This window comes from Boleophthalmus pectinirostris, unplaced genomic scaffold (genome assembly GCF_026225935.1).
Source record: "Boleophthalmus pectinirostris isolate CB_2022bp ecotype Guang Dong unplaced genomic scaffold, ASM2622593v1 HiC_scaffold_1, whole genome shotgun sequence".
Taxonomy (NCBI): domain Eukaryota; kingdom Metazoa; phylum Chordata; class Actinopteri; order Gobiiformes; family Gobiidae; genus Boleophthalmus; species Boleophthalmus pectinirostris.
Window position 1 is genome coordinate 16,883,545 of NW_026570970.1, and position 144,179 is coordinate 17,027,723.

The window sequence follows — 144,179 nt, forward strand, 5'->3', positions numbered from 1 at the left end:
AAGCATGGGGCGTTAGCTGCAAGTATTAAGTAGGACAAATACATGGAGATTCGATAAGCAATACTTTTACTTTAAATTACTGATATTGTAATGTTTCAGCTCCTAACACTCATTACTCAGAATAGTTCATTATGTGGAAGTTGATAACAGTGGCCATGTTTGTCAATGCTCTTCAAATCATAGCTGTGGTGGAGTGTAATAAAGTAAATGTAGTAAAATGCTGCTACTTAAGTTTAAAAAAATAAAAAATAAAAAATGTAGGTATCTGTGCTTAACTACACTTGAGAGCAGGTACATTTTGCTTTTTGTACTTTTTACTCTGCTACATTTTTGGACAGGACTGAAAAGTGTTTTTATTTTTGTTTGACACCTGCTGAAAAGCCTAAGGGGTTCATTTTTATGTTTGTACTTTGAGCAAACAAAGCAAATGAAAACTAGAAAAATATATTGATTCAGTTGTTTCTGTTGAACACAATTCTGCACAAATCAAAATCTCTACATTTGAAGCTTTATTAAAAGTTTGCACAAAATACTGTTACTTTTTACTCTTTTAATACATTTTAACACTTTTACTTTTTCATATGATGCTTTTACTTGAGCATTTTTTCGCTCCAGTATCTATGTTTATCTATGCTGTACTTCTTTCACCTCTGTATCACAGAAGCAAAACAGGGACAGGGCTGGTTAGTGCTTAGATGGGAGACCTTTGGGAATACCAGGTGCAGCACTGACTCTAGTACAAACTGTTGTTGTGTCCTTGGGCGTTATCATTATCATTATTACAACAGGCATTTTACACACATCTGTCTCCCATTGTTTCTTTCCGAATGTTTTATCTCACTTCTCCAATGGATTTGACACTTTCTTAACTAATGTGTCAATTTATGCATTAAATATAACGTTTCATTTTCAAGCTTTATATGTAAACCAACACCTCTCTACATTCTCATACATTATATGCACTGGCAGTAACAGCCTGCCACCTTTGTCATCCTTTCACATTCCAAATATGTTATGAATATAAACAGTTCTGCCCCACCTCCTCCACACTAATACAATCAGCCGCCTTAGCCTTAGAAGGAGAGATATTTTATTGATCTCGAGGGAAATTCATGTTTTGCAGCAGCAACATTTACACTGTGCTTTTCAGTCGCGCTTGTGTCTCAGTCAAAGGTTTCAGTGCAGGTTAACAGAAGGTCTAGTCGTTCCTCTCACAGCAGAGTCCAGGAGGAACTAGGAGAACACAACAGGAAAGTCCTCACTCTTACGCCACTCTGGTGTATTTCATCTGGAAGGTCTTGGAGTTTTTCTTTTGGAAGGTTTTTACTTTTCACATTAGCTGCCACATATGGTGTAAAAAGTCTCCATCATGTCCTAATTACAGTTTTCCTGGTTGATATACTGTTGCACCCCTCTGTCATTTGAGTTCAGTAGTTTCCTTTTCTGAGACATACTTATAAAACTTTGGCTTTGCTCAAACTTGAAAACATCCATTTTCCAATTTCAGAAAAGAGCTAGACAGAGACCCCAGAGACATACATGGCAAGGCAAGGCACAGCAAGTTTATTTGTACAGCACAATTCGTACACAAAGTCATTCAAAGTGCTTTACAGAATAAGACAGACATTCAAATCTTGATACAAACAAATCAAAACATAAATAATCATCATAAAATCCACATTAAAATAGAAGAAAGTGCACTAAAACAGCCAAACAGAAGTGTACAGCTCCTGTCATACCACTTCACAGTATGACCCACTTCTTCTTGTCTTGGGGCTGAATGAGGTAGCTGAGTTACTATGGAAAATTGTTTCAGTCAAAAATTAGATATAGAAACCTGATTATCTGATTGCCTCAATGAAGAGTTTTTCTGAAGCATTCATAAAACCATAAAAGCTATTCATACCCATCACATTTTAGAGTCAGGTTTGGTTCACTCTTGATGCTGCTGGTGAGTGAAGGAAAAGGCCACGACTGAACTTTAAAAAAATCAATGAGGACAAAAAAGAAAAAACAAAACACACACACATACATGATGATTAAATGTTGACAGACCAGACACAACTCCATGCATTGGACACCTGCTCAGAGATAGGGCGAGAGGCCAAGGAAGAGAAATGACTCACTCTGGCAAAACATCACTGGATTCGAGGTGTGCCATTTAGCTGCACTGATATTTTCTGTCAGTGATTGATTACATACTTTGAGCTCAACTTTCTCCTTTTTTTCTATTTTCAACCACAACAACAACATCGACACAGACTCTGACACAAACCTCTGCCTAGCTAACGAGAGCCAGGCACATCAGCCCAGTGCTATTCTTGGCAGTGTGCAGGTTGTCTGAGAAAGACGGAGCAGGCTTCAAGACGGCTACAGGGAATTCTCAGCGCCCACAGTTGATATAAAGTTTGTTCTGCATTATCCTATATGCAATGGCTCCCTCTTCGTGATACACTAATTGGGTTCAAGATGGGTCAAGAAGTTCAGCAAGTGCAAAGGGGGGAGAAGAAAAACAAGAATGTCATGGCAGGGGGACTTTTGGCCTATAAGTCGCACTTTATTTTCATGGTTTGGGTGGTCCTGTGACTTATACTCCACATGACTTATATATTAAAATTTTCACACTGACAGCCTCGAGAGGGCGCTCTAGGTTTGTGTGGCAGTGTTTACTACTTCTATTACACCTGTATCACTGTCACTAGGTGCTCTACTGCACATGTCTCCTGCAGAAAGAGCTGCAAGTAGTGAAATATGCAGCAGAAAACGGTAAGGAAGTTTGGAGTGAGCAAGAAATGTGTGAAGGACTGGCAGGAAGCGGGGATGGAGAACACAGCTTCACGGCAACCAGGAGGGTGCGCCATGCAACTTTTGTGGAAGTCATTGGATGGATCGACAAAGCCTGGACTTCAGTGACAACCGAAACCAGAATTTGAAACCATTCAGAAAGGTCGGAATAATTCTAACTGGAACTGATGCTGAGTCTGACAACAGCTATGCAGAAGAGGAAGCGACGCTCTGTTTACTTCTGGAGGTCACCGAGTTGCTCAGAAGTGACACCGAGGATGAAGAATTCAATGGATTTTGTGATTTGGAGTGAGATGGAGAGTTTGGTAAACTTGTTTTGTTCTGTTGTTAATGTATAGTTATCTGAAAAACTGTTCATATGTTACATTAACAGCTTGTTGTTCTCTGTTCTGTTTTTATTACTAGAACTTGCCTTTCAAGAAGAAATGTCGGTTCCTGGTCTCTGATTTTATAAAATAACTTTCCCTCAAAAAGTGCGACTTATAGTATGGTGCAACTTATATATGTTTTTTTCTTCTTCATTACACATTTTTTTGCTGGTGCATTTTATACTCCGGAGCAAATTATAGTCCAAAAAATACATTATAGGGTACAGGTCAGACCTGGCAACATTATTCACAGAGAGAATACTTGTATTTTTGAGCTATATAAACACCCATAATGAATAAATGCTGGATAGACATGTTTACTGTCATACCATGAAACATTCCAAGCAAAGCAATAACATCTCCATGGAGACAAGCAGGTGACAGACCTCCCACCAGAAAAGTTACACAATACACATTTAAGACAGAATTTTTTGTTTTTGCCAACTTACAGAGCAGTTACTGCAGATATTGGGGAGTCAGGGCCATAGTGGATTAGTCTAATGGTTTTTCCATGACTTTTAGCAGGGGGAAAAAATCACCTAAACTTTAACTATTTTAATACTGATAAATTGGCAGTGCATGTTTCCTTTGCAGTTTACATTTGTTTAGCAAATAGAACCAATATGGCGGCAGATGGCAAAAACGGACATGATGTGAATAATTTGCATGAAAATATGGTGGAGATTAGAACAGAATAGAACTTTATTTGTCTGTTTCAAGATTAAACAGAAATTTGTCTTCAGCACTGTTTATTCAGGCAAGACAGTCACACGCAATAAAACTAACAATATAAAATCAGATGTTCATAATATAACTGCGCTATTTCAGACAGTTATTGCAGTGGGAATGGATGATTTCTGGTGATGTTCCTGTGAGCCAGTGGGGTTGTGTATTGTCTGTCTGATGGAGCAGAGTGAAGGAGTGAAGAAGAGGGGGTGTGATGCATCTTCAGCGGTGAGAGTGGCTTTCCTCACCACTGTGTGACTGCACAGTTTAGAGAGAAAGACCTGGGGTATAATTATATATCTGTATAGCATCTGTAAAGCATGCTATACAATTAAAATAAATAAATAGCTAAATAAACAAATAACATGCTGACATAAACAATAAAAAAACAGATGGACAGCAACAACAACAGCAACAACAACAACAGCAACAACAACAACAACAGCAACAACAACAGCAACAACAACAACAACAACAACAACAACACATTAGTCTTATATAGCAATTTTTCTAGACATTCAGCCACTTTACAATTTGATGAATTATTCATTCACTTCACACTTGGTGGTCACACCATCACTCATGTACACACCAGTGTCTTGCCTGTACTTGACGTACACACCACTGTCAAGTGTCTTGCCTAAGGACATAACAACAGTTTTTGCCACTGGCGACCCAGTGTGGTACCTGGAATTCCTAGTCATCGCTCATCAAAGTACTAACCAGGCATGGCTTTGCTTCTAACATCTAACGGATCAGGCTTTGACAAGGAGGTCTGGCCACCTCGCCCCCAGACTGAATGAGTGGTTCCTTGATGTAAGCGCTTTGAGTGCTGTATAAAAACATTTACCATAGATCATAGAAAAAAGAAGCCTAATGGGCCATCTCAAGACCCTGAAAGAATATAAAGGAACTAAATATATAGAAAGAGACTTGCATCATGGAGATAAGACTAATTCTACAATGAAAACATATTAAACATTTATCTTAAAAAAAAAGAAAATCCATCAGAGTTCTGGTCTGATAAACTGTTTTCACTGTTTTATCTTGTAGGCTGTGTGATGGCTTCCTGCTCTTGCTCTAATTGGGTTCAGTGAGGGTCAGGAAGTTCCATAAGGAGACTACAAGAACAGCCTCAAAAGAAATGGATGACAAAAACAAAAAGGCAAGAGCATTCATTAAAATAAGTGATTTCTTTCTAGTGGGTGATTAGTCTTGTTCTGGCAAATCACTGAAACAACAGCAGTATAATTTATACTCCTTTTACCGCAACAAGAGTTTACTTCAACCAACTTAAATTATGCCTCTTTCTAATCATATCTTTATTTTATTGTTCTTTTAAACTAGCTGGCCGCGTTCGAGACAAGTCCACATTTTAGTATTGCGAAGATTAATTGAAACCCAATCCACGGCGGCTCTCAAATGATGATAAAATATTGTCGGCGCTACACGAGAATCTGCATCGCATTAGGACGCGTAGATAAAAGGCTCCGTCCTGGTTCTCGCAGCTGGGGAGGTGAAGGATTCTACTCTAGAGAAATCGCACACACACTCTTCCCCACTCTGGCCCACTGACAGTAACTCAGCGGCCTGTCAATCCATTTTAATCATATTACTGCAATGTTTCAAAAAGGCTGGTCCAAAGAAATGCAGGAATGACATAAGGCTGTGCACGGAGAAAGCTGGTTCGGATCAGATGCAGGCGATATTTCACTGTCTCCACAACTTTGGCTTTGAAGGAGCGGGCGGATAGATGAGTTTATGGACATCACAGGAACATCACAGTCACGGATGTCAGAGGAAAGAATTCAGCTCAAGAGTGACTCAATAAAAAGGAGGGGTTTATATGTATGTATGCATTAGCACATATAGGAAAGACTGAAAGTTCAAGTTAATTGGTCTGTAGTAGATTTTGTGATTCAGTTTATCAGAAAAATATGGATGGTTTTTGGGTTCTAGTGTGACGAAGTCTTGCTCTCGCCTGTTTTTCCTTTTGATTGCATTGTATTTTCTTTTGAAATATTTAGGAATATTCCCAAATTTGAATTTGATCATTTCTTTTAGCAAGTGAACCTGTGAACTCACCGTATTTCTACAAATATCTGCGTTTTCACTATATTAAATACTGCTTTATTGGCCTATAAAATTTTGTGTTGGCAGCTGAAACCCAACAAGTTTGCTCCTAAGCAGGCAAATTAAACAAAACAACTATGTGATAATGTAATTGTGGAAGACCAAATGCAAAGGCAATAACACAGATGTCATTGTTGTTGTTTTATATATATTTATTTATATAATATAATAACTGTATGGAATGAAATAGTCACATTTCCAGCAAAATATAATATAACCACCTAGAATTAACTATTGTTTTTGTCAGACAGGAGAGTTTGTTTATCTGCTTTACATCTTTCGACTACTTTCTGTACCCTTCCTCATAAGCGTCACATGATGGTGGAGGGATGTGTCTTGCTGCCTTATTTGACAGTTGGAAATTTACGCCCCCCAGGCTGGCACCACCTAGTGCCTCCGCCCAGTTTCATTTCTCTCGAGTGACTGGGTCAGGAATAGGAAGTACGAGTAAACCCCCGGAAGTGTGAGTTCGGGCACCAGCCAATCAGTGAAGAGCCATATATTCTGTGTTGGCAATAACTCCCAAGATCGAGGAACAAAGAAAATGTTTGGTGAATTGTATCAAGGGGAAAGACATTATTGCCCTTCTTCCTACGGGATTTAGTAAAAGCTTAATATACCATTTAGCCTCGTTAGTGACGCATTACATATGTCACAACCAAATAGCAGTGATTGGTTAAATACAAGAAAGTACCCGCCTACCATCGAGCGAACAAATTCTAACGCTGCGAGGTCAGACTGTGAAACCGGCTGATGAATCATAAGCCCTCTACGTTTTGATGTTTTCTCCAGGACTGCATCCCGTGTGTGTGACAGGGTTTATGCTCCCTTGTCTTGATTTATGCTCCTTGGACTTCATTTGTGGCTCTTGATGGCCTCTCTGATTCAGCAGTGATATTTGTTGCTTTCTGTAACCACCTTTCAGCACATATAATGGGTTCATCATCATATCATTAGTATGCTAGTTGTTAGGATTACTGTGACCACAAAAATCTGGCCTTTGAAAGTTGTGAAAAGTATATTATGATACTAGGAATGTGTTCTGAGCTGTTTAAAAAGAAGTAGTTCTGTTTTTCACATAAGATGGTAAAAAGTCAGGTACAGAGGAGGAACTCACTATATGCATTTTCTATACTTTGCAGTTTCACTTCTTATACAAAACAAGCAAGCTGAAAGGTAAGAACATAAAGCACTATTGACTATTCCTGTGCAATAGAGCCTTATGTAACTCCAGTAACATATTCAGAAACGCAATATGAATCCTAATCATCAGTGCACTCCAGCTATTGACGATGATGAAGCACGACTGCGCAAGTACCTGATAAGTAGCTGATAATGTTATTTATTTGGTTGGTGGGACACAGTTAAAAGGCACTAACAGTCACTCGGCATCAAAGCACACAGAAAGACAGATCACCTCTCCTTTAACCAGGCTGCGTAAACCTCTTTAACATGTGTACCATATGCTTAGCTTCTCTTGAGTGCTGTAAATGTCTTTTAGTTTTGGGTACAACGTCCTGTCCAGACTAGAAATCGCAGCAGTCCCAGAGCTCGTCTAAATCTCAGCTCCACTCAGCACCTCAGCGCTAGCCCTCCTGGAATGAGTCTACAAGCAGCGGAGGAGAAAAAGTGAATTTACGATCAAGATGTTACAAGCTTGACCGGTCTGCGAATGTTAAACGCTGTCTTAATATATTAACACATAGTATTTCAGTTCATAACTTTGCAGGCGTGGGGAGGAATAGTAGGCCACAAGCAGTGCAGTGATGATGTAAGTTTTGAGGGTAAATGAGGGGGGATAAGGGGATGGCTCTGAGCGCACTGGGGCACAGGAAACATCCCTGCCTGTCTCTGAAGTCATCCCAAAGTCCTGACCTCCAATCATGGGCATCTGTGAGTGTTTCAAATTCATTAAGTGCTCTTGACTGGGAGTCCAAAGATTAAATTTTTTTTTTTACTGTTTGTTAATAGCATGCTCTATAACATGCTTTTTTATGAGTAGATCAGCAGGTATCAGAAATGATGATTGAGAAAAGAAAGCGGTGAGTTACTTTAGGAAAATGTGTGGCTTTTTTGTCTAGTTAGAGGTGGTTTCATGAAGCAAATCATTTTCAGTCTTTTCATATGAAGGATAGAAAGGCCTCAAGGCATTCTGCCGTGGGGCAATGTGGACTACAGAAGAGTAAAGCGGGTTTGAGTGTGTAGAAAAGCTCTACAGAAAATGAGTGTATTAAATACTGTAGCTGCCCTACACATGACGTGATATTCACTGCATAAACAACTATTCCTCTCTATATTCTTCTGTGTTCCAGGGACCTCCAGGATGCTCCTGTGTCCGGGTCGGAGCTGGTATTGCTGACAGACACCACAGGCCTCTGCCTGACTCATGTTTTCTAATGAGAGCCAGCTGACCTCAACATCACCACCAAGCCTCAGAGCAGATCAAACACAAGAAAGTTCGAGCCTAAACAAACCCAGATCATTCAGAGGGCCACAGGGAGAATGCACCCAATCACAATCAATGACTGCTATCATCCAGGGGGGAAGTCTCTTAGCCTTGGGGGAACAATTACACTTATGTACGGATAAGAAAAGTTGAGACATTTCAAATGCTGTTAAAAAAACTACTAGTACATCTGTTGGCTGTAGCACATGGCTGTGATTCCTGGTCCTTTCTGTGTGGGGTTTGCATGTTCTCCCTGTATCTCTATGTTTTCTTCTGGTTCCTCTGGCTTTCGCTAAAACATGCACAATAGGCTCCCCTCTGGGGCCCAGACCTCCCTGGAAAAGAGATTATGAACCTCAGTGGGACTTTGCTGGTTAAACACAGGTTTTTAAGAATATTACATTTATTAATATACACTCCTACCTTGTAAAAGTGATTTTCAGTTTATTTTATTACAGTATTGTAGTTAATAATTATGACATTTAGGTCAGATAATATTATTGCTCTATAATTATCTTACATTTTGATCCTTGTGTGTTTCTGAGCACAGCGGCTCTCCATAAACAACTCTTTTATTCAAGTGCTATGTTTCCAGAGTCATCGATTTTTGTGCCTCCAGGTCCAGTGAGTGCACATTCACATGTTCTTTTGGCAACAAAATCTATTTCATGGTCCTTTTTACTGCACAATTCCTCCTGATGGGACATGAATTTAACAAGAATGTGAAAAATGCTCCACACTTTGATCATGAGCTTTAATTGGAACTCTAAATTTCAAGAATGTCAAAATTCAAATGCATTATTTAACTGTGGGACAAAGCAGATGTTTGAGGCACACAGACATATGGAGGATTTTAGCTCGACTGAAACAACAGTGAGAGAGGATTTTCTTCCGAATAAGGATGTGTCTGAGAAACAGCAAACGTGGGGATCTTTTTTCATAAACAATTCTATTGTACTTAAGTTCAATTGTCTTGTCACTGCTGTGGTTATGTTTTTATTCATTTTGAAACCCATGCACCACAACGGTCTCTTTTTCCTTGTGCCTGTACCTGTAGAAACTGTATATTTTTTCCACACCAGTGCATTTCAGATCATATCTGACACTTTTACTTTAGCCTCAAAATGACGTTGCAGCTCATAAATTAACACGCGCCCACTCTAATGCGCCTAATTATAATGTGAGAAGGAAAATTATGGTACATGGAAATGTAAGATGGTCCGTAAGATGGTGAGAAATGAGCTGGAAGAAATATTTAAAATAGATTTAAAATAGATCAGCAAGTAAAACAAGTTCTAAATGTATAACTTTATAATATTGGGATTTGATTTCAACCTTCATATAAAGAACATTTTAAACTTATAGCATTTAAAATGCATACGTTTCAGATTCTTTAGGAAAGTTCTGACAGTGTGCTTTATACACAGGCTTTCCTGAATCAAAAGAAATAAATGTTCACTTAGAAATAAAGAATATTGCTTTTGACATGTACATTGCTTTTTAAAAAAGCCAGTAGTTTCCTCAAAAGCCAAACTCACTGAATCCTTGACTTCTTTCATGCTCAGTGGCAGGAAAGGCCGTCGTCCCAGATCCTGTTTTCTCTCCCCTGGTGAGATCTGTTTCATTCTCCTTCAGCTTGAATTCCATCTGAACTCCACCTTTTGACCCTCCCCTTGTCCCTGCAGTCTTGGGTCCCGGCCTCCCCACTGCCGCGCATCCTCCTGGGTACATGACGGCCTCTGACCTCCAGTGACCCCCCATGACCCCCTCACTCTCAACTTCACACGAGAGCTCCGAACACAAGACGAAAAGAGGCGAGCCCAGTCGGTAACCTGGGGTCTGTTTTGTTTAGCTACCCAATTTACATGTGTCAGCTGTTAAGTTCTGACCTATTAGCGTTACATGGTGGCACTTACAACCCTTTGCTTTTGTAAGTCAACCTTGAAATGACCGAACAGTAAAGATAATATCAAAGACAAGACTGGGGAAAACTTCCTAACTTCATTAATTAGACGAGGTCACGTGGGGCAAAGTGTGTTTATTCTCCGGAAGAGGCATTAAAGGTCTTAGCGCTAATCATAGGGGATTATAAGGACTTTTACTGAGCAGCTGCGTGGTCCTCTCCGAGTGATCCTAGATGGAAAATGTTTGGTTGGGAAAGACACATCTGGATAAGGATGCAGGAATTGTAAACATACACACATGGACCTCACGGCTACCTTTGACCCAGGCCAAAAAGAAATGCTCGTTCAAGCTGGAGGTCAGTCGATGGTTATTGAGCTGATAATGCTGTAAGGGCATGGGAGCGAATGTATTTCATCTCTTTGTGTTTTGTTTAGCTTCCATATTATGCAAAATTGATTCTTGTGAAATTTACATCGTGTTATAATCAGTGTTGGGGAGTAACAGATTACATGTACCGAAGTTACGTAATCAGAGTACCTGTATTCAGTTACAGTTACTGTTTCAGTGAGTGGTAATTGGATTACAGTTACTTTGTTGAAATAAATGGATTACATGGTGGTATTTTCCTGTTTTCACATTTTTGGGCTAAACCAGGACTAAAACCAGGACTAAACCATGTCTAAACCAGGACTAAACCAGGTCTAAACCAGGACTAAACCAGGACTAAACCAGGTCTAAACCAGGACTAAACCAGGACTAAACCAGGTCTAAACCAGGACTAAACCAGGACTAAAATAGGACTAAACCAGGTCTAAACCAGGACTAAACCAGGTCTAAACCAGGTCTTAACCAGGTCTAAACCAGGTCTAAACCAGGTCTAAACCAGGTCTAAACCAGGACTAAACCAGGACTAAACCAGGTCTAAACCAGGACTAAACCAGGACTAAACCAGGTCTAAACCAGGACTAAACCAGGACTAAACCAGGTCTAAAACCAGGTTAAACCAGGTCTAAACCAGGTCTAAACCAGGACTAAACCAGGTCTAAACCAGGTCTAAACAGGACTAAACCAGGTCTAAACCAGGTCTAAACCAGGACTAAACCAGGTCTAAACCAGGTCTAAACCAGGACTAAACCAGGACTAAACCAGGTCTAAACCAGGTCTAAACCAGGACTAAACCAGGACTAAACCAGGTCTAAACCAGGACTAAACCAGGTCTAAACCAGGTCTAAACCAGGACTAAACCAGGTCTAAAACAGGTCTAAAACAGGACTAAAACAGAACTAAAACAGGATTAAAACAAGACTAAAACAGGATTTAACAGGACTAAACCATGCTGCGTGGACCGTGTCTCCTCCTCTTCTATCAATAATATTTTTAATCTGGTTAAGTAAAGTCTGGGCTTTTTATTTTCTTTTAGCAGACAAAATATCTTATGTGAAGATATTCTAGTCTTTGCTTCTCTACAGCAAATCAAGTAATCTAAAGTATTCAGATTACGTTACTCACTTTAAGTAATTTAATGGATTACATTACAAACTACATTTTGGGGTATGTAATCTGTAATCTGTAGGGGAATACATTTTAAAAGTCACCTTCCCAACACTGGTTATAATGTTGTTTCTTCATTAATAACAGAGCCAGAGTTGTGTTTTCTTTCATTCACACGTGTCTGAGTAACGCTCAAAATGCTCAAAATGGTCTGTTCCACCTCCACCTTGTGATGTCATGTAGTGTTTAACAGCTACATATTACCTTTTGTTCAATAGATATTAGCAATTGCATGGCTGAAATCACACAAATTATTCAAGCGAACATGAAAGGAGTACAAAAACACAGTGGAGCACTTCCTGTATTACTGCATGACATCACAAGAGATGAACTTATCTTAAATATGCAGTGTTTGTGTGTTAAACATATGTGAATAAAATAAAACACAGATCTGGGTTTGTTTGTGAAGAGGAAACAACATTATGACAGAGATCAGAAAATAGCCTAATATGAGCCCTTTAATTTTGTAACATTGTTTATGGCAAAATCCATCCACTGACCTTTCAAACATGGTTATTTATGATGTGGGTGTTAATTAACTAAATTACCTTGATTATTTCACTTAAATGTTGTTTTAATTGCATGATCTGTAGGAGTTGCAGTTGCTCTAAAACCTTAACGCTGGTTTTGAGTGTGGGAAAGTGGTTCATTTTCGCCCTGCAGAAAGACGCAGCATTACTGTCTTATCTGTCAGCATACTATACATTTCATTGTGTTTCATCATATTTCCATATCTGACATACCAGAGGATTGAAGTTAGGATGGAGCAGGATGAATGTAGTTTAATATATGGACCATTTTCCAATCCACATTAACTTTATTTTCTATAGCACAGTTTATAAATAAAGACTGTTTAAATAGTGCTGCACATAGAGAAGTAAAGCAAATCTGCAATTTTATATATTAAAACATAAATAAAACTGTAAAATAAACCCATAGGAATAAATAAATAAGTAAATAGTTCGAGAATGTGAGGAAAAAATGCAGTTTCACAACAAATATCAGTGTATAATTTATAAAGTATCTTTCACAGAACAAAACTGAAACCGGAGAAGGGATATTTTTTAGTGTAGTATAGGGGTAAATGCTCCATAATGCCATTTTAAGAACTTGTTCTACCCTTTCAGCCCTTGTTTGCTCTCCAGTGCAGCAGAAGAACTATGAACCTCCCCATCCCCTCTGTCTTCTTACCTTACTAGTAGGGATAAATTGATGATATATCAGGCCAATATTTAAACTTTTTAGCACATCAGCTATTGGTTTTAACTCTCCAGTGCAGGCAGATATTTTGTTTCAGCAGACCTGCTGCATAAATGCTCACTGATGTTTTGTAGGTTTGTGGTAAAAAGGGACTTTAATACTGAAATTACATAATTTGATGAAAACAACCAAAATCGTCCCAATATATTGACTCAAACATATCGGCAGATTCTAAACAACTGGTATCACCATCTAACCAGGCTGGCTCCTAGTGGCGTCACTCAATTTAATTTTATTTCAGGAATCAGAATACAGTAGACAGTTCGCAAAAACCCAGGAAGTGCAAATTCATGCACCAGCCAATCAACGAAGAGCCAAATATTCTATGTTGGCAAGGATTCCCAAGATCGAGGATTTAAACCAGAACAAAGAAAATGTTTGGTGAATTTTATCAACAGGAAAGACGTTGTTGCCCTTCTTCCTACAGGATTTGGGAAAAGCTTAATATACCAGTCAGCCCCATTGGCGGCGTATTACATACGTCAAAACCAAATAGGAGCGACTGATTAAATGAAAAAAGTACCCGCCTACCGTGGAGCGAACGAATCCTAATGCTGCGAGGTCAGACTGTTTCCACAAAGTGAAACCGGCTGATGAATCAAGCTAATTGTCATAGGCCATAAAAAAATAAATAAATAAATAAATGTCTTGGTCCTTCTCTAGTTGCTTGTTTATTCCAGGAAGAAAATATATATAAGCAAACAGTTTATCCATTCAATTAAGATGTTGCACTTGTAATTTTAGTTTTGATTCAATACCAAGCAATAATATCGATCTGATCCGTATTCAGATTCATTCATTTCATCCTGGAGATACTTCCCAAAGCTTGTCCGTATCAATATATCAACATTTCAGTATTGGCCTATTGATCGGACAATCATGACGGCTCCTTCATAATGTCTAGTTTATTCCATGATTGCATCAGCTGTACACCACACATTTTACATCCTGAAGTACTTTATAGCTTTAGGAAGTACATTTCCAGATTGCCTCTAAGGCTTTAACTCTTTTTGTCTTTGGACAGAGTTGGATGCAAATGTAACTATGAAACTGTATCATCTTTCTCTGTAACAACATAAGCACCGAACACCGCCACAAAATGATCACGACGCTGAATCATGGCAGGGACCAGATGCCAAATAAAATGCACATTATGCGTTCAGAGTTATTGGAAAACTGGATTAGCATTTGATTGTGCAGGTGTACCCAATAAAGACATTTCTGGAAGGATTCTGCGTTGGCTGCTCTTTATTATCTCCTCTTGACTTGTACCTCACACAACCCACAATGGCACAATTTCGTTTTCAAATCTTTTTCCAGGCACAAAGAAAATTGAGTTCTCCATGGAGACACTGGCGGTAAAGCAAATTTATGGCAGTTGTGTTATTTTATTTTGATCCAGTTTGAACCACTTTTCAATCACAGAATGGGCCGCAGACGCTGAAGATCTTCACTTTGCCTTGTAAAATGTGGTATTGCGATATAAAAATAGCTCAGAGTCACATCAATCAGAGGAGGTACTTCACGGTATTCTGTCCACTATACAGACTATAGGCAGTTTACATATTTTATTGACGGTATAAGTTTTTATTCCAAACTATTTTGAGATAAATGTTTTGAGTTATCTTCTATTTCTGTTTCCAAGGACATATGCAAAGAGTTATGAAGAGCTGCTGAAGTTATATTATGAAGGAAAGTAAATGCATCTTGCCTCAGGGTTGGCCTTGAGACAAACAAAACGCCAGCCAGTTGATAAAGAAGGTTAATAATCTGAATAAACACAAGTATTATGAGTTAAGAGTTAAGTGTATTAAGTGTTTGGATAGTACCATTGCGAAAGATATAGACTTTGACTTAGACAAACTTTATTGATCCACAAGGGAAATTATTTGGACACAGTGGCTCAGAGCATATTATAATAACAAAGAGAAATGGTATAATAAATTCTAAATGATATATCATATAAAATTTCAACTCCAGCCACTAGAAAAATGAATTGTTTTAGAAATAAGTTAAAAGTAATGAGTAATAAATTATTGTGGCTCTGTGGGCACAGACTTTACCCTTGTATAGCAGAGGTGAGTCTAGATATATTTCTGCTGGCGTAAAACAGCTTCACACTTTCTAGTTGTTTCTTCTAAATTGTGTTATTTGTAGCAGACACAAAGTAATTTAATTTCCCTCTGTTCATTTTTCTTTTTAAAGATGAGGTGTTATGCAAAATTGATTTTTTCTTTAACTTTACTGCGTTGTTCCCTCCAAAACATGCCTGAAGAGGTTCGAAACGTCATCCATGTGCATGTTTCAGTAATTTTGCGATCTCTCCCGGGTCCTATTCGAACTCTCATTACGGTTTGCCCACAAGCCAACATCACTCATGCTCCTTTACGACTTTTCTCTATGAATTACAAAACATGATACAAAACTGTGCACCGCAACACGACAAACCTGATGTGTGCACTAGTTTCATTAGCAGGATGCATGTTGTGTTGGGATAGTGCTCTGAAGGAGGAGTGACTTAGCCCAGAGAGTAAATATATTAAAGTGTACAACATGTTAATAAGTTGTTTTTCAGTAAATATAGCCATTTCAAATCAATAAAAGGTAACATGGTGATCTAAATATGTTTTGATAGCAGTTGATACTAGGGACGTGAAGATATCCAAATCTCTCTGTACGATATTATCACGATATGAGTCTCACGGTACGATATTTATTGCGATCTTTTGAAGAGGCTAATATAATTGTAGATGGGACATGTTTTTGGTTTTAAAATACCTTGACAAGATTTTGGTGTGAATTATTTCCATCATAATCCCAAGAATTCAAGTAAAAAACATATATCTTCATGTTGTCTGCACTGAAATGAATCATGGGATATGTAGTTCCACATGTTTATTAAGCCGTTGCTACTATAAAACCATGCATTTAAGCAAAGGAACTTGTGATTCGATATATTGTGACAGTCCATGATATTATTGTGAAACTTTTGACAATAAGATACCACAATATTTCGGTTATTGTTACATCCCTACTTAATACGCTATGGTAAAATACCCCCTCTGTAAAAGTGCATTGCGTAGTTTTTCTGGTGGAAGGTTCGTCACCTACTTGTCTCCATGGAGATATTATTGCTTTGCCTGGAATGTTCCATGGTATGACCTTAAACTCATTTATCCAGCATTTATCCATCACAGGTGTTTCTATTGCTCAAAAATACATTAATACTCTCTGTGACTAGGGTTGCCTCTTCACAGATCTGACCTGTAATGTAGCCTAGTTGTCTCTAGTTGAGACAGATGATGGACACTTCACCAGAAAAGTTGCGCGATGCACCTTTAACGAAAAGTAGCTTGCATGAATTTGCGTAACAATAATATTATCTTTTGTATTTCGCCTCAAATGAAAGCACAACTATATAATTATAATTTCACTCAGTTTTCTCGAGGTGCACATTTGGTCGTCTGTCACTCCGGTCCACTTACTCCCCACGAGCAAAGGAGCTCCCTAAGCTTGTCAACAGCAGTGCTTGTTTAATGTGTGGCATAGGTCCCTCTGTGTGCTCTGGTCTGCATTAAGTCTTACCCCGAACATCTTTTCTCAAGCTGATGGAGCGACCCTTTCATGTGCCCCCCTCACCAGAGCCTAAGCAGAACCAGCCCACTGCCCAAAGCCAGGTCATACCCCTCCCACCAGCACGCACCGCACCTTTAAGGCAAGCACTGGCTTCCTAATGAAACATAAAGTTGGTTACAGTGTTATTTTTCACAGGCAATATACTCTATCTCATACAGTCAGAAATGGTAGCAAAACTTTGGTCTGTATGGTTGTAATTGACACAAAAAGGACAATGATCTCAGTGACCTGTAACCCAGAGATTGGAGATTTTAAATTGTACGTGTGATAGTCAGAAAGTCAGACAGAAAAAGTAGATTCATTTCAGTCGGAGTACGTCATACTTCAAAGTCAAAGAGATCATCAAAAGCGGAATTCCATCCGATGCCCCGAGGAGCAATGCAACGGTCAACTGAGGTAAGATGACCCATAAAAGTGAGCTGATAGATTGGCATGCAAAACTCGATGAATCTAGAGAGAGAGGGCCAGAGATGGATGCTTAAAAAGGGGACATACACTGTAAAATCACTTTTTGAGCTTTTAACCATGGTATAATGGTTCTCATAATCAGATTACTCAGAGTATTTCAATTGGTTCATGCATAACTAAGTAATCCTGTATTGCGGTGTTTCCCAAACTTTTTTTTCTGGGGAATCATATTTTAAAAGTCACAAACCTTCCCGACATTATTCGTAAATCACAAAATAAAGGTGGATTTGACCATTATTGAACATTAATGAGGATATTTTATTGCTGACTGAGTGATCGTGTCTCTGTTTTAAACAATAAAAAAAAAACAGTAATTGAACCAGCAATAATGGATCAAAATAAATAAATAAAATAATACAAAAAGATTAGAAATTATAAAACATGTCTTAACGTTTCTACCTGCATGCAGATCGTGATAAGGGGACCCAAAAAAAATCTTTTGTGAACCACCTGTTGGTCGCGACCCAGTCCTTGTGAAACAATGCTGTATTATCCACATTTGAAGCTTAAGTGCACACAAAATCTCTGTTTTCACCTACCCCCCATCCCTTCCCATTTTCTTGTACTTGAGATTATTTAAAAATACTCCAAGTCATGCATATTGTGTTGGGGATGTTACACCAAATAATTCATTTGTGCAGTTTGCGTACCATTACAGTGACATCATATCACGATCATGTCCTTTGTCTCCCAGTTGAGCAGCTTGTTGAATGAGCTCTTGTAGCTGACCAGCACATTCTGAAGGAGGTGGGAGAGAAAGCCCAGAAAAGTCCTGATTTTGGACAATATCCTCCTGTTCTGTCCTCCTCCTGAGAGTCCATCTTCCCCTCCCCACAACACAGCTGCCTTCTTCACAATTTGAAGTCTATTAGTGTTTTTATCACCTGCAGATTTTCTATCCCAGCAGACCACAGAATCCACGATGACCACCACAGACTCACAGAACATCATGAGCGTCGTCCTGCAGATGTCAAAGGACCTCAGCCTCCTCACAAAGTAGAGTCTGGCCCTTCCTGTGGCCCCATCTATGTTCTTTTTTATTTATATATTTCTACGACAACTTTTGTAGATGAAACTTTACTCGAAAACTCCACTCAGACTTTGTTCCAGGGCAATTTATTTGGAACAATTTTTTGTAAACTTTTTTTTTGACAACACAGTTCACAGCACAAAAGCAAAAGGTTCAGAAGAAAACATGTTCTTGTTTTGCTGTGTCCGAGAAGAATAAGAATTTTACATATTCTTTTACCTCTCCTGCCTCTGAAAAGAATTGCGCTCTTTATATGTTTGAAATAGCCCATGTTTAACTTCCAAAGAACTATCCCCCACATCGCTTAGAAAATAACAATATCATTCCATGCAAAACGAATAAGCTCTGTTTGGCCCTTAACCATCTCAGACAAAGCTTTTGTACCATGGAGCGCCCTATTATTTAGTTGTAGCGTTTTCTCTTTTCTTTCATGTCCGTGGAGACTTGGACGTCTTGCAGCGTGCCTCAAAAGGACTTTGGAAGGAGGCCCTTTTGTTTTGAGGTTTTCACACTTGAGGGCCGTGGTATTGGGTATGTGCGGTGGGGAGACTGTGACACTGTGAAAGGCGCTGCAGAAAAAAGGCAGTCTTGGCTCAACACTGGCTCTGCAGCTACAAAAGAGAGAGAAGGATTAGTGCGCGAGGACTGGGAGGAACTAATCTGTGTGACATAATAGAACTGTACATAAACAAACAGCCCAAGAGGGGAGAGGCCTGCACCCCCTGAATGAACACTGTGTGAAAATAGGAGATTATAGTTATTTAACACTTATGCAAAGGTAAATGAGGGCCAAGCAGGAGGAAATCTATATTGTGACCATAGCTTTTCTATAAACAGAAATCATATTGAAACAGCAGGCAGGTCTTCTAATATGCAATGGGATATTTCTTTCACTCATTAATTTACTGTGGTTTGATTGATTTGGTTAATTTGACCATATGCATAACAAAAACTGTTGTTTAATTATACTGGCCGTATTATTTACTAAATGTACACATTAAAGGGCCCATTTTATGTTATTTTCTGAACTATATTATATTTTTCCTTTAGTTTCCTCATACCTGAAGTTGTGTTTTGTTGTGTTGTATATTTATATTCATAGTTCTTCTCCTAAACAGAAAACATTCTGTTCCACCTTGTGATGTCATTTGGTAATATAGGAAGTGTTCTAAACTCCATACACCTTCACTAGAATTATTTGGATGATTTCAGCCTTGTAATTTCTAGTTTCTGTTGAACAGTAAAATGTAGCTGCTAACGTGAAAACCACTGCTTCGTGACATCACAAGGTGGTACAGCATTTTTAGCAAACAGACTAATAAACTGGGGTTACTCAAACATGTGTGAATGAAACAAAACTGAGTATGTTTATGAGGAGGTAACAACTTTATAACAGGGCTTAAAGCTGAGAAGAGTTAATTTTGCATAAGTCAGGACCTTTAAGGCATTTTTTTTCCAAGAAAATGAAAGATTTAATCCATGTTCAGACTGGGGTGTTTCTGAGTCACTTTTTCTTGCTTTTCATAATTAAAGTGGGTACACTTCAGCCAGCAGTGTCTTTATTTTTTGGCTTCAGATGCTGTTTAATATGCTGTATTTCTTGGCATGTGCACAAAGTTGACAGTTCGACAGACATTGAAAGAAGCTTGGCATTGTCTCTGTGTAATCTCTCTAAAGACATGTGTGCACAGGCAAAGTGGCAAAATTAATAAAATTCTTAATCTGATTGATGGTTTTGTGTTAAGTATTTTGACTAACCGCTGTCTGTGTGGACTTTGAATCTTCTTTGTCTCCAGGTGGGTTTCTTCTTCATTTCCCCAATGCCACTGAAGTGTGGGCCAAACACAGAGAATAAGTTTTTCTACGAAGACGATATAAATAGTATTGAAACTTTGAAGGTCGGGGATCAATCAGCGCCTGCTTGTCTCCATGGAGATGTTATTGCTTTGCCTGTGTGAGTGTTTCACAGCAGGGTGTTAAACTCAACTATTTGCATTTATTGAATTACAGTCAATTTTTTATTTCCATAAAATCCTATTTCCATAAAATCTCCACGGAGATAGACAAGTTCAAGTGCAATTGAAAGAATCAGTGTAGAAATGTGTTTTTAACAGCATAGTTCCAAAGAATACACCATTTTCTATGCCAATGTATACTGTTCTAGTAATTCGTTGTAAGTAACCTCTGTTTCCCAGTTTTGATGGCGAAAAGCTGCAGTGAGGACAGAGCTGAGCCCTGACAGGCCCTGCTATATGTTGAGGGCTGTGGACTCTGACGCTGGGGGAAATTCGCAGCAGCTGAACTCTCTAAGCGGTTTATTTGGACTCAGTGAGAGCATGTAGGCTCCTGGAACCATCAGTGACTATGTTGTACACAGTCTGAGCCCTGATGAGCCTTTTACAGCCAAAATAAGCAGGAGTCTCTGCCAAAGAGTGGAGCCCTGGGAGGAGAGGCCTGTCTATTTACTGCACACACCAAACATAAGCAGCAAAGGAACTAGTTATGGATTATTTTATTACTTAGCCGTTTGTACAGTTTCTACCATGGAAAAATAACATGTAACATAAGACTGTATTTACAATTCAATTTTTACAAAATGTCTTTACAAGATTATTTTTTTGCCGGTTCCAAAAAAATTTTGACTAAAACACACAGAACATTCACATTCACGCACATCCAAACCAAACTGTAGTACACACATAAATAAATATAGACATTCACTGACTGTGCCACGACAAATATTTCTACAGCCAAGAACATGTACAATTTATCTTTTTCACGCGAGGAATAATTTCATTAATAAACATTACATATGACTCCCAATATAGTTCTTTGTTAATCTGTTAATGAAGTATTACTAATATATTGGAAAAAGAGGTAACACAGACATTATCTCATGCCAACTGAAACGCTAATGGCCATGCAAAACCTTTACAGGCTTTCAATTTGAAGCAATTATTCATTTACAAATTCAAAAGTAATTGTACTACATGCAACATACTATGCAAGATATTTTGGGTTAGACAACAATGAATTTAGTTACATTATGTATGACTTTACTGAGTAGCACAATATAAATAGAAGATTTTTACGGTCTTCATACACGGACAATGGCATTTTCAATTTCTTTTTACTCGAAATTCCTTCTTCATAATTTTCTAATCGGAAATTTCAACTTGCGTGGAGGTGCGTGGAATCACAGAAGAGCTTTTTAAATACAAACTATACAGTCCGAGAGTTCCAGTGACAGAGCAGGGGTGAAGGAAAAGTCTAGATTCCCAAACTGGGAATATGGGGAATGGGATCAGTCCATGGTCCGATGTGCTCCGATTCTACTCCATACATTCCTTCTAACAGAAATCCACTGTTTCTTCTTACCACTGGGTTAATTGTGATTTCTTTTTGCCCATTCAGTGTCTCTCTACTGTGGCCTTCTGGTGGTGAGAGTGGTGCTGCCGGAGTCGAGGCCCTAGAAAAAGCAAGTTGACATTTGAGTAATTGTACGGCAAGTGTTGTTTCTGGGCTAACCTGTTATCAACAACATTAAATCTTTTCACATCTGTCGTCTTTGCTGACAAAACACACTGTTTTTTATGTTTGGGATAATGATGCTGCTTCCCAAAAGATAAGGTAATGGAAGTGCAGCCAACTTCCTCACTTTGTGTTGACATAACCGCGAACAGTAATGTATTTTATGTGCTTTTAAGACATATTTATGATCCATATGCTCCATGCTTTATATTAGGGATTCCTTTATGACTGCTGGGGAAATGAACAGCAATTTATTTGATGCTTCACTGATAATATTGCTTCTTCCATATGTTATGTAGGGTGTAATATATTTTTGTTTATTCATTTCTTTTAATACAGCAGCAGTTATAAAGCTCAGTGTCTGTCTTTTCCAGTGCCTCGGTTTCATTAAAAAAACAGCGAACAGGATTTTTATCTTAAAAAGAGGCCAGTAAATTTGTGCTCTTCAGCAAAAACCCACCACACTCTTGTTTTATGAAGCTGATTACCATATATTTTACATAATTTGTACAGAGTTGTGCTGCATGATAAGAATAAAATACAATATTTGATTACTATGATTATTTATGCAACATTTTTGATACATGTTTCTGAAACAGTAAGTTTAGCTAAATTTGTGCAATGTGTAAATAAAGACCAAACTATAAGACCAGAACACAGTTAAGGTAGGACTTTCATCTACAACCAGTAACTAAACACTGCACAAAAGTTCTATTATTTAAAACATTGTTTCCCAAAAACCCTCAGGTAAGAGTTTTTTTTTTTTTTTTTTTTGGGTCGCATTGTCATGATCTGCATGTAGGTTTGTAATGTACAGTTCTACTGATTATTTTGTTCCAGTATTGCTGGTTCAATTGAATGAAAAGAAAGAGAAATGGGATATATTTAATGTCCAAATAGATGACTTATGGGTCCCTTTTCAAGCTGGTTCAGTTACTGCTTTTCATTGTTTAAAACTTGAGTAATAATAATTGTTCAGAGAGACTCAGTCAACAATAAAATATCCTCATCGATGTTCAATAATAGTCAAATCCACCTTTATTTTGTGATTTACGAATAATAATGATAATAATGAACGATAATAATGTTTATTGACTTGGTTTGTGACTTTTAAAATATGGGTCCCCAGAAAAAAAAGTTTGGGAAACACTGATTTAAAAAAATACAAGCAATACTCTCACTCAGCCTGCAAAGAACACTCTATCACTCAAAATGTAATAACACAATATGTCGCAAAACGTATAATTATATTACTGTTAAGTATAGTATATGTACTGTAGATACGTACTATGTTGAACTACTGGTAAAATGGTCGGGGTCTGGAAGGTCTTGACAGTGGCAGGCCCCTCCCCTCCTGTGGTTATGACCTGCACCTCCAGCCTGTAGAAAGTGAACGGCCGGAGGCTGGACACCACCAGGGAGTTATGGTCCTGGAAAGAGAAGAGGGAGAGAGAGAGAGGGAGCAGCAGTGAGCTGAAATACTCCAGAACATGTCCATGATTATGACAGGGCTTGTACGGGGAAGGCCTATAAACCGAGGGGAATGGAGTGTCAGCTGCAGACAAAAACAAAGACAGTGTTTTCATAAGGTTTGGGCCGGGGCTGTCTTATTTTCTGCCAGCTTGATAAAGTGTGCAGTGGGTGGTTTTATTTATAGACGAGCTCCAGAGGCTGGGAGGTGCAGATAGGCGGAACGTGTTGTTGATGGAGCAGATTATGCCAAAGAGCGGCGTTTTCAGAGCTCTCACGCAGGATGAAAGGAGGAGACGCGGAGCCCGGGGAACAAAGTACAGAAAAAGTACAGAAGAGAGAGGGAAAAGATGGACACAACACTTCCTCAGATGTCTGCGGCTGTCAGCGCACAAGGGCTTATCGCAGGATTCATGCTAAAAGTGTTATCCTGATTCACCCTCGACCAGGACAGGCAGGAGAAAGGCAGAGGATAGAATATATAGGCTAATCCATGACTCAGTGTAGTGTGTTTCAAATGTCCCAATAAAGGAGGAGATTTCAGGATCTAAATCATGCTTTTGTGAATGCTTTTGTGTGGTGTTGATAGAAAAGATTATTATAAGTAAAAAAAATCAAAAATTCAAGATTCTAGAAAAAACTTTGTTCACAATTTGTTGTGCTTTGAATGCTACACACTCACACATACACACACCCACACACCCACACACCCACACACGCACACACGCACACACGCACACATGCACACACTGTTTGGCATACTGCATAATTTAAAGTAATTAAACATCAGGTATTTATAATGAGTACTGAGGTAAGTACCATGGGAGACAAGTGATTTAGTTTGTTTGTGAAAAGTAGGTATCACCTAAAATAAGCATAAACAGATCTTCTAGACCAAGGGTGGGCAAATTACGGCCCGGGGGCCAAATGCGGCCCTTTAATCTTTTTAATTCGGCCCACCAAACTTGAATAAATTATAATAGTAAAAGTTGTAATGCTTTGTAATGATTTTCAGTTGAAATTCAATCACATGTTTTTTACATATCCCATGTTATTTTTTTCTCTTATGAGGTGCATTACTAAAACACTCATCATCACCATCCATCTGCTCCTTGTCCAGCCCTTCCATCAAATTTTAGAACCCTTTGTGGCCCACGAGTCAAAAAGTTTGCCCACCCCTGTTCTAGACTAAGCCCCATATTTTCTACAACAGGACGTCAAATCCAAACATTCAACCATTTCCATTTGGGACTACCTTCCTCTCAATTCCTAGAAACACTGTGAGCAAGTGAAATGTTTAGAAAGATCAAATCATAACATTGGATTTGTCTATTTTTTTTTTTTTTACAAAATGATTCCAAAAAGTGGTTGCACACAAACATACTAGTCCCACATTTCATTACACCCATTAGGATGAAAAAAACCTCCACGCCCATACATCAAAGACCCATTATGTTAATACCATAATTATGCATTCACATACCCCACATCTAGTGCATGTAAACAGGTCAGCCCCTTCTTACCGGCGGCAGGATTTGCGACTGAGATATGATGCTGTTGGGCAGACTGTTTTGCCTGTTCTCGCTGGTCATCTCAGCCCACGTCACCTGGTAGCCCGTTATCCTCAGGTTCGGGGCGAGCCTCGACACCCTCCACACGAAGCTTCCCGTGATGTTTCCCTCATTGATGGAGAAGGACGCGGTGAGGTTCTCGGGTTTAGCCAATACCTTGGGGAGAGCTGTTAGGGGAAACAGAGTAGGATCATGCTACTGTATCTGACTCGTGCATTGATTTTGAATGACCTTTATGTGTCAGACTGGTCAGACCCACCTCCTTCGCCGGGGCAGGGGATGTACTTGTGCGTCTTGCTCCGGATGGTGGCGCAGGATGGGGTGAGGAAGGTGGTGCTCTCGTCCTTGGAGCGTCTCTTGGATTTGAGCGTGTGCACGGTAACTTTGTACTTGCAGGAAAACAGCAGGCCCGGGAGGTTGATGTAGTTTTCCTGTGCCAGCAAACGCATTAGAAGTCATTATTCAGATGACTTGAGTTTGGGGTCACGGGGTCAGGACCCATGGAGGGCCTGAGATAATTAAAATGGCTGTGGTAGAATATATCCAACATGCCCCATATTACACTTTGAACTGCTTTGGAATTGATTAGAGACTACAGTGCAAAAATGTCTAGAGGAGAAAGAGAAATAACTTGACACAGAAATCTGCTTTTGTTTAAAGGTCCTATATCATGCAAAATGGACTCTTGTGAGCTTTTAGTCATGTTATAATGTTTTTACCTTCTCAAAAACAGACCTGGAGTTGTGTTTTGTTTCTTTCACAGATGTTTGAGTGAAATCTTGTGTGTTAAACATGTGTGAATTAAACAAAACATAACTCCAGGTATGTTTGTGATGAGGAAAAACATGCACAAATAAAGCATTTTTTATCCAAGTTATTTTAGTCTCTGCAATTCCAATCATTTATGAGGTGAGAGACTGCAATTGTTCACATCTATATTCACAATTCAATCTTCCACACTTGGTTTTATTTGTTCATAACTGAAAACAAAATGCATCTATTTAGAAATCTGCACTTTTGACACTTTACCTCATTCACACTTTTGCACTGAACTGAACATGATTTTTCTACAGTTTCAAAATGTGAAAACAACTCTTTAAAACTGCGCTGACCACAGAGAACCCGAGTGTAATCTAAAGAGAATAGCTGATAAATTCTCGCTAATGAATTCAACGCAGCGGCCTTACACTTTAAACCGCAATGAAACTTTAATCATCTATTGACCTGAACAAAACCCTCTCTTGTTTCTCACCAGTGAAAATCAAGCTGACACGTGCGTTTAAATCTTGTATTTGTACTAAAGAGATTCAACAATAATAGCCAGTCCCTGGAGTGAGGGCGTGTGTATTCTGTGATATGAAACAGATTTGATTAAAAGTGAATGAGGCGCTGTGCTCGCATAAAAGCTCCCGGCTCTGGAGCGTGTCCCAATGATCTATAGAGAATAAACGTATATTTCCAAGCGACGCCAGTGCAGCCCCCTAAAGAATGTGTTGATTACTGAAAACTGCCATGCTGCATCGACCCCAGCCAAAACACTTTACGTTAAACCTCAGTGCACCCAAAAACAAGTCCGAGCAGGAGCAGGGCTGGGGCCAAAGGAGGTGAACAATCCCTCATTCCGGGAATCATTGTTTTAGTAAATGCGTTTTATTGGCCAGATCGACGCACGCCTGACCACACGACTGACTCATAATACTCCGAAACAACAGCCATTGACTGATCTGCTGTGGGTCCAGGGTTTTTTCTAAGCAATGAGACAATAGCAACGAGGACGGATTTGCACGGTACAGAGGAATCGGAACCAAACTGACCTGGGTGACTGATTTCTCCGGTGCCCGTGTTTCATTATGGCTGCAGTACTCAGGCATCCACTGGACATGGTAACGGCTCACCTCAGGATCTGTGGAGAAAGACAGATGAGAGTGAACGGTTACATAAATATGCCAGAAAGTGCTGTATATCACCAAATAGCATACTGTAATTTTTATGCACAGTGTTAGACGTGGGAGGTGTGGTACAAAACTAAAATCATGATTTTCTTAGAACAAGATCAAGATTTCCTAGGTTATTCAAAATTGACTCTTGAGAGCTTTAAGCCATGCTACCATACTGTTTCCTCACCAAAAACATACCTATAGTTTTGACATTTGTTTCATTCACACATGTTTGAGTAAACCTTTGTTATTAGTCTGTCTTCACATTCAAAGCTCAAAATGCTCTGTTCCACCTTGTGATAGAGTTCCAGCAGTTCCTGGCAGTTCCAGGGCTGAAATTATCCAAATGATTCTAGTGAAGGTGTGTGGAGTGTTTTCTGTCTGAGAGAAGAACTCAGCCTAAATATGCAGGGTTTGTGTGTTAAACATGTGTCAGTAAAGTAAACACAGCTCCAGGTATGTTTATGATGACAACATTACAACATAGGTCAGAAATAGTGAAAAATGAATATCGGGATAATGAGGTATCGGCTTATTTTATTTTGGTTTACCATGTAGAAAACTGAGTGTATATTGTGCTTCTGTATTCAGTAGTTTGTGAATTGTTATGTCCGTTGCCTCTTTCCATGATATAAGCAGAATTTCCCTCCTGGGTTTGAATAAAACATACCTTATCTTCTATCTTACAGTCAATTTAGCTTTGCATTAAGACCAAACATTGGTTTTATATTCAGAGACAGTGGATAAACAAGGAGAGGGGATATGACATGGTTCATTATGTGGTAGATGAGCCACTGAGGCAGACCAATACTACTGCATTTTAAGCTTTAAATTACCTCCTCCTCTGGGCCACATTTTCATTCAGAGAAGTGCTTGCTTGGTAAAACATTTCTCTATGGTTCTCTACCTTCCAGAGATTATTCCTTTTGAATACGCACAAACTACATCTTATTTAAAGGTGCACTCTGTAACATTTCTAGTGGAGGGTCCATCACCAGCGTAGATTAAATCTACCTATCACAAAGGAGGCAAGCGGGTTACAGCACTACACTACATTACAATTCAGATCTCTTTCCTGTTCAGAAAAAAGAATTATGGTATTTTTGAGCAACAGAAACACCCGTATGCATAAATGCTCGATGATATGTTTAATGTCATACCATGGAACATTCCAGGGAAAGCATTAACATCTCCATAGTGGTAGCATGGTAGCGAACCCTCTACCAGAAAAGTTGCATAGTGCACCTTTAAAGTCTAGAGCATGTGGGCATATACTGTATAAATCATGTTACACTTGATTCCTTGCATTGACTCTTAATCAGAGCATTATCAAAACAGAATCTGACAGAATGGAATGATTACATGATTCACACAACTGGCTTTAACTTTAATCTTATATGACAGTATTTTCATAACTGATCATCTGGATAAAGATGTTGGAAGTTCAAAGTACTTCCTATTTGATCAGTGCATTAACTTAATCCAATAATTTCCCTGCTTCCCTCGGCTGCTCTAAGTTCACATATGTCCCTTTATATCAGTGCAGTCCCCAGCAGCCCAGACACTATCAGTATCACAGTACAGTAGAGCTTCAGCATCAGCACAGATATCTGCCTATCACCCTCATCTCATGTTCCCAGATTTATTATTCATTCAGCTGCATCCCTTGGTTATGTGAAATATTTCTCAGATTAATAATTGAGTTATGCTACGTTCGCCCCTTGGCGGAGGCCACGGTTGTAGTGGGGAGATAAAAGGGGCCCTTTGAAGGCTTAGACACAGATCTGGCACTTGGAGCCCCTGAGCTCTTTGGAAGCAGAAGAGAGGAATTACAGAGAACCGGGAAATCAGGAAAAAATAAACATAGTATGTTGAGCCGCGTCTGACAGAGAAGGAAGTGGGATGTAAAACAAGAAATAGGGACATTGAGATCAGGTGGAGCACAGAGTGGCTGGTGTGTGATAAATCATGTCTGGGAGCAAAACTTAGAAGTACCACCACTGGACCGCTGCTATTGTCCGCCCCGAGCACACAGAGATACACAGATACACACAGATACACTATCTGAGCTGCTGTACAGTCTGCTCTGCTGGAGACTACCCAGAGGCCCACTGCTTTGGATCACACAGACAATGAGCCAGGGTTTAATCATGCCTCGGTTAACCTGTTCCTTTCTTCTGTCACACAAAACAGATGTCCGGAGACTACAGCTCCCAGGGCCATATGTAAGTGTATATACTGTACAGTGTAGAGTGAGACCCAGGTTAAAGCCGGGGTCATCCTTCAGACTAATGAAGAGCAGGGCACAAACCCTCCACAGCAGCTAACACAAAGTGCCTGGAACAGGATTAGCGCTGCGATTCCCCAGCCGTGCTTGATCCTTGTCAGCATCTTTCAGCTGCGAGCGTCCGGGCCAGCCTTACTAACAACTCTGGGCTCGCTCCATCTTCTCCCACTCTGATTCAGCACTTGGTGTCTCACCAGGCCTCTCCATCAGCCAGGGCGCACATTCTTGACTCCAAGATGTGGAGCTTGGCTTGGCCGATGACATATATTAGTAACATAACATAGAGCAGTGAATGGGACTTGACAGGTTACCCTGAGAGCATGGCTTTCAAGGTTTCCATATTTCCACTCTGGTATTAACAGAAGGCTCGGGGAATGGATGCCACTGGGATAGGCATGTCCACGGGCTGTAACCCCTTGCGGCGCTCCAAACGCTTGGATGTGGATGACATCAGGTCTTGTAAAGCAGAACCGCTCTGGTGCGATGGTGAGGCGAGGGCGAGGAGCTATTAAACACAGCTGTCAATAAATCCCATCTCACGGCTCGGGCTCTGTGTTTATTGTTCTTTACTAAACAGTGGCTCCGCTCTACCGATCCATGTGCGAGTTTACACCAATTTCCCTCGCACGATCACATTTCCATTTCCCACAAAGACACATTGTTTCGTTTATTTCATTTGCACTGTGCGATACCTCATTTATTAGGGCTATTCCATTGTTTGGGCAACTGCGAGTGAGTCATGCACCTGATTATGATGTACATAAGACCGGGTGATTGATGGACGTAATGGGGTGCTAATTCGATTTGAGAGGCCATAAATCAGCGGGTTCACATACCTCCTCTCTTCTTCCAATAGACACGGACCTGCAGCTGGCCATCCTGGTAGAAGGGCGTGCCCACCTCCAGAGGGCCAGAGGGGCGTTTGGTCAGAGTCGAGGCAATGGGCGAGAGTTCATCCTTTTTGGGTTTGGACACTGATTTTCCTGGGAAGAGAAAAGAGAGATTTGGACTCCATAACATGTTAACAGCAATGGAGTCCGCAAGAGAATTCACATAGGGTTAGGTTAGGTTAGCTGTGAGGCTTGGTTCCGTTGTGGAGCAGATGTGCTGTGAGCATCCCTTGAACATCTTTGGCATTTTGTAACAGCCATGATTAGAGTTGACTGTTTGCCTGAGGACTTATTGTAATTTAGGAAAATCAACACTGAACAAACAAAAAATAAGATTGCTCTCGGTTGACTTGGCCAGTTTCTTGCGCATGTGCCAGGCCTAAGTCAGCAAAACTATCAAGGCTCCTGTGTGATTTTAATTAGTTCCTGATCTCAAAGGGGTTGTATGAGGTATTTATTAATTGTGTGCATCACTACCAGTATAAGGCAGCTGGAACACACCCATTTTAAAGGTAGTAGCATGGTGACTGCACACTGGATAGACAAAAGCTAAACATTTAAGACAACTAAAAGAGTCATTTAGAAATCAGTCTAATCTTTCCCGGAGGCTATTTTTTCAAACTCAATTTAATGATGGCAAACTGTGGGAAACTGATTGTTGCAAGATCATAGTTTGAGTAAGTGCTATTAGACAGAATATTTTTCTTAATATAGCTCACGGCAGTAAATGTCTCAACACTAATCAGTGAAGAAATCAAACTACACCCTCAGTTGTCTGTATTTTTAGGCTCTATAATAGAAACAAGGGTCTAAGGCAGGACTCACTCTGAATAATAAATGGTACATAGGTTCTGAATGGATGGCTACTCAGTTACTTCTGTACAACAACTACATTTCTATCAATCGGAGTGTAATTAATTAATCAGAAATGATCAAAGCTGGGTTATTCCTCGTTCGCAGTATCGCTTTTCTAGTTTTTGGATTGGCTTCTACAAATACTGCGATGCTAATCTTGAGTTCTGGCTGGTCTGACTAAGATATAAATATCTTTAATTTATGCAATCCCAGATAAAAGGCGAATCTTCCAATGTTTAACACGTTGGTAAATGGTCAGGGTCACGTTTTTATCTAGCGCTTTTATACATTCAAGGCACTCGAAGCGCTTTACATCAAGGAACCACGCGCCCATTCACACGCGCATTCATACACCGGTAAACACAAACACTGCTGGTGAGGTGGGTTAAGTGCCTTGCCCAAGGACACAATAACAGATCAGAGGACAAACTCTCAACAAACTAAGCTACTGTCGCCCACATTCTTACATATTCTGTCTGTAAAAACTGAATTGAAGAGACTCTGGCCTTAACATTGATTGAACCAGCTGCTTCTCTCCAGTACAAACCTTTAAGTTAGACCTCTGAGCCCTTCTACAGGTTTATGTTTAAACAGGGAGCCCAGGCTCTCTCACCTGACACATCGGTCTGCGCGGTGCTGAACTGTAGCGAGGACTTGCCGCTCTTCAGACGCACTTGTCCCCAGTAGGTCACAGCCTGGAGCTCCACCGTGTAGCTGCTGTTGGCCTGCAGTCCCTCCAGATCCACCCAACTCTGAGCCTATAAGACAACACACAACAAAACAGGTAAACTTTTATTTTCTTCTTTCTTTTATCTGATCTAAGTGCCTAAGAGAGTGGCAGCAGGTCACAGAAGCTAATTTAGATTTTATTATCACCGTTTATATTCAATCCCTTTGTTATTGTATTATATTGTGATGAATGAGCTAATGTGTCCAAACAATTTCAACGTGGATCAAGAAAGTTTGTCTAAGTCTAAGTCTAGCTAGCACTTGCATGATACCATTTTGTCGTTGGAGCCTCTTTTCAAAGCCCTGTCACCGTCCTAGTCACAGCTAAACCACAGGCAGCCAAGACTTATGGGAAAAGGGCTTGCTTATTAAGAGCACATGTGGAGCGGAGGAAGGTATCGTGGTGTGGAGATAGCCTTCAGGGTCTTGTGAGGGAGCACTGTTATGGAAGCCTCCCAGGGTTGGTTCTCCGTGTTTGACTTACAGCATTCCTCCACCAGCGTGAGCTTGATGACTTCTTGTTATTGACCATGCATGTTTTGACATTCCAGGAGCAGCAGGCTGTTTTCAAAGCCCTGAGGTGCTGAAGTGGAAACCAGTAGTACATGTGTCAATAAGTGTCTAGTGTCTCCCACCTCTATCTCCTCCGCATCACATCTGTGCCGCGTTTCTAAAGCTAATTCAAGAGAAGATCCTATAGAGGTGCACGTCTAGACACTCTGCCTTTTTGCTCCACTGACTTCAAATGAAATTCTTAGAGACAGGGAGCCATAGGTACTCACAGGGTCACACAGCAAAAATGAACATTAAAGCTCCTATATCACACAAAATGGATTCTTGTGAGCTATTTAAGCCATGTTTGAAAACATACACGGAGCTGTGTTTTGTTTCATTCTTACATGTTTGAGTAATGCTTAGTCTGTCTATGCACATCTCCAGTTCAAAATGCTCTGTTCCACCTTGTGATGTCATGAAGAGATTAACAGCTCTCTTTTACCTTTTGGTCAGAAGAGATGGGCAATTCTAGGGCTGAAATTTTCAGTTTGAGAGAAGAACTGAGCTTAAATATGCAGGGTTTGTGTGTTAAACATGTGTGAATGAAACAAAACAAACACACACAGATCAGAAAGTAACTTACTATGAGCCCTTTAATAGTGGTCTATAATATATTACAATGGAAGATAATGCCCTTAGTAATGTCCTTAATGCCCTTATTTGTAACATATAATATATATATTTTTTGCCTGCGTGACATGTCAGTGCCTCAGGGCTGTACACATGGACCACTGCTGTTTTATTTTATACTTTAAATCCATTTGGGCGTCAGACTAAGATGTTTTACATTTTTACATAAAATACATGAATACTGTTTTTGAAGGCCAGTGCTTAAACAAAATGTCTGAACTGCATGAAAAGAAAACAAATAGGTGTTTTGTAACTAAATGACACTAGATATTAGAAAATTTCTTTTATCTACAAATTATCTGTCAATGGTTGAGAGCCTCAGGGTTGTACATTTGGAACACAGCTTTTGCTGAATCCTTAATGATCATCTAAGCTATTGGCAGATGGAAAACTTTAAGGCTACAAACCCTACGAAATGAAAATCAGATACTGCATACATTAACATCTAACCTCACAATAATGTTAGAAATCCCCCAAAATTTGTCAAATAAAGAACTATACAGCTTGCATATGGCTGAGATATATTTTGTATTACTATTTTTCTATATTTTATTTTTACTTGTAGATATACATTTATATAATTATGCCTTATTTGACACCAGTCTCTTGCTATTTTTGCTTTTTATTTAGAATTTATTATTACCATTTATATGGTTGCTCTTTGTTATTATATTATATTGTGATGTGTGAGCTACTGTGTCCAAATGATTTCCCTTGTGGATCAATAAAGCTTGTCTAAGTTTAAGTCTAATAAAATGTATGAGCAGGGTGCACAGATTTACCCCAGTTGTGGTCTTTCTCCTCTTCTTCTTGGATGGCACCATGGACTTGGAGGGCACGCTCCAGCTCCAGAACACCTTGTAATGGTGAATGGGGATATCAGGCTCCTCCAGGACAGTCCAGTTGAGACGCACCATCACCTGACCATCCTCACCCACTGTGACATTTGTGACCCGCAGACTGGAAGGCTTCGGGGGCGCAGCTGGATCTGTTACGGCAACAAGTCAAAACACAATCAATATCGACATTTCAGAACATCTGTAGGGGTTTAAAGAAGAGGCTTGGTTGATGAGCAGTAACTCGCGTAATTAGTCTTGTATATTCCAGTCAGGACACCTTTCAACACTTGAGAGAATGCAGCTACAGGGCGGGAGGCGCTATGGCACACTGTGTAAAGTAATTAGTCCAACATTGACAGTCTGCCATGAGATGTTATGACAGGTGTCACGTCACCCTGATGACAGTGTTCAGCAGGACGGAGGGTGCGGGTCAAAGGTCAGCCAACACATGCTGCTCACTTTGGCTTTGAGCTCACATTCCCAAGTCAAATATGTTCAGATGGTGCATGCGTGCTGTGAGTGACCTGCCTTCTGCTGTGGTCGGCCCAGAGCAGGAGGAGAAACAGGGGCACCACACTCTACAATAGCCCTGTGAATCACCAGGTCATATTAGGAGCTTAAAATAATGTTTTCGATGTATTTATAAGCATGACAAATTAAGCCTCCTCGAAACACTAACCCCCAAACATTTTACTTATTTTGCCCTCTGGCTCTATCACTGTGTAACTTGGGGTCACGTGTGAGTTACTGTACAAGCTGTTAGTAAAGAAGTTCATGCCCAACTCCAAATAGCAAACCTTAACCACACTAAAACCTCTCTGTTTATTATACAAACTGACCCTTAAGTCCTTGACAAAAAGCCCAGACATTGGCACCACTGTGAAATTTTAACAAAACATAACCTTTTTAACTTTGAACATTTTACCAATTTTAATCATCTTAAATTATTTTTTAAGTTTTTTAACTGTGATACACCACTGTACTGCACACTGTAGAATTTGCCACGACCATAAAATGTACAGACAGAGCGAACACAGGAGGTGCTACTAGTGGTAATTGTGTTGTTCCTATGTTCAGGACAACTCTTGCTACAAGGGCCAGACTATGGAACTGTTTACCAGATTTTTTTAAAATTAGAAACCAATAACAACAATCAAAAATGCACCTACTGAAAATGTACTGCGTATATTTTATCTGTATGTAACATGTGTCTTGTCTGTTTTTATGCATGTAGTTTATATTTTTTATTTTTTAAATGGACGGGTGTTGAAAACTTGCACTTATGCTAAAACACTCAAAGCAATGCATCTAGCTTGTCTAATGCGATTGTGATGTCTTTAATAAACATAAATACATTTTTGAAAGTGTTATATTGTATAACATGTAAACACACTAAAGTCCAGAGAGCAGACAGATGCTTCTGCACAATTTTCAAATTATGTTCAACAAAGTGAAAAAAATTGTAGTTAGAGAGCAAAAGGACAATAAGTTAGAGAGCAACTAACACATATTTTAGTTGCCAAACAGTCACCAATATTATATTTTGAGTAGTCAATAACTATTTTTCAAACTAATTATTGATACTGCAAAATTAGGTTTTTAAAATGGATTTTCTTATTACCATAGACAGTGCGTTATTGCTTAAAATCACTGATCGTTTGTTATTTTTATGATTTAATAATATGGCTGTATTTGTGATTAAAAAAGAACTCTTTTGGCATGTTTAAGAGTCTGTCCAGTCAAGATAACAATTAAAAAGTAATAAAATAGTTATTAGTTGGAGTTATTTTTCTCAGTTCTTCCGCTGCAGCCCTACTGAAAGGAGCAAAAAATATTACTGTATTCTTCTTAATGTTAATTATAGATTTGTGTTGTCAAAATATAAATAAATAAAATTAAAAATGCATGCGTGTTAACTCATCTCCAGCAGCCTATCTTAACTGCAACTAACTGAAACACATTCAATCCACGACCGCACTATTGGACACGTTACTTCCTCATACCACCATGCAAGATAAATAACCATTCGGCCTTCACAAATTGCCCTAACAAAGTATAGTGTGCAAAATTGCAATCAGGTGCTATGGCCGGGCTGTATAAATAATGATGGTCGGCAGACAGACTTGGGAGTCCATCAAATATGTGACAGCTCTCATCAGTCTATCAGCGCTGTGCCCTGATTGGTCTGATTGGAGATCGCTTTCCGTCCCCACAGCGGCAGAATCCTCTTTCACCTGGAGTCTGGCTCTTTCAGACAGACAGCCAACGCTCTGGAGACTGCAGAGCGGAGGAGGATTGACAGCACGGGTCAACAAGCAGACCATACCACTAAATATGAAAACTCTTCTTTAGAAGTCTATGGTTTATTATAGGCCATGTGTTTTTAAGATTAGCTTATTTTTAACCTCTTGAAACTGTCTTTGAAATAAATGATGGTAATATAGGGATATTAAAGTATGGTTGGTTTCAAATAGAGATGCACTGATCCTGCTTTTTCAGTTCTGATAATGGTTTCGATACTGTGGCTTTAAAGTTGTAATGTGTAGCTTTTCTGTTGGAGGGTCCGCCACCTGCTTGTCTCCATGGAGATATTACTGTTTTGCAATAATTATTCCACAGTATGGAAATAAATGTGGTAATCACAATGGAGACATTTTAATACTCAGATCGATGGAGAAACAAGTCTGCATATGATAAGAATTCATGTTTTTTAGCAAAGGGAGATATGTTAAATGCCATACTGTGGAATATTCCAGGCAAAGAAATAATGTAGTAAGTAGCAGAGCCTACACCTTAAATGTTACACAGTGCAACTTTAAGTATCTGATACCAGTGCAGAAGCTGAAAACAGCCTTTATTTCCTTTTAACTAAATAAAACAAATGTGTTATGTAGCTGTGAAATTGCAAACACTATGGTCTTTCTGTGCCAACTACAACCTGTAAATAGTCTTATAACATCAAATTATATGTCTGAACATCTGAACCATTATTTGGAAGCCAACATCTGACATATTATATTGGTCTTACTCAAAAGGCAGGAGAGAATCTGTACAAAAATATATGCATTTCAATTATGTATTATTTTGTCTGCCACAATAATAATACCATAATAATATAAAATGTTTGGGTAAATTTGTGAGTAGAATTGGAGGCCTTTGCACTTTTGTACATCTCTCCTTATTAAGGTTAGTTTATATAATGTACACATCTCTCGCTCTATAAAACAGCTCAAATTAAAAGCATTTGCAGAGATGCACTTGTTTGCTGAAGACACAAGTGTTTTTAAGACTCCCATAGCAACCCTGAAACTCAAAGTTCCTTTTAGGCAAGCGTTGACGTCTTAACACAGACTCACCTAATAAATACACAATATTATATTCATAAAGTTCAGAGAAAATGCCATAAGCTTTGAACACGAGCCATACAGAGTCCAGTGTAGCCATTGCACTGTCAGTCACTTCAGTAACTGACTAAGGCTGACTAAGACTTCAGCTGTCAATGGAGCTCACTCACTAATCTCTTTGAAAGATCTGAAGTGTGTCTCAGTTACATCACTCCCTCTGGATACAAGACAACACTTGCATTTGGAGCTCACAATGTTCTGACTAATTTAGACATATTACATTTTATGTGACTGTAAAAACAGGGCAAATGCTGTCCTTTGAAGGCATAAATGAAGATCTGGTTTCAGCTCTGAGATGGAGTGTCTAGTCTCATTAGTGAAGGGAACAAGACATTGATGTGGATTTCCTTCATTTTGTTCACAGTTCAAAAGTGTGTAAACCAGGGATAAGAGGCATGCAATGGCCTCTTCTGAAACTGTAAATCTTATGATCATTTTACAAGGAAATCTAACTTATTTAAGGGCTGCTAATGGTACATCAATGTGCCGTTTTATAGTTTAGATCAAAATGTACACGCCTTATTGTAACATTTGTGTGTTTTCTGCAGATGCCACCTGTTTGGACCAAATGCTTCAGGGTGTCAAACAGGAAGTGAGCAGAGGGTAGGGCCACACACAGGCGGGTGCTGGTACAGACCTCTGGAGGAGCGGAAGTGTTTGCTTGGAGCAGTGAAGCCGCGAGTCCCGTGGACGTTGACAGCAGCCACTCTGAACTGGTACCATCTGCTGGCTCTGATGTCGGCCAGTTGGATGCGCTCCTCCGCAGTCTGAGGGACAGATGGAGAGCAAACTCAGGGTCAGAGGTCATGCAGGGTCATGGCTCTATGTAAGTGCTCTAACACATCAGTCGTGTGCATGTTTCTCTTTGCCAAAAGCTCAAAGACACTGTGACGGTGAGGAATGTGCAGGCGTGTGCGCGCTTCTGTCAGTGAGGTGCAGCACTTTCACAGCTGTAGACTCTGCATGCTGGGACAAGTGGGGCTCAGAGGTTACAGTAACACAACTACTTTTAGCACAATAAGACGGCAAACAATTTGTGCCCTCAGTTTGTGAGCACTGACTCTGCAGGTCCTTACCTGTGCCACTGTCTCCCACTCTGTGGCATCGTCCTCACTGGGGTGGATGCCATAGTTCCAGCGGCGCTGCACCACGTACAGGACGGGTTCTACAGAGATGTTGAACTTAGAGGACCAGCGGATCTCCAGGTGGCCCGACGGCTGCTCCAAAAAGACCAGTTCCTTCCTGGGCTTCAGGGGAACTCCTAAAGGTACACGGACACAGATGTGGAAAACTCTTAGTGAACAGTGACAAGTGGTTTCCCCAAAGCTGTGGCTGTCAGCAGTAAAATAAATAATCAGACATGACCTCACAGACTTCGCCTTGATACATGTGGCTGTGGGTCACTTTTCTCTGTGACAGATGTGATGTTTCCTGGCCACGTTTGTGTTTTAGTAGCAGTGCATCTTAGTAACAATGTACATGGTTAAGATTCTGTTCTGAGAGATGGTTTGTGGAGCCTTTTTGTCTCTCTATTGACTACGGCACAATTTGTAAAATTCATTTGCACCATTGCACATTACCATTGAAGCTTTTATTCAGTGTGGCCATGTGAAATAAATCAGTGTTATTAAGCACAGTCCTGGGCCCAGTGCTTGGCCCAGTCACTCTCCCTCATGTGAATTTATGATCGCTCTGACATAGCGCGTTGTTGATTGAGCTTTGGGCATGGTGATAATGAGATGGAGATTGGAAAAGCAAGTTTGAAAGTACAGGAGAAGGCTGAATACATCCTCCACTTGTCTATAAATCAGCTGGCACTTCTGAGCATTACGTTGGACCTGTGTCGCAGTGATGGAGCGGACCCCCACAACAACAAATTCATAAACAGCGCCGCTCAAGGCTATAGCAGCTAGACGGTAAACAACATAATCAAGTTGTGTTTTGTATGCATAGGGTTTGATCTAGCTATTCATTCGTTATAGCCTGGTGTGAAATGATTGATGTCTATAAAAAAAAAATCCTAACGCTGGAGGAGGGTCCTTGGTTTGCCGTGCACATTTGAGATCTGCGCAGAGAAACAGCTGGGGGTCATTGTAACGTGGTTTCACAGCGGCGTATGCAAACAAACGTGTCACATTTCTTGCATATGATGAAGAGCCAGCACGCCGCAGCATTCCTCTCTCCCCCCTCTGTCTCTGAGCTCATCTGCCCACAAATGCACCCGGCACACTGCGCTTCCACATGAGCTGCAGAGGGGGAGGACAACAAACAGCGCGTCTCTCTGCACGGGCTCTCCAAAGATAACTTTCAGGCCAGATTTGATCCAAGTTTGATTTTTATTTTTTTTTGCAATGGCCACCACATGCTTTGCTCCTCCAACCATGATGTAACTACTGTTGAAGCCCGATCACAAAAAAAAAAGAAAGAAAGAGTATAGCAGAGGATTCATGTCGCAATAATGCCAACAATTACTCTGCAGAAATATAATTTGCGATCCTCACGCACATACTGTCATAGTGATTGCTCTAATTACAGGGCTACAAAAAAACACTACAAATACTGCGCATAGGGACGCAGGGACTTACTGTAAACGCGGCGTGCCTGCTGAACTGATTAACCAAATAACTTGCTCTGACAGTGTGAATATTACCCACACAAATTATGCTTAATTCTGACATCCACATCCTTCACCCGCCCCCATTCTCCTCCTATACCTTTCGCCTGTAGCGTAGTAGAAACCAGAAAAAATATCAAACCACATGTGGCACCGCGTCTTCTCAGGAATGTGGAAAATTAGACTAGAGGGAGAATACTTTCAGAAAAAAATGACAATAGCTGAATGTAATAAAGGCTAAATACCCATGCACCAGGCAGCTTAGTGATGTAAAAGAAGCCGCGCTGTACATCAAACGCCCAGCAGGGGGTCTAGTAACAGACGAAGTTTTCCCCTTTAATTCCTCTCTGCCATCAGCCGGGGACACTGCCCTTAACACAGGCACATCTGAGAGTGATCTGGATGGGGGAAACGCTCCATTTCGCCAGGCTTGTGTTTGCTAATGGCTTCCAGCATCATGGATCATCATAGGAGAGAGTACAAATACACACCAGCTAGCACACACATAGAAACAATTACACTCTTCAGACCATGAGCAACTAATTAGACCTTTAACACTGAGGAGATGGGCGGGAATTCCATCCAGACTTTCACTAAAAAGTTCTGCGTAAATCAGAGGCTGGTGTGGACCCGTCATGAGCCCCCCCCGTTTGAACTCAAGTCCGTTTGAGCGCGTCCTGATTCGAAGGTCTTGCAGCGAGGTGAGTGTTTCTCATTGACACGGTGGTTGTATTGAAATATTCAAGGTTATGCTCTGCTTTCATCTTCGCCAATTAACGTGCTGTTCACCTTTTTAGAGCCGAGCGTACCGTGACATCCCCAGAGACGGTCCCAAATCAACTATAAGTGTTAGCATTTGTGGTGATAGAAGCAAAGACACGTGTGTTTGCCTGATAAATACAGCATGTACAGTTACTTCAATGTAGTCCAGAGATCCAGTGTATGAGAGCTGCGGTTACAGGCCTGATTTGAGCTAATTCTCCACTGCTTTCACTTCAACATCTCCCAGCTTTGTTATGGCTTGGGGCTGCCGACAATAGCGTGCTGAAATGTGTGTATAATGTACTTCCAGTCTTCAAGTTCAGAGGCTCGCGCTTCTCCTTTGGCTTATTGCAAAGACGAGAGAGTACAGCAGGTCGCTCAGGGCATTGCCATTAAACTGTTTTACTGCATTGGAGACTCTTTGCTCTGCATCTGTGTCTATGAATCCCTGAAGCTTATCCAGCAGAATGCAGGATTCCAATTAACACCAAGGCGAAGTGAGGACTGTGTGGGCTGAGGCTCAACACAAAGAGGCATGAATGATTTATGACGCTGAAAAAGCTGTCAAATTCAGCTCTGATCATGATGTGTGATTTATGTCACTGGCTTTTGTAATTAATGTTTGTCATGAAGCAATTATTCACCATCACTTTTGTTTAAGATAATTATGTAAACAGCAACAGTATATGGGATTACACATTCCACATGTAAGTCATTAGGGCTGTGCATTGGCAGGAACATGGCAACATGATACGAATCACAAAATACTGTACATGCCATGGCAGGGTTTCTGCAAAATTATGAAATACTTTACTTAAGAACTTTTACACAGCATAGTTGGTGTATGCTGTTTAATAAATAATAAGAGTATAATAAAATAAGTTATATACATGCTTTATATGTGTCATCTTGTATCTACTAAAAGTAAAATTTTTAAAAATTAATATTAGTTACTAAAAATCTTTTACCTTCCAACAGGCATAGATTTGAGCACTGATTTAAGTCTTACACTGGATACCCTCCTACCTCTGTCTCCGAATGCATGGAACTGGCATAAAATCGAGTGACTTGTGTCTTGTGACCCCTTGACCCCTACCAGACATAATTAAGTAAGTGATCAGTTGCCCTAACATTTTGAGTTGCGTCAGAAGGCTAAAAAATTCCCAAATTTCCCCAGACAAATATATCACTAAAAGGTATCGCTTTCCATTTTAACCGGTCGGACAATTTACACCAGCAGTGTCATACGTGCGTCCAACAGCCGCCATTACTCTACGCGCAGCTCAAATTAGGTTGGAGTTCTCATTTTTCAACAGTGTCTCCAGGCTCTTTAGCATGGGCAAGACAGCAAATAAGCTTGTGATGAGTGTGATGGACTATGGAAAGTTTACTTAAATATAAAACACTTAACAGAATCAGACAGCAACTTTACAAGAACAACTTCTGAAGGAAAAGGCACGTCATGCAGACAACCACAGTTAAATGGTGAGTGGCTTAATTAATGTGAGCTCCACAGATATGGCTTTTTATTGTTGTGAAGCATTGTCTCTCTTGTTGTCAGTGGCAACATAATTTGTCCAATCAAAAATGAGTATAGAAGCAATGTAAAAAGTGTTGAAACTTGAGAATATACAGAGGCTGGTCACAGGTGTAAACTGAAGCTTTTAAAAGTATGTGCGTATGCAGCTCTGCCTACATTACGTGTCGCTGATGCTCCTGGTGTAAATTCCGGGTTAACTGTAATGTGCTTGGTGTAGGTACAAATCATTGTGTTAGCATTACCTTTGTAAAGGTTCTTGGGGACCTGGCAGGTGTGGCCGCATCCGTTGGAGCAGCACTTCTTCACAGTGGAGCACTCTGCATCCTGGTCACAGCTCTCCACACAGGCCGCTGCAAATCCACTGGCCTTCTCAGGAGCAGGACAGTCGCCTTGTTTCACCCCCTCCACCGACTTCAGGAACTCACAGCTCGTCAGACATTCGTAGTGCTTCTTGGGAAACAGCGGCTGAGGGTGGAGAAGTGGGAAAATATCTGTCAGATTTCCTTAATGTCCAAGCTGTCGTCGCCACAGTGAGCTAACAGGGATTGTGTTGTTTACATTTGGGCTTATGACTCGCTCCTTTGCTGACTACATTAAACATAGTGTCATTCCCACTTTCCCCCTTCAGAAAAGTTTCCTCTTATTGAATTTTCCCACTGAGTATGAAGAGGCCGAGTGGAGTGTTTGTGCTAGTGACATACCTCACATAAATCCTGGCACTGGTTTTCCTTCAGGTCCCAGGATTCCTTGCAGGGCTCCAGGCACTGTGAAAAGGAGAAGGGTGTCAATTCTTCAAAGAGTGAGTCACTTCAAAGCGGCACTGTGTTGGAGATCGGCTTTATTTCTCAGACTGCAGCGCTGGCGGCCTGACAAGACACTGCAGCCACTTCTGTGGAACATATACCTACACATGCCTGACATTTCTTCAAAGAACATTAACACCATTTTACACGAGCAGACACAAAAGAGCTGTCAATGTAAAGACACACCTCTCACCTGCCTTTGTGCATCTACAAGATAGATTGTTCATGTCAAACTGCTTCTAAGAGCCTAAAAGGGCCATTGTGTAAAGAATTAAGACATTTGTCAAATATTGTACATTCTTTCATACATCAAAGACTCAATTTGTATAGGAAAAATAAACATTTGAATAATGCGTATAATAATATTAACATGTTCATCTATTGTTGCTTTAAAGATTAATTTGATTTGTAACTAAAAATACTCCTTCATATCTTCACACGATACACATGACATGCAGGTGTTCAGTACCTCTTGTACTTCAGATAAATCCTTTGAACCCCAGTCACTCGGGCTCAGCAGGTTAGACTTTGCACAGCACTCTGCACCTTCAACACTTTATTTCTATTATTTAATGTTTTACCATTGTGGTTCGTGACCACATGTTGATTTGTACAACTGTACTAGACTTATACGACTAACACTTCACCCTGCCAGTGTTCTTATTTAAACCTGATACGACTTGGCGTTGGCATGAAAGCCCTTTCACTAGGCAGCAAAGGCAGGACCTAGAACAGTACAGTTGGCCTAATGTGGTGGGATTCCCTCTTTTACACATGGAACATGTTTATTCATTACTGCAGTGTGAGACCAGCTCAGTGTCTTTGGAGAAAGAAGTGAAACTTTACCAATCTATTGAAACCCCTCTTAGCCATGAATAGAACTGAGCCTCACTGAATCAAATTCAATAAAAGCAAATGTAATATAACACCAAAGAGTGTGCATGACCAATAGAATCACTGTGCCCGAGGACAGCACTGAGAGTGGGCCCAAAGAGGCCGCTGGTGTGAAAGAGCAGCAGAGCACGAGCTGCCAGGCTGCTTCTGTGCAGTCGCCCAAACCACAGCCCAGAGACCTGCCAAAGCTACACCTCATGTAGTGCACCACTGCAGCAGGCACACCAGGCACAGACTTCATTTCAACAGCCTCCCACAAACCTCTGTGAGACACTGCAATATGTGAGGCAGAGATGGAGGAGATAAGGGGGGTCTGGAGGGATGACAGGGAAGCAGATCTGTGTCTGTGGTCAACCTTTGACCAGAGAAACAAAATTTATACCTCAAGTGCACTCTGCTTTTTCAGATCACGTCCACTGCAGCAGGTGGCAGCAGTTCAGACCTATCACAAATTGGCTCATGACATTTGTTTTATTGTACAAACTTGGAGGTAAATGATCCTACTCTTCTTGCAGAAAATCATCCAAAAGCCCCAATTAAAATGCATAAAATTGCAGAAAGTTAAGCAATCACCTCTCTTTCTGAGGCCATTTCTGGAGCTGAACTCAAAGTTGATGTAAGCAATTCTCCGAGTCATGCGGCCTGACTTGTATTTATGGCTGTTTAATTGGCTCATTAGCTGCCTCTGTCATTATTATGCTATTGCCAGTGAAAAGTTTATTTGCGTTTTATGGAGTGCAGTGGACGGGCGCATGATGAAACATAAACCCAAAGCTTCTGGAGGAGTGAGCCACAATCAGGCCCACGCACAGGACTGCAGCTGCCAGCTCTCCAGGACCTCTCCTTACTGCATTCAATGGACAGTTGTTTGAGCGAGTGTTAAAAGCCCAGTTGTCTTCATCATGGCCTGGGAGGAGGTCTTTCAAATGACCTCAGACATCATGAGAACAGAGATATACCAGACATGATTTATTATACAATGCAGGAGGAATAGTGGACACCCTGCAGCTCCCAGGCAAAGTTATGACAGCCCAAACCTCTAAGACTAACTGCTTGTGGTTTCCCCCAGCGATGATCAGGTGCAACCATGACTTCTAACATGACATATGTGCTCATTCGCAGTCCAAGTGATCCCTCTGCGTCAAGAAAGCTATTTGCCCATTTTATCACCATTTGCTCTGTATAATACGTTGACCCTATATAATGTATTCAGCTCTAGATTACGTCCTAGGAGAGTTATGCCTGTAGTGTAGTAGCTGATTGGTAAACGGTAAATGTTATCTCTTACATTATACAACGCTTTTCCACCTTCAAGGCACTTAGAGTTAGCCAGGCTGGCGCAACCTAGTGCATGATTTCATTTCTCTCCAGCAACTAGTTCAGGAATCGAATACACTAGATCAGGGTGTCCAAACTTTTTTTCATCAAGGCCCACATATCTAAACACAGGCGAAGAAGAGGGCTGATTAATTGCCATAGACTGGTGCTCAGTACAGTGAATAATTGAAATATGTGCATGTTTAACACGTTAGAGCCATCAGTCTTTATTCACACCCAGATCTGAAAACCACACACTAAATAACAATTATTAGGTTTATCAAGGTAGATTTAAAAGAAAAAAAAAAAAAAACTTGCAGTAAAAAGTTCATTTTTAATTGATGCAAGGTAATTTGGGCCAATTCACCCGGAAGCCTGAAGGCCAAAAAAAATTTGTCTGAGGGCGGCATTTTGCCCACGGGCCATAGTTTGGACATGCCTGCACAAGACGGTTTGCAAGAACCCCTGAAGTTGTAGACCACGCCCTGGCCAATCAGTGAAAAGCTGACGTCAAACTCAAGCGCCTGTCTGGGTCCCTTTTGTCGTACAGCACAACAGTAAACAAAGCTGTCAAGATGGATGTAGACAAAGAAATACATTGTGTGTTGGCAACGATTCCCGAGATCGAAGATTTAAAGCCAGAACAAAGAATGTTTGGTGAATTTTATCAAGGGGAAAGACGTTATTGCCCTTCTTCCTACGGGATTTGGCGCATTACATACACCTTGACCAAATGCGATTGGTTAAATTAAAAAAGTACCTGCCTACCATTGAGCGCATGAATCCTAATGCTGTGAGATCAGACGGTTTCCACAAAGTGAAACCGGCTGATGAATAAATCAAAGCGCTTTACATCAAGGAACCACTCACCCGTTCACACACAAGCAGGTCAAGTGTCTTGCCTAAGGACAGAATGACAGCATTCATCATTCGGTGGATCTGACCACTCAGCCTATGATGTTTATGCCAGAAGTGGGATTCGAACTGCCAACCTTCAGTGGTCAAACACACTACCAACTGAGCTACTATCGTTGATAATCTATAGCCACACACGCACAATATCAGCAGAGAAAGAGAGAGAGGTGGCGTTGCATGTCCCAAATATGGTAACGTCCTGCCAGTATAGAGGCACATGTTAAAGCTTTCCAAATCCCTCCAACAAATCACAGAACATACAACTGTAAGCCCCCGGATCAGGCTCATTTTGCTCATTGAAGGATTGTGTGTGTGCGATGTCTGAATGCATTCCTCTGGCTTTTCTTGAGAATGAATTGCCCGGGACACAATCAGTGGGAAGAGGCAGGAGGCTGGGTTGAGATGCCAGAGCTTGCGTGTCGGGAGAGTTAAATCAACATAACACATTGGGGTCACTGCGACTCATTGGATTAATACATGTTTTCGGTGATTTTTATGGTTGATGGGGGTTGTTGTCACTTTTTGGGCACCACATTAGGAGGTGATGTCAAATGGTTTTAGGTTGTCAATGAGAATAGCATCAAAGAGGTAGAAATATTTCTGAGTGGGTAAGCTTACACACAACGTCCAGTATTTTGAAATGAAGGATAGGTAACAGACAGTTTTTAGTTTTTGCTTTGATTGGAAAAGCAGACCGGAGAATGATTTGTGCAACTTAAAGATACAACTGAAGAAAGTGAAAAAGTAAAATACAATATGCATCTGATAATTGTGTTTTAAAAAGTTATGAGCAGTTAAAATTGTGTTGACCGTCGACTACATGTTGAATCTGAAATGATCTGAGCGCTTTAATAGAGGTCTTTATTAGATACTATGGAAGTTTAATTTCATTTAACAGTCATATAAATCATATCCTCAGCAAAACATTCAATTAGTTCCTAACAATAGACTGTATAAAGAAGTGAACAAAGACACCATCCATAACATGTGGCTCCAGTCAAATGAAGCTCATTGAGGCTGCAGTTATAGATGCAAATTTGGAGTTGAGTCCATATTAGCAGTAGGAATTTATTTTTAAAAAGTAGTGAAGTAAAAACACCAGGATCATGTAAAGCAGGTTTAAACAAAAATTTTAAGACCAAAATGACGAGACTCACTGCAGCAGTTACAGAGAGAGGAGCAACGGTTTTTCAATGTAATGTCAACTGGAGCCTGAGTCGATGGAGCCAGACGTGCCCCCATGTTCACGTTCTATTTGGACTGTGGCAGCTAGAGGATTAGCTATGTTCATTACAGTCTACACTACTGGTCAAAAGTTTTTAAATTTTTCAGTTTGCAGTTTAAGAGAGTTTGAAATGGTACAATGGTAAGTAGTGAACAGCCAGAGGTTAAAAAAAAAAGATAAAAGATACAAAACACAAGTCCAAGCTCTGCCAAAACTACCCCAGGAAAAAAAGAACATGATGGTGAGCTTGAAAACATGGAGTGTCCAGCACAGTGACCAGACTTAAACCCCATCGAACTGGTTTTGGGATGAACTGGACAGAAGAGTGAAAGCCAAGAAATGTGTCAAAAGAAATGTGTCACACATTTATGGGAACTTCTGCAACAGGCTTGGGAAGAACTTTCTGAAGAATATTTGGTTTCTATTGTAAAAAGAATCCCACGAGTGTGTTCAGCTGTTATATCTGCCAAAGGTGGACACTTTCATGAATCAAAAGTTTAGAATACATTTTGGTCAACAGTAAACTGGGAAAAAAACCTGGAAAAAAGTGTAGTGTTCTAAAACGTTTGAGGCCATGTCATGATAATTAAGAAAAGGAAATATTTAGGTAGCAACAACATACAAAATAATCTCTATTGGATTTTTGTTCTTCTCCATGGGGATAACATTTAGCGCTAAAAGGGCACATGCGTCTTTGCCTAAACTCTTTAACAGCAGAGGCATTAATGTTGTAACAGTGAGCTCTCCCTGCAGGTGTGCTCATACTGCCAATCTGTCAGCGTTGCCCCGGGACACGCCCCCTAACTGTCAGTTCAGGAGGCGAGAGGTGAGCTGACGAGTGAAGTCTTGCCAAAGCAAATAGAGTGGCTGTCCGTAATTACACAGACGCTATCATCAATCAGTGCTGCGATTTTTATTTACACAACTTTAGTGCTCAATCTTAATAGACAACTGCCAAAAAAACATTTAATTGATGCAGGTGTCCGTATCTCAGTTTCAATATTCATAAGACTTTTTAAAAAACAACTCAATCCGTCACTCTAGTAAAGAGATTATAAAAAGAAAATGCAAACACTGGAAAGAGTAATATCCAAGTAAGTTCATATTACTCAAATTAATGAGATGTAACTTTGAATAGATTTTACTTGACATGCAACATTATCCACCGATGGAATACGTATTTTTTTCTTAATTCTAAACAACATATGATTTAGTTTCCAATTTGAAGTTTTTCTTATCTTCAGTGTAACTAGGTGTATTTTCCTAGCCTGATTCATCAGCCGGTTTCACTTCGTAAAAAACATCTGATCTCACAGCATTAGGATTCGTTCACTCGACTGTAGGCGGGTACTTTTTTTATTTAACCAATCGGCACTATTTGGTCGTGGCCACTAACGGGGCTAACTGGTATATTAAGCTTTTCCCAAATCCCATAGGAAGACTTTCCCCTTGATAAAATTCAGCAAACATTCTCTTTATTCCAGCTTTAAATCCTCGATCTCGGGAATCGTTGCCAACACAGAATGTATGGCTCTTCGCTGATTGGCTGGTGCCCGAACTTGCACTTCCGGGGTTTTTGCAAACCGTCTAGTGTATTCCAATTCCTGACCTAGTCGCTGGAGAGAAGTGAAATTAAGTGGAGGCACTAGGTGGCGCCAGCCTGGCTAATATTTTGCTATTTCAACTACAAACAGACTTGTTCCATTGGTAGATCATTTTACTTCATTTTACTTCATCACGGAAAATGTATTAAAATCAATATAACATGTTCTTAAAGGTGCATTATGGAGAGTCAAAGCCAAATGTTTTTCTTCATGGAGATGTTTATATTGCTCGGTCAGGAATGTTTCACAGTATGGTATTAAACCTTTCTATCTTCATGGAGACCAAATCAGACCAAGTTACAGGTCAGATCATGCTCCCAGTCAGAATGGCTGTTTTTTAGTTATTTTTAAGCTATAAAGTTACCTGTAATTTAATGAATATAATGTAGAGCTGTTTAATGTCATACTGTGGAATATTCCAGAGCAATGATATATCAACAGAAACAAGCAGGTGACAGACCCCCAACCAAGAAGCTACATATCTTACCTTCAATAATTCATTCGTAATTCATTTTAGATTTTAGTTTTTGTAGTGAACATTGTTTCAAAGTTATATTGCTAAAGGCGGTTGAAGTATTTTTACCTTTTTTTATCAGGTGTATAAACTTCCGAGTCTTAAAAGCTTGTAGCAATTAGTGTAGCATATTTTCTAGTACAATCTTAACATCCCACTTCCTGAGAAAATCGCCGATACAACTTTACACAGAACAATAATTGGGCTAGACACAGTGCATCCGCTGCTTTCAGGGTTCACTCTTTGTCCCTGGTGAATCTCGCTAACAGCTAAGAGCACAGCGCCTCAATAGCAGATGGAATCCATGTAATTATCCCATGCAATGTTAACATATTTCTGGACAAATTTCCAACAAGAATGGTCTGGCTCTGAGTTGTAAACAAGAAGAAGCGGTAGTTTCTATAGACTTTGGCATTTGATTTCGCTCTTTGTCCTCTTATCTTAGTACCCAATAGTGACACATTGTGCATGGTTAAGTAGGAGCAGCCACAGCGCTCTTTCACTCCCCATTTCACGCTGTAATAAAACGCAGCGGTTGTTACTCCGGGGGGACCCTGAAAGGCTTTCTGTGGGGCCACTGAGAGAGCTGCTGTGAATGGGAGCCAGTGCCACAGCCCATCTTCACTTTGTCATGGCCTCGGACGCCCAAATGGGTGGCAGCAGGGGGCGAGAGAGGGGACTGAGTTTGTGTGGGCGGGTATTTAGCACATTGTCGCGACTAAAATCTGTATACACTCTTGTTTTTAAAGTCCAAACAAGATTACTACACTTGTTCTAATACAGATTAACATTTCTTCTGTGTTTGACCTGTCCTTAAATGCCACTTGGTTATTTTATTCTGAAGAAAAATTCATCTTGGCAGGAGGACCTATGGAGGATTGGCCTTTTGTGCATGTTAAAGTTCACAGGGAGAAGCCAAACACTGTGAGAAGAACATATAACCTATAATAAAACATACAGAATATTCACAAAAACATCTCATAGTCTAATACACGCTCATTTTGAGACAACAAACAAAACCACATTGCTGCATTCATTATATTAAAATTCAATTAGAATGTATATGGCTACTGGCAAAATTGATTAAAAGTCTGAAGAAGTTTTGTATATTTGCTGTTTTTTTCCCAATGTCATTAGATGAAAGACTGTAAACATGATGTCTATAATCCAACATTCCAATTTTTCTAACAATAAGTTCACAACCTCTGGGCAGTTCTGACACACAAAAAGCTTTCCGCCTGGAGTGAGCGACTAGAAAAACATAAACTACTGAAAAGTGTATATTGAAAATGTCACCCAAGTATTTTGCTTTAGTTAATGAAGCTTGAACTGCTACCAGTCAGAACGCCCCGGGCTTAAAAACACTGTGTATACAAAATATCACACAGACCATAATTCATACTGATGCGGTAGACTCACTGAAATGTTAGTGATGACTGATGCTGTTTTTTGTTCAATTAAACTTGGGCAACACACCGACATGCCAGTAAATGTGTGTTTTCCTATGAACCCAGATGGCTGAACTAGTGAGGGGACTTTCGGCTCCTTTGTGGGATCCGAATCTTTTGGATCTGTTCATGTCAAAGAGCCGTTAAAGAGACTGGCTCAAAGAGAGAAAGATCAAGGCTCAGATTTGTTTAAAATGGTTCAAACTGAGCATGGAAGTGTGTTTATCTTTTGAAATTATAATATTTTAAATCAACTACAATAATAAATAATAAAAACCAAGCTCATTTTTGTGTTGGTTCAGAGTCAATCAGCGTGAAATGCATACAAATTGGGAAGAAAAATATTTGTTCTTTTTGTTTTCAAATGAGATACAGATCCAATCATTCAAATTAAAGGCACACTGTGTAACTTTTTGGTTGAATGTACCATGGTCCTATAGATATATATCAATCCTCTGCCTGGAATGTTACACAATATGACATTAAACAGCTGGAAAGTCCCCTGAGTTGTACCCTTTATAAAACTAAGTTAGTTAATCTATATCCATACAAAAAAAAACCAAAAAAAAAAAAAACAAACAAGCAAAAATTATGTGGTCTCAATTGTGCTGCAACTATTTCAAGATTTTATTGAGTTTTAAGCAAATTTTAAGCAAATTCTGTAGGTTTCCAAGTTTCTTGTGTTACGCTGTTTACAAATTATGCTCATGGCAAGCAGGTAAGGAAATAATTAATAATTCTTCCCAAATCAACAGTTACAGATGCTATAGGACATGGGGAACAAGAAAAAATATATACATATGATTTCATAGTAAAATTCTACAAGCAAATGATGATTATATTGATATTACAGACTGAAAAGATGTGTGCCGCTTCAGGAAAATCAGTAAAATATCCTAAACAAGGCCAGACATTTAATCTTGCTACATTCATATTTCATTTTATTATGATAGAGAATGCAGATTTTCTAACTCAATACATCACAGTGCGTGACCGACTAGAGGCCAGCGGGAACATCCCCCTCTCCCGAGCACAGCAGTTACCCGAGCGCCACTCAACAGAGGGGGGCGCCTCGAGGGAGGAGGGAGACGTTCAAGCCGAAAGAATGAGACGTTCGAGCTGGGACTTTCAAGCCAGGGAGACGTTCGAGCCGGTATTCATCACAGGTGGTTTTAGTTCACAGGCATTCAGGCTGTGAGTGGGGTGCCTCTCCACAGATCTGACCGGTAACTTGGTGTGGTTTGGTCTTCATAAAGATAGAAAGGTTTAACACCATTCTGTGAAACATTCTAGACAAAGCAATAACATCTCCACAGAGAAAAGCAGGTGAGGCACCTCCATCAGCAAAAGTTACACAATGCACCTTTAAGAAACCATTGAAAAGAGCTGACTCGTTCGCAAACATCACATCACACTAGTCTGAACCAGTTGCTCCCAGTGGTCACGGTGGTGAAGTGTCAAAGCTCGTAGTACGCCAAAACAGAGTATTTACAAGGTGCGTTCGCTGTCCCCCGGAATCCACAAAAGCCTCTGAGCCTGCACTTGGCGTCAGATATGCAGCAATGTGTTGTGGATCACGCACCTTGTAAATCTGGCAGTCTCATTGAGTTATGGCTATTTTCTGCTGCTCCGGCGCTTTTCTCACCACTGCTGACCGAAGTCAATTACAGCAGCAGCCAGCGGCCTCCCTGCCTCATATCTATCGACCCATCCAGCACCTAGAGACCCACAGCGCTCCTCAAAAAGCCACTTACAGCGCCCCATTCACTCCTCACTCTATTTCACTTTTATTTGGCTGTCACTTGACCCATTTTCCCAGCAAAGTTCTTATCGCTACACTGGCTTTCACCCTGTCTCCGGACTAGCCTAATCCTGATGAATGCAAAAAACCCATCTCTTCCATCGGTTTTGACCATCCGTCTGCGCCATAAGCCTAAGTGTTGATACTCGAGAAAATGGATGTTTTCCAAAAGCGGCTCCAAAGAAGATAAATCTGGAAACACCAGGCAAGCAGCACAGTATGGAGGTTTTTATCATGTGGTATATCTTTCGCAAACAAAGCCAATACAAATGTGCTTGCCAGAAATGTTAAGGTCAAGTTTCTACTACCTCCGAGTTTTACTGTTCTCTTTCCAGCCACACAATGGTTAAACGCATCAACGCTGATACTAAAATGTAGAAATATGGAAATTACAAAGTGACGAAAACCTCAGAGGACACGGCGCAGATGTGTTTGATTCAACTTTATGATTCTTCTCCAGCGCCATTGTTATCTATGTCAATATGCGCATCTGCTATTGGCAAAAAGACCAGTGTTTTACAACTGTGTTTGCGCGTTTACAATAGTGTAGAGCCTTTGGATGCAGCGAGGAGAGGAGAATCTGTGGATGGCCATAAATGGATATAACATAAAACTTCTCTGAGTGTGTACGTTCATTATTTGTGAGACAATATTTGTTGATAGCTCTTATATTTCATAAAAGCCAGACTTGTACTTTTAGTGCACTCAGTTCTCTTAAGTCTTAAGTGGTATATATATTATGTTGAAAGTATTATAGCAGAATAAATAGAGGTTTATGAAAAGCAACAAAAGCAAATTCAGACCAAACAGCTCACAAATATACACTGTGTTCTCATATTCTTACGTAGGTTTTAGTTACCATCCAATCAGTGTACAAAATAATTGGATTCGAGTCAGTCCAAACTTTCTAACTGCTGTTTATGTATTTGCCCTATAGCAAAATAGCACTAATTAACTTAATGGGCTATTTGTGCCTAACGTAACATAACACAAAGTAAAAATAAGACATTTGCATTTTTGTTTTTGGGGCTATTATTTTGAAACACTCAAAATTAAGTAGTGTTCACTTTTCATCCAAGGAATGTCCTGAGGTCAGGCAAGTGTAAAATACCATAGCCTCTTGTATGGGCCCTGTGGGTATAATGATTATGAGGTAAATATGAAGTGTCTGAGGTGAAATGAAAGTGTAAAATCATATGCTCGGGTGCTTTCCAACGTGTCCCTGACAAGCCATTACCATTCAAAGGGCTGTAAAATATTCTGCTAACCCCACAGCAGATAGCACTGTCCTGGGCCATTGCAAAGTCTAGACTGTAGAGAGTTTCCTCACATGACCTTGTGCTGCCTCTGTGAGATACAGAGTGTAGAGTGTCTGGAGCTCTAAATCAGCCCAGGTGTGAGCTGCAGACGGAGGCTGGATCAGGTAGATCAAAAAGATGAACAGTGCTGAATGGAGATATGTGAACCTGACACCTGACAGGCGCGGTGAGGCATCGTGTGCTGATACATCTCCAGCCATGCGTCACAGGTGATGATGAGAGGATGTGTTTAACTCATGAAGAAGACAGTTCAGGGCCTGTATTATCACAGTCATACTTTAAAGTGCATGAAATATACATGTATTATGAAAATGAGCTTCTATTATGCAATTCAGATAGTTGATACACAAATGAGGCGACAGTAGAGCACTCGTCCACCAACCCAATGGTTGGCAGTTGGAACTCTGCTCAAAGTTCAGTTGTGATGTGTCCTTAGGCAAGACACTTGACACACTTTGCCTTGTATGAATGTGATGTGTGCATGAATGATTGACTTGCGGTTGTCAGAGGGGCCAATGTGCAGATTGGCAGCCTTGTTTACATCAGACTACCCCAGGGCAGCTGTGGCTACAGCACTATCTTACTACCTCAAAGTATGGAGTAGAGTGGTTTGTCAAACCTGTAGATCACAAAAACAAGTGTACTCAATCAATACAGCATCTTATCTTCTAGAAACATCATCACGCTGCAGTGCCAAGCCTCAGTGGCTGCTAAAGGCCTGAGATCAGTTAAAATATATACTCGAGCTCTTAACATTACACAACACTTTTGTGAGTTCAGGTGAGCTCCGCTTGTTTTATGAGCCCAAACTTTCCAGAGCATTACTTTCGCATTATTCAGCTATCGCACAAACTATGTGCACAAAATTGTCAAATTTCCCAGAGACAAAAAAAATGTCATATTTTCCACGGTGAGAGTTTTACAGCTCTGAGGAGGAGAAGCGCTCTGTTAACTTTGCCAGTGTCATAATTTACAAGGGAGAGAAACAGCGTGGTCTTCCAGCTGAGAGGGGAGCGAAATCTAAACCCTCCTCGCCTTTCTGTTTGGTTTCTCAAAGTGAGCTCAGAGTCGGTGACTAACGGAGCAGGTGGTGTCACAGACATTTCCTCAAGAATTGCTTTTTTAAATTATTAATTTCTATGCACTTGAGGATAGCAGCAACAACAAAGGGGGGCTGAAAAGAAATAGCTTGGCAGAAAGTGAGAAGCCAGGAGAAGGAAGAAGGGAGGGAGCAGGAGGGGCAGTGCATGAATTATACATTCACTTCACAATCAGGAGGGACTGCCTTATTTATGAGTGAAAAAGGCCCACACAGCCTTGGCCAGGATTGTGCTTTGTCTGCTGTGGAATGCAATAGCCACTCACTTAATAGTTAATGACTCCGAAGTTTTTAGCCAGACACCCAAACACCCACCCACTGAGAGATGTCCCTGTCCAGACTATGGAGATGGGTGAAGGGCCACGAGACAGACAGGTGGAAATGTATTCACTCAAGTACACTGTCGCTGTTACTTTAAAATCAAAATAAGTACTTATAGGTGAACTGTGTAACATTTCTAGGGAGGGTCTGCCACCTGATCTCAAGGGAAATGGTATTGCTTTGTCTAGAATCTTCCACAGTACGGAAATAAACTTGGTAATCACAATGGAGACAGATCGATCAAACGAGAAGCAAAAATTCATGCTTTTTGGGTGTTTTGGAGCCATAAAACACCTGTAATTGAACAAATGCAAGGGAGATTTGTTTAATGCCCTAATGGGGAACATTCCAGGCAAAGAAATAACATCTCCATGGAGACACGTAAGCTTGGAAGTTACATAGTGCACCTTTAATGAAGCTCAGTAACATCATTTTAGTGAGTCTTTAAAACAAGAGAATGTGTCAATTCAAACTAAGGCTAGGCCATTTGACAAAAACATTAATATTTATAAAGCTTCCAGTATTGACTTTATGAACATAAACATGACAGAGTTTTAATCGTTGCCATTTAACAGAAAAATAGCACAATTTGTTCCTCCAAAGTCCAAACTCTGCTCCAAACCACATGCTTTTACTGACAGACGATTGGCTATGGCCCTCTCAATAAAATAAACCCAACCATATTATTGATGATAAGGCATGACTGAATCTCGATTAAAACACAATAAATTGCTAGTCCTAATTCAAACTGACTTCAACTAAAATCTACCCAGTATTTGGACAACAACCGTAAAAAAATACGTAAAATTGACTCTTGTGAGCTGTAAGCCATGTTATATGTTGTGACCTCATCAAAAACAGACCTGGAGTTAAGTTTTGTTTCATTCACACATGTTTGAAAATGTATTATTAGTCTGTCTACATCTCAAGCTCAAAATGCTCTGTTCCAGCTTGTGGTGTCATGAAGAGGTAGTTTTCAAGTTAACAGCTCCTTTTACCTTTAGTTCAGTAGAGATTGACAATTCCAGGGCAGAAATTATCCAAATAATTCTAGTGAAAGTGTATGGAGTTTAAAAACACAGTGGAGCACTTCCTGTATTACCACATGACATGACAAGGTTTTCAGTTTGAGAGAAGAACTCTACAAATATGTGGGATTTGTGTGTTCTCCACTTAAGGTATGTTTGTGATCAGGAAAAAACATTATAACATAGATCAGAAAAAAATATGGGCCCTTTAACCTTGGTTTTCTGGTTGTGAAGTTTTATAGCACATAAAAAAAACATTACTGCAACAGAGGTTTATTATATTTGTATAAGAATGATGGTATTTTTTCCTATTACAACAAAGGATTGGTTTTGAACATGTGCACAAAGTGATTCTTTTTTTTGGAGTAAGTCTATTTACTTTCCACCTCAGCCCAAACTTTAGCAGGTGTAATCCTAGCTGCACTTTTCACCTAGCGTGGCATCGGTTTACGCTCCCTGGTCTGTGGCCGTCATGTGGGGTCAGATTGTTGATAAAGAGGCCCCCTGTGCTCCCGAAGCAACATGGGAAAATCCAGTGAATCCTGTCCAGTCCTGAGCACCAAGACTAATGATGACAGATACCACAGCGCATACGAACTGTGCGATAAAATACTTCTCCATGCCAAAGTGTCTATTTGAGACAGATTTACAACCGGCAAAAATGGGCCCACACTGCTGAATTCTGAACATGAAAACTTCTGCTATGGCAACTTAGACTTAGACAAACTTGATCTACAAGGAAAATTATTTAGACAAGTAGAGGTGTGCAAAAATATCGAAATATTGATATACCATGATACTAAATTTAATGATACCGTATAATTTATTGGCTGCTGTATTGATCGCCAAGAGAATTTTCTGGTAAGTTTAAGCTTTTTTTTTGTGTGATTCCACTACAATTTTGTTGCTTATGTAGTGGAAGGAAATTCATATTCACTGTTTGGATGAGTAAAATAGATGTATTTAGACTTAAACTTCGATCATAAGGGAAATTATTTGGCCACAGTAGCTCACAGTATATTATAATTACACAAAGCAAAAATATAAAATGGTTTAATAAATTCAAAGTAAGCAGCAAAAATAGCAGAGACTGGTGTCAATAAAGCATAATTATATAAAAGTATGTACAAGTAAAATAAAATATAGAAATATAGTAATACAAATATAATAATACTAATGCATAGTAACTTAGTACAAGTAGTGGTTTAATAAAAAAAAAAAACTATATCAGAGAGTGTCGTGCAATATATCAATTATCACAAGTTGCCATATCGTGATAATATCGTATCGTAAGCCATGTATCGCATCAAATCATGAGGAACTAGGACTGGGTATCATTCATAAGTTACCGATACGATACATACCTCGATACAGCGCACTTTCAACTCAATACAATATATTTCAAATCAGTTCGATACGGTTCAATAAAAAATAATGGCTAAATCATGGCTCTGATACTAAAAGTCTTTGTTAAACCACTTCTTGTGCAAAATTCATATGAAACCCAAACATTTGACTTATCAAAACAGTAAAAATGTCAAATGTGTTGCAAAAATGAGTTTCCTTCAACTAAACAAGCAACAAAACTGTATTGTAAGTAAATAAAACTGTATTGTAAGTAAATAATTTAGTAAAATACACCAAAAAATACTCTTGACGATATATCGATACAGCAGCCCATGATATTGATACAGTATCATCACATTAAATGATACGATATATCAATATTTTGATATTTTTGCACACCCCTATGAGGAACAGTGTGATTCCCAGCCCTAGCGCCGCCCCACCCAAACAGACAGACAGGGAAGAGGCCGGGTAAACAAGCAGATGAAGGATTGAGGACTACCCCCTTCCACAGTCGTGTCAACTGAAGCTTCAATGTAGGACAACAACATGTAGAACACGTCGGCTATTGAAGGCGCTAAAGCTGTGCTAATCCCAGGCTGCAGTCACATTCCACCACTATCTCCACTTGTTTATTTGAGAAACACTTCACATCCGCTAATCCGACTTACACCGACCAGGCCTTCACACCGACGACCCCGCTGTAACTATAACATATTGGGATTCAAGAAAAACAAGGGTAAAAATGAAGACTGGCGATGAGTGATTTAAAATTTGGAAACAGTTTTTAAATAGTGGATTCAAAGGGTTTCTGGTTAGTGTTTATGCTTTGACACCACAGCAAAGGAGAAATTCAATTCTGTAACTGGACAAAAGTTTTTGACTGAAGATGTTTTGCAGATCATCCAAGCTGTTTCTTTGACACCACAGTCACATTTCTATTAATAACATAAGTGTTATTATTATTATGGTGTTAAATTACAGAGTGAGTGAGGAGTTTATCTTATTCTTCACTTATTCTTCACATGCTTAGTGACGTTATTGAATGTAGAGAGAAGTATCTGCCTAAATTTCATGTTATTTATTGTTGTTGCAAAATGAAAGTACCACAATAATTTGGAAACTCTTTGTTCTGTTTTGTATGTCTCCGTGCTACAAACCATGGACAAACAGTCGTGAGCATTAAGTTAAAAATTTATGAAGTAAACTGAGGTGGAGTCTGACTGGTATCTTTCCACATCTTTCAGGAAATGGTATAATAAAGTTGTCAACAAGTATACTGTGGACGATTTGTCATCTCTGGAACTTGAAGTGATCCTGGTTTAACTCCTATTCTCATTATGTTTTCTAATGACCGGTAATGGGTCAAACAATCCAATAATATCTCCAATTTATAATAATAACTATAACTCATAAGTAACTCATAACTTATCAGAGCAAACATATTTTAACTATTTTAACTGAACATACCCGTGTGAGTTAAGTAAGGGAAGATGTTTGAAATGCCAGCCATACCCTGCCACAACATCCAGCAGCTGTCAAAAGCAGTAAACAGAATAAAGGAGGAAAGGGTGTGCACGGAGAGGGAGGTCTGGGCATCTTTGCTTTGACTGCCACCTGCTTTAAGGTAAAGAAAAATGGATGAATAAATAAATAATATATAATAAATAAATTGTGTTTGGTATTTAAAAATCAAAAACATACCTGGAGTTTTGTTTTGTTTAACACACAAACTCTACATATTTAGGATGTGTTCTTCTCTCACACAGAAAACACTCCACCTTGTGATCCACTGTGTTTTTAAACTTCATACACCTTCAGCAGAATCATTTGGATAATTTCAGCTCTGGAACTGCCATTTACTAGCCTGATTCATCAGCCGGTTTCATGTTGTAGAAACCGTCTGACCTCACAGTGTTAGAATTTGTTCACTCAACAGTAAGCGGGTACTTTTTTTTCATTTAACCAATCGCTGCTGTTTGGTGATGTTTGTAATGCGCCGCTAACGGGGCTAATTGGTATATTAAGCTTTTGCCAAATCTTGTAGAAAGAAGGGCAAACGTATTTCCCATTGATAAATTTCACCAAACATTCTCTTTGTTCTGGCTTTAAATCCTCAATCTTAATCGTTGACAACACAGAATGTATGGCTCTTCGCTGATTGGCTGGTGCCCGAACTCGCATTTCCGGGGTTCTTGCAAACCATTTAGTGTATTCTGATTCCTGACCTAGTCGCTGGAGAGAAATGAAACTGAGCGGAGGCACTAGGTGGCGCCAGCCTGGCTAACCAGTTATCTGTACTCAAGAAAAGGTAAACGTAGCTGTTAACTTGAAAACTACAGCTAAGAGCTCACAAGAGTCAATTTTGCGTAATATAGGACCTTTAGTAAAACTGCTGACTATCTGACAATTTCATGACACATAAATCAACTGTGTATTCAGCAACAGCCAGTGTATATTGAGGGTGTTCAACAGTTTGCTTTCCATTTTGTCGCCTGTCTTGTCTTAAAAGAAAATAAATACAAGCTGAGACATTCTGTACGTGTATGAGCGACACTTTGACACAGATTCTTCGTGTAACTGTCACTCTACACAATTTAAGCTGTGAGCAAAGCCATCACAGACTGACTAAGCACATGAGATTTAAGATCCTTACTGTTTAATCTCTATGTCTTAATGTGATGATCAGTTCAAGCGACTGTAAGACTCTAGATTAATTCCCCCCTAACGAGTCCACTGTCTCACGTGAGCCAGTGCAGCCTGTATGGAAAGTATGCAGGAAAGCAGGGGTCCCCAAACCCCCGGACCATGAGCCATCTGGTACCGGGCCTCAGAGAAAAATATTATACATCTTCATAACCAAACCTTTAGAATCAAAACATGCTACATAAGTCTCCAGGAAGAACAGCTGATACCCAAGGTCATTTAAATACAATCAATCAATGAACCTGCCCTGGGACTACAGGTGGAAATTAGCCACTGGTGCTACAACCTGGTACAATGCATCTCTCCTGTTAAGGCTAATGTAAATTGTGCACTATCTCTGTCTCATTAAATAAATAAATAAGATAGAAAGATAAGTAAAACTGCTTTTACTCTACCACCAAGGGAAGAACTTTTTTATAGCCCTTCGCAATCAGTAATCAGTAATGAATTCTGTTCTTTGTGTAAGTGTTTTGTTTGTAAGTGTCTTGTTTGTTGTTGTTCTGTGTTATATGTGGACTCCAGGAAGAGTAGCCGGCGTCACGGACATCAGCTAATGGGGCTCCGAATAAAATCAAAACAAAAACCGTATTTGCTCTGAAAATGTAGTGCAAATTAAAGGTGCAACTGAACAACTTGGTGGAGGTTCTGCTACCTGCTTGTCTGCTTGTCTCCATGGAGATGTTATTACTTTGCTTGCGATGTTCCATGGTTGTTTCTATGGATATGTCATTGCTCTGCCAGGAATGTTCCACAGTATGGCATTAAACATTATTACATTACATTTATTCGATAACAAGTGGTTTTATAGCTCAAAAATACCTCCAAATACAGGCGTTCTGACTGTCAGCAGCGCTGCCTCTCCACAGATCTGACCTGTAACTTGGTCTGGCTTGGTTTCCGTGAAGATAGAAATGTTTAATGCCATACTGTGAAACATTCCAGACAGAGTAATAGTATTTCCATGGAGAAAAGTGTTTGATGGGCCCTGTTCCAAAAAGTAACCCAAAGCACTTTTAAGATTTATAAACATTTTGGTCTGTTATTACTCACTCTGCCTCCTCCACTGCTCTCCGAAAATATTATACTTTATTACAGGTACATTTGTGAGATAAAAGATTGGGGACAACTCTTTGTTTACAATGCAAGCGAGTACTGTGGGATGAGGAGCAGATTGTCTCAGTGTGACCATCTGAAAGAGGATTGAGTGACCACGTTGATTGCGATAATCCTTTAAAGAATATAATCCCAATTGACAGCGAGAGCATGTGAGATTGGGCCCATGTTAGAGGTTGATTACAGTCACTATTAAAAAGACACTAGGCAATGCACAATCAATACACGGCTAAATTAAGTGAGTTACCTCTTAATGGACAGTTTCCAGGAGAAGATTAGTCAGCGCCTATAGCCCACTCTGCCAGATCGCTCCACAAAAACTCTCTCTTATCATAGCAGAGGGGTTTCCTATTTATTTTTAGTTTAAAGGGCCCATTTCACACTATTTTCTGATTAATGTTGTAATGTTGTTTCCTTCATCGCAAGCATGGAATTTTGTTTCATTCACATGTTTAACACCCAACTCCTGCATACTGTATTTAGTAGGGATATCGTATCATCAAAAGTCTCACAATAATACCGTGGACTGTCACAATATATCAGATTACAAGTTTCTTTGTTTAATTTCATGGTTTTAAAGTAGCAACATCTTAGAAACATAGGGAACTACATATCCCATGATTCATTTCAGTGCAGACAACATGAAAAAATTATGTTTTTTACTTTAATTCTTGGGATTATGACAGAAATAATTTATACCAAAATCTTGTCAAGGTATTTTAAAAGTAAAAAAGAGTCCTGTCTATAATTATATCAGCCTCTTCAAAATATCACAATAAATATTGTACCGTGAGATTCATATCGTGATATCATACAGTGAGATTTGAATAGCATTACATTTACAATTCCCTAGTTTTTAGGATTCTTCTCTCAAACTGAAAGCACTCAGTTCCACTTTGTGATGTCATGTGGTAACAAAGAAAGTGCTTCATTGTGTTTTTAAACTCCATACACCTTCACTAAAATCATACAGATGATTTAAGACTTAGAATTGATAATCTCAACTGAACAAAAGGTAAAAGATAGCATGAAAACTACCGCTTCACAAGGTGGAACGGGTCATTTTGAGCTTTGGAGATGTAGACGTGTGAATGAAAAAAAACATAACTCCGGGTATGTTTTTGATGACTATACAACATTATAATATGGCCTAAAACTCACAAGAATCCATTTTGTGTAATATGACCTTAAATGAAAAACTGCGAAATATACTATAAGTTGCTGTGTCCATACGGATGCGGAGAAATAAGCAAAAAACAGCAGAATATCAAAGGAACATGGTGAATTATTTAGTTTTAACTGGCATGTGATTTTAATCATATCGTGTGCACATTCCGTGAGAAGAAACACATAGTTCTGGTATAAGTCAATATTAGCTTTAAGAAAGAATTTTAAAGTAGAATCTATGATGTAAGATTCCTTCACCAAATTATCGCACATGACCAGCTGAATAAGCATCAAATCTGATTCTATATGCTAAAAGAAATAAAAACTAAATTATTTACTCCCAAAGCCAACCCGATCAAGTTTTTTCAGTTCAAATACCAATTTCGATATGCATGCTGATGCAGTGCAGCCACAGAAAATAGCATTTATTACCTTTAAACAAAAATAAAATAAGACAAAACTGATCCAAATGTGTCATGGAGCTGTTATTGATCCCACAAGTAACAAATGAACAACTTTGTGTGAATAAAAGTTCAAACATGAGACTTTTTGAGCGACTATGACCAGAAAATAGATTTATTATTAGGTACACTGTTAAGCTCAACCAGAATATCTGCTGAACCAATTTGGAAGCCGATATCTGATTTTTTTTGTATCAGCGTCTATATCCAACACCACTATTCCTGCATCCCTAATTTTTTGGGGTATTTAATTGTCTAATAATAATACGTACTGTATAATAATATAATATGCCTTGTCGGGTGTATTGCAGCTTATGTGGTCCATACAGAAATACCCCAAGAGTGCTGTGCTCTCACCACCGAAGTGTAAACTGTGGCCTTCTTGCCTCCTCTCCTGTGGCCACTTCTTTAACTTTTTTTTTTTTTTTGCTGTGGGGGTTTTTCATTCTCTGCCACCCACAATGTGAATAATGAGCTCTACAGATAGGAGCCAATGAAGCGACCCCCCCTTTGGCCAATGAAACTTAACAACCATGTCCAGATCAGGTCCTTCCTGCTGGGACTGACCAGCCCTGCATGCTTCACACTCCTCCGCCACCCACACACACATACACACACACAAACACGCACACAAACACGCACACAAACACACACACATGCACACACAAACACGCACACAGTCTCTGCAAGGGACTGAGGTGAATGCAGGGCCTTTAGCTCCACAAAACTAAAGAGATTTTCCAAATAAGAAAATCGATGGAGTCAAAATGGCCACAGTCTATTCTGTCAGACATGCTCTATTTAACAGGCGGACTGACAGGTGAGGCAGGAGCATTGATTTGGAGGTTGAGTCTGAGGTGTCAGGACTGGTAATGTGGTTCAGGGAGGTGAGAGCAGCGTCTGGCCCCAACCTGACCAAAAGGTGCTTTGAAGTGTGTCTAATCACCCAAGTATTCCTGCCATGCCCAGCTGTAAACTAGCACCAAGCACCTACTTTATCACATTTTTCACAGCGCGCCCGAAATACTGCGTACCGCCAAAGGAAGAGATGACCACACAAGGACTTGTAAACCCAGAGCATTAGGGAAGCCTCACTGCCGGAGCGCCAATAGCTAATGGGCTGAGACTTATTTTGAATGTCAATTAGCCGTTTAATATGGCCATACACATAGGAAATTGTTGGTTAAGCAAATATTTGTTCAACAGAGAGATAGACATGCTGTGTGCGTGTTTTTTGACGAATTACTACTTTAAAGGTCCTATTTTACCCAAAATTGACTCTTGTGAGCTCTGAGTCATGTTTTAATGTTGTTACCACCTCAAGAACAGACCTGGAGCTGTTTAGTTTCATTCACACATGCTGCGTAATCATTTGTTATTAGTCTGTTTACATCTCCAAAGCTCAAAATTTAACTTTAGTTCAGTAGAGATTGGCAATTCCAGGGATGAAATTATCCAAATGAGTGTAGAGTGTATGGGAGTGTCTAGTTATATGGAGTTTAAAAACACAGTGGAGTACTTCCTGTATCACCACAGAGTAAAGGAGAAAAACAGGAATAATAGAACAGAATAAAGTGTTTTCAGTTTGAGTCTTAAACATGCGTGAATAAAAGAAATCGCAACTCTAGGTATGTTTGTGATGAGGACACAACATTATAACATAGATTGGAAAATAGCGTAATATGAGCCCTTTTATTTGGTGGTACTTTGAGCAGAAGGGCACTTAAAATGTTTCGGAAAATGTCATAAAATTAGCTGATTCAAATAGTCTGATACACATAACTGTGGTATGTTACTGCATCACGGAAATTTGCTCATTGTCTTATAGGGCTGTAGCAATTTTTGGTCTGTGAATTGATAAATTAACTATTAGAAGCACAGCGTGGTGGTTGCAAAAGCTCTCAAAATGATTAGGATATTCTGCAACAACTATGTATACAGAGGGGTGAAAAGGCAGATAAAACCATCCAGTCACTCCCAACACAAAAGGTATCATCTCTTTTCTGCTGGTATTCATAAATTCTTACAATCCTAATAAAATGATTAGTTGACAGATAAATATTTTGGTTGACTAAGACACCAAAAGACCTAATACTAAAGAACTACAGTCCATTTTAAATATATTCTTCTTTACTAGAATCTTGGGACTGAGATTAGATACTTAACTTTGCAAGCACGATTTGAAAGTTACTCCTAACAGAATATCATAAGGAAACAGACCGGAGACAAACTTGCCCATGTGTTTTGCTGTGAGAAAAAGTGGGGGTTGGTCCAGAGCTTTGACAGTGGGCTTTGAAAGACACTCTGAATGAGACATAGTAGCATTCCTGCAATTGTTATTCAGGCTAAACCGCTCCAAAGCCTCCAACATGTGAAGACGGCGGCGCGTGTTATCCCAATAGGGTAAACACTTCTTGTTCATATGTGCTGGTATGTGGGGCTCAGGGCATGATTGGGCGGTGAAGCTCTGTCAAAAGAACCACCTGGGATAGAGGTTTCTGAAAGACATGTCTTACTTTTTTTTTTTTTCAAATTTCAAGGAGACAATGTTCTTTTATGTCTACTGCAAATTTTTACTCAAAATTGACGGAATTGTGAGATTTTAGTCATGTTGGACCGTTATTACTTCATCAACAACATACCTGGAGTTGTGCTTGTTTCATTCACATATATTTGAGTGGCCCTTTATTATTATTAGTCTACATCTACAAAGTTCAAAATGCTGTAGCCAATGAGGTTCATTTGGTCTTCAGATAATTTATGTTATTAGGTTCTTTTTTCAGACCAAGAGTTTGTTTTCATACCTGACCGTTTCGACTGCTCACTACTCTTCTTCAGAGTGGTCACGTGATGTTGCTGTGACGTGTCCGGTCAGCTGATTTATACAGGTTTTGGCGCTGTCTTCCTACCGGTGGAGGCAGGATGACAGCGCCATCTGCAGTCCGACTTCCTCAGGACAGTATCCGAGGTGTGTGAGAGTAAAACAGCCCCCTCGTCTTGGTTTATAGTCCAACGGGCATGTTTCCGTATTTCGATTGGCTCTTTAATCCATGTCATCCTGCTTCCATTCGGTAGGAAGACAGCGCCAAAACCTGTATAAATCAGCTGACCGGACACATCACAGCAACATGACCACTCTAACGAAGACCGCTAGTGACCAATCGAAACTGTCAGCTATGAAAACAAACTCTTGGTCTGAAAAAAAAAGAACCTGATAATATTCAAAATGCTCTGTTCCACCTGGTGATGTCATGAAGTCGTAGTTTACAAGTTAACAGCTACCTTTTACCTTTAGGTCAGTAGAGATACGAAATCCCAGGGCTGAAATCATCCAAACTATTCTAGTGAAGATGTATGGAGTTTAAAAACACAGTGAAGCGCTTCCTGTATTACCACATGAGTGTTTTTTGTTTGAGAAACTCAGCCTAAATCTGCAGAGTTTGTGTGTTAAACATGTGTGAATGAATCAAAACACAAGTCCATGTTTGTGTTGAGGAAACAATAGCAAGGATCAGAAAATACTGTGATATGGACTCTTTAATGAAAACAATGCAAGGATGTGGTCGCTTTAAAAGAAACTGCCATAAAATGTTGAAGGAAGATTCGCAGCTTAAGTACGAATATAGTTGAAATGCCTGGGATGGTCTCTTGACATTTTTCTGGGGAGAGTTTAGTGATGGGTATATTCCAACAGCTCCTTGAAGGCCAACTTATTCAAGCTTAGTGCTCGTGTCCTTTCTTCGCCTCTTCCCCGGAGAACTGTGAGTAATGAAGTGAACTCTTTGCTTCAGAACGACATTTAACTGCCTTAAGTCAATCCTAGCATTTGATTTGGAGCCTGGATGACACCCATGGGGGCAAACCTAGCTGGCTAATACCAACTATGCTCCGAATTCACAAAGCTTCTTGGCTGTTACAAAACTCAACCATGTACATGCATAAAATCAGCTTTTTTTGTACCAAAGAGGACATCCTGGAGCTTTTTAGACTTGAAGGGTCCAAACTTTTTTTTTTCTTTTTACGTCTGGCATCGTAACAGTGGCGGACAAAGCGACAATGGTGTTTTAGAAATCCCTGTTCTTCCGGCGTCTTTGCTCTGAATGGGGTTTGTTTCCAGTTTGGTGTTATGGAATGATAATGACTCACCAACACTCAAAATGCCACCTCAAGAGGAGAGAGGGAGGGCAGCAGGGTTAATTACCATGACAAAAGGACATTGAGCACCAGTTTGGGGCTGGACGCGGCGTAGACGATATGACCACAAGGATTTTCTCAGCCCAAATGGAAACAGAGAGCTTTGATCTCCTAAAAATGGCAACAGATGGACAGGGTCAGTGCATCCTTTGTTTGAATTATTAGGTTGCGCTTCCTTGCATTTTGCTCACAGGCGGGGAGTGCTCTGGTCGCAATGGCCCCCACAGCCTCCCCCTTTGTGTGCTTGTTTGACTGAGCGCTGTTCATGAAGTGAAGAGGCTAATCAGGAGCTATAGAGCTATTCACAGGAAACACTGTACAGCATGGGCCCATTTGGAGCAATTGTTCCGAGTGGCCACAATAGCCCTGTGTTTTGACACTCTGTAGTCAGTCCCTAAGAGTGTATTAAAGACATTAGAGTGGTTGTTAAGTGTGGTGATGTTTGCCACCAAATATTGACTTCTGGCTGCAAACGGCGCAGGCACGGTGCCCTGGCTGCGCACATAAACTGTGTGGCTAAACCCAGAGCAGAGCTACAATTAAACTGATTAAATGCAAAAACCTCTTAAAACAAGCACCAGTGAACTACAGCTGTCCCGCACCACAGCCAGGGTGTCATTATTTCTAAAGGTTTACATCTAATCCATTCACTTTGTGCCAGCAGGAGGATAAAGAAGTGAGAAGTGACACGGTTGTTAGGGCACATCGAACAAGAAGTCTATTAAAGAGTGGAGGACATTTCCACTGTGTGTAGCTGCTTGATTATGAAAACAGTATGCTGTGCTTAAACCTGCAGCCAGTAACAGCTCCTCAAACATGAAGTGGCAAGGGATTAACGGGTGCCAAAAACAGCGTTGGCCATTACAGTGGAAAGGAGGGGAACAAGTTTCACAGCATCACCAACACAATGGCTTTTCTCTTCATTTGGCATCACCAAGTCACAGTTAGAGCTACAGAAACCGTACTTACCTTTAGTCCATGGTGGAAGAAATAACTTGATTTTGATACTTAAGTAAAAGTACAGATACCAGAGCAAAAAAGTACTCAAGTAAAAGTATCACAAACAAATCTATAAAGTATTTTGTGCAGATCTGGGGGCTTATAAGGCTTCGAATGTGATGGTTTTGATAGATTTGTGCTGGATTTTGTTCACAGAGTCATTATTTTCCTAACTGTTTTTATTTTTGTATATTTTTGTTTGTTAAAAATAAACCCTCTGCCTTTTCAGCAGGTCTCAGACAATTAAAAAAAACTTTACATTTCAGTTCTGTTCAAAAATGTCATGGAGCTGAAAGTACAGATACCTGCTCTCAAATGTAGTGAAGTAAAAGAGTCCATTTAAAAAAGTAAAGTACAGTACCAAAATTGTTTACTTAAAGTACAGCACAGTACAGTACTTTTACTTAATTACATTCCAGCACTGCTTTTAGTAACATGGACTCAGGAGCAGGGAGTTAATCAGAGAAAAGAAGAACTTGTGCCCTCATTAAGATTAATTCAGAGTTGCTCCACAGAGACATGATGTAAATATTTGCTAATTAGAGTAGAGGGAAATAACCTATGCATTGCAGATGTATTCAAAGGTACAGAGCACAATAGGCCTGCTGTATCCAGGAAATGCAAATTAGACAGAGGAAATCATTTGAAATTCAAACTAGCAGTATTGCAGCATAGTTGTCTTAGCTATAGTCAGTTACACTTTATAGAATATACAGGTACTGACCACCATAAGGGCTTCAGAGTAAAATTAGGACTGTTTCCATAGCACACAAAAAATCTATCTTTTTTTTGCCTTTAAAGATATTATATTGTGTAAAATTAACTCTTTCATGTGCTTTAAGCGAGGAATGTTCTTACCTCTTTAAAAACATACCTGGAGTTGTGTTTTGTTTCATTCACACATGTTTAAGTAAAACTTTATTATTAGTCTGTCTCCATCTTCAAACCTCAAAATGCTCTTTTCCACCTTGTAATGTCAGGTAATGGCCCTTCTTTTACCTTTGTTTAGTACAAATTGGAATTCCAGGTCTGAGAATTACTCTAGTAAAGGTGTATAGAGTTTAAAAACACAGTGGAGCACTTCCTGTATTACCACATGATATCAGAAGGTGGAACAAAGTGTTTTCCATTTGAGAGAAGAGCCTAAATATGCAGGGTTTGTGTGTTAAACATGTGCGAATAGAACGAAACAGCGCCAGGTATATTTGTGCCAAGCAAACAATATTATAGCATTAGATCATAAAATAGATCCTTTAACAGGAAGCTGAAACCCGCAAATGGTAAAATTACAAATCATCTATTGTAATTACTTAAGAAACAAAACACAAAACCAAAATGTCTCACTCTGAAGCCAACACATCTGACCTTGACCCTTTCACCTTTCAACAGAAATCACAGTCATTCATCATAAAACATCTGCAGCACATTTGAAGAGATTCCATGAAGGCGTTCCAGTGAGATCACACTCCCCACAAAGGGACAGAACAATCGCATACTGGATGTTTGAAGCCTGATACACGGCTGGTGATGACAGCTCTTATGAAAAATGGTTGAGAGGCATAAAATCAAAGAGAAAGGGTCATTTTCGGCAGGTAAACAAACTCAGATGTTTAGTGTCATTATGAGATACCACTAAAGCTCAGACATGACAAGAAATCTGTTTTGCTAAATGACCCTCCACTGTGTTGTTACGAGCCTCCCGAACTCCCAGCATGCATTCCTGTTTAAGTACACCAATATTTATGCACACACAACTATGTGTACTTTGTGGTCACCTGGACAACTTCCTGCACATTAAACATAGGCTTTATAGCATGTAGGAAAACAGTGGAGCGGTGTACAAAGGAGCGTACGCACTTATGAATGCATTCTCTTTGAGTCCTGGCAAGCAGTCCTCATGCATGTGCTTGGATAAGAAACAATGTGGTCTTTGGCGTTTCTAGTAATAATAAACTTGGCTAATTTAGTTGTCAATTACTGTTACGGTAAGAGAGAATATTTATTTTTACTGGCCATTAGTAAATCTCTTAAATAATCTTTAATCACAGTATGTCAAATTATCAAAAGGTATGACGATTTGTGCCTCTTCCACAAATCTTTCAGTAAGACCATCACAATAGTATTAAGACATTTAATTAATTATCGACTCAAGTAGCTCAGTTAGTCCATGCAGTGACAGTGAAGTGCATGCTATTAGTGCGCCTTTGGGCAAGTGGGCAAGACACTTAACCTGCCATGCCGAAATGACAGATGTAGAAAAGTGAAATATAATTGGGATCGCTTACAATCAGATTAAGGTGATACTTGCAAGTAGAAACATATTGCTTGATTTTAAATGGGTATCATGGCTCAAATTTCTAGAGATCCACCTCCAGTGAAGAATATTTCTGAAGCGTATTTAATTCCAAAATATGGACCACCCAAATTAAAATGTATTTTGTAACGTATTCTGATACATGGTCCAAACAAAGTACGTGTGTTAGTATTAATATTTTTCACGTAGAATCGCATTTATATATAGTGTAAAAGCACAACGTGTGATTAAAAACAGCTTTATATTTGTTTCACGGTTTGTTCTGCATTTCCTAACACTCACAGGAGAAGGAAAAATCACACATGCACAAGCTATAAGAGTGGTGTTATCTGTTTTTTTCCCCACTGTTCATGTGCATTTGGAAGCTTAATTGTGTGATGAAACAGTGCAATGTATTCCTTTGATTTTAGAAAAGCAACTGTAAATGCTACTGAACGTGAAAATGAAAAATAAGGATGCGATAAGAAACTGGTACCAGATATTGAAATTTTATGATGGATCGTTTCCAAAATACTGGTTTAATCAATATCCCATTTTGGTCTATAAATTGGTGTAATGAGATGTTTTGCTGGCCAATGTTCATCCCAAACACCTCTTAATATTGAACTCTTTCTCAAAGCTGTTCTGTAGTTACTTTAAGTGATAAATAAAACTAAATACAAAACACATTTGGATCATTTTTACCATACGCTGTTTGTGTTTAAAGGATATTTTCAATGTCTGCCCTGGTATTGGTTGATAACAGATATCAGCAAATACGTAAATCCAAAGTATCGGCATTGGTATCAGAAGAAAAAAAGCTGGACTGGTGCATCTCTAATGGAAATGTAACTGTACCAGAATACAGTTACTCAAAACTAGGGTTCTGAACGTGCATTTCCGGTACATGCATTCAGTTACTTCCCAGTATTGTTCACCTTCATACCATCTTCTGCCCTCCATCTTTACAGACTGCTGTCTCTGGAGTCTACCCCAGTACACCTCCAAGAGCCCTGTCAACAGCTGCAGGACAGTCTGATAGAATATGTCATCACCATCTTTTCAGAGGCGCTGTCAACACCAGCTTTTGTATCAACCTTCTTCAGGACGGGGAATGAAACCCAAACAAACCCAACGGGAGGTTCACCGCAGTGCCTCCGACTCCAATCCCAAATTATGGCATTAAAAAAATCATTTCATAAACAGCTAGGTATTAACTGCTTTCAATCACAGTCGGTTGTGCTGCCTTGCGAGGATTAGCTCAAATTGAGAGAATTCTAGAGCTGCAGGGGTTTCAGAGATGATTCCCGAAGGTGTGTAAACATTAGGCTTGTCAGGACCTGTAGTTGTTATGGCTCTGTATTCACTGATAAAGGAGCAAATATATGTGGCATGTGTCTCATAGATGTACAGACTGAACCTACCTTGGAGCACTGCTTGTGATTCTGGCACCAAACCAAGGATCCATTGTTCTGAAAGAGAAAGAACATAGAGATGACCTACATACTCTTATCTCCAAGAATTTTTTTTAAATGTAATGTAAACAAAAACAAGATAAAATCTCTTTGAAATCTAACCCCATAACACAAATACTCACATGTATTCTTTCAGTTTTTCTTCTAAGACACCCAAATGATCTGACTCATGTGTGCAGTAATTTCATTGTTTAACTAGGAATAACTAACTAAAATGGCAAGATTTCCAAAAAAAATAAAGGATAAAAAATGTCATGTGAACAAAACAGAAAGAATAGAATAGCATCACTTTGAAATCTATCATCATTCACCACAAAACACTTTCTTTGGCGCCCAAATGATCTCATTGTCTCAAGTGTGCAGTCATTTCAGTGTTTAACTAGTAGTGTGCAAATCGAGATATCAAGAATCAACAGAAAAGCACTCAGAGAGCGCAGACCTCCGCCAAGGACTACCCCATTTTTTATATAAATTGCGATAAAATCAGTCTTCTGGATCAGATCCGGATCAGCCTTTGGAATATGAAAGAGGATCCCATTGTCCATCCCTGAGTCAAATTTCATGGGGTTTGGTCAATAATTAACCGAGATATTGAGAAACAAAATTTTTGGCCCCATTTACCACAATGTTAACTAAAATTTCAAAGTGATCCAGAATCCAGGATTTCTTCCGGATCACCCCCAAAATGAAATCAGTTCTTCCTTTTCACATTTCCAACAAATCCTGAAAATTTCATCAAAATCGGTCCATAACTTTTTGAGTTATGTTGCTAACAGACAAACAAACAAACAAACAAACACACAGGCGGAGGTAAATATTGAAAATTGAAAAACGTAAATATTGAAATATTGATATATAATTATGCTAAATTTGGTTATACAGTATTGTTATTGTGGGTTGCTGTATTTTTATGTAATATTTTATTTTTATGTAAGTATTTTTTATATCTTTTAGCATTTTTTTTGTAATCACACTACAATTTTTTTTGCTTATTTAGTGGAAGAAAACTTGTTTATTCAGTGCACATGACATATTCACTGTTTTGATGATTAAAATTGATTTCACATTCACTTGCCAAGTAGTGGTTTAAAAAAGAAATCTTGTTGCTGCTTCTTAAAAAAAAAAAAAGCAATACACAACAGAGTATCATGTGTAATATATGGATTATCTCATTTATCACCAAATCATGATATCGTATCGTGTATCGCATCAAATCATGAGGGACCCACTCTACATTTAACATCAGATGCCCTTCCTAATGCAGCCCTCTCCATTTATGTTGGCTTGAAATTCCCAGCTGTAATTCATAACAGCACACGAGAAAATTTATCATGTGTTTGCAAATTGTATTATGAAACAAAACCTGATAGCTCATTTGTCAGGGCAACAAAACACTGTAAAAATCATACCAAGAATAATATCTGCAGGAGCAATTTGATTAATTAACTACTAGTAATTGGTAGATTTCAGACGATCTCCAGTCTAGGTCTACTTGTTTATACTTCTACCACATCCAGACATTTCCTTGGACTTGGTTTCAAAAATAAACAGAAGGGCTGGAGTGAGCAAATGTGCATAACCTAAGCAGGAAAGTGGGGTCATAAGGCAAGGACCAGGGCAAATATCTGGTCATTTTCAGTGGAGCAGAGTGACCGTGGTTTTCCCTCTTGTTTTCTGGGCCTGTTTGATCTCACACCAGACGCCCCGAGGTCATCGAGAGAGGAACTGAAGTCAGCACTCCTGTTCGCTCTGCAGATACTGCCAATTTCCTTTTAATTGCTTGGAAGTCCCACCTTGTTCACGAGCACAAACATTTCGCCTTAATAGACCTGTCTCCTTTAAAGTCTTCAATGTGTATATACAAAGGTTGTTGAGTGCAGGACCACTTGGGTTCAACAGCTCTTGCAAGTGTCCATTTCCTGAATTTCATTAGGCCGTCGCATTATTCTGTCATTCCACGCTAACATAATTGTGCTTGGAAGTGCAAGGCTAGCACTCTGGAATAATAGACCGGTTGATCATCATAAAAGACACTAAATGCTTGACTGCGTGGACGGGCCAGACTGCTTTGTGATGCTCTGGGGGTTGAGTCTTCAGAATAAATCACACATTTAAACATAACAATAAAATGCACACGTTCTTAAAGGTGCATAGGTGAACTTTCCTTTTGGAAGGTCTGTCACCTGCTTATCCCCATGGAGAAGTTATTGCTTTGCCTAGAATGTTCCGCAGTATGGTATTTCACTTATTTATCCATGGAGACAACCTTTGGGCCAAGCTACAGGTCAAATCTCTTTCCATTATTTAAGAGATAAAAACCTGCTGCTCTAAGATAAGTTTAATGAACATTTCAGGCAAAAAAAAAAAAGACAATTTCATGAAAATACCGTATTTTTTGGACTATAAGGCGTACCGGATTATAAGGCACATTAAGCGAAACAAAAACTTGAGACTTAAGACTTTTTTTATTTCCTACAAGAAGGACTCAAACATAGACTGAGTAATAATGAGTTTAATTCCGCTTTGCCCACATTTGTTTACATTTTACAGAAATGAGACTTAAAACTTCAGCTTCAGCTTCCGTTGGACTCAGTGGAATATATGTGAAAATTGTTTCGACGTCAGCAAGCACAACCAAAATTAATACATAAGGCACACCACATTATAAGGCGCACTGTTGATTTTTTAGAAAATTAAGGTATTTTAAATGCGCCTTATAGTCAGAAAAATATGGTACCAGAAAAGCTACATATGGCACCAGTAAAAGAGTCCATGCAACTCTTGAATAGGCCTGTGACGATAACAAATTTTGAAAATATATACGACAATGTAAGTGTAGATATAAACAATAAAATTAAAAACCATTACGCCATTGACTCGATAACTCTAAAGCAGGATTTCCCCCAAAAAATTATTCTGTATGTGCAGTATTTGTACAGTACTCAACCCTCTACAGCTCAAATCTTCAGAAAAGTACAAAACATAATAAAGAAATTCCCACTAGTGCAAAGAACTGATAAATATTGGCCCACAAACATTTTCGTTCCATCTGTAATATATTGTACAAGTGAATTCCTGGATTCTCTCTTGTCATTGACCTGAATCGTGGTTATGGATACAAAACCCAACACACTTTACATAGGACAGTTTTCAGTATTCTCAAAGTCTGTGTAAGTTCAATGTCAAGTTCAAAGGGTTTCCACACTATGTAATCCAAAAGAGATTTCCCATGAGACCCTATAAGAGAACTTATCATTAAAGGCTTTAATTTAACATCCAGTACCAGTAAGTGCTGTGCTTTTAGTGTCAAGGATAATGGCCAAATGGGCTTCAAAGGACCTCATGATTGTTCTGAGAATCCCCACTACAAAAACTGTGATAAGGATGAGAAATGTATCCACAGGCTGCAGGGTCAGTCCAAAAGGAAGTCTTCACTCAACTCAAGATTTACGCCCAGTCCCGATGAACGACGTACACTTGAACCCATTGCCATTGCTTTGGGGTTTGTCTCTGTACAATTGCAAATAATGAGAAGACATCAGACACTATCAGTCAAAAGTTTGGACACACCCTCTCATTCAATTTTGTCTGGCTGTGTATGTTTAAATAGCTCCAGTCAAAAGTTTGGACACACCCTCTCATTCATTGTGCAGTCTCTTCTCTTTTTTACTATTTTAGATCCACAACGAAGACATGAAATATATGAAGGAAGATATAAAGAATTTTAGTAAGGAAAACAGTCTATTTACTCCACTAAATCATTTTCGACAAAGCAATGGATGGCTAATTTGAGGATGTTTCTTTGCTACATAATCGCATACATCTTACTTCATACTGTATATTTGTTGCCTTCTGTATGTATAAATATAGAAAGCTGTAAATATATAGATAAAGCATTCAGTGAGAGTCCAGACTTTTGACTGACTGGTTCGTTCAATCACTGAAACCAGCGCATACCAGATTGGGCTTTCTGTCACTGCTTTTCTGCCAAACGCAAATGAGCGTTTTTCACAAATTTGCGAAATGAATACAAGCTTAGAAATGTTTTGATTACTGGGCATTGGTTACCTAGTTACCGTAACAACCTGCAGGCTTTATGTGGCTCCATTGCACCACTTATCCTGCAGACGATAAATGGAGCGCAGGATCTTAAGATGTGCACTTGGCTGCACACTTTGTTTTGTATTTTTAAAAGTAGCAGTTTGTTATAACTATGATAATGCCACAGGTGTTAGAACTCGAAGCATGCAGACCCTTCGGCTAGGTACTCCCGAACATGAATCAAGTCTAGAGCTTTGTGGGCAACCTCTGAACTGTACACGCTCTATATATAAGCCCCAAAGCTTTATTATTGTTTTTACTGATCCCCTGTAGCTGGAGGCGGCATGTCTAGTATCAGGTGGTGTTCATGTGCCGGTGCCATGGCTCATTACTGACCTCATCAAAACCTCACTTTTACTTTGTGCGCTTAGCTCTAAAATTACCCAAAAAACTGTCAAACAAACACTAGCGAACCATCTTTAATAACACCTGGGAGGAGGTAATTAAAAGTATTCCTTTGTAGAAAAAAATGGCTTTTACACTGTCAACTGAACCCTGATTAAAACATGAATTATTCCCTACCTGTCATGTTGTGTTTTATTGCATAATTAAAATCCGTGTGGAGTCCGGTAACTTATAAAAGACGATCAATCTAACTCCAGTCCCTGTCGGCGCTAAGCCATAAATAAAGCCCTGATATTCACAGTGACAACCGATGCCAGGGGATAATTTATACAGATTGTCACAACACTGGACCACGTTCGAAATCATCAGTCGTGTTTTCTGACACCTTTCGTCGCCCATCAATCAAGCGCAGACAGGAGCGGATGGGGCTGGGGGAGCTAATTTTGCACAGTGACAGCATCCATGTAGCAAAGAGGCCCAGCGTGATGTTGCCCCAGCTGTCCAGGCCTGACCTCTCCATGTCAGGGACCAACGGGGAATAATTATAGGTCAGGACTTCATCCCAGCGACTCACCGTGACATTCTTCAGCAGCCCCAACATAAAGCAGGGCTCATGTCAAGGACTCTGGGGTGAATGCGTACCAGATACCCCTCCTGTGTCTGTGTCGAGGCACACAGATCAAACGGTAATAGGTAAATAATGTACCACTCGGAGTCATGTAAACAGAGCTTCATCGCTGAGGCATTGTTGCTGTTGTCAAGATGAGAAGAAAGAGCAGGTGGCCACGGGCATGCCTTTGTCTCCTCTTTTATCTTTAAACGGCAGTATATATATTTCTGACATTTTTACACCACCTTACTGTTAAAGGTACTGCAGGGTGTAATGTAGTCGTGCCCCTATGAAGATGGATGACAGTGGAAAGAAATAAAATAGTGTTGCTTAAAGGGACACTGTGTAACTTTTCTGCTGGAAGGTCCAACTACATTTTTGTCTCAATGACTGTAATTACTTTGCTTGGAATGTTTCACACTATGATATTAAACTTAACTAACTCCATGGAAAAAAGCAGGAAATGCCACCAGACCAAGATCCCGGTCAGATCTGTACAGAGCATATACAGCATCGCATGGAGGATAAAACTAGAGATTTTGGGAAGAGATAGCTAATAATCAAGAGAGAAAATCATGTAAAACTAATAAAGACAGTGCAACCAGTTCACTGTATTATCCAAGTCTGATGGGACTGTCTCCGATCTCATGAGAATACATCAGAGCAACACAGCCTATCACGCATATGAAATACATATGGTCTACTGACAGCCACGCAGAGCCGGGTGACACTTTTAAAACTTTACAAGAAAAGAGAAAAGTTGCATGAAGAGCTAAATTCTAGATGTTCTTATGAAACACTTCCCTTTCTACTTTTTTATTTAAATATTTATTGACATTTCACAACATTTTATAACATGCACAATGGGGGAAGTAGACAGACTATATCCTGTCTTCAGAAGCATGCTGAAATACAATCGATTTTTACAATTTGGTTATTCTATAAAATAGTTTATGAACCCATTCTGTTTGCCAATAAGCCATCATTTCTTTCTATATCACTAAAGCCCTCAGAACAGCTTGATATTGACGAAAAAATAAAAAAAGGTTTCTGATGCATTAAAAAATATACAAAGGTTTGTGTGTGAAGAGAGTATGGCAATTTAATTAATTGAATGCGAGTCAATATCAAGATTCAGTCATTGCTAATCATCAGTGAAATTAATCTTTTTAACTGAGAAGTCTACAGCAGTTAAAAAGAAAAAAGAAATGTCAGTAAAAGCATGAAAGGAGGATGAAATTAAACCATTATTTGTATTGTTTTAAATGACATTGAGTCTGTATCGTTTATGTTCAAGAAATTATATAAAATTGAATTAAAATCTCACTGGTCAACAAGTTTTATATAAATGTTAATTGAATTTGTCATGTCACTCAGCTCTACAATAGAGGTATTGTCTAATTGTACAAGCCCTGCTTTTGAGAAGGAACAATTTCACAGTTATTTTGTCATTTATTTTAGACATCCATCTGTCTGTACTAATCTCAATTTATTCATGGATTCAAACTTTTAACAGTTACGTTTCAGACTGTCTTAAAGTATCCACAAGTGCCTAATTACAATAGCCCTGTATGTTCCTGCCCAAGGTGACTGACTGGACTTCAAAGGGCAGACTGGTGTCTCTGTGTGTCCACTGACAGCCCGAGGGTCCTGGAGCAGGCAGCACCAAAATAACTGATCTTTAAGGGCACTTATCCACCACTAAAATAACAGGTCTCAAGATCTCGGCCCCTGACTTCAGTGGGCGTGAGGTCTGCGGCCGTTTACCTCATCAATAATGCATGTAATATGAATTATTTGACAGCGTGTCTGAAAGTGAGCTAACGTTTTCAAAGCTCCTCCAGTGACAACATAGAAGGCAGGTTTCAGAAATCTAAGAACACGGACATAAAAAGTTACCTCCAGTTTGGCCCCGAAAGCAATTTGTGAAATGAGGTGAGCTCCAGGGGTGTAACAGGATTGGGGGGCCAGAGATTTACAGACTCGACTGTCATGGTTTAAGAGCATTTACAGAGTGGGGAGGCCAGCCTATATAGACCGCCTATTCATCCCCTGTCTTACCTAATGAAAAACCCCACACACGGACTACCACTGGCTTCAGGTCTGATTCCACCACAGGTTAGTTCATATCAAAGGCTGAAATAAGGCTACATGGAAAAACCTTCTTTCCAATGTTTTCTCTGCCCTGCCATTAACATTAATCGTGCACATGTTAGAAGTGAATAAGCGCATGTAAAACGTATAGCTTTTATTGCCTTGGATGTAATAACAAGAGTATATGGACACACCTTGTTTTTGGCATCATGGCTCTAGCACATAAATAATCCAATACAAGGCTGACGCTTTCAGAGTACATTATTGCACCGAGCTCCCAGTCCACTCTTAATATTTGAAGTGTCCGAGGCTAATATTTATGGCCTGGGTGTTCCCCCTCTGTCTATTGTATGTACCGAGTTGACAAGTTCCATGAAAGTGAAGGCAAATGTCAATAAATCTGCATTTGGAAATACTATTACTTCAGTAAATTCAAGATTGCAATAAATCCGACATGCAAAAGACAACCCATGGGTTTTCCAAACTCTGCAACTGCACGGTTCATTGTGCCTAATTTATATTTGCGACAATTAAAATAAAGCTTCTCGTTTGTCCTCAGTTTCCCGCCACATAAAACAGAAAGGAAAGTGTGTGGGTGTTCCAAAACATGTGCAAGTTTTAAATAAAAATTCTAAAGTGGAATCTGGATTCAGTTGACAGACATATTAAAGGTGCATTGCGAAACTTTTCTAGTGCCTTTCTCCAATTAGATGTTATTGCTTTGACTGGAATGTTTCACAGTATGGCATTAAATCTTTCTATCATTATGGAAACTAAGCCAGACCAAGTTACAGGTCAGATCTGTGGAGAGGCAACCCTGCTCACCGTCAGAATGCCTGTTTTGTTCTAGCAATTAAACCACCTGCAATAGAATAAATGTAAGTTAGAGCTGTTTAATGTCATACTGTGGAACATTTCAGGTAGAACAATGACATCTCCATAGAAACAAGAAGCACCTCTAACCAAAAAGTTGCACCTTTAAATAAAACATTCAAAACTGAATCTGGATTCGGTTGGAAGATGTATTTAAAAAAAAAAACAAAAAACAGCTGTAAAACGTGTTAGCAGACAAATTATTGTATACTAAAATCAGGAGCAGTCTATATTGATTGCAAGATATTAAGTAGACAATAAAAAATGCGCTAAAACAGCACACAGGAGTCCCACGCAGGGCTTTCCCTTACTATAAAATGGCAAGCATAGTGTTTCTTGATTTCCCTATCTCGTATTAAATGACCCGTGAAGGATGTTCGCGTTAAATTAAGAGGTCTGGCGTCTCCATCACTGCTGAGCTGTTTGGGGCTGTATACCGTAATGAGATCTGCCAGAGGAAGTCCATCCACCTGTGGGTACTGCTGACTGAGCATGCTCCAGTTTTGTGGCAACACTACATTAGAGCTTATCACAGTTACCACAATTGGGAGCAGGCAGTTAGCAAGAAGGTGACCCCCGTGTGGAGTAATATGGGAAGCTCAGCATGTATCCAGCCCAGGCCTTTTGAGGTGTGATGCTGGCATTTATTGGCAGGGACAGGGAGGGAGGGGGAGGGCGGTGGCAGAAGAGGGAAGAGGAGAGGTGATGGTATGGGGTGGGGGTGTACTGGGTCAGCCATATGTTTATGCAGCTGACCAGACCCCCCATTCTCACATGAAAGCCCTGTTAAGAACACCAAGCCAAGACAGTCCTTGCACATTATCAACATTTGCTATTCTTGGGGCTGTCATGCAAACCTTATGCTTATCGCCAACCGCAAAAACACTTTTCTTTTTGACGAATACCTCCCACTGCTGCTTACTGAGCACGTCTGGCCCTGACACCGCTCCTCTGCACTCAATTATGGACACTATTAGTTGTTCATTAGAGGTAAGACTTTTTCACTGACTTGATTTAATGCCTCAACTTTCAACTCCGGGCCACCACCAACACATGCAGTACTATCTGTGCCTAGAGCGTGCCAAGACACACTGTTCCAATCAGTGGATGCTCTGCTAGGCCTCTCCTCTGTTCTTTCAGAGTTCCTGTAAACTGCATTCATCTGTCACCCCATGTGTCATTTATCCCTTTATTAAATAGCTTGAATTAGCTCCAGTGGGCAGGCCTCCCCCACGGACCTGCTTTGAAAAACATTGCAAAAGATCAATAAGTGCACCCCAAGTTAAGTTAATCGGTGACAAAGAAGAGGGCACTGCATTCATTTGTCTCAACAGGACTAATTACAATTTTACCACAATGTTTTTTGTCCATTAGGGAAAGCACAAAAGTAACAAAACACATGCAAATGCAAATCTAAAGGCAGGCACCAAGAGCAGATAGGTGCCTAATGAAAAGGGACAGGGATCAGAGAGCAGTCATAATCCTGGAGGGAGAACAGTGTGCCCAGTCAGGGATGAAAAACAACTTCTGAAGCCCCACGGCCAATCAAGCGAGAATAAGGCTAATTTATGGTCTCAATAACAGAAAACGTGGAGGCAGTGCCCACTCAGAGATCCAGACATCAATAAAGTGTAAAGTGCGTAATGTAAGCTGACCTGTGGCATTTACAAGCCAAAAAAACAAGCAGTTTTCCATTTATTACAAAGTAATGAATGGGAACTGGCACCATTGTGGGCTGTAAGACATCCATTAGGACTGGAGTAAAGAATGGTGCAGCGACTTTATGGGAATTAACACTAGTATAGTACATCGTGGTGAATGTGACAACTTTACAAGCAACTCAAGCCTTCATGTTGGCAACTGGTGCCACTTGCGGTTCAAAATATAATCCTGCCCAAAGTGAGGAAGTGTTTGAGCGACATTGGTGAGAACCTGCGGCGCAACGGGCTCCACAGAAACAGCTTTCATCGAGACGCAAGCGTAAATAAATGGTATGAATTAACATGTGATTTTTGGTGTTAAATGGAGCCAGAGGCGCGGCGGTGGCGCGGTGTCCGCTCGTGTCTCGTACCTGGGAGTGCTTGAAGAAGGCAGAGATGCGAGTGATGTGCAGACTGAGGCACCTCGAAGCGCATCTTGCTCGGTAAATGCTGCCAGTGAAGAAAGAGTCGTCCTGCTTCCTTGCGCACACACTTCCCGGTGCCGTTAACGCGGTAATCCACAAACACAGCGTCACACACGCGCTCAGTCTCCTCCTAAACATGGTCCCGCTTGTTGTGATTTTAATCCCTCCGCGGTTCGGACAATACTGCGTGAGGGCTCCGCTGGAGAAACTAAAGAAACTTCAATTATACACAGGGGAGGAGCCACGGCCCCCCGCGCGCTCTGATTGGACCGAGGCGCAGTGAGTGACAGCCACGCGGAGGGTGAAGCAGGTAGACTGCAGCATTGTCCTGTGTTCTGAGCGTGGGCAGGTTGCACAGAGGGATTGAAAAGTATTACTGCAGCTACACAAACTAAGACTACACTCGACAACATAAAAGGATGCCAACTGGTACATCTTGTCTTGTCTTTTTGCATGGTTCTTAACTTGTCCCTTTGCCTTTGAGACAATTTGATGGCATATTACATTTCCAAGTAGGTTATTGAACTATGAATCAGAAACATGAGGCAAAACCCAACCCTCAAATGATTTATTGTTATCTATGTTAAATCAGATGAAGTCATGTTTTGGTTTATAGCCTTTATTAAGTATTGTAGATGTTTTAGGAGTTTGTCTAGTTTGTTTATGACAGACAATTCAATTTGCAATGATAAAAAGCGTACCAAAAGTGTATTTCAAAATCCCTTTAAAAGTATTCTTTATTAGAACACTGTGAAGCAAAACAAACAAAGTAGTAACATAGTAACATCAGTGAAGTTTTATGAGAAAATAGACAACGCCTTTTTTTCTTTTCATACCTAATCTAAAAATACTAGACATGTATTGTTTTGTACTTTGGAAAAAGCCTTTGAGCGTATCCCACTCTTTCTATATTTATTCGTAACTGATCATTATAATTTAATAATAATAATTTACTGTCTGTAACTGACATTTACAATTTAAAAAGGTTTAATAAATGTAATAAGCTGGCCTGGAGACTTCAAAAATTCTTGGTATCAGGGCATTCTGCATGTGAAAACGAGTGTGTGAATGGAGGTGTGTAATCACAGCATGTAATGGAATAAACTACCCTATAATCTTGTCTCTCTGGCACAATTAGCAGGCAAATGTCAGTTATTTACTACCGTTATCGACTTCACGTTAGCAGGCTACATAGTAAAACATATTTAGATCCTGTTTACTGCGTTTCCCGGGGAACCAGTGTCAACAATATACAATAAATAGTAACAGCCTATAGTGTGAATAGAACAGTGGGAGGATTACGTAGTGTTACACAGGCTTGGACATTACCAATATCGCTCAGTGCACACTTCACTTTCCAATCTATATAGGCAAACAAGACGTCATTCACACTATTCACTCTCAGAAACACTTAAAGAACTTTCATATGGCTTGAAAGTACTGTAATATTTCACACGTGTATTTGTGCACCTGTGGACATTGTGTGCGCTTATCAGGAAAAGGGAATGACCCGAAGGCTATCAGTAGAAACGGAGCCTTATAAGTGTTTATCAAACTACTTCTATAAAAGCAAGTTTTGTATGCAAAGATAATACCCTGAAGTAGACTAGTAAGATATTTACTATTCTACTGCTAAAACAGCTGCTACTACTACTGCGGCTTTTAATAGTAGTGCCAAGGACTATATAGTATTTGTCACTATTCACCACACAAATTCACACTTAACTTTTATTTAACTACAAAATAACTACAAGTAACTGTAACTTTATCAGCTTTTTATTCTTGTCCCTATGCTGTACACATTCATAGTCATATTGTACATGACTTTGTTTTACTGTTTTATTTTTGTAGCCTTATAATTCTACTCTACTTGTGAGTGCTGTCTTAGATTTAAGTCTGTTATTACGTCTTTTAAAAGGTATTTATCTTTATTTTGATTGCATTATTCTCCTGCTGTTCTTGAACTTTGATTTGCGACCTTTATTTGTCTCCATTGTGTGACAAATAAAGGTTATCTTATTTCTGCTAATTAAACATATATTATCATTATGACTACTTTGTAATCACAGTATAATTTGTAGTTATGCTTCACTAGAGTAAAATTATTCTGTTTCATGCTCTTTTTACCCAAAATTCACACATGAAAAGGCACTGAAGAGCAGATCAAGATGTAAGTAAATCCATTTCAGATTTTAATTCTTCGCTGGTATTAGACAAAATCCTGCATGCTTCAAGTACATATGGTCTCCACCTGTTTTCTGCACCGCCACTCCCTCCATTTACTGATGATGACACCACTCATCAGAAATTTAGGGTTCGACAGGTTTTCGCATCAGGCCATCACATATGGTCTGGGTGTATCCTGCCAACAGCACAGGGAAGCCCTCTCCTCCAGCTCTCACACCTCCCCGTTTAACAGTAGCTTGGAAAAACAATTCAACATGGAAAACTATTAAAACCATCCTGAACGGCATTCCGCACGCTGGACTCCCGGCTTCTGGCACCGCTCACACTGCCTCAGGTTTGGAGAAAATATGTCATGTTTAGGAAAAGCTTGAAATCCTCAGCGTTTATTGGACTTAAGGAGTGAGTGTTTTAATTAGAAGGTTCCCTAAAGGGTTTACAAGACACTCCAGCTTCTGTCAGTTCATCGAGTACTTCCCTTAACACGATTACAGCAGCAGCATAATAAGGTTTTATAGGTGGTGCTCTTAACTGAGAGGGGGGAAACACACTTGCAGACCATCATTAGAAGCTGGTTGGGGTCGCCATCTTGCTCGAGGCAAGTTGTAGCACTGTGCCAAGTAGTGTGGTGCTGGCCAGGGAAATCATATGCCCATATTAGTACATCCTGTGTAATTAAAACATGGTGTCATATATTGAATCAACATGCAGGTTTGATGTCTCACTCACAGTTAGATCTTTAAAATATGTATTATATTGTCTAAATTGTAGTCATATTTGCCAGACAGTGCCTCTCTTTTTTCTGCATCACTCGATGAAAAACAAAAACTGAAACACCACTCTGACCGCACCAGTCCATCTTTGCCGCAATCAGGCAGTTTTATCTGGAGGTAGACATACTGTAGTTGCCAACTGATAGCTGGTAGTTTTATTCGAGCTCTGTGTGGTTGTGTCCTTGGGCAAGACAATGCTCCCACTTGCTGAGGTATGAACAAAATTTGTTGTGCACGGTATAGGTGCCACGTTTCTGTCATTCTGTTCCAGGCAAGAAAACAGTACTAAACAAAACCCCCAAAAAAACATGGGAAACAAAGAGATTACAAAATTACAACACTTACTAGAACTGCAGCTGTCTCAAATGTTGCTTTTAAAGGTGCACTATGTAACTTTTTCATCTGCTTGTTTTTATGAATATATCGCTGCTCTGCCTGGAATGTTTCACAATATGACATTAAACAGCTCCACCTTACATTTATTAATTTATTGATGGTTTTATAGCTCAAAAATGTCTAGACCAGACATGTCAACTCAAATTTGGCCCCCAAGATCACATCAAATATGTATTAGAGCTGTCCCGCTGGCTACAGATAGGCTATAGAGACATTATTTATTTAAAATTTTGTTATTATTTTATATTATGCTTGTTCTGGATTCAGCGTTGAAGCAAAACTATTATTAAACATTTATTTTATCTCAAAAGAAGAGAAAACATGCAGATGTTGTTGACATTTTTCAATAAATATTTAGTTTGGCCCACGACTTTGTCTCAGTTTTTAATTTTGGCCCTCTGTGAATTTGAGTTTGCCACACCTAGTCTAGACAAACAACATTCTGACTGTGAATGGGGTTGCCTCTTCACAGATTTGACTTGTAACCTGGTCTAGTTTGGGCTCCATGATGATAGAAAAGTTTATTACGATACTATGAAACATTCCAGACAAAACAATAACATCTTCACAGAGAAAAGCATTTAACGGACCTGATGTAGTGTTTCAATAAAGCATTTGCAAAAAAAAAAAGTACAAATAACAAAGATCAAAAAATCTGCACTAATGCATAATCATGAACACATTATCATACCAATCACTATATTTCAATCTTATTTCCCAGGTGGTCTTTCATCGACTATGTAACATGCACTGACTGAGAAATCCCTGGCTACTCTTAAACGATTTAAACACGGATGTCTGTACCTTAACACAGTATAATGGCTTAATTTGTTTGCTTATTACATCCATGTGTGGTGTGGGTTTTATGGTGAGGGGTGGAGGAAACTGACTGTCTGTGTGCGGTCCTTATGTCTGCAGCCGCCTCTGGGACACGGATACACTGGACGCCATGCTTTCTTTCATTGACTGGGAGAAAGCTCCAGTCTGAGGAGGCTATGTTTGTCTGACCTATAGCAGGCTCTGGTTTCATATGTGACCGCGTTCACCTATAAAGACAGTGGAGGAAAAGGAACAGTGTAAATGCAGCATGAGCATGTTTCACTGATTGGAAAAATGTCAGATTAAAATAAATGACTATCTTTATTCTGTTGGAGCTGCAATTGCTAACTAGTACCACAGAATAACATGATCAATTTGCATATTCTGTTTTGTTTTTTTTTGTTGTTGTTTGTTTTTTTTAATGCCAGATGCCCTTCCTGTCTCGACCATCCGCATGTGTTGTGACTGAACACTCAGGGTGTAATGCCAGGCCACCTTTTAGTTGCTGACTAAACACTTAACACTTATTTAACTGCAAAATAACTATAACCAACTATCCCAATGTGCTTCTTGGGTTACACTAGTTTAATTTTTTTTTTTTTTTTTTACAGGTCTTGGGGTGATTTTAACCCAAAAGCCCTGAAATGGGATAAGAGATGTGTATATTACCCATTAGAACAGATACAAATGGTCATATAGGAATGCTGAATTAAAAGGTCTTTGCTAAATCTGCTCTAAAAACATTAAGGTCAAATATTTTTAAAGATGCACCAAGTAACTTTTGTGGTGGACGGTTTGCCACTTGTTGTTGAATGTTCCATACTATGACTGATGATTAAACTTAAAGGTTGTATGGAGGATTTTTTGAGGGAAGAGAAATACAGTGACAGTCCTTTTTTCAAATGTTGTGCATGTGTGACACCATCTTCCTCCTCCACAGCTCCTCAGTAGAAACATCTCCTCCCGCCTCTTTACTCTAGAAATCAGCCAGTGCGCGTTCAGAATTACCGTTGAAGTTTCCTGTCTAGAAATAATTTAGCGAGCGACGCATCAGTTTTTAGACCCTTGTCCGCTTCATTCACGCAATCGCTGGAAGAAATCTCCAAGAATCACTTCAGTCTGGCTTTGCTCCTTTTCCTCTTCTCTTCTTCTTTCAGCGACCTCAAAAACGGACTTTCTTTGGCGGCGAACTGGTCGTGGATTCTCGTCCGACATCGCGACAAACTTTGTGCGAAATGCGAGGAAGCGACAGTTCGAAAAAGCCTCTAAGAACCGCCGCATAAACCACGAAATCCCCGCACGCCGGCGAATCAGTTACACTAGAAACGTAGGGAGTTTGATTGACGACCTAACAGCTAATAGGAAATGAGGCAGCCTCGTTTTCTATTGGCTGATGTTTATCTGGCCTCAACACGTCCACAGTTGATAGATTTTCATTCTTTTTTTTTTTTTGGTCATTATATTACAAAGCTGCTGCGTCTCTGTAATGGGATTTTAAACTTTCATTGACAATTTGAAACAAAAAAAAAATCCGCCATACAACCTTTAAATCATACATTTAATACAATTACAGATGTTTTTATTGCTTGTAATTTCAACAAAAAAATGAATTCTAACTGTAGGCAGGGTAACATTTCCACAGATCTGACCTGTAACTTGGCCATGGAAACAGATATGTTTAATGTCATATCGTGGAACATACCAGGCAAAGCAATAAAATCTGCATGGAGAAAAGTTGGTGGAAAACCTTCTACTACAAACAGTATTTTGATATCCCTTGAAAAATACACAAAGTATTGCCTTGAGCCATACAAAGTCCTTTTAGAATGCAACAGATTATGTAATGTTACTTTATCCTTCGAACCTATAGTCCTATTGTACTTCTTTGTGCTGTTTGAGAGTACACATTATTGGACTGACTGTCTTCGAAGCCCTGACACATGATCTGACAAAGGCCCGGGTGGGAGATAAGTCAGTGGTATTAGTTTGCAGACAGCATATTGTGCACAAAGAAAGGCTCACGGCGATCAAACACGCTTCATCTTTGATCCTCAAGATGCAGGTGGTCTTACCAGGTTCACACCTTTGATGAGACGCCTCCACATCACAGCGGACAAGTGGCTTTTGTTGAACACCAGCAAACAATGACGATACATAAGTTCAGTGGTGGGGTAATTGCAACATGGATGTATTTAGTTATTGGTTTTGAAGTTTGAATACAGTAATTAATACTCAAATGATGTAACTCATGATCTGAAGGTGACAAACTTTTTTCTTTTCATGGAGATGGGAAATATGCCATATCATAATTTAGATCACAATTTTGATTTGACCATGATTCAAGTGGTATCTTTATATTGCCTTTAAGAAGTAACTATAGAGACCAGGTTCTGAAATTTCAAAATTCAATGAAATTGGTTAAACCCACTTCATTTTTATTCATGAATGATGTACTTGGGTCTTTTAAAGTGAAAGCATGTGGTCTGGAGCAGAGTTCAAACTTTGAAGAAAGATATTTGACTATTTTTTGTGTTAAATGGTCATGATTGAAAGTCTGCAGCAACTGTTAATATTCAGGAAATGAATTTTCAAAGCAATTTCATTTGTTTTTAATAGAACAAAATCAAATTCTGATTATTTTTAGGCATATAGCCCAGCCCTAGATTGTGTGGACAAGTACGTGTATTTGATCATAGAACTGCATGAAGAATCACGAGATACCAGCCAGGGAGCAGATCAGATCACAATTTAATTTTTAGTTGTTGGTTTAGAAGAACAACAAACATCCATCCAGCTCAGTTTTTATTCAAAGGTTCAATATTATTTAAAGGTTCTATATTACACAGGTAAGCCTTTATTATAGTCTGTCTACATATCTAAAGCCCAAAATGCTCTGCTCCACCTTGTGATGTGATGAAGTGGTCATTTTAAAGCTCCCCTTTTACCTTTAGTTCAGTAGAGATTATCAAGCTCAGTCTAAATATGTGGGTTTGTGTGTTAAACATGTGTGAATGAAACAAAACACAACTCCAGGTATGTTTTTGATATGGAAACTACATTATAACAGAGGTCAGAAAATTGTATAATATGGGCACTTTAAAGTAAATAACAGGTGAAATACAATTAGACCTGGTTGGCTACACTGAAATTATATAGGCTACGTAAATTTATCCTACAGCCAACAACTCGTTCTATGCTATAGTTGAATATTTCACCAAATAAAGGACCTAAAAAAATAAAATAAAAATCATAGTAGTGAAGAGTTAAAGATCCAAACGCTTGACTGCTACATTGGATTTCCCTCTTCACCTCCAAGAACAATGTGGCGTCCTGAAATGTCGTTCATTTGAGTGTATAGGCCAATACAAGCTGCGTTTCACCTCCGAACCACCCACTCTGAGCAGACTGTGGATCCAGTTTGGACAGTGCTGCTTGGCTTCGTTGACTGACAGCTGAAAACCCCTCTGCAGTCGTTACAGAACTAAAGAATAACGTACCTTTTAACACGATGGACCTTGGTTTGTTAGTACATGACGTACAATAAATAGTCAGAGGATTGTGAACCTGCAGTGAGGCGTGGAGACAGAACAGGCTGTTTCTTTTATCACCACTAGATGGCAATGTGTCCACAGATTTGACGCACCAGACTGGGTAAGCTGACACTTCTCTCTCTCTCTCCATTTTAGCCAAATAATTTTCAAGCTTCATGAATGATAAATAATAATCTTCAGAAGCAGATCATCAGATTTTGAGGGGAAAAATAGAACTCCACGTGAAATTCGTTGTCACGCGTTTTGCGGATTCACGTGACAAAACACAAGATATGATTTGATGTATTTTAGGATATAGCTGAATCTGATCTTAGAACAATTAGCCGAGGTTTATATGAAAACATGTTGAAGTAAATCTTGGCTCATGTTATTTACAGTTCACAATCTATATATAAAAAATCATCCACTAATTCCAAATTCTCCCCTGCATGTGATAAATGTAAAGTACGCCTACATGCTTTTCATTTGTTTAAGTAGTCTATATATAAATTAGAGTTTGTCTTTTGAATCAGCGTTTTCCACTTATGGTCTGAGATCTAACCCTTTTGACCTTTTCAACAAATGAAATGAAATTAAAGACAGTCTACTTGGCCTTACTAATTACACACTCCAGCCACAAGGGGTCAGGAAAAATGAGTAAATTGATTTAAAAATCAGCCTGCAGATGTGTGAGGGAGATACAGCCCAGATGCAGTGGGTCCATGGATACTCCTATGACAGAGCTTTATCTGGTCTGGGCTGATGTATTAGAATTCATATTAGCTTTAGTTTTATTAAAAGACTAGTTGCATGTATAGATCAGTAGGATAATATAATATGAAGCAGTGGTAGTTTGTAGCCACAACTGCGCTGCACAGAAGTGAGGCTTTCAATCTGTGCCATTGGCCCCTCTGACCGCCACCATCACAATCACATTTATAAGCAAAATGATCTTGGGTCCATTCACATTTGTTCTTTTCCTTGTTGGGTCCTGATTTGAGCCAGCTCATTCCAGGCAGACTTGGTTTGGTCCTATTCTAGTCCAGGATTAGTTTTGAGCTGAGTCCTGGTCGCGTCCCAGATCTGATGTGCTCCATGAGTAAGTGTGAACGCACCCTTACAGATGAAATATGGTTCAGAACACATGTGATGAAGTAATTATGCCTTCAGTTTCCTGTTATAGATGTAACTTGGAGGAGAATATTTTATTTTGACTTGTTAATTGCTTTGGGGATGGTTCTATTATTCATCACTCTGAAACCTATTAATGGTGCAGTTGTGTTGTGTTACATGGTTTAATTAGTACTTGTATGATATTGTATTGCATGTCATAGTAGTACTATCACCTCCTGATAAATACTGCGATATGAATGCCCTTATGCAATAACAGTTTGTTCTGCCAGTTATGCAATGTACGCCTTCACAACCACATGTAAAGGCCCATGCCCTCTGACGTACTTTGCTCCTCTTTGATAGTAGGACAGAGAGGCGGGAGGCGCGCTGTGGACAGTCTTACGCACGTGGGCCAGGTGTGGGATTATGCACAGTACATGTCACCCTGCGTACGGCTGGCTTAGGTGTCTGCTCCTGTCTGAGTGAAAGCCCATTAGACAGCATCATGTTGCTATGACAAAGCAGCAGGCTGGAGCACTGATCCGGCGCAAAGCAGAGCGCCCATCCCCCACTGCCTCCAACAGCCACACTGTACTGTGAGCTCTTCGAAGAAATCATACAAGTGCACTGTTGTATGTGTGCAGCGTATGGAGTGGGGTCAAGGTTAACAGCTACATACACCTATTGCTTTCAATGAGGAAGCATCCATAACTTAATAATGGGGGCCCAGAACTGAAGAAAAAAAAAAACGACAAACAAAACCCATAAACATCAAATGAAAATAGTTGAATCTGGGAAGGACATTTTTATTTCACTTTATTTATTAATATTAATTATCTAATAAAATAGTATTACTAAACACTGATGCCACTAATTAACCATAAACTTCAATGTTAAAGTGTCATATAATATAATTTAACCCCAAAGAAACTCAAAGCATTTACACTTATGAAGAATTCAGCCACTGACAAAACAAAAACACTCATAGACACAAGAGGCAAGGTTGGTGAGGTGGTTTGCTCAAGGACAAAATATCAGAATGTGTTAGGATACTTAACCACACTTAGCTATTTTGTATAATTACTGCTAGTTTAGTACTGCTATAATTTAGTGTTGTACTGCTAGAATTCATTCAGCAGTGTAATGTAGTTTTGTTTTTTCAGGTTTAATTTTTGTTGGTTGTTAGTTAGTTCTACTAAAGCAGTAGGTTTCAACAAGTAATCCATTGTTTTATTCCTTACCAGTCTACAAATGTAAAAGCCACTTTCGTATTTCAGCAGTAAAATTTTCCACATTAAAATATTAAAAGCTGTGGAAAGAAACATAACTTTAAGAGTTTTATTCAATGGCATGTAAAGCAGTGTAGGGGGACTGTAAAAGGCATTGTAAAGTCATTAGGGTAAAGCATTGTACACAGAGAGGGGGAGGGATGCCCAGGTCACCAACCCTTGACCTCCAGCCTCGACCCTGGATCCCTGACATCTGTGGCCCTGTCCCACCTCCAGGAGACACCCCCTCACCCTCCCGTCCTCCCCCACACTCCACCCTCCTCCCATCCTGCCAAAGGAATCTGATTAGAGTCAGAGGGGGCAGGAATGTTACTTCATGAAGCAACATGCTTTACAAAACACTTGTAGTGCTTTTGCTGGAAAATGATTACACAGAAACACGTGACACATACGAAGAGTTTGGCAGCGCTCATTCGGATGTCTGACTTCTGGGTTGCGGTTTGAACACCAGTAAAACCTGTTTACTTTTTATCAAGATGGGATTGCTGTGTGGTTTGAATATAGTCTTTGTTTCACAACAGGACGACTTGATGAGCAACATTTTATTACATCATTCTAAAACTATCCTGGCATTTTGCTATTTTTAAAAGAGATATTAACCTTTATTGAGAAAGTACTGAATGAATAATAAAGCCTGAAATGTGCAAGCTCCCACAATCACCATAATACATAATACACCATACGCATTACACAATACACATAATACAATCCACATAATACACAATACACCATATTTACAAGCTCCACCCATTATAATAATGTTGCTAGAGGGCATATACTGTATAGGCTCACTTGAGGATGTCCACATTATAACACAGCTGGACCACACTTGAAACTACCTACGCAACTCCACTCAGAAAGGATTCAGTGTTCATGTAGCCACTATTTATGTCTACTACTTTCCCACATTAAACTGTTCTTTTTATTATGCATAGAATTATCATCCACAATGTGAAACTATTATTTTAGTGGTTTAATTTTTCATAGCTAATCATGCAGATTACAGCTTCTTAGATCACCAGCGAATACTGATTCACACAGTCTACTCTTTTACAATTGATGTTTGCCCTTCCTGGCACGGCACAGCCGTGTGTATCGTAGCAGCTCTGGCACAGTAGGTCCTTGTGGTTGGATTATATAGGCTGCTGTGGTCATACATATTTTAACTTCTCCAGTCTAACAACTGTTGGTGAGACTCTTGTGTATCTCTAGGCAGCAGAGGAGATGGTGCGGTGTGGTGTGGGGGAGGGGCGCTCTGTGTACAGTACTGTATAGCTCAAAGCACACACACTGCTTTGTACCATGATACCAGTGAGTCCAAATACATTCACAAAGCCCTATAGAAATATAGTCTGCTGCTTCTATGCCAATAATAATAACAATATAGAATGGCAGAGCACTTGTATATGCATTAGGGGATTTTTTTGTGTTCAATATCAATACATTAGAGACAACAGTGCACAAAAGGCAATAGATATTTCACTGGATATACCCATTCTAGAATATCTTCTCCCAGAACGCCCTTATAACGCCATAACAAGAGTGGTGTGACTTACAGCACCCTGCCCCCACCCATGCATATCACCAGTGCTCCTCAGTGCTGTCTAGAAAGGTCACGTGACCCTCATCAGCTTCCCGGCGTGGGGGGAGGGGAGCCATATTGAACCTGTTCTTTGTTAGGAGGTCAGCCCTAGCTCTATGGCAGGAAGCGCCGTTACCGTAGTTCATGTAATAAATGTGCACGAGAGGAGCAGTCTGCAGGGGGAATTCAAATAGCTGGTTTTGATGTGTTTAGTTTGAAGAAGCGTTGAGCTATAGCAGTGAAAATACTCTAGAATGGGGGAAAAGCTTTCTTGTCGGAAAGCATGCTGTTAGCTTTTTAAAATGGTGCAAGAATGATGTAAGACAAAGCAAAATGTGGGTCATGTTCGCCAGCAAAGCAAGCTGATACAACTATGTCTGTGCAAGTAGAAGTAAAAGTAAAGCAGACTTTGTAAATTTGTATATTAGATCATCATTTAAAGGGCTCATATTAGGGCACATATTTTGTGTTCTGTGTTGTAATGTTGTTTCGTCATCAAAAACATACCTGGAGTTTTGTTTTGTTGCATTCACACATTCATTCACTCTGCATATTTAGTTCTTTTCTCACACGGAAAACACAATGCTCCACTTTGTGATGTCATGTGGTAATATAGGAAGTGCTCCACTGTGTTTTTAAACTCTAAACACCTTCACTAGAATCATTTGGATGGTTTCAGCCCTGGAATTGCCCATCTCTACCGGATAAAACATCTATAAAACTGTAGCACTAATAATAACAGGTTATTCAAACATGTGTGAATGAAAAAATAATAATAAACAGACTGTGAACAAAACACAACCCTGGGTGTGTTTATGATGAGGTAACAGCACACAAGCTCACAAGTACATTTTGCGGAATATAGCAAATTTGAAACCATAGCGTTTATAAATGAAAATTGTGTATTCATGTGTATTGCTCCTGAATGTGGCGACAGAAAAATCTTTCACCAGCTGCACAGAACTCAGCCACAAACCATCTGCAGGCTCGACAGTTGTGGTGCCAAAAATACATGATCTACAATGCGTCTTTCACAATCCCCCCATACAGGCTGCTCTAAAATAGTGCTCAGATGAATATAGTTTTCATTGAGATGCATAACTGTAGACAGAAATTGCACTGACTACACACTGGGGCACCACTCCCAAGCTTGTTTGTGATTGTGGTTAAAATGCCACAAAGAACATGAGAGACCTGGGTCAAGAAAATATATTTAGGCAAAAATGAAGGCTTTGTATTCATATCTGCACCAAAACAAATTAGGTAACAGTATTAGCCAGGGTGTGACGGGTCTAAAATGCATTGCTTAATTTGGAGAGGTACTATGTAAAGATGTAACCATAGATTAGTACATAGGTTAGATGTAACCATAGATTAGTACAAATATAGACAAAGTGGGTAGAGTGTGTTGCTCAATGACTCAGTGACCACCAGCCTGCTTCGACAAGCCTTCCACCTGAACCACTGTGAGAACTTTGAATGTTTCTGCAATTCTTTTATCTATGCTAATGTTGTCGCTGTAATATCCCTGTAACTTAAAGGTCCTGTATTATACAGAATTGTCTCTTGTGATGCATTTATATATATTTATATATATTATGCCTAATTTAACTAGCCTGATTCATTAGCTGGTTTCACTTTGTGGAAACCGTCTGACCTCACAGCATTAGGATTCGTTTGCTCGACAGTAGGCAGGTACTTTTCTTATTTAACCAATAGCTGCTATTTGGTTGTCACATATGTAATGCGCCAAATCTAGTAGGAAGAAGGGAAATAATGTCTTTCCCCTTGATAAAATTCAACAAACATTTTCTTTGTTCCGGTTTTCAATCCTTGATCTCGGGAATTGTTGCCTACACAGAATGTATGTCTTTGTCTACATTCATCTCAACCGCTTTGTTTACTGTTGTGCTGTACCACAAAAGGGACCTAGACAGAGGCTTGAGTTTGACATCATGGCTTCACAGCTCTTCGCTGCTTGGCTGGTGCGCGATCTACAACTTCCAAAGTTCTTGCAAACCGTCTAGTGCATTCTGATTCCCGACCTAGTTGCTGGAGAGAAATGAAATTGAGTGGAGGCATTAGGTGGCGCCTATTTGACACCAGTCTGTTGCTATTTTTATTGCTACTTATTGAGAATTTATTATTACCAATTTTTATATTTTTTTACTCTTTGTTATTGTAATATAATGTGTGTAATCTTGTGGGTCAATAAAGTTTGTGTAAGTCATTTTTAAGCCATGTTATAATGTTGTTACCTCCTCAAAAACATACCTGGGATTGTGTTTTCTTTCATTCACACATTTGGGTGATCTTTTATTATTAGTCTGTCTACATCTCCAAAGCTCAAAATGTTCTGTTCCACCTTGTGATGTCATGGAGTGGTAATTTTCAAGTTTTTTTACCTTTTGTTGAGTAAAGATGGGCAATTCCAAGTCTTAAATGATTCAAATGATTCTAGTGTAAGTGTATAGATTGTAAAAACTCAGTGGAGAACTTCCTGTATTACCACATGACATCACAAGGTGGAACAGAATGTTTGAGAGAAGAACTCAGTCTATAGTAAATATGCAGGGTTTGTGTGTCTAATCATGTGTGAATGAAACAAAACACAACCCCAGGCATGTTTGTGATGAGGAAACAAAACATTATATCAGAGCTCAGAAACAGCATAATATAATGTAATATGTTGTATTCATCGGACCAGGTGCATTGCTTAACTGTGTTTTAAGCTAAATGCCTGGGCCCTCTGAAATGTATCTAACATTCTGCTGTCACTGCAGGGGAGCTCTGAAATTGTTTTCTGGCAGCGTGGGGCGCCCAGCTCATATATCCATTTATCTGCTCTCATCAAAAATGGATCAGGAGAAGGGCTTGTAGAGGAATGCAGCCATAGAAAAGCTTATACTACAACATCATCTGGACATAAGACAACTATATTCATGGGAATCGCTCTATTCTGAGTGTCTCCAAATGCCAAGAGTTTCAACAATTTGGGAACGTTATATCTATCATGTATGAACCTGGGGTATCCAATGTGTCTCAAATTCATTGTAAATCCATGCATGATTAAAAGTTTGTTTTAACAATGTCCATATGGCAATATTCTCATCTGGCTTTTATCTTTGAGGGGCCATAAAAAATCTAACTAATTTTTGCCAATCCTAAGCATGAATAGTCTAACTGTAGCCTATGGGATTAACACAAATTCAAATGCAAATGTTGACCTAAAGCAAAGGAAGCAACCAAATGGAACTTTTGTGTACTAGGAATGTCAGTGAACTAAATTACTATGTACAATATAGGCGAGCGCTTTGTTTATATTTCCTATTTGAGCACATCTGAAACAAATAATATTTGCACAGTGCATTTTCAGTTTAAGTCTCGTAAGATAGTCTTCATTCTGCGCATATAGCTTATTCTTTACGGTAACCAAAGGAATGTGTCACACCAGTGTAGAGCAGTAATGATGTCAACTTGTTATTTACTTTCCAAATCTGAATGACTGAGCAAGGCGAAAGGAGAATTAATCAACCGCTGTGTGACCAGGCAGGCGAAAAAGAGCAGAGTGTGGGGGAGGGGAACCTCAGAGGCCACAGAGGCAGCGTGCTTCACTGTAGCCTGTGAAACTCAGCTATTTCCTCTTACTACCACCAAAACACCACATTATGATATGATAGTCTGAGCTTTGACGTTGTCAAACACATAGCCAAGCAAAACATAAATTATTACAAATTTACTAGACCTGGCCTTTGTGTATACCAGCTGTTTGGACAGTATATTATTGTACTAATCTACTTACAGGACATGTGTAACGTTTCGTAACATAAACAGAGAGTCTTCTGTCTAAATCTCTGTGCGTAAAATGTGCGTCCTCGTTGGATATTGGTGATTGGTGATACACAGTAACACACATACTGTTTTCATCCATATTCTATCCATACTGCGTTGTGCGTTTGCCTTATGCGTAAACCTGTTGGTGAATGTAGTAATTGCTTGTTTTCGTCTCCAGGTTTAAGGTCAGCTAACCCCCCACCCCCACACCGCCGGCTCTCTCTCTCTCTCTCTCTCTCTCTCTCTCTCTCTCTCTCTCTCTCTCTCTCTCTCTCTCTCTCTCTCTCTCTCCAGTGCTCCCTGTCTGCGTCTCTCTGCCGCTGCCGTCTTCTTTCCGTCCTGTTTCTCACACACTCCAGAGTAGCCTGCAGCCCTCCAAGCCAACTGAAACTCCCGGCTTTGTTATTCCAACTTTACCGACACTTGTGAGCGATCCGGTGTCCGCGTAAAATTTGCCCGATTGCGCGTCACGGGGCTAAACAGCGGCGGTCGGAACTTGAATTATGACGAGAAGCAAAATGGGAGGAAAGTCGCTGCTAGCTCACTGAAGTTGGAGGATCTCCTTGTGGAAGAGGAAAGAGGTGGCGGACACCACGAGTTCACTCAGTTAAAGGTAAGCTAGTTAAAGTGGCGGCTTTATGGCGACCTCGTGTCACTTACTGTTTCTCCGCTTTGAAGTTGTTTGTAGCGCACTGAATAATGCTTTTGGGAGTGTAATAATGGCGTTGATTAAAGAGGGTTACCCGGTACATAGCCCAAGTCACACGTGTATTGAAATTTTACCCACATTTTTTGTGCTTGTGTAACTTTGTCATCTTTGTAGAACTGCGCACTTTAATCACCAAATCGCTTAACTCTAAAATACTAAAAATACAGTAAGTTTGAACCTTACTTCATTCATAGTCATAGTTATTTTACTTTATAATTTAACATATACGATTACACATTGATTATGCAAGATATAGAGACATAATTAGAGTTTATGTATACACGTTTATAGCAAAAAATACATATATTTCTATCATATGGAGCTATTTTATGGAGTCAGAGTGGGGGAGGGGCAGAGCATTCAACTGTACTAGACATTGCCAACAGTTTTTCAAGGGACAGCTCATGTTACTGTATAACTACTATAACTATCTTTCTGTTTACACTCTGTCAATCCCAGGTAGCCCAAGTCTTGACACCACAACATCAACAGGAATATAATGTCAGTTTGTGGTATAAAATGAAATCACACACCTCTAGTTTAGATATTACTCAGTGGATAAATTTACCATTCACATTTCTTTTAAATCAGCGTTTGACTTACAGTTGAATCATAAACGTAATGACAAGATGAGATTTTAACTTTTCATGATTTCTTAAGATTTTTCTTTTTCTCTCATTTCTTCTTAATGCTGGTACAGTGCTACTGATGCATTGGTTTACTTCTGTTAACACATAATAGTTGAACTCCTGCTTGTTTTTCGTATTTGAATGAACTCCCAAATGTGGGTCCAGACATATTCCTCATGTGCAAAATGAATAGCTTTCTCTGTAGGCTTATACAAAATCATTTTCAAAAATAACATTGTCCTATGATTGCTCTTAACCTGATTGTCGCCGCAGTGAAAGACCATAATTACAGTCGTTACAAAAACAGGTTTAGGGCGGCCAATTAGGACCACAATAGAAGTTTTATTATTGCTTAATTGTACATTTCAACCCACTTGAGTTCCATTTTATTGACCTCCAAATGTGTCAGAAGTCATCGTCACTGGTCCAAAATGGAAGTTAGACAAGAAGAAACAAGTTCTCTTTGAATTAGGTCAGTTCAAATTATCGTTTCAACATCTCTGTGAGGTGGTGGTGCGCTGTAGTCAAATTTCAGGATGTTCAATGTCAAGCGAGGCAAATCTCCTTCCTTTTTCATAAGTGAGGCTTATCATATAAATCTGTTTTTTTCTTTTTTTTTTTGCTTTCTGTTTTTTTTGATTGAGCAGGGGTCTTGCAAATCCTTAGCTAATTATGTGTTGGTTTGAATATGGAATACAATCTCAATATGTTGCCATTTCATTCATTGTACTGTCATGTGATACAGTCTGCAAAAGAGGAAGAAATCCCATAATACCTACATTATTTGTCAAGGCTCCACAATGTGCGATTTTGATTGTGGCCCTAGAGCGTTTTTGTCATATAGTCATAGCTGTACGGATATTGCGTTTAGTTGATGTATACTATATTTTCAAGCTTAGTAATCAGTATCACTACACATCCAGTTAACCCGTGAGGCCATTTTCTTGTGATGAGTTGTGAATGTCTTTTCAACCTTTCCCCTCAGGGTCCGCTTCATGAAATCATCTTCCTCTTTCTTATTTTCCCATGAATCCAAATCAGGTTTAATGCCAGGAGCCCAGTCTGTTTAACCAGGCTTGGGATTGGTACACGTTGTACCCTGTATATATCAAAACTGTGCGACCTGTTATCAACAAATCTTTTGTTTGTGTTGATAAAAAATCCTTGGAAGGTTTGAAAGTAAGATTAGCTGATGTGCTGAATAAATATACTAGGAATAGTACTGGAAAGTATGGCTGCCAATGCTATGTTCATTGTGCTGGAGCGAGTGTTCAAAACAGAAATGTATCCCCACTCATAAGTAGGGCAAGGAAGTCCCAGAGAAGGCTCATGTCGGCTCAAGGCTTCTTAAATCCCTGTATCTGGCTGTCCAAATATTTCTGTAGCAGTATTTATTTATGATAGACCATGGGGGAGGTGAGCCATTCTCTTCCTCCACTAGAGATATGCAGTGTGCATGGGCCACCAGCCAACTGGCACACTGATGCTCCCTCTCAAATAATACCCATGCACTCTAAGCTTTAAGACATTTCAAATTTGGGACTGATTTTTAACATTGTGAAGTATGTGTATAAATAATAATACACATGAAGGAATTCTGGTGCAGTGCTTCTTAATTAATATGACTCTCCTGTTTTTGCCTGCTTTGTAATCATTGTGCATTAGGCTGTTGTATTTATAAATACATGATGGAATAGTGATATGACAGTCCTATTGTAACCAGCACATGCTGCACAATGGTGACTCAAATGGGCAACCAGGTAGGGCTGGATAATATGATGGAGGAAAAAAAAAAGTCCTCAATGAGTGATCATGAGTTGTAGAAATCCAATATTTTCTTTATGACTACAGACTTTTTTTCATCCCCAATATTTCACAAAAACATTACAAAATCTAATTTATTCCTTCAAAATCTGAACTCTACACCAAACCATGTGCTTTTACTGTTGCAGGATTACCTGAGAGACTGATCGATTGATTAAAAATTCCCAAGTTGACAATTGCTCCAATTGGTCCATTAATTGGAGCTTTACAATTAGAGCAGACAATGGGCCCAAGAACTGTAAGAACCTTGAACAAAGAACAAACCAGCTACTTTCAAAGATAACACATGCAGACAGGGCAACTGCTGTTTTTGTTACTTTTTACACATTTTGATCCTCAGGACCATCCAGGCCAATACCTGTTCCCCGAAACACTACTGGCAGAGACATGAATGTTGCAGCATGTAGTCTCAGTATAGGCCTTATAACAAAGACTGACATTACTGCAATGGTTTCCAAATGTAGTTTAGCGTTGCCTTGTCTTTGTAAATCAGTTTTTTTTTCTGCGTGAATAGGACTGTTTAGTATATCAGAGTATAGTGATATACCTGCATGTTCTGATGCATTGTACATGTGTATTGTGCACTGTGGTGAAGACTACTATAGTGAATATAGTTTGTAAGCAGTATGTTGTGAGAAAACTGCCCTTACAATGAAATTCAGCATCTGGGTTGCGTGCCTTGTTTGTTTGACCCTGATGTCACGCAGGAGGAGAGCTCAAGGAGAGTCGGGGGTATTTAGGGTGGCATGAGCAGCTGTTGACAGAGAAGCAAGATCTTCCCGTCACCATAGCAACCATTGTATTGCCCACTCTGATGTGCTACTGTGTTTATGGCTTAATCCTCCACTGCTCGGCTTGCTGCAGGAAGAATGGTCAGGTAAAGGTCTCACTCTATTTTCTAGCATATTGTCTAAGATGTTACGGATAATTATGACAAATAAAGAATATACATATAATGTCATACAAAATTAAAGTTGATTTGGTTTGTGTTATATTCAGACATGCGTGGTATTCCCAATAAATAAGTGATAAGTTTTGCTTCCTCATTTGAATGAATTAACTACAGTGTGTTTAAGAATAACCAGAATATTTCAACAAGGTGTGAAGTCAGTGAGTTCCACACATACAAAGCTGATAGCAGTGTGGTTTAGTCTGTGCCCTACATTCAAAACAATTCACAAGCTCATTTTGTACAGTCAGTGGCTTGTTTATTACTGAAGATGGGGTTCTGTTTTCTCTCTCTGATTGGTTAAAATGATGGTACACTGTCAGAAATGCAGCTTTTGGTTCAGATTTTGGCTTTCTGGGGAAAATGGCCTATAATATTTCTTATTAACTTGACTACTGAAATATGAGAAGAAGCGATAAATTGATATAGATTTGAAATATGATCTGATCCGGTTACTAAACCACTCCCATATGACACTGGTGTAGCGTTATCTGATTTAATAACTCTATACCCAAGAACAAGCAAAAATGAGTTGTGAACACTCAGAGGAAGCAAATTTTGTATTATTTACTTGTTACCACGGTGATATTGAGTTACAAAGTGCACCAAGAATTGTGAGGAAATCAAAGAAAACGATGGTGTGAAAACATTTTGCTAGAATTGAAGACTGCTGTATAGCATAAATCGGCCAACACAGGAAAGCCTTGAGTGGATTGTAACATGTTCTTTCTGCAGTATTGTGTGTACTGTGAGGTTAAAGAGTGCATATGTATTCCCTTTACCCAACTGTCTGGTATCAGTAAAGAAACCTGAAGTATTGTATTATGTTATGTATTATTTTAGCTGCTGCAAAAAGCGATGTATTCTGCTCGTAACTGTCAGTGTAATACTCAGTGACACCACTTAGCATATGGAGCGAAGTGGAATACATTTGATGCTAATGGCTGTGCATAAAGACAGAATCTAGGTCTCGACATTTTCGATTAACCGTCATGGCGATGAACGCTTTAAGTGATCCATGCTGTCTGACACCATCCCCCTTTCATTTCTCTGGTGTAAATAAGGCCTGCAGTCTCCCATGTGCTGCGCAGGAACTAAACATCAGGGGTGTTGATAATAGTGCTCATGCTAATTTAGTGGATTAATATGTGGAAGATGCATCGCACATGGGCAGTAATGTGAAGCTCAGGAGAGAGATATCATGGATGATCTTGTGTCTAATTGGTTAATTATTAGTATTTTTTTTTTTTATTTAAAGAACAAGGGGTTGAAAGATTTTGGAAAATTAATTAATTGCAATTTTTATGACTTGCACTGAAATTGTGATTTTGCTTTGATTTATCGTGCAGTTCTCGTAGAAACTCAAAACATGAGCTTTGGGGGTAGAGGATTGCAGTGGGTTAAGTAATGGCAGACCAACTAGAATACTGTCACGCTGAAGCTTACATAAATCATACTATCCTTGTATGTGTCCTTACTTCAGTCCAGTTCCCTACTGCTGTCACACAGGATGGAGGGTGATATTGACATAAATATACATCTTGCTTTTTTTTTTTGCTTTTTTTTTTGAAGTATGCCGATGCCAGTATTCAGACAGCATTGTGAAATTCCATAAGAAATGTTTTGAAAGCGTGTCTTTAAATGCATTAGATGAGGTTTAAGTGTCAGACACATGTGAACCACAGAAGAGAAGAAATATCCCTTTGTATCCTTATTTGGAAGTTTAAAGCATATGTTTTCTTTCCATTTTCATTTTTAATCTGCTCTTAATCAGGTCAAATGGAAAAAAAAAAAAAAAAAAAAAAAAGAAGCCTTGGTCGATTATGTGGCTGTTGAAACTGCTGTAATTGTGCTGCCACTTTGTATGAGCTTTATATCCTTCCATGACTGAATCTATAGGGGAAACTGGTTCTCACAATAATACATTAAACGAAATTGCCATTGAGTCAAGGAATATTTTTGACGAGTGTGCGCATCTATTGGCTCTACATAACCATCTCTACAGAAATGTTCAGAATTTTCAGTGGAATGTATTAAATGCAGATTAACCATATTGCATAATGGCCCCTGCTGTGAACCATACATAAATGTAATTCCTCTGTCTGCAAGTGACGGCCCTTTCAATGCCATACTTAAAACCCATTTTCCAAGCCGAAGGTTGTCATTCTTATAATTAGCGGTGGTAAGGTGCTGGAATAAAGAGCTCCGGTCTGGTTGGTCAGCTTTAATCACACATGGCTGACCACCGCTGGTAAACATGAAAAGTGTTGCCACTCACAGGAAGCGTGGGAGAAGTGTTTTCCCCTGAGACCGAGGCCCTAACAACCCACCCCCTTCCCCTGCCCCCCCCACTTTCCCCCGCCCCCACTCTTTGCCGACCTACATTGACTGTCGCCAAGTGAGTCATTGAAACAGGCTGGAGAATAATGCACAAATGGTTGTTGTGATTACCTGTGTGCCGATCATTATTTATCACCCGGGCTACCCATCCCCCCACCTCGGCTGCTCCGCTCCCCTCCCCCACCTCCCCCCGCCTCCCCCCAGAGAGACTGCAGCCCCAACCAGAAGCTTCAAAGGCGGGTTTTACTCAGCAGAGCAGTTCAAGAGAAAATGGCTGCTGTTTCCAGGTCTTGTTTGCACATCTGTCAGAAGGTGACTGTGCAGGAGAAAATGAGGTCCCTGGCATAGTCTGTGTTTCAGTGTTTCAAATCCAGATAGGAGATAGATCTTTGTGTTCCTATGGCTGCACTGCGTCTTTAAACATTTTCTATTTAGGGATGGAGCATTTTGACTGATCGAGAAAGAGATGAAAAGGGAAAGAGAAACGTAGGCCAGTCCCAGGCCTGGTTAAATGGCAAGAACTGTTCCAGGGAGGGCCTCTGGTATAACAAGCATGACTGAAAGAAGGATGCCATACTATTTTTGTTTTAAAAAGAGCTTATGAATGCAAAGTGTCATAATAATTTGATATTTGTAGGGATTTTGTTTTTAACTGAAAATGTCTAAGTGCTCTAGTTTCACTTGTCGAATATTGGGCCCTTTCACAAATTCGCTTAAATAACGTTTAGTTTGAGGAAGTAGTTTGTGTGGAGTTGCAAAAAGTCATTTACTGAACTCCAGCCTTTCACAATGTTTCCTGTGTAATGGTGACTTGATTTATGACATTGGAGAAATTACACTATTCTTTCCACTTGTAATGTTTAAGTTTGTCTCGTCTGTCTTTCTCCAGTGTGCACAAAGAAAGTGCCAACTTATCTATTATTAAAAATAACTAAATGGCACATATTCAAATTTTAACTGAGATCCTGTTGTTTTCAGTTTGTCAGCTTGAGCCTTTTTAATCAAAAGGTCTAAAGCCAGTCCTTTATCTGTAAAAGCATGTGGTTTGGAGCAGAGTTCAGACTTTGGAGAAAGAGATTTTGTTATTTTAATATTAAATGGCACTGATTGAAAGTTTGTCATTACGAGGGAAACATGTCCTTGTATTTGCACATTTGTTTTTTTAATTGTTCAGCTTTCTGTGTAATTCTAATTGCAAGTTTGTATTTAATCCTTGCTGACTGCCACGGGGCAGTGCTTTGAGCATCTGAGATTCATAGAACTGCAGTTACATTAGTAACTTTTGTCTGATGATCCATTGACATCGATATTGTTCAAAACAGGACTGTTGGTCCTGTTCAGAGACTTTTTCTGATATAGTTCAAATCTATGATACACGTGGATTATTGTACAGTTAGATCAGTGTTTCCTGCAGTGCTTTATAGTTAGGGCGGCCTCTTTGACACTCTTGCCCCTCACCGGTCACCATCTTGACTAACCAGTTTTCTGTGGGAAAAACACTGGTTTTTAATCACAATAATGTGATTACTGTCTAAAATGATAGTAGAAGTACATCCACTGATTTCCTGTTCAAAACTACCAAACATATTCCCACATCCACCTTTACAGTAATTAAGTCTAAGTATCATGAAAACAAAGCATTGCCCTGGTGGACCATGCTGATGGCCTAAAGTGGGCAATCAAGGCACTTTCTGTGAATCTGTCACTATCTTCAATGCAAGTAATCAGGAGCTCTTTCTTTAACAATTGAGATAAAATCTAAGATGGCCAAGAGAGTGGCATTTGACAGAATAACCCCAAATACCCTCGTTGGTTAAGCAAATTATGGTCTAATGCACACAATAGAAATATCCCTCACAATATGCATTGTATTTTTGGTCAGTAATATTATCTGTAGGGTATTGAGTGCACCCATAAAAGCAAGACAAGAGGGTTTAAGTTTAATTAGATCCTTTGTATATATAAATGGGCACAGCTAGTGCACTACCTGCTGCATTTTAAATAGGAAGTGAGCATGGGAGCGCTTCCGGCTCCATAGATTTTGGTTCCAATTTACTTTGTATTGAGAAAACATTTCCCCTCTCTCTGTAACTGCTGCTGTCAAGCTCTTGATTTGGTCTTGAAATGTTCATATTAACCCATTCTACATGCTCCTCATGTTTTTATTTTGTTGTTTTGTAAGTTAGTTTCTATTCCTAATATGGAACTTGGCTCCAAATTTGCTCCATAACTGCGAGCATCATGGGCTTCATTTGACTGGAGCCGAACACTGCAATTTGAAATACTGTGCTGTATTTTACTCTCAGAACTACATCACACCTGTTGGATTGCATATATCTTTGAGAACAGCTTCTATTCCTTTAAACCATTTGCTGGGTTAATATTGGGTCAGAGCTGTGCAGTTTGGTGACAGACCTGGGCCTCTCGGTGCTTGTGTAACGATTGGTATCACAGGCCTATCTGAGAGGGATTAAAGCTGCCCTCTTCCCCACAGTCTCCTGCTAATTATGTTTCCAGTAGTTTAGTGTGTAGTAGTCGCGGCCCCATGTGCTTGCTGCTTTGATGTGGCTCACCCTGTCTTGGTCCCATGTGGAAGCTAATTATGTGCACAAAAACATGATGGCAGTGGGGAGCACAGGGCATGGTGGCTCAGGTGAAAAAACAGTCATATGGCTTTTGCTTCCGTTGGTGTGATAGTCTTTTACATAACTTATTACCAAATAAACAAAGAAATAATGACTCCCTCTAATAGCTGAAGGGTTGTAGAAGAGATTAAAACTAGGAATAATATTGGTTGGCTGATATATGGGCTGATAGTTGCACATTTTATCTTATCTGCTGTTGGCCTTCAATCTCCAACATAGGCCAATATTTAGTTTGGACTCTCCAACTAATTAAACAAAAGAAACTGAGCCTTAATTGGTCACAGTAATACAATAAAAAAAAGCACTGCACATGTGACTACTCCTCTCTTACAGGTTTGAAGTGAAACAAGACTTTTGTTGTCCAAACATCAATGCCATATATTTTTCTTCCTTATTTCGATAAGAAAACCCTTATCAATCAATCTCTTATTATAGGCCTCTCATGATAAATACTATATCGACTTATTATTCAGTGTATGAAAGCTGGAAGAATTTGTTTTTAGAGTCAATGATTATTTTGTGCTTATTTTCTTTGCACTACTGGGAAATTTTGATGATTTGATTTGAGGTGTAGAAGGTTGAATTAATAACTTCTATGACTCATTACAGATCCAGACTAGTACTTAAGTGTTTAATTCTACGGTTTATTTATTGCATCTCATGCTTTTTAACAATATTTTACATTTAGAATAGTTTTTGTGGTGTAAATCTGCTTTAGGGTTACTCTGTCAGTGGTATAAATTAGTTTCAATATTACTGCTTATCGTCTATTTTTACTTGAGCAATATATCACACTTAAAAATGTGTTATCATGACAGGCCTCTCTAATTAAAACACGTGGATATTTGATGTGCAGGGAAGACATACTCCATCTTAAACAATCTGCTCAGGTGGAAAGGTGAATTATTCATGTTGAGTAACCTGCTAGAGCCCTCTGGCACTGGCCCATTGGTAATTGGGACAGCACAATCCTCTGTTTACCATGACCACATTACCAAAGGGGAACCTGAGTGGGTCTGAACTGGATTTGGACACAGGTGTACAGCCGTGCAGACCTCAAACCTCACACCATCCCACTGTTATCATGTCTTGTCATATCATTGCCCCCTTTTGCTCCTAGTGGGTGTGCGATTATTACATATTGGGATGATTCAGTCCTATCCAGTGATTTGTTTGTTTAAATTATTTAAACCTATGCCTCACAAATGTAAAAAAACCTTTCTGTGTGCAACCTACATTGTCTCTTTTCAGTATTTTATAAACCAAATAAAAGCTGTTGTGTTCTAACTATTCTAACACGTATTAACAGATGGGACAAAATGGAAATGTGTTGTTGTTGTGTACAGTTATTCAGCGTTTATCCTGCCGAAGGCTTGTCTTACTTGTGGCCTATTATGAGAAAAGCTGAAGAATAATATTAAATAACTCCATGAAATTTTGTTATTTGTGATTTAGTTTTAATGTAATTTTTGCTTCTTTTAGTATTAGAGTAGTCTTAGCTATTAAATAAATTGACAATTTGAATGAAGTAGATGGTAATAATAATAAAAAGTACAGTAATGCAATAACAATATTCTACACCTTTTGCATTACACGTTTTCCAGTATTGCCTGACCATAGCTAAAAGCAAGGAGTGTTTTAACAGCATGATGTAATGAAAATATAGATAGGGGTCAGAATGCGTGTGTGTATGCATAATTAGCCCTTAGCTCTTCAGTGTAATTTACTCAATGGGTAGTAGACTGACATTTAATATCCTAACTGCTTTATCGAGGCTCTTTTCTGTGAGATGGTTGGCCCGGTCACTAATGGGAAGCACCACTTACTACCAAGAAGTCCAAATGGATACAGACACCTCCATTAGTCTTGAAAAGGGGGGCGTTGAATACTTACTTTTAGTCCTACACTATAGATTCACAGTTCACTGGTGTTATGAATGAATGAGAGCGTATGCAACTAGGCCTGTCGTGATAAAAAATTTTGATGTGCGATATATTGTTGAAGTGAATGTAGACGATAAACGATAAAACCAAACCATGAAGCTGATTTAAACCACAAAAAATATTCTTAAAAATGCATTGTGTAACTTTTCTGGTGGAGTGTCCGTCAAATGCTTTTCTCCCTGGAGGAATTTTTCACGGAGTGATTTTACTATCTTCAAGGAGATCAAATTAGACAAAGTTACAGGTCAGATCTGTGGAGAGACAACCCTGCTCACAGTCAAAATACCTATTTTTCTAGGTATTTTTGCACTATAAAACCACCCATAATTGAATAAATACAAGGTAGAACTGTTTGTCATACTGTGGAACATTCAGGCAGAGCAATTACATATCCATAGAAGCAAGCAGGTGACACAGTGCACCATTTAATGTTAAAAAATATGAACCGCAAGAAATAAATAACAGAACAACACTTGCATAGTTAGTCTGTATAATCAGTCATAGAAGTTCATAATTCAACCCTCTATGGCTCATATTTAATCATAGAACAGAAAAATAACCACAGTTTTCCTACTAGTACAAAGAAAAAGTCCCCACGATAAATAGTGACCCCCCAAAATCATTGTTCCACAGCAAGGTAGAGTATGGTTTGGATTACGGTTTGAACATTTTTGATTTGGAGACAGAGGGAGAAATGATATACTCAGAAAATATCAATGTCACAACCACAGACACATCTGATTGGAAGTGAGCCAGACTCCTCTCAGTGCAAATGGACTGCTAATCGTCATCCTCTTGTTTTCCAGAGTGGACCTATCCATCAGGCAGACCTTCTCCGGCTGGGTTAAGATGAGTATTACGAGTGACGAAGTAAATTTCTTGGTCTACAGATACCTTCAAGAATCAGGTTGGTTCTGGTTTTGTCATACTGCGGCTAAGTACTTTTTGTTCCAGCAGTTATAGCCTCTTTTAAACGCAGACATATCCTCATTTATTGTTTTATGATGCTCGTTTTCCTCTGCATAGTGTACTTACTTATGCCAGTGAATGTGCTTGTATCCAGGTTTCTCCCACTCAGCCTACACCTTTGGCATTGAAAGCCACATCAGCCAATCCAACATCAACGGAACACTAGTGCCCCCTGCTGCTCTCATCTCCATCCTACAGAAAGGGCTTCAGTATGTGGAGGCAGAGATTAGCATCAATGAGGTAAATACATTTGTACAAACAGCGTAACAACGGGCATGTTTGAATGTGTGAGTAACAACGGCTCCCCCACAGGATGGTACGGTATTCGATGGTCGGCCCATTGAGTCTCTGTCTCTCATTGACGCGGTGATGCCCGATGTGGTGCAGACTCGGCAGCAGGCGTTCCGTGATAAGTTAGCCCAGCAGCCCAGCAACGCCATATCTGCATCGACCTCCGGAAACCAAGCTAACGCACCAAAGAATGGAGAAGCCACTGTCAACGGGGAAGAGAATGGCACACATATAAGTAAGAACCCCATACTGAATAAACATCTGCTATGGCACAACGTCTAAGGAGATATGCTTTGCAAAATGGACCATGTTCTTTCAACATTGGTGTACTTGTAGTTTTACTTGAGTTGTATTTCAGTGATTCATGTATAATTGAGTAATCCTGTATTGTACCGCATTCAAGACAGAAAATGGAAAATGTGCTTTGTTTCCATCTCATATCCAATACTGCACAAAAATCTGACTCTGGGTCACACACGCAGGGTTTGACAACGCTGCAACATTTTTCAGCAGAATAAAATGGCAAAATCCACTGCTTAGTGTAATTTCCCCATTGTGGCACAAATAAAGGTCTATGTTATCTTATCTTTCTAGCTACTGTGTACAGGGCAGATGTGCAATTCTGCAGTTTTGGACCAATAAATGGGGTTGTTTTCTATTATCAGATTGTTTAGTCGGTTTGAAATGATCAAAATATGAAATGGTTCTTTATGTGTGTTAGATGTTTAGTAAAAATCCCTTTTCTTTTTCTAATCATAATTAACAACAGATGAAATGATAGATTGAAAACATGTGTCACATTTGAATGGTTTATTTGAGTACTTTTTCTCCTTTTTCTCAGACAACCACAGTGAGCCCATGGAGCTGGACGTAGATGTGGAGATTCCAGCCAGTAAAGCCACAGTGCTCCGAGGCCATGAGTCAGAGGTGTTCATCTGCGCTTGGAACCCTGTCAGTGATCTGCTGGCCTCAGGGTGAGTCTGTCAGTAATTATTATATTGACTTAATTAATCAATGTGTGATAGAAAGAATAATAGTTTTGGGGCTCAGTATTTAACAAGTATTCTTTTTTTTTTTTTTTTACGTTATCTTTGAATAGCGGGGAATGTTTTTTTTTTTTTTTTTAAAGTTACGTTCACATTTGAGCTGACTTTTTTAGTGTCCGTTTACATGCACACAAAAATCAGATTATTACCAGATTTCCATAGTTGTCAGTTTATTCAAATGGCACCTAACCCACAAAATCAGATGAGTAATTGGAGTTCCAATGTTTAGAAAGAAATCAGATTATTTTTCTGTTTACATGTCATGTCAAAATCAGACAACTCCTGTAATCTGAAAATAATGAGATTTTTGAGTGCACTCCAGTAATTGTTTCATTCTGCTATCTATTTTTTACAGTTCTTTTTAATATCTTACAGTATTGTACATTTAGAAAAGAAGAGATACTGCGATTATGTGGTATCAAGTAGTCAATATTATCTTTAATCATTTTTAATATATATATTTTTTTTGTACAGCAGTATATGGCACATCAAAGTCTGATAACGTGACAGGCCTTGTGTCATTCATGGTTTAACGTTTGTCTCTCTTTGTGTGTTCAGTTCGGGAGACTCCACTGCTCGGATATGGAACCTGAATGAAAATAACAGCTCCAGCTCCACGCAGCTGGTGCTCCGACACTGTATCAGAGAGGGAGGCCAGGACGTCCCCAGTAACAAAGACGTCACCTCACTAGACTGGAATGTACGCCCACTATCATCCATTTATCCTCCATCTATCATGATTCCACTTTTAATTTTCACAAACGCACCTGGGAGGACAGCTGAGTAACTATGATCTTATATTTTTAACAGAGTGACGGGACACTACTGGCAACAGGTTCATATGATGGATTTGCCCGGATATGGACAAAAGATGGTATGTTATCTAATAGCATACATATGTGAATACTATAAGTTTTCATAATGTATTCAATTATCAGCTTTTCTCTGATTTGAATATGACTGTCTTCCACTAGGAAATCTGGCTAGCACCTTGGGGCAACACAAAGGGCCAATATTTGCACTGAAGTGGAACAAGAAGGGGAATTCTATTCTCAGCGCTGGAGTAGATAAGGTATTTCATTTCTCTTTTAATTAAATTTTTCCTTATTTTCTGTAATAAATATTTCTTAATAAGCTCTGTTCTGTTTTTTAAAGACGACAATCATTTGGGATGCGCACACAGGAGAGGCGAAGCAGCAGTTTCCGTTTCACTCAGGTAAAAGCTTATACAGCAAATAAAAGCTCAGACACTGCTCTTACTGGTGTATAATTGTAATAATTATGATCTATATTAATGCAGCCCCAGCCCTGGATGTGGACTGGCAAAACAACACTACTTTTGCCTCCTGCAGCACAGACATGTGCATTCATGTATGTCGCCTTGGCAACGACCGGCCCCTGAAGACCTTTCAGGGCCACACGGTGAGTGGGGTTCACTCAAACCTCTGCACTGTAAACTGTCTCATCAAAGCTAATGCCGTCTTTCTTCTCTGTAGAATGAAGTTAATGCCATTAAGTGGGATCCATCAGGCATGCTGCTCGCATCCTGTTCAGATGACATGACCTTAAAGGTAGGAGCCTCTCTGAATACTAATAAAGTCTTTGTTTTTATTAGATTAGCATTTAACCTGTGTTTCTTTTACACACAGATCTGGAGTATGAAGCAGGAAACATGTGTCCATGACCTTCAGGCTCACAGTAAAGAGATCTACACTATCAAGTGGAGTCCTACCGGCCCAGGGACCAACAATCCCAATTCTAATATCATGCTTGCTAGGTATGGACTATTGCAATCTTTTTTATGTAATACATGTTCTCTGGGCATGTATTGCCATCCACATATTCATTGTGCACATGGTATTATAGAAATTAATTTTTCAAAAAAATATTTAAGAATCTGTTAAGTATAACCCTGACCCAGATGTGCATGCATGTGTAAATGTGACTGCATGGGTCACTGCCACAGGAATGTACAGCCCAGAATATCTGTCCAAGGATTAAATCTGAAAAACACCATTGTATGCAATGGCAATAGCCCTACAAATCTAAACACAGTGATTGCACAAGACTTTAGTTATACTGCAGTGTAATAGTGCCTTCCTTTTGTGCCTCAGTGCCTCTTTCGACTCCACGGTGCGACTGTGGGACGTGGAGCGAGGGGTCTGTATTCACACGCTCACCAAGCACCAGGAGCCAGTCTACAGTGTGGCCTTCAGTCCTGACGGGAAACACCTCGCCAGCGGCTCCTTTGACAAGTGTGTTCATATTTGGAACACTACGGTAAGTGCCCAACCATTGTTATTGGCTGTTACTCCAGATTCATCGGGCTGCTCTTAATGACTTTCCTTTGTTTGCAGAGTGGAGCTTTGGTGCACAGCTACAGAGGGACTGGGGGTATATTTGAGGTCTGTTGGAACAGCACAGGGGACAAAGTTGGAGCCAGTGCGTCCGATGGATCGGTAAGTTATTGAGACCATGACCATGATCAAGAATTTGTAGTTCTTTTCATTTGAGATGTTTTTGTTACTGTATGGCAAATACTTCAAATGTTACTATTATTGAAGCTACTGCCAAAACAAACCTCTACTAACTACTATCTAGGGCAACATTTTTTGTTCATATTTTCTCTTAATCATTAATTAATTTATCACTAGTGTTAATCCAGTTTAAACATCTGAGATTTTGTTGCACTGGAGTATTATTTAAAAGTCACACTTGTCTTGCAGGTTTGTGTCCTCGATCTTCGGAAATAGCTACTTGAGAATTTATATTCCCGGATGAATTCAGGAATGTGCATCAAAATGCCTTGTTCATCAGTAAATGCGCACACTGCTCAAGAAGGGCTGTTTGTAAAGAGTGGACCAGAAGAGTGACTGCAACAGCCTCAGTGGAGCCAAAAACTGAAATCTGTGCACCTTACAGTTTGTGATGTGAATTTTATCAAGCACCTATTGAGGCATAGAGGAGGCCCAAGAACCCAGACTCCCTTGTCTATGGACAAATGTATCCCTCTTGGTGAACCCTAATGAGCTGTTGTGGTATCTATGTTGGCTGTTCCATTTGTGAACTGGAGCAAGTGACAACACAAAAGTGTGTTTTATATAAAGTGAGCGATCATGTGGTATGCAGCAGAGATGAATGAATGACTGTGTGTCAGATTTAAGCTGAAAACATGATGACAGTAGCATATACTGATGTCTGCTGATACACAGGGTGCTTAACGTCTCCAGGAGAACAGTTGGTCTCAAGAGTTCTTTGTGATGTCTTTTTCCACAGATGGGTAATTTAAAGTCAAAACTGAATGTGACGTCATAAAAACATGGCAGCGAATAGAAATCTCTGCCAAGGAATCATGATCACATCCTGCTTAATTGAGTTGTCTATAGGAAAGATGTGATATGTGTGATTGACAAAGAGAATCTTCTCCCTTTGGATGTAAATATAAAGAATGTAAAGAAATGTAAATGCGATAAATACACAGACTTATATACTGTGTGAATATGTTTATATACCGTATGCTTTATTTCCACGCTGAGGGGTCCATGAATGGCAGATGCCATGACTTCTGATCACCAGTGGCTCAATGTTTGTTTTACTACCTTTCTGTCTGTCACAAAATATTTCAGACTTTTGTTCTTGGAGGAATGTGCCACTGGCAAAACGCAGATGCAACCAGAGGAGAAAAAGTATTTTATATAACTGTCTTTGGCACTTTCTGCAAAATGATCTATTGAAAATTTCAGATTTTAAACTGAGAACCAACCATGTGTAGATATAATGCGTCACTTCTTATGTTGCAGCTTATCAAATCTTTGTGTATATGAAACACCTGCAATGTGGGGGGCCACTGTTGCTTTTTCCATTGTTTCTCACTATCTTCTGACACACCATCGTTTATTTGCCTTTTGTAATTTTCGTTCTGTTTAGAGCAATGTGAAGTGCACTTTTCTAATGGTGGGACAGCAAATGCTGTGAGTTTGCTGTGCATGAAGGGCCAAGGTTTAACTGTTCTTTTGTCACATTGTTTTTGATGGGCGGGTCTTTTGTTTTGTGACATTTGGATTTGCTGAGAGCCATTATCGTCTGTGTCAGACTGAGAATTGGGCTTTTAGTTGATAGCCATCATGGTGTGGTGCCGAGCCCCATATGGAGTATGTGCTGTGACAGCTATTATCTCCCCTGATCCTGTTCCAGGGTTGGAACATCTGTTTCCAAGACAAAATGTTGAAGTCATTCGTTGTCTCAAATAAATCACTCTATTTTGATATCGGAAATGAACATATCTCTTGTCTTGTTTGTGTTTTTATTTATAAATGAACATTACATAAGAAAAAACATAAAAACATAACCTACCTACATATTTAGTGAATACAACAATGTAGTGTAAAGTGTTTTTTCATCTTATTGCACTTTCACCATAGATTATACCACTGCCATGGACAATATTGTCTTCAAGTAACCATTTTAATATGATATGTAAAGCTCTGAATGTTGAGCTAATGGGACTTAAAGAGAACTCTATAGAATTCTTCTAATGAAGATACATTCTGATATGTAAAGTACATTTTCTTTTCTAATTTCTATAATGTCTATACTATTGTTTATAATATAGCAGAACACAAGGCACAAAGGCACACAGCAGTGATGAGGGATGGACCCAGCTAATGTCTTACAGAGGTCCCCAAGGATTCTCCATCAGCATCTATGTCTTCATACTCTCGTAGCTCACTGGAAATGTGGATTTCAATTGTACTAGACTCTGAACCTAGCCAAAACAAACACAAAAGATGGGGGCAAATTACTGGAGGCTCATTAAGCATCCTATTATTCTGTTAAACAAGGTCATTAAAAATGTATTTTGGGACTTAATTTAACCTGCAAGTTTGCTTTAGGATTTCCCATTTCTATTTAGTAAGAAATTCATAGAGAAACTGTGTTTTACAAAGACAACTTTATTTCTAATAGTTCACAGAAACATTATGTATGAAAAATACTACAAAATGGTAGAAAAAGACTTTACAAAGTCATCCCAAAATACATTTGCATGTAGCTGTGAGACAATACATCGGCATTTTATTTGAGTTAACTGGTTGTTATGTTCATTCGTATGCTTGCTTCCTAGATTTCTCTACATGATTATTTCTCAATACCTCTAATTTCTAAAATTAGTTTTTCTCAAATAATTTTTCCTCACCTGGTTAATTTTGATCTCATCTTAGAGATTTTAAGTAATTTCTAGTATTACAAATTGGCATGCAGAGGCTTTTAATGTAGCCTTTCATATCAGGATGATTCAGTGCCAAATTGTGAGGGACAAATTTGTAACATTAGAACTTAAAGCAATAAAAAAGTTCACCACACACATAGGGTTTAGTCTTCAGTGGGTATTTTTCAGCCTTTACTGCAGAGAAGAAAGTGTCTCATATAAAACAGTGTCTGGCCATAGCCTTCATGTAAACAACAGCTAGCAGTAGAGAGGCAGATTCACCAGCCCTGGTACACAGGGGAGCTGCTGCCAACACTCTGGGCCCAGTTACCTTCAGACAGCACACTGATGGCATCGGACTGGTGCTGCCCATTACTGACCATGTTCCTCTTCACATCCTGCACATGGCTCTGGTACAGCAAGGTGGTCCCTTCCAGAGTGTTATGGCCTGTTGTGTTTGGGGCTGACGTAGACACTGAGTCCCAGGTCAGCTCTCTCCTCCTCTGCAGGCTCAGGTCAATGTGGCACCCAGTCCAACCGTGGAAGGCCAGAGTGTTGAGGAAGGCCTGCATCGGATTTAGGATACCCTGGAACCACAAAAGAATGACAATAATATGAGTAGAGAATTGGTAATTATTTTGAATCATATTGTGTTGCTGTGGATATGTCATTGCTCTAACTGTGAGGTTCCACAGTATGACATTAAACAACTCTAGCTTACATTTATTCATTTACAGGTGGTTTCATAGCTCAAAAATACCTAGAAAAACAGACATTCTAACTGTCAGTGGGGTCGCCTCTCCACAGATCTGACCTGTAACTTGGTCTGGTTTGGTCTCCATGAAGATAGAAAGGTTTAATACCACACTGTGGAACATTCCAGACAAAACAATAACATCTCCATGGTGAAAAGCATTTGACGGACACTCCACTAGAAAAGTTACACAGTGCACCTTTAATACAGATGGGGCAGCTAAAATTAATATTGTTAAAGTGCAGATTTTCTTGTGGAATACAGCGAGTTTTAGGTCTAGTCAATGACATAAATTTCTGGGTTCAAGATATGTTAATTTACCTTTTGATTATTTCATGGCAAAGTACAATGTAATCAATAGGAAACACTGTCTCTTGCCCCCCATCTGAGAGTATGACAATCTGAAAAACACCAATATTATCGAGATTTTTAGAATCTGGCATGTCATGATATAATTATAAACCCAGAAGGGGGTCAAGAGACAGTTTTTTCCCATTGATAACCTTGTAATTCACCGTGAAATATCCAAAATGTTAATGAATGTGGAACCTGATCATTTCTATTAGTGACTCGAGCCAAGAACTCACTGCATTACAAGATAATTTAAAATCCATTTTAACTACATTTATTTTGGCTTCCCCACAACCATATTAAATATCACTGGCTTATGGAATGTTGTGATATTGTAATAGTTTTGATTCAGGATAACTCACCATTATAAACCATGTGATTAGAGCAGCATTCCTGATATTCCTGAAAGTGCTGTCATTGATGTCCGTCTGCATCTCCAGATAGAAGAGCAGACATTCATTGATGATGTTGGGCAGCCAGCTGAAACAGGACACAGAACTCAAGAGCACTTCAAAGACCTTTCAAATGGTTAAGTTGTGAAATGTAAAGCTTTTGTGTGGCAAAGTTTGTCTGGAAACATTTTGAAACAACTACGAGGAGAAAATGACTAGGGCAGTGTCTGACATTTATATCCTGGATTGGATTCATAAACTACTTATTATAAATGGACTTACGTAGCTTCCCGCCACAATCCAAAATGGAAGTGAACATGGGGATACTTCCAGGTCCATCCACTCTGTTTCCAGTTGACTTCACATTGAAAAATTGTTGCCCATCTCTTTTTAACTTCTGCAGGGAGTCTCATAATTTTGGTTTTTATTTTTCTATTTTGTCTGTAAATAAATTTCTATTCCTAATATGAAACCCTGCTCCAAAATCACCCCAAACTTCCAGCATCGTGAGCTTCATTTGACTGGAACCGAACCCTTAGTCCACTTCTTTATACATTCGATGATTAGATTTCAGCTTTTTATGAAGTTTTCAAAGTGTTTTCTATCTATATTGATTGTATATTAGAACATACAAAACATAGAAATTTGACATGAAAGGTATGTGATTAAATGGTAAAGGTGGTAAACTACTGTGTACTTTTGTGATTATGCTTTTTTGCAATGGCTGCTTCAACATTTTGGCCACAACATTAATTTATTCAAAATGGATTGACAAATTGTTGATAGATGTTGATAGTAGTATTTTTTTACGTAAAGAGGGCAACTTATTATCTTCACTGGTGTCTTTTATATGAAATTACTAGCTTCAATTTTCATGCATTCTTGTAGTTATCATGCCATGAAGTACTGATCTTTATTACAGTATTGCAAATGAGCTTTTTGACTTTGATTACCTAATGCGAGTCCATGGTTGTATACTCACTGCCAGGGCTAAAATAATGCCTAATGCATGCAAATCCCAGATAAATCTTACCATATGAAGAAAACCAGCATTATTTTAAAGAAACGCATTTTGATTTCATTGGCTAGCCTCCTCTCATTCTCTGTGTATATTCCTTGACGACCTTTCAGTAAAGATGTAACTAGAGGAGAAACACAACACAAGAAGAGTTATAACTGGATCTGGATGTGTCACAGTCAATGAAGAAGTTGAAATGAATGAATGAATGTACCTGCGGATGTGGTTCGGCTAAAGAACACAGGGTTTACTATGAGGACCAGGAGCATTGGCGCATAAGTAGTGACGTAGTGGGGCACGGCATGCTGCAGGCCCTGCTCACAACTGTCACAAAACAAAGCAGTTTTCAAATTGTGATAAAAATCTATAGTTTTTCAATTTTGCTTTGTGCTAAAAAGTCTTTTTACAGTTTACATAGATAACATAACAATCACAAGTATTCAAATATGATTATGATTATTTTAATAGTCAGGATTATTAAAGAGCACATATTACGCTATTTTCTGATCTATGTCATAATGTTGTTTCCTCATCAGAAACATACCTGGAGTTGTGTTTTGTTTAATTTACACATGTTTAACACACTAATCCTGCATATTTAGACTGAGTTCTTTTCTCAAACAGAAAACATTATTTTCTACCTTGTCAATGCGGTAATACAGAAAGTGCTCCACTGTGTTTTTAAACTCCATACATCTTCACTAGAATCATTTGGATTATTTCAGGCCTGAAATTGCCAATCTCTACTAAATTAAAAGTAAAAGGTAGTTGTTAAAGTAAAAACTGCCACTACATGACATCACATTGTGGAACAGAGCATTTGGAGCTTTGGAGATGTAAACAGACTAATAATAACGGATTATTCAAACATGTGTGAATGAAAGAAAACACAACTCCAGGTATGTTTTTGAAAAGGTAACAACATTCATTCAAACAAGACTAAAAGCTCACTTTTAGCGAATTTTACGTAATACGTGACCTTTAAAAAAAAGAAATACAGTACAATATTTCATTCATGGCTTAATTTTATCATGAAAAGGGTCATTTAGTCTTACTCCGAGATGGATGGATAGTAGAGCATGGCCACGCCTTCAACACAAAGCAGAGCTGCCAGACCCCAAGTGATCATGTGATACAAGATAATGGTGCTGGAGGAGAGAAAGCCAGTCATGAGACAGAGTTCACAGCACATGAGCAGAGGTTTGGTCCAAGAGGATGAACAAATACATTGTACAAAGCAACTGATCCCTAAGGTGCAGAAGAAGAAACAAAAGGAGAACTGATCAGTATTCATCTGAGCAATTCTCCTTTTGGATAGAAGGTGTGTAATTGAAAAACAACAAGTGAAATTTCCACATTTATCTAATTGTACAGGGGAATATTTGTTGGATTTGTGTGATTTCTTTTTATAAAAGGTGTTACTTGAGGTGATAATGAATAAAACTACACCTGATCCCTGCTGATGTTTTCACCACCAGAAATACGTCAACAGCATAACAAAAAGTCCACCAAAAAGAGGCGCTAAAGAACAACTGGATCCACATCTGTAAAGCAGGAATGGGGAGTGATAAAGTCACACTTCATCTTGTTAATAATATTTGTGTGTTAATATATTTTGAATGGTTTGGATAGTTTAATACGTACTGCACTGCTGACACAGAAGACCTCCGGCCACACTTTAGTGTTGTTCGCCATTGAGATCTCTTCAATGATGTTGGGTACACCCAGCCAAACGCAGGACCTTAATATAATACCTGTGGGACAAAACAGATCAGATGGTTACAATGAGTTTAAGAAACTTGCATACTTGTTTACAGGCAAACTATATTTCTGGCTTGTTCTAAAGTTATTAAGTCTCAATGAATGAAGTTTTGAAGATTCCTCGGGATCTATCTGTAACAGCTTTCATAAGAGACATAATTTCATAAGATTCATAAGAGCCTGTATCAAACACAGATAGAAACATGTATAATGTCTGTTCATGTGTTTATGTATGTATGCATCCAGTGCATTAATGATAATAATATATAGTCTACTAGTATTTGTAGTAGCAGCAGTAGTACTATAGTAATACCAGTGATAACAGCAGAAGTAGAAATAGCCTTTAGGGGTAGTATTCTAGTATTAAGTCTATAGTGTAATACTATTAATGCAAAAATGTAGGACACAAAAGGGTTAAAATTCCTGTGCCACATAATCAAACACAGACATGCAGAAGGGAAGTACTTTGTTCAGTATTTTTACAGTAAAGAAAGCTAACTTTATGCTATCAGCACGTTTGCACTTTACCTGCGCATCCCAGAATGTCACAGATGCTGATGATGAAGAGGATTCTTGAAGAGGAGGCAGGTCGAGGCAGAGGGTTCTGTCCAAGTCTTCTGTATCCTTTGCGTTTTGGCAAAATTTGTATGATAGCTGAAATGGCACTGAACACAGCGCTTCCTAAAGTTAAAGCTACGAAAAGGACAGGCTGGAAAGTTACCACAAAGTCGGTCGCAGGGTCCCGGTTCGGGCAACAGAACGTCTCCAATCTGGGAGACGCCATTACGCACGCACCGCGGCCTGGGCCGAAGTGGGCTACCGTGTCAGAAGAGAGAAGAAAAGGAAAAGAAAAAAGAGGAATCGGGTTGAGTCCATGACCTAACTCTGAGAAATCACGGGGCTGAATCATCATGTGCTTCTATTTAATCCTCTGGCTTAACTGGCCCACAATACCAGACAGTGACAAAGCAGCGCTGTGTAAGAAGTTGTGTGCTCATATCTTACATTTAGTATCAGAGTTTATTTTAGATTCTTTTATTCTGACAGTCACAGTATCCTACAACTATAGATCTTACACTTCATTAGCCGTGCCCCATGCTGGATCTTACATTTATTATAATTATAGGCTTTGTTATAGGCCTATATAGTCCTGGCCTATATAAATCTTTTGATCAGGCATGGTTAGGTTACAGCTGCACGGCAGAGGGAACACAAGGACAAGGATGATTTTATGTTTGGATACTGAAGAAACATTATTACAAATTAAGCCATAATTGGGCCAATTCAAATGGAAATTTGAATCGAAAGCTGTAAATGTTTTCTATGATTAAATCACACCATCTTTTCAATGAATTATCTTCATATGAACCCTTTAAAATTTGTGTAGCACAATCCATGTAAATTGTGGCAGAAATCAGCTCTACGCTACACACTTGCATAATACAGACCTAAGTAGAGACAGGTTATTATCATTGAAATGGCCTGTGCATTGATTTGTTTTACATTAGGAGTCCAAATTTAACATATTCTGTGATGTATTCAGCTGTTCCCGTGACAGGCTGTCAAAGGGCAGAGAGTGATGCTGTGTGCAAACGCCTGGAATGAGATCTGAAAAAGTGGTGGGCATTTGAAACAGATTTATGTGCAAAAACAAAGCAGCAATGGTTTCCCGTAGCTCAAACAAAAAAGGGCATTCATTGAGGTTCTACAATGGCATTTAAATCCACGAGCACCTTCTCTGACAAGGCACAAAGTCATTTGTATTGCAGGTCAGTGGCTGCCAGAGATTAACTACCCCCAGAGGACCACTGAGCTCCATTGACTGGCTGCTCTTTTACTGCTCTACATCAACTATAATAGATCCATGCTCTGCATGTACTGTCTCATGCTGCCCTCTGCTGGTCAACTCAAGATAAACACAAAGCAGAACACTGAGCATATTCATTTGAACAATGTTTCTGATACCACAGAAACTTAATCCCTACAGTAACAACAAAATAAACAAACGTCTTTAGAATAAATATATTATTCAAGATTTAATAAAAATAATAAATGCACCAGTAGCAGCATGCTTACAAATGAAACCCTTCACAACATTTTACTTGTAGCATTAAGCTTGCAAAAATTTTGTGTAACATGTTTGATTGTCAGTATTACTTCATTCATTTCTTTTGTCTGATGACAAAAAAAACAAAACAAAAAAAAAAACAACTTAGATTGTTTTGTCGTGGGTAAAACCCTGGCAGAGGACACTATTCTTACTGATATGCCCTCTAAAGTGTGAGGAATAGAACCAATGTGAGCAGTGCTGGGTGATTCATAAGACAAACAGGGTAGAAAAAGCCCCTCAGGGCTTGGGGCCCCAGTGTAACTGCATTGTCTGAACTGACTCTCCTGGTGCCTAATATTAATTTGACTCCAGCAGAGCATTGTGCACTTTGTTCAGTATCTGAGATACTGAGGAAAGTGTGGAGTCTGTTTTTAATGTTTCTTATCTATAAAGTTGCAGTTGTGTCTGTGTGGGATGGGCGAGTATCTCTCGTGTCAAATTACAGGTAGTTCTCCTTCTCTTCTGTGTTGTCATTGGCCCTCTCATCCTCACCTAACCTGTTTTCTGCACAGCCTCTCATGCATGTTTTAACGAGACGTGCCAAAGCTGAGTTTTGTTTTGACACCCAGTTAAAAATCAGCCTGCACAGCTCTGCTCATGAAGCCTAAGCACTGGGCCGTGAAGGGGATTTGGGAACTCCACTGTCAACTATGTCAGTGTGCGACAAAGAGACATGTCCTGATGCAAGTGGCCCAACTGGGAACGCTGTGGTCTTCTCCAACCCGCTCATGAGTGGTGAGTCACTTCTATACAAACCAGATGTAAATATAAGCACTGCTGTGAATGTATGCAAAGTTGAATAAGTACTCCAAATCTGCACTTAACATTGCTTTTGTTCATTGCTGTAACTACTACAACGACTATTGCAATAATCACAGCTGCTTCCTTCTCTCTCTGCTGTTGCTTCCTACTTCCCTGTCAATGTTCTTGCACTCATTTTGAGATCAAGATTGATTTAAGTAAAGTTCTGTACAGTTTTCCTCCAACAATACTACTATGAAAACAGAAAACACCTAATAAAGTGTTTACATAATATTTGTTATTATAAAATATATTGTGATGTGTGAGCTACTGTGTCCAAATCCCTTGTGGATCAATAAAGTTTATCTAAGTCTGTTAGTACAGTATGTGCAACCTAATAATATTGAAAATTGTGTATGTTTTTCTGACAAGATTATGAGTCGGACTGGTCGCAAATGCATGATGCAGCTTTCAATGGATACGTTCTCTCCCTTCGAAGGCTAATTTCTCAGGTAACTTAATCCCATTTTGACCGTAGACTGTGTTATTTACTATAGAATGCTTCGTGCATGTAATCTCAAATCAGATCTCTTCATAGGGTTTTAGTGTGAATCTCAACACTCTCGACCGGGTCTCTCCTCTCCTCACCGCCTGCACACAAGGACATACAGCCTGTGCCAAACTTCTGCTGGAAAATGGGGCAAACGTCAGTAAGATTCTATGAAAACAAATTGTCTTTCTTTCTGGCTTGTAATGAATTATTGTTAGAGTTAACTTGCACAGCTGTGAGTATTTAACCAACTGCAAAACAACACATGGACACAATTTAACTCTCTGACAATAATTAAACATGAATAGTTGTCAAAAATGTCCAAAAATCCTTTCTTTTTGTATACAACTATCTAAAGACTACATAGATTTATTCATGAATGTGTGTGTGTGTGTGTGTGTGTAGATCAACAGTCGGACAGTGGATGGACACACAGCCCTGGCAATGGCATGTGCCAGGGGTCATGGGGCCTGTGTTTCTGTTTTGCTGCAGCATGGAGCCTCTCCTACAGGGACCAGTCTGTCCAGCTCTCCAATACACAGGGCTGCGGCTAAAGGTTAGAGAGCTCCTCTGTATGGCTACTTTCTCTTCTGTGGTATAATAGTGACATAAATAATAATTCATCAGACATACAGTATATAGTGCATTTTTGGACACTCAAAGACACTTTACAAACAATAAGAAACAGTAGTATACAACTGTGGAAATCATGGGGGGAATGCCAGATTAAACAGGTGAGCTTTTAGTAGTGATATGAAGTGATATAGTACACCAGTATATTTCTAGAAGTACGGTACTCCCCCTAGTAATTCTTTTACCTGTAGTCAAGCTGAACCATAATTTGAAGCAGTAGTATCTAGGCCTGCCAAAATATCACATTTTGAGCTACAATATATGCCAATAGAAAATATCTCAGTAAACAAGAATATTGAAGCTAGTTCATTCTCTGTAGCACAAATCTTATCTTGCACAAAATATATAAAAGTACAAGTGTCATCAGTGAGTACTGAGAAACAAAATGTACTGCTGCAGTAAACACTGGTCACCTATTTTATCTTTTCAATGTACATTTTGGATTAAAGGTCCCATATTACACAAAATTCTCTTATGAGCTTTTAGTCATGTTTTGTTTCATTCACACATGTTTGAGTAATTCTTTATTATTAGTCTGTCTACATCTCCAAAGCTCAAAATGCTCTGTTCCACCTTGTGAGGTCATGAAGTTTTGAAATTAACAGCTACCTTTTCACTTTTGTTCAGTAGAGATTCCTGTATTATCACCTGACATCATAAGGTGGAACAGTGTTTTCAGTCTGAGAGAAGAACTCAGCCTAAATATGCAGGGTTTGTGTTTTAAACATACGTGAATTAAACAAAACACAACCCCAAGTTTGTTTGTCATTAGGAACCATGAGGAATTATAACATAAATCAGAAACTAGCGTAATATGGGCCCTTTAAATACAATAGTATTTAAAGTGTGTATCATCTCATGCTTATATTTCCCTGCAGATAACGTGGAGTGCATAGAGCAACTTGTCCAGTTTGGCGCCGATGTCGACCAGCACATCGAGCAATCAGGCTCTCCTCTTCAAACTGCTTGCAGGCATCAGCAGCTCAACACTGTCAGAAAACTACTCCAACTCGGTAAGAATATTTCTCACCTCTCCGACCTAAAATAACCCACTGCTTCAGCTTGTATCCATGTGAAATCTGTTTAAGTTACTCCTAAAAGTCTGGTTGTGTGCTTTGTGGAGTTTAGTTGCTCTAAGCTCCAATGTCACCTCCTGTAGGGGCTAATGTAAACAGCATGGTCAGCGGAGAGTCTCCTCTTCACACAGCGGTGCGCCTGTCCTGCCCGGAGATAGTGTCCACACTGCTGGAGCACGGGGCGGATCACAACCTCAGAGACCCACAAGGAAAACGGCCGCTGGACATAGCCCCTCCCAACAGCCAGGTGGCGCAACTGCTAAAACAAGTAGGAGGTATTTGTTTTGGTCAGACTTTTTGTTTTAATATGAGGCTGGTTACACTGAAAAAGCAGGTTTCTCAAATTAGGAAGGTCAGGGTAGCTTGAAATTTTGATTTGTGTAGTGTTTTTTTTTTTTTTAAGTGCAAGAAGATATTTTTGCGTATGTAAAATGAAATATTACTTATTTCATAGGTCATTTTTGTCCCCTTACTACCAAATGTACTAAAAGCAAGATAAATATTCCCAATTCAAGATATTTTCAAGACAATTTATTTATGATTTTATACAGTACAGTACACTTTCCCCGTTTTTTGTAACCCAGTATTTTATTGCCCAGGTAGTTTTGTCCCCTGTAGTTCGCCCACCAAAAACAGTTGTAGTAGTATAGTACATATATTTTCTTTCCTATAAATATACAGTTTTGTGTCTCCTCGTGTTATTATGGCTTCTTGTGTTCCCTCAAGTCTCTATTGCAGTTGTTAACTTTTTCGAATAACATCAGTACTGTTAATGTATGTGAATCTCGCTCTTACAGTGGCATATCTTGTGTTTTCAGAGGAGTGCTCCTTGTTGAAGCTGTGCAGAGTGATCATCAGGAGAACTGTGGGCAAGAACAGACTGTCTGAAATCCATGACCTGCAAATTCCTAATGAACTCAAGCACTACCTCCTCCACCAATCAGAGTCAAGACGGATTAAATCACATTAACACATGAGCTTCACTTTAAGGTCAAAAGGGGGCGCCCTTGTGCAGCTTTACAGACACTACACAGTATTTAATGTTTATGTAGAGGCTGAAATTAAATTCCACCTTATTTTACTTAATTAATATACATATGGGCATGACATTACTACTGATAATGCTGATGGAAACGTGACTGTGAAATTTTCAAACATTATCAATATTTTTCATTATGTATTGATTATGTATTGTATTGTATTTTGGTTATGGCACTTCTCAAAAATAAAAACAGGTGAGTATAGCTGCGACTTTCTACTCTGTTTATTTTGTTTAAGTCTTGTTTCAGACTTTGTTTAAAGGTGCACTGTGTAACATTTCTAATGTGTCTAGAATGTTCCGCAATATAAATTAAACCTAAATCATAAGGGGGACAAGCAGTATTACACTACATTACAGATCAGGTCTGTGGAAAGTCACCCTTATTCACAGAGGGAATTATTATATTTTTAAGCAATAGTAATCACCCGTAATTAATAAATGCTAGATGGATATGATTAATGTCATACCATGGAACATTTCAGGCAAAGCAATAACATCTCCATGGAGACAAGTAGGTAGCAGCCCCTTCACCAGAAAGGTTGAGCAATGCACCTTTAAGTATTTTATGCAATTGTGGATGTGGGAACTCTAGGGGAATTAATTATATTTAATAGATTTACACTGTAGAAACACTGTAGTAAAAAAAAAATAACATACATCAGATAAGATAGAAACTAAGAGAAAACAAACAACAACAGTTCCAGTTTCTCTTTGTAATGTGTCAAGGAGAAAAATCTGCAATTTGTAATAAAAGTCATTTAAAACACTGTTGTATGTCGTATAAAAAAATATTCATTTATATTTATTCATAGCAACATTATTAAACTTTAGAAGGACACAGCTACTGATTATTTCAGTGCTTTCATCCACACAGTACCCATGAATACTGTATGTAGCGGCCTGAGGCACCAGCGGTAATAATGTCGTCTGAGAACAACTCCATATAGACTCGCCAACCTTTGACCTCTACGTGGCAGCCTGAACTTACACACAATCAGTGGAGCCTTCACATATCAGACGGAAATCTCTAGAAAACACACTAAAAGCAGAGCAAGGCAAGTCATCATGATAACAATGCTACAAACAACAGGATGAATTCTCCTTAATGGCAGCTGCAACAGATGTTTGAACCACACTTTCCGTATTAAATGTAACTGTTCATTAACTTTCATTGATCCACTTTGTCACTGGAGTAAATCATAGCCCCATTCTGAACATTACCCTAAAGGCTTTCATCAGAGAACAACAGCACTTTTTTATTTTCAATGTACCGCATTTTAATGGTAAATCAATAAACATGAGATTTGTACATCTGAACCAGCCGCTAAGCATGGACAACATCTGCAGCTGTAAATGAGATGTGGAAAATCGAGTGGGACAAGTTGTTCTGGTAATTTAACTATCTGAATTACTTTGCTTGCAACTGAACCATGCTTTACTGGTAGCTGCTGTCTGTCTTGCTTGGGGCCTCCTTGGGTATTTCCTGAAATGTTCTCATGATACTGTGATGCAATTCAATACTGCTATAACTGAAAACTGAACACAAAACTATAACTTGTACTTTATGGGACTGCCCACATAATTTAAAACAGGGGTGTCAAACTCAAGTTCACAGAGGACCAAAATTAAAAACTGGAACTAAGTCGACAACTTCTGCATGTTTTCTCTTCTTTCGAGATATGTAATGTTAAACCTTTTCTTATTAAAATAAATGTTTCATAATAGTTTTGCTTAAACATTGAATCCAGAACAAGCAGAATATAAAATAATAATACAATTTTAAATAAATAATGTATATCCTATCTGTAGCTAGCGGGCCAGCTCTTATACATATTTGATATGATCTCGCGGGCCAAATATAATTATATCGAGGGTGAAATTTGGCCCCTGGGCCTGAGTTTGACATGTCTGATTTAAAAGATCCAATATGAAAAAAAACAACAACAACAGCAAAAAAAATATTTAGATATGGTACTTTGATGTAGTAGAAGGTAGGGCTGCTGTATTGATATATCGCATATTTTTGGTATCTTTTAGCATTTTTTTTTGTGTGACTATACTTCAATGTTGTTGGTTTTTTAGTGGAAGGAAACTATTTTAAGCAACTTTAATAATCAAAATAGATGGATTTCATATTCACTTAGCACACGTGGTGGTTTAACAAAGAAATATTGTTGCTAAAATGTATTTGGTTCTTCTCTCATGTATCGTCATATAGTGATAATATTGTATCGCGAGCCGCGTATCGTATCGAATCAAATGATGCACCCCGTGATTCCCAGCCAAACAGTAGTAAAAGGTTAAGCAGCCGAGTAGTTAGCCCTCTTATCGAGTGTGTGTGTGTTGCTCATTTGATTTTCTATGATACTGACAAGTCCAAGGTCCCTTACAAGCTGCACCAAACAGTATTTTTTTGAGTTATTAAACAGTCCAACTTTTTTTTTGTTAGATCAGTCCTTATGGTTTAACTCTTTCTAATTAGCCACATATTATGAACACTACCACCTACTGTGATCAGCCATGCACACAGACTCCAAAGAGCTGAAGAAGAGCAAAGACAATCATTTCACTCACATCCCAGCTGCTCAGGGTAGGATCTTGTTATAGATATCGTTTCTTCTGACTAAGCTACAAGTAGGTTGTGCTGTGTCCTTGTACTCTGCAGTAATTGCTTTGGTATTTTTAGTTAGCTGGAGTCTGGGTAATTAAAACTAATGGAGAAGATTGTGGACGGAGATCTCCTGAGAGTGCTTGGTTTTGATGTGGAGAGGATTGGTAAGGTCGCAATGGCAATGTTTTCAATTAAATGCCACTGTACTAATGAGAGCTTATTAAAGTGATGCACCACCATGATGTGAATATCAGCTAGAATAAATCAGATGTGCACAGCTACATAAAAACGGTTTATTTTGTACTGTAGTTAGCATCATATAAAAGTGTACAGTATAATCGCAAAAATAGCTAATCTTTGAAACATAATGTAACAGAAATAAATATGTTTATCTTCTTTGATTAGGGCCTGGGAATAGCTTAATGATTTTACAATGTTAGGTTTTAAATTACGCTCAAGTGCCTGATAAGACAGATCTCTGCGCAGTGGCTCCATGACAACTCACTTGCCCCTACAGCCCTCGTCGCTATGGCAACAGTCTGCGGGGACAGCTGTGAGGGCGTGGCAGCTCCCGTTCTCCCAGGGCAGGACAACCTTCTCTCAGGTGACCTCAAACAGGCCCCGCTCCAAACTCTTTGGGCGACCGGTCCAGCCGCTGGTTTTACCGAGGTCAAGATGGCCGCTGTTGACCGGTGCCCAGCAGGTACAGACAGAGCAGGTTTAGTGTGACCAGGATCAAGATCAGCCCCACCAGGACCTTCTGCACCCAGAGACACGTGTTCAGCTTTAGCTCCATGCGCTGGTTAGCTGCCATCACTCTCATAAGCTGATAAGAGAGGAAAATAACTATTAAGATATGCTCATTTATAGTTAATAAAAAGACCAGACATATCCTTGAATGAGAGCACAAGATAGGGCTGGGCAATTAATCGAATTTGATTTTGACTAGACTGAGGTTCAGTCATGTCTAATCGTCAATTATATGCTTGGGGACAGCCTACAGCCAAACCTCTGTCAATAAAAGCATGTGGTTTGGAGCAGCAGAATTCATCCTTGTTTGTTTTTTTCAAAGAACGCAATGAATACAAACAACTATCTTTATTTTTAATTTTTTGAAAAGAGAAAGAAATCTAATCTAATCAAAAACTGAGATAAATCAATATGAGGAAAAACATTTGAATTATTATTATTTGTTGCCATACACCACCCAGCCCTAACACAAGAACACAGCTGCCAAGAAATATACTTCTACGGTGTATCTACTTGCTCACATAAACAGTCTACACACCACAGCTACACTACAAACTTACTGTTGGATATGTTAAAAAGTTGTCATCCAAAGCCTGCATTGAAATATTTGTGGTTTAGAGAAAAAATGAAAATGAATACAAATGATGAATGAATGAATAAATGCAGCTTTTTGTCCAAGTATGTAAAACTGTAGGGGGCGAAGCATACCGTCGTGCCAAAGTCTGGCTGTCCGCTGCATATACTCTCCAGTGGGCTGTCTCTGAGTGGGCTTAGAGGGGGTTTCATACTCTCCAAGAGATGACAACGCAACCTGTGAATCAGATAATAGTAGAATGTGCCTTTACTATCACAGTATCACAATAGAGATAAGCAAAAATCACAAAAAACACTCTGTACCTGTGCTCCATGATCTTAGTTTTTTGTACTTCTTTCCAAAACTGTGTGAGTTCTTGTGAGCTTGCGTTGTCCATTTCAGCAGCCATAATGAGAAATCTGTCTTGAGGGGAAGCCTGGGAGCCTGCAGAGAAATTACAATTACTGAAGAAATGGTTGGCAGGCATAAAACATGGGTGTTAATTAGAATATTAAAACAAGAATATAATAATAAATAACTGAAGTGCTGCTCATTTAGTCCCTTCACTGACCAACAAAATATCATAGAAAAATAAGTGCAAACAAAATCATTCTTTAATAGGCCACAGTGCTGAAGTTACTGAGCTATAAGCAGCAGAGCATAACCCACATCTGAGATGTGATTTGAGTGGTCAAAACCATAACATGTTTTTACACATACAACCTTGTCTTGTGTCTGATGGTTTGTTTTGGAGAAGACAAGACATACTTCTTTTATCGGTCGTGAAATATGTGTCAAGCATAAAATGGCTGTGAGCACTTCAGAAAGGTAATCGACTATGTCCTGAGTGTATTGTGGAGTTGTGGCACAGAAAACAATGTTGAGAGTAGATTTAAGAGCCTTGCCTCCATGTAAGGACACCACTATCTCCACCGATGCTCCAGGTTCACAGCTGCTGCTGCTGGGCTTAACCCGGTACTTCTCTGGGGCAGTTGTCCGCACCTATGCCATCACATCAGTCAGGTCAGTGGTATGTCTCTGGAATATATAATTTAGAGCCTAGACACTCACCTTAAAGGCCACTTGATTTTTGGTCACGTTGCTCAAAATAATGAGGCTTTTCTTTTCTGTTTCTCCAGACCCGAAACTGAGCTCCTCTGCAGGACTGTGAATAAGCAAGTCACAAACCAGAACACATGCAATGAGCATAACATGGGGGTTTATGTCCTAATGAAACTAATGTAATCTGGATTTAAATAATCAAGACAAATACTGATTGGTTGGCAAATACAGGATTATGTGGTATATGGCACAAGAAAATACGAGGGGTTTTCATGCCATATTAAGTGGTTAAAGTAAAAATAAATAGGATTATCCAACAATGTGACACAGAACAAATTAGTTGAAGATGTAAACACATTGATCAATACGAAGCATTATGTCTATGTATAACTCCGGACTCAGTCCCTTTGACACGGTGCTTACTTTTGACCTATGAGCCACAGTTTAGAAAACATGAACATTTTCCGATTTTTCTTACAAAGCCATTGCCCTCTTTGGTGTATGGCCTTACATCCCAAGGCCATATTATCCATAATAATCCTGTTCAGTGCATCACTAATCAGATTTGCCACAGTTTGCCTAGTCTATACTTTTGTCATTTAAAAGAATCTGGCTCAAATCACACAAGTCTACTTAAAAGAAACTCAGAAATAGGTTACAATGCCCAGTGAGCATGAGTCTCCTTCATGGAGTAAAACCGCCAAAAACAAACCTACTTTTCCCACTTTCTCTGTTTCTGTGTTGGTTTAAAACAGCTGTAGAGGCCGGCTTTTGCTAGAGCTCAGAGTAAGTCTCTAGGCTCTCCAAACCTTTGGCAAACACAAGATCAAAGCCCCTACTCTCTACTGAAGCCCCCAGTTCTGAATTAAAGCGAGCACAGTTCCCAAACATAATTGCGTTTAAGGCTCATTTAAATCTGTTTATCAGTAGAACTCACAGCCCAGAGCAGGGAAAATCCTCACATCAAAGTGCTTCAAAACATAACTCTGTGGACACTGTTTATGACCATGTGGATTAATATGGGCAGAATAAGTACTCTACTATGAATTTACTTGAAGCTATGGCCTCCTACTACAGTGCTCGTTCTGAGTTGTGCTCATTTAAAACCTAACGTCCAATAGAAAACAGGGGCTGGGGTAGACGCTCACCCACTCTTTACTGTATCCCTGTTAATTATTAACACAGGCACCACCTCTCCACTCAATGAACAATTGATTGAGTTGTAGTCCTAAAGCCAGCACACAAGTGATCGACCCATTGAGCTATAATGGGACAAACACATCAATAATGGCTTTAGGGTTTCGGCCAATATGTTGTGTGTGATTTCTGTCATTAGATACAAGGCAGTTACAATATATTCAAAATTTTCCAATGTTTAAGAATTTGTTGATATAGTAAGCTTGTGTAGCAGCCTTTATACTGTTGATATTAAAGGTCCTTTATTACACTGAATTGACTCTTGTGAGCTTTAAGCCATGTTAGAATGTTGTTATCATCTCAGAAACATACCTGGAGTTGTGTTTTGTTTCATTCACACGTTTGAGTAACCCTTTATTAGTCTGTCTACATCTACAAGCTACAAGGAGTAGTGTTCAAGTTAACAGCTGTCTTTTAACTTCACTTAGTTCTGTGGAGATTGATTATTCCAGGAAGGAAATTATCCAAATGATTCCAGTATTCCAGAGTATTTCATGTTTGAGCCTAAATATGCAGGGTTTGTGTGTTAAATGTGTGAATGAAACAAAACACAAGCCTGGGTAATATTCGGGTGTTTTGATGAGGAAACAACATTATAATGTAGATCAGAAAATTGCACAATATGGACCATTTAACATTACAGTAAGACTTCAATTACCAACACCAATGTGGTATAAAGAAACACAGAAGCCATTTACATACTGGATATTTGGTGGTTTTCATCTTGTAGAATGTGATGACACCATACTCTCGGTTGGGGGGCAAGAATCAGTTTTTTCCTACTGATAACATTGTACTGATGATCTCTATTAGTAACAAGACTCATTAACTCTCAAAACCCCACATTTTAACAATATTCATTCTGTATTAAATAAAATTGAACTATAGAATGTTGAGATGTCATCTGAAAGCCAGCAATACCTAACATCCAGCAGAGGGCCTTTGAAGGTAGTCTCTGGTTTCCTGGCTCCTCTGGTTCTAGTGTTTGTTTCTCCACCCTTTTCCACTTCCTCTGACCTCAGACTGTCCTCTACAAAGTTCACCTGCAATGACAAAGACACTTAATGACTCGCTGGACTGATAACAGAATCAGGCTGACCCATATCTCCTCTTGCAACATGGGAGTTGTCCATTTAAGCAAGGAAAGTGAAGTGATTCATGGGAATAAAATTAAAAGTAGTGTTAATCATAATGAATAATGGACAATATCCGTGACCATTGTCCTCAAATGAGACAATAATACTACAAGACATGAAAGAGCCTGTATGACTTTTCCCAGATGAAACTTGAGACACTGCTGACATAATTTTAAGCATCAATCATGTGAGCACTTTCTCAACTTTGACCCAGCAAAAGCGAAGACACACCATAAGACTAACAGCTGACCTATCACAAATGGAGAAATGGTTGGGAAAGTGTGTTCTTGTGTAATTTGAGGACCATTATGGTGGTTGGTGGGACTTGTGCTTTTTACAGACTGAGACAAATAATAAAGGAAGTGAGTGAAGCAGGGGTCAAACTGCAAAATGGGCCAAAGTGGAGTGTGTGCAGCATGTGATGGGGACATTTGTGACTCAGGCAGCGAGTGTGTCATAGACTGTGATAGAAACACAACACGTCATCTTAATTTAATGCCCTGTCACCCAAGTGCCACAATGAAGACTTCAAGAGATATCAACTGCTGATGAAAACGTCGCCATTTATTCATCCTTTAAACAGCAGGCTTAACACAAGACGAGGTAAAAATGTTAGTATAAAATCAAAACAAGTTTCAAGTTTTAAAAAGTGTTTCATTCAGATTTGAAATTTACAGTGCTGTGGTTGAATAATGATTGGGTTTACAAGGCATAATCAATCATACAAATTAAAAGTGCAACTTAAAAGACAATTAATGGATAAAACAAAGTGGCCTGAAATAAGTGGACTATTTTTAAAAAGTACTTTAAAATCTCTATCATAGATACACACAGTGTAAGCTATTAAATCAAAGTACAAATTAATGACAAAATGATTCAAGAAAAAAGTGAAATGTTTAAGGCACCCAAGAAGAAACCAAAATGTTAGAACAGAAGGCACTGGTAGTAAAATATTGATCAGGAACATGGGAGTTAGTGCTCATGGTCAAAAAAATTTGTTCAAAAATGAAATGACAAGCCTACTAAACACTGTTAGTAGTGTGAAGTTGAATTAGTTGCAATATGCTGTAATAATGTTGACACTGAACCAATTTTATATGTTTTGCTTGCGGTGAAATTCTGTAGGAGGTAATTGTAGTATTATACTGTACTGCATGCTTACACAATTTGTGTAAACAACACAGTGCGATTTAGTGCAATTCTTTTCTGTAGTTCTTTTGAAATGTCCTTTTGTAAGTTGCCTGGGCAAAGACCATTTCCAGAGCTGGTCAGAACTTTAGTTTAATGCTGAGGAGAAGACCTGTGCTTCCATCGGCAGAAATCTTCTTACCACCTCCAACCCTTGTTTGAAAACAAAGAGAGATTGAATTAGCCTCCCTCATGGCCATGCTGGAATCCCGACGAGCAGAGACCGTTATGGGCGGCGGTGGTAAGAGCGGTGTCTTGCTTGTTTAGACAAAACGGATCAGAGGCAGGGAGCAGAGCACAGTGGAATGCATTCAAACAGGCTTCAAGTGTCCACAGACAGGTGAAATACGAAAGATGTGAAGAAGAATACTGAGCTGTCTCTAAAATATAAATACAGGTGAACAGGAAGCACATTTCAAAAACAAGTCCTCGACCACTTTTTCCATGCAAGGGTTACTTAAGTTTACGTGGTTTGGAGGACAATTGACATTGCCACAACTGACTGGTTGCCTAAAAGTTTCAGATGCAGATTTTCTGTTACAATTAGTAGAAAATTACTCCAGACACTTGCTCCACTAGAGTAGAACTGGAGCAACAGTTGGGCAACTCTTTGTAAATCTAAATCTGTTGCACATGCTGAGTAATGTTTCGTCATTAACAATAAAAGCTTTGTTGCCATGCATTGTAAGTGGCACAAGGACGTAGCGCTGGTTGAGCACTGCTGGTTCTTTTAAAAAAATACACCATGTCCGTGAGAATCAAATTCACTGATGAAGTCCACTCAGATAATTCAATTGTGCACACTGGAAATGAACCCTAGGGCTGTAATAATCAATTACTGACAAAATGTTGAAAAACTAAAAATATTTCCAGAAAGTACAAGTACATTTTATGTTTAACTGCTTTTTGGATGTTAAAAAAAAAAAAACATTCTCTGCCACTCGTGCTTTCTCAGGATGAGCCTCTTTATACCCACATCTTTTCTCATGCAAGCCTTCCCTGCATGCCCCTGGCTAGAAAAGGAGCTAAAAAGATTATGAAGTGCGCGCTGCAGGAAGTGAGCAGATTCTTTGACATAACCTACAGTTCTAACTTCAGCCGTGGTGCAGTTTGGTGGCATCGGAGCGTGTGGGTGGGTGACAGTTCACGCTGAAACTTAGCAGGAGTTTCACCCCAATAGCTATGTACTGCTGTTTAAGAGGGAACATTGCAACAGTAGAAAAACCGTAAGCAACTGACAAAACAAGCTCTATGAACTGAGCTTGTAAAGGGACTTGTCTGGAGCACAGTGTAAACAATTTCTTTACCAAAATTAGGGAAACCTACACTAAAAGAAAAGTTAAATGTACCTTTTTGGGTTTTACAGCAACTTCTGAGTTGAAACTGGATTCCAGAGCATCTTTAACTTCCAATTCTCCCTCTTTACCTTCTGTTTCCTCTTCACTGAGGATTGGACCATTGTCACAAAGAGGTGTTTGGAAATCATCATCAGGAAGAGGAGGGTAACTATACTGGAATGGATCCTGTAGAGAAAAAATCCCCCAAAAATTGTATGATCAACATACACACAAGATGGATAAATAATATTTATAGTTTCTGAACACCTGTCTGTAATAATTCAAGAAATGATTAATTCAGTTTTCACATACCATTCCACCCAAGGAAGGTGGCAGGTACTCCGGGTTTATATATGTCTGGATCTCGGCTTTAGATGCAAATCTGAGTTTGCTGATTGCCTCGGGTCCCAACCATGACTTTACAATCTTCCAAGCAGCTGCAAAAACAAGTAACCCACTTAAAACGTGAGAAACACTTTTTGGACTAAATATATGGTTCTGTACTTGAGACTTACCATTCATAATCCAAGGCATATCCACAATTACCATTTTGGCTAGGAAAATAAATAGATATTAGATTTGTACAGTTTCTAAATGGTGTGGTCTGTTGGTTATATAGTATGATACTTACATAAAAATTTTGGATAATATATCTTAAAGCAGTTAATGATGTACTTCACAAAATCCATGTCCTGAAACACAATACAACATTTACAAATTCATTCGGTACAATAAGTGTTACTTTAACTATGTTTAATGTTTTGCGTGATAAATGCCAATGCCACTGCTCTATGCTAATTAGGAGCTGCAGACAAACAGTAGATATGTCAATGGATACAGCCGCTCTATCCTGGCTTAGCTCCATAATTGGCTAGAAGCCTCATTGCTATGCAGTAACCTCACTTCCAAGCTTTAATGAGATCATACAGGCTAGCTCTGTTCCAGTCTCAAACAGTGGTTTGGCACCTCTTTATGGAACTGCTTTAGATATTATCCTTACCAAACAATTATACCATCTTTTTGTTTCAATTATCTTTTTGCCTACTTTCTAACTCCTGCTTTGTGCACACTGCCAAAAGCCTCCCACATACCGCCCAGGAAGAAGCTAACAGTCTATCTGTGGATTAGACCGTCCACTCACTCGATTTGACCAAGGAGATTTAAAGGTTACTTTAATCTCCGAAGTGAAACACAACTGAGGCTGTAAAACCTTTGGTATGACAAATCACACAAAGACTTTCTGATGAGGCCATTTGTTTGTGAAATGCAGCGGCTGCTTAGATACACATATACTGGAATATTTCAAGATTTCCAAGCACTTACTATATTGCTGAGGCCAGATTCTGTCATGTCAAACACAACAGTAAGTGGCATGCCTGGCTCCTTCTTGGCATACCTCTCTAGCCAGAAGGCTACATACTTCTTCTTGTCTAAGATTGTTTTTGCATCCTTCACATGCAGCTTCACTTTGAACCAAACTAACACAGACAAAGATTGATTAAGCAGATAGTTAATGTATTTGCAAGTTTGACATGTGTCATGATTGCTCATAAAAGTTCTTACAAAGTTTGTTTCCCTCTTTGTCATATCCATGGAGGTACACAGCGCCAGTCTCAAACATCCATCTGGGGATACTGGTTTCAGTAATATCTGAAATAAACAATCAATTATTGTAATTACGTGTAATTATACGAGTACATATACTTTAGAACAGGAGACAAAAAAGTTATTTATTCAGCTCTTTTTTTATGTTTTCAAAATGTATTATGGGAATGTGATATCCTAATTTCTGTATTTTATATCTTTAAAATAATGTAATTTTCTTGGGAGTTCTCACTTTGTTTGAATAAAGACAAGATAATTTCCACAGTGACGTGCATGAATACAGTGGTAATTGTTCTCTGGGATGGCCTGTACTCACTAAGTACACAGAGTTCTCACTCAGTAGCACGCTCACTAACTCCAGTGTAAAACGCATCTAAATACAGTGAACTTCAATAAATTTCCTAATCTGTGTTTGTCATTCATTAATATTTAAAAGTTTTCCTATTCTTTTAAAAATAAAATCATATACTACAGACAAGTCATACCATTAACACCAAACTCCTTTCTCCATTGCAGACTTTCATCTATCATTTTCAAAGCATCGTCTACATTGTAGAGCCTCCATGTCAGGTAGCCCTCCACCAGGGCATCGTCTGTCTGAAGTCTTTCCACGTCTCTGGAGTCGTACTTCTCTGCTGAATCTGAAATTATCACATGACACTAATTAACTGATGTCAGGCAAATGTCCTGGACAAAATTAACTTTCATCTGACCACTCTCTAACCTTGTGCACCAATATCAAAAATGAAAACCATTTATAAACATTATTACCTTTCATAAGTATAAAACAACTGTCACTTTGTCAGCAAACATGGTTAGAGAGTATAAGCATATGGGGAGAACAAACTAGAGTAGATTCAGTTTCTTTAGCTTGTTCTCTGTTGCAGCTCTTAACAGTGAGTGCAAAGTAATGGTGTAAACACGGGAAACTGTGGATATATACTGTATTTACAGTAACTAACGACTACTATCAGCGTTATTAAACACATTTTTGAAGAACTTAGAGATAGTCGGTTGCTAAATCATTGTCACCTTGAAGTAACTCATTCTTAAATCTCTCTCTCGTGTCTTCAATCTTCTTTTCAATGTCCTGAAAAAAATTATATGTTAAAAACAGATCCGTCGTGTAGTTATGAGCGCTGGATCATAAGTTCCGGTGAATTTGACGATACCTGCTCTCCGTGTTGTTCAACTTCAGCCATGTTCAGCTGTTCCTGTGTTTTCTTCACCGCGGTAGCAGTTATTTCCTTGAACAGCTAGCCCCGAGCTGCTAACGCCGAGATGAATCTGTGCAAATAGTGAAACTCGCGTCCCTCGCTGCCATTTTGGCTCAAAATCTGGCCACTCCTCTTCTGTCTTTAGTGGGGGTAAAAGTGAAATATAGGGTGGAGTTTCACGGTATATTCCTGGAGTTATGTTTACGATCTCAATGTATTAAATCCGGCGTTAATATATTGTTAAAAGAAGCTAGCCTCGTGGTCATTTATCTCATCGATGCATGATCTGTTTGCCAGCTCAGCTCTGACCCACAATGCCCTGCGAACAACAACAGGAAGTGTTTAATTTTTCCTTGGCGCGTTTGTGATGTGTTTTGAGCATGGCTTTTGAGAGCTGCCGTCACACGTCCAGTATTTCTTACAGACATGTTATTCATTTATAATAGCGCTTTCTTCCAATGAATGCAGACGCGGATCGTGCTTCACTGAACTTTTTAACGCTGCACGATGGAAAATTTGACCTCGCAAACTTGTTTTCACCATCACCTTGTGTCATCATGTGGCAAATTAATTTCTTTTCACAAACAAGGCTCGAGCGAAACTGACAGCGAAAGAGGAGAGGTATTATTTTCAAGACTATCGTTTAAAAAGGAAGACAATTTATTCCTAAACGAAGCGAATGGAGCAGCTGTCATCGCCAAATCAAAAGGATCACACGTGGAAATTATAAAGTGTAGAAGCGTATTACACATTCAAAAGAGACTGATTGTGCCCTGTGTTCTTGTGGTCAAAAATGCTAAGAAATCAGATGGTTTCCACTATAGTCTTCTCTGTCTGAGCAACTCAAATCAACTGGAACCTTGCTTGAAGTTTAAGCTCCTCTATAAGGTTAAAGGGGACGTGTGGATCCTTGAGGGACCTACATTGTTGTGGAGTCATGATGATCACGTGTGGTGTACGTCCCTGCAGTCTGGAGTGGTCCAGCAGATGCCCTTTGACATGTCACACACTATTATTGGAGAACTCCCACTTAACAAAGGGTCATTTGTTCTTGGATTGCAAAGTGTTTCAGAATTCGATCAGGAGGTGACAAGTGAAACCAGCGGATACTTCATTCAAGATGGACAAAAGTTTGATGGAAATTTGGTTTTACCTCATCCGTACATTTCAATCACCTGTTGCCTCTTGGTGCTCTCAGCTGTAAAGGCTGATGATGGGCTAGAAACATCCTCAGTAGCAGCAACATCCAATCAACAACTTCTCTATGTTGAAAATGGTGTTGTGAGAGATGTATGCCAACTTCCTTTCACTCACCCAGAGAATATTCAGCAGGTCAATACTGGGAGAAATGGCAGTCTATTTGTTATATCTTTCACTGGCAGCCATGTCTGTGCAGTGTGGAAAGACACATTCACTGTATGTAAATATTAAACACTATCAATAAACTTACAAGATGCACAGTTTAATTATACTTTATTTTCAGGTTGCCTCGGAGTGGTCGGGAGTTACCTCAGTGCTTGTAGATGACTTTCTTGGCATTGGAACAGATCAAATGTTACTGATTTTTAAAGACACTGATGCAACAAGTCAGCCTTTAGGAGTGTTTTTAATAACAGATCTTTGTGGTGTTTCCTACTCTGTAAGTCAGCCAGTTTAATCTGGGTAAATTTCATTAACAGCATCTTTTCAAGACACCTTTTTCTGCTTTTTAGAGTGTCCAGGCTAATGAATCCATGAAACCACCTTGTGTTCAACCTGAGAATTATTTATACACCATTCAAGCTTTAGAATCACGGCTAATGGTATGCTACCAAACAAAACTAAAGTTACATAAAGTTTGTTTTTTTGACTATTAATCACAAATGTGTTGTCTTTTAGAGTGGGTTCACTGTACTTCAAGAACTTCAGAGAGAAGAAAGGGCAAAAGAGAGAGTGATACAACAGTCATTACAATCTCTTATGGATAATACACAAAAGCCTGTACTCACTCCTTTTGAGCAGGTAAGTAAAGGTATTATAATAAAAACATGACTGTTTTTATTCATAGTTAATCATTCACAGTACATGTACAGTACAGATCAGATCCTATCCAGAGCAATGTGTACTTGGCAGGTTATCACAAGCAGTGTTGAAGAATTTATTTAACTCCTGTTTGATATGCCATACTACACAAGCAAGCAATTCTCTTATACCTGTCACTGAAGTCTAATGAATCATGCTGAAGTGTATTACCGTATATAGTTCTTATCAAACTTCCTTCTGTGCATGCATTGTTTCAAATGTATTTCTGTACACAAAATGCTTTAAATTATTGCATGTTTGATATAACTATTCTGTGCAGTCTCTGGTCTGCACAACCAGAGATCAGCAAACTGAATTACCCTTTGGGATTAATAAAGTTGTTTATTGATTGATTGATTAATTGATATTTTTTGACCATGATATAATTTAGTTAGTGTGGTAGTGTAGGTGCTCTTCCCCTGACTTACAGGTTGGTCCAACCACCTTCCACAGATACCTTATATTCTTGGGCAAGACACTTAACCTGCATTGCCCCCAGTGTCTGCGTACATTGGTGTATGAATTTTGTGTGAATGGTGACATAACTGATGTAGCTTTTCAGCACTGTCCCAATTTCTGTTGCTGACAATAATCCTCACACTCTTTGCACAGGAAAGCCTTGTTGCTCTGTGGGACGAGGATGAAACAAAAGATGAGATTGAGGATGACAAAATGCAAGATGTGCGAACTGTGTCATCAAATCTTCAAGTGGACAAGCTATGGCATCGCGTCACAGGAGACCGGCTGGTTGTGGGAGTGATCTTATCTGCTGACATCTCTGAGTAACATTTCTTTCACTTATTTTACTGATGCATCTCAATTGTCACCATCTTTAAATCAAATTATAAAGGGGCTCCACATTTTAATTTATACAAATGCAAAACTGCATGTTTTACAATGCTACATATTTATCAAATAACATTTATTTTTACTGATTAAGTGCTTTAATCTAGATCTGTAGTAACTAACTATGTAGAGATACAAGTAAATAGGAATCTGACTTAATGCTAGCCACCTAACAACCACTTTGAAAAACCTTAAAATGCTGCTGAAGCAAAGTTATCTCTATGCCAGGCACATTTTACACTGTATCAGCAATTTATCTCAAAGAACTAAGAGATTTTTAGAGGGATTAAATCGATGAGGTGGTCAAAAAAGAACTGTCTAATCATTGTCAACAAATCCTTAACCAAGTAAGCATAAAACATTTTTTGTGTACTAAGTGTAAGTGTAAAGAAGAAAACTGCTTTAAAATTGGGTTAGGAGTAGGGTATTTCACACACTACACATGATATTGTTTTTAACAGTTAACCAATTTGATAATTTACCACCATGTGTAGAGTGGGTTATTATGAAAACTGTCAGACCAAAATGACAAGGCTCACTGCAGCAGTTACAGAGAGGGGGGTGGCAATTTTACAATGAAAGTCAATTGGAGCTAGAGTTGATGCAGCCGGAAGTGCCCCATGCTTACTTTGTATCTGGAACATGGTGGCAAGCTGGTTATGTACATATATATATATATATATATATATATATATATATATATATATATATATATATATATATATATATATATATATATATACACACACACACACACATACACACACACACACACACACACAGTCTGTGGATTTCCTGTCCCCTTCTTTGCATATATTGTGTATGTCAGCGTTGCATTTATATTACATTAGACCTACATATTTACAGTGCAGGAAAAATAAGGTCTTTAACAAAGCAATTTTACATCTGTAACTGTGAATAAATGAAAAGCCTTTGTGTTCACATACCGGTATTCAAATCCACTTAGGTATTTCTGTCTGGAGTTAGACTTTTTTCTCACCCTGATAGCTTACTGTCTCTTTGATATCTGATCCTAAGTGATGTTTTATTTGTGTTCTAGACCAGTGTCCGGTGTGAGCTTATTCATTGTGACAGACTCGGAGCAGAGTTCAACGCCAGCGGCCGTCCAAACCCAGAGCCAAGTGTTCTGGCTCCCCACTCTCTGCCCCTCAACGCCCTCCCACTTATTGCCCTCCACTGTCTCAAATGCCCCCTCCTCCTCTTCCTCCTCTTCCTCCTGCCCAGAGCCTGCAGCCAAGAGAAGCAAGCAGGAACACAGCACTGAAAACAGCCATGATCTCAACACTGGCCGAGTGGCTGTGACTGCGCTGGCCGCCCTCACACCTTTGTTGAACTCTGGCTGTGTCAAGTGCCATGTCATGCTACATTATGCTCCAACACGAGACGTTTTTCCCCCCTCGAGCAAACCGGCACCAACCATTCTACACTGTGGTCAGGTGGTGCTGGACTTACACAGTGACGTACAAACGCAGCTACTGTCCAGACCAGAGGTCAAGACAGGTAAAAAACAGCGGGAGTTGTAAAAAACAAGAATTTCACCAGAGTTAACCCTGTATACTTAAAACATATTCACTCATTTGTTAACCCCACAAAGCCACAGTTTTATTCATACATACACTATAATGCCTCTGCTTTCATTGGATGTTTGGTTGTCATGATTGTAAAATTTTAAACTCTAATTTGATACTAAGAAAAAGGCTCAATTCTCACTGATTTCAATACTTGTCTTTAATATTATCATGTGGTGTTCTAATGAATATCAAGACTATCCTAAAAAATTTTTTTTTTCATGTGAATGTTTTGTTATATGCTCAACTGACTATCGTTTTCATGTTCATCGTTTTTTTATGAATTCTAGTTGACAACCCTAACTGTCGATATCTAAAAGATGTTGCTGTCATCCAAATATTCAACTAGAGACATAAACACAGTGTAGCAATTG

The 144,179-nt window shown here is 39.3% G+C and overlaps 6 protein-coding genes across 6 annotated transcripts in view; 3 read left to right on the top strand and 3 right to left on the bottom strand.

The window, feature by feature from the left end:
• Positions 1-20,840: 20,840 nt before the first annotated feature.
• Positions 20,841-82,315, bottom strand: LOC110173202 (anosmin-1). The gene is made up of 14 exons (XM_020939193.2): positions 82,080-82,315; positions 71,935-71,982; positions 42,644-42,706; positions 42,185-42,407; positions 38,103-38,287; positions 37,664-37,793; positions 33,566-33,771; positions 31,483-31,627; positions 29,961-30,107; positions 26,715-26,803; positions 25,160-25,331; positions 24,853-25,067; positions 23,148-23,289; positions 20,841-21,797 (listed from the first exon to the last, which is right to left on the bottom strand). The coding sequence occupies exons 1-14, from the start codon at positions 82,269-82,271 to the stop codon at positions 21,739-21,741; spliced, it is 2,016 nt and encodes a 671-aa protein (XP_020794852.1). The 5' UTR covers positions 82,272-82,315; the 3' UTR covers positions 20,841-21,738.
• Positions 82,316-97,943: 15,628 nt separating this feature from the next.
• Positions 97,944-115,280, top strand: tbl1x (transducin beta like 1 X-linked). The gene is made up of 15 exons (XM_020939084.2): positions 97,944-98,266; positions 109,499-109,599; positions 109,756-109,901; positions 109,974-110,187; positions 110,794-110,926; positions 111,557-111,698; positions 111,809-111,872; positions 111,973-112,070; positions 112,154-112,214; positions 112,299-112,420; positions 112,495-112,569; positions 112,648-112,775; positions 113,113-113,278; positions 113,356-113,457; positions 113,725-115,280. The coding sequence occupies exons 2-15, from the start codon at positions 109,542-109,544 to the stop codon at positions 113,749-113,751; spliced, it is 1,536 nt and encodes a 511-aa protein (XP_020794743.1). The 5' UTR covers positions 97,944-98,266; positions 109,499-109,541; the 3' UTR covers positions 113,752-115,280.
• Positions 115,281-115,284: 4 nt separating this feature from the next.
• On the bottom strand, positions 115,285-121,379 carry gpr143 (G protein-coupled receptor 143). The gene is made up of 9 exons (XM_055148587.1): positions 121,009-121,379; positions 120,364-120,473; positions 120,169-120,263; positions 119,775-119,867; positions 118,934-119,043; positions 118,735-118,843; positions 117,672-117,789; positions 116,536-116,791; positions 115,285-115,763 (listed from the first exon to the last, which is right to left on the bottom strand). Exons 1-9 carry the CDS (start codon positions 121,262-121,264, stop codon positions 115,660-115,662), a joined length of 1,251 nt encoding a protein of 416 aa, XP_055004562.1. The 5' UTR covers positions 121,265-121,379; the 3' UTR covers positions 115,285-115,659.
• Positions 121,380-123,102: 1,723 nt separating this feature from the next.
• Positions 123,103-126,983, top strand: LOC110173212 (ankyrin repeat and SOCS box protein 9). Its single transcript, XM_020939203.2, has 7 exons — positions 123,103-123,325; positions 123,764-123,843; positions 123,930-124,037; positions 124,287-124,437; positions 125,393-125,527; positions 125,674-125,865; positions 126,409-126,983. The coding sequence occupies exons 1-7, from the start codon at positions 123,241-123,243 to the stop codon at positions 126,558-126,560; spliced, it is 903 nt and encodes a 300-aa protein (XP_020794862.2). The 5' UTR covers positions 123,103-123,240; the 3' UTR covers positions 126,561-126,983.
• Positions 126,984-129,522: 2,539 nt separating this feature from the next.
• Positions 129,523-139,404, bottom strand: mospd2 (motile sperm domain containing 2). The gene is made up of 15 exons (XM_020939150.2): positions 139,265-139,404; positions 139,125-139,182; positions 138,578-138,733; positions 138,051-138,137; positions 137,811-137,965; positions 137,119-137,179; positions 137,003-137,041; positions 136,800-136,924; positions 136,500-136,673; positions 133,748-133,869; positions 131,639-131,732; positions 131,473-131,569; positions 130,891-131,011; positions 130,702-130,804; positions 129,523-130,069 (listed from the first exon to the last, which is right to left on the bottom strand). The coding sequence occupies exons 1-15, from the start codon at positions 139,292-139,294 to the stop codon at positions 129,914-129,916; spliced, it is 1,578 nt and encodes a 525-aa protein (XP_020794809.2). The 5' UTR covers positions 139,295-139,404; the 3' UTR covers positions 129,523-129,913.
• A 228-nt stretch (positions 139,405-139,632) lies between these two features.
• Positions 139,633-144,179, top strand: part of fancb (FA complementation group B) — a 6,153-nt gene continuing 1,606 nt past the window's right edge. The window contains exons 1-6 of the mRNA XM_020939128.2: positions 139,633-140,725; positions 140,793-140,948; positions 141,022-141,111; positions 141,188-141,310; positions 141,983-142,152; positions 143,277-143,737. Of these exons, the coding sequence (XP_020794787.2) occupies positions 139,817-140,725; positions 140,793-140,948; positions 141,022-141,111; positions 141,188-141,310; positions 141,983-142,152; positions 143,277-143,737 (1,909 nt within the window). The 5' untranslated portion in view covers positions 139,633-139,816. The remainder of the gene's footprint in view (positions 140,726-140,792; positions 140,949-141,021; positions 141,112-141,187; positions 141,311-141,982; positions 142,153-143,276; positions 143,738-144,179) is intronic.

Bases quoted from the DNA above. Each gene is read 5' to 3' on its own strand.
- LOC110173202 (XM_020939193.2), bottom strand. From the start codon at position 82,271: ATGTTTAGGAGGAGACTGAGCGCGTGTGTGACGCTGTGTTTGTGGATT. The intron at 42,408-42,643 runs GTATGTCACTAG...CTCCACCCTCAG, and splicing joins AGTGCCAGGATTTATGTGAG to CCGCTGTTTCCCAAGAAGCA. The intron at 21,798-23,147 runs GTACGTATCTAC...TGCTTTTTCTAG, and splicing joins TTTACCAGTAGTTCAACATA to GGCCTCGACTCCGGCAGCAC.
- tbl1x (XM_020939084.2), top strand. From the start codon at position 109,542: ATGAGTATTACGAGTGACGAAGTAAATTTCTTGGTCTACAGATACCTT. The intron at 110,927-111,556 runs GTGAGTCTGTCA...TTGTGTGTTCAG, and splicing joins AGTGATCTGCTGGCCTCAGG to TTCGGGAGACTCCACTGCTC. The intron at 112,215-112,298 runs GTAAAAGCTTAT...ATATTAATGCAG, and splicing joins GCAGTTTCCGTTTCACTCAG to CCCCAGCCCTGGATGTGGAC.
- gpr143 (XM_055148587.1), bottom strand. From the start codon at position 121,264: ATGGCGTCTCCCAGATTGGAGACGTTCTGTTGCCCGAACCGGGACCCT. The intron at 117,790-118,734 runs GTAAGATTTATC...GTCCTGTTTCAG, and splicing joins ATGCTGGTTTTCTTCATATG to CTGGCTGCCCAACATCATCA. The intron at 116,792-117,671 runs GTGAGTTATCCT...TTGTGGTTCCAG, and splicing joins TAATCACATGGTTTATAATG to GGTATCCTAAATCCGATGCA.
- LOC110173212 (XM_020939203.2), top strand. From the start codon at position 123,241: ATGTCAGTGTGCGACAAAGAGACATGTCCTGATGCAAGTGGCCCAACT. The intron at 123,326-123,763 runs GTGAGTCACTTC...TTTTCTGACAAG, and splicing joins CTCCAACCCGCTCATGAGTG to ATTATGAGTCGGACTGGTCG. The intron at 125,528-125,673 runs GTAAGAATATTT...CACCTCCTGTAG, and splicing joins CAGAAAACTACTCCAACTCG to GGGCTAATGTAAACAGCATG.
- mospd2 (XM_020939150.2), bottom strand. From the start codon at position 139,294: ATGGCTGAAGTTGAACAACACGGAGAGCAG. The intron at 136,925-137,002 runs GTAAGTCTCAAG...TTGTTTTTGCAG, and splicing joins TATGCCTTGGATTATGAATG to CTGCTTGGAAGATTGTAAAG. The intron at 131,012-131,472 runs GCAAGGCTCTTA...ATTTCTCTGCAG, and splicing joins AGTGGTGTCCTTACATGGAG to GCTCCCAGGCTTCCCCTCAA.